The sequence below is a fragment of the Spea bombifrons genome, chromosome 7, assembly GCF_027358695.1.
Source record: "Spea bombifrons isolate aSpeBom1 chromosome 7, aSpeBom1.2.pri, whole genome shotgun sequence".
Classification (NCBI taxonomy): domain Eukaryota; kingdom Metazoa; phylum Chordata; class Amphibia; order Anura; family Pelobatidae; genus Spea; species Spea bombifrons.
In genome coordinates, this window is record NC_071093.1 from 45,228,344 (window position 1) to 45,336,092 (window position 107,749).

General features: G+C 45.4%; 5 protein-coding genes across 6 annotated transcripts; 2 read left to right on the plus strand and 3 right to left on the minus strand.

Annotated features, from left to right (window-relative positions):
- Positions 1-2,849: 2,849 nt before the first annotated feature.
- Positions 2,850-10,813, plus strand: ROGDI (rogdi atypical leucine zipper). The gene is made up of 11 exons (XM_053470999.1): positions 2,850-2,951; positions 5,615-5,686; positions 5,972-6,054; positions 6,131-6,185; positions 6,363-6,443; positions 6,737-6,832; positions 7,137-7,235; positions 7,656-7,769; positions 7,956-8,005; positions 9,263-9,389; positions 10,146-10,813. The coding sequence occupies exons 1-11, from the start codon at positions 2,913-2,915 to the stop codon at positions 10,185-10,187; spliced, it is 858 nt and encodes a 285-aa protein (XP_053326974.1). The 5' UTR covers positions 2,850-2,912; the 3' UTR covers positions 10,188-10,813.
- Positions 10,814-12,674: 1,861 nt separating this feature from the next.
- Positions 12,675-16,650, minus strand: SMIM22 (small integral membrane protein 22). Its single transcript, XM_053471000.1, has 4 exons — positions 16,467-16,650; positions 14,689-14,850; positions 14,231-14,313; positions 12,675-13,631 (listed from the first exon to the last, which is right to left on the minus strand). The coding sequence occupies exons 2-4, from the start codon at positions 14,816-14,818 to the stop codon at positions 13,581-13,583; spliced, it is 264 nt and encodes an 87-aa protein (XP_053326975.1). The 5' UTR covers positions 14,819-14,850; positions 16,467-16,650; the 3' UTR covers positions 12,675-13,580.
- Positions 16,651-38,433: 21,783 nt separating this feature from the next.
- LOC128501869 (myeloid-associated differentiation marker homolog) lies at positions 38,434-39,956 on the minus strand. Of its 2 annotated transcripts, XM_053471513.1 has the most exons (2): positions 39,455-39,956; positions 38,434-39,314 (listed from the first exon to the last, which is right to left on the minus strand). In XM_053471513.1, exon 2 carries the CDS (start codon positions 39,263-39,265, stop codon positions 38,537-38,539), a length of 729 nt encoding a protein of 242 aa, XP_053327488.1. In that variant the 5' UTR covers positions 39,266-39,314; positions 39,455-39,956; the 3' UTR covers positions 38,434-38,536. The 2 variants fall into 2 exon arrangements, with proteins under 2 accessions (XP_053327488.1, XP_053327487.1); XM_053471512.1 differs by having other exon boundaries at positions 38,434-39,956.
- A 14,749-nt stretch (positions 39,957-54,705) lies between these two features.
- Positions 54,706-56,092, minus strand: LOC128502363 (galanin receptor 2b-like). Its single transcript, XM_053472142.1, has 2 exons — positions 55,710-56,092; positions 54,706-55,448 (listed from the first exon to the last, which is right to left on the minus strand). Exons 1-2 carry the CDS (start codon positions 56,081-56,083, stop codon positions 54,713-54,715), a joined length of 1,110 nt encoding a protein of 369 aa, XP_053328117.1. The 5' UTR covers positions 56,084-56,092; the 3' UTR covers positions 54,706-54,712.
- Positions 56,093-65,609: 9,517 nt separating this feature from the next.
- On the plus strand, positions 65,610-106,863 carry SEPTIN12 (septin 12). Its single transcript, XM_053470955.1, has 11 exons — positions 65,610-65,729; positions 80,494-82,110; positions 98,558-98,755; positions 99,778-99,894; positions 100,049-100,130; positions 100,728-100,865; positions 103,774-103,891; positions 104,433-104,528; positions 105,012-105,108; positions 106,245-106,296; positions 106,690-106,863. Exons 1-11 carry the CDS (start codon positions 65,675-65,677, stop codon positions 106,811-106,813), a joined length of 2,694 nt encoding a protein of 897 aa, XP_053326930.1. The 5' UTR covers positions 65,610-65,674; the 3' UTR covers positions 106,814-106,863.
- The last annotated feature ends 886 nt before the right edge of the window (positions 106,864-107,749 follow it).

Below are 107,749 nucleotides of genomic sequence, written 5' to 3' on the forward strand. Positions count from 1 at the left end.
GTCGTAAACACCAGCATCCTGGTTTTCAGAAAGAACGCGCGTCCCGCAGGTGACTTTGGTCAGACCGTTGCTTAGCTGTACAGCCCCCCCCCCCACGCCGCCGTCTCCCCGCGTTTCACTCGCTCCGTATTCCCGTGTGACCATGAACGTCGGGCTGCTTTTACCGATCACCTTGGTAACGCTTCTTTCCGGACCCCCCTAGTTTGTTACAATCGCTTGAGGTTCCATCTTCGAATTCCAGCAGAAAAGGGTGGCTTTGGGGGTTTAACCGCGCTGCCGGCTGCTTCGGATTGTAATCTTGCGCCGATCATGCGCCGATTGGCTCCCCTTTAACCAGAGAGCGAATTCAGGGGCCCTTCCCAAATCTGCGATCGGTTCCACCTCGACACATCGTGGGTCTTCTCCCCCCCTTGGCCACCCCACCATCCTTCTGTTCCGATACCCGGACCCCGAGATAGAAGCGTGCGTCGTCGTATGCTCTTGGGGGGGTTTCTGCCGCCGCTGCTGACCTCGTTGTCCCCGTCCCACCGCCGGGCGCCGTCGCCGTTTCAGTATTTGAAGGCAGCTAAAGAAAGGAAAAGAAAAAAAAAAATTCCCTATCTTTTTAATTCTCCCGCGGAAGCCGTTCGCTTCATATAATGGTCTTTTATTTTCTTATTTATTTAATTTTTTTAGTAGCTTTTATTGTGCATTTTAAATTTTTGGGTTATTTTTAATGAAAAAGATGCTTTTCTTTTTTTCTTTCTTTCCCCCCCCATTTTGTGCCCTTGTTTTCCGATAAGCTAGGGAACGGCGCTGGCGAGACAGCGGTCACCCGCTCTCTGCGGCTGTCTAAGTTGGGTGGTCTCGGCTTAGTGGTCTGGTTTCATAGAAGGTTCCTAGGAATGTGGCGTCCCAGTAACGCGTCCTGTGATTGGCTATCAGCGCTCAGACGGCTGAATGTCTGAAAGAATATCCCGATCGCCGAGCTGATTTCGATCAATCGTATCGATCGGCGGTTCTTAAACCTGCTCTTATAACCCACGCTGTTGAAGGGGCCCTCCCACCATACTATATCACTTGGTTATTGCCCTGCAGTTATAAGGAATAAATATATGTAATATTTTCTGCAAAAGTCTCATAAATAGCCGTTTTATCTTTTATATCTGTTGTCAGCCGAAACCCCTGCCCCCCCCCCGCAAATGATGTAGCCGGCCAGCCACAAAAAAAAGCCCCTATGTAAATCGGCGCCAGTCCTCTGGCTATTCGGACTGACGCCTGCTCAGGCTGGTAGCGGCCCTTAGGGGCCGAGGTCTGGCAGGGAAACTGGATTTTTCATGTCCTGGTACCCCACGGACAAGATCATAAAAAATGGTGGGAGTTCCCCTTTAAATGTAGGTTGGTGATCGCGCCGTAAAGATTAGGTGGCCCTAAAAAAAATAAATTAGCTTCTACGCTCTTCACCTCAGAGGGAACGCCGGCCGAGGATTATGTGGGGGTCTTCCGGTAATCCTGTCTGCCGAGTACCGGTTTGAGGACCTTTAAATACCCTGCGTTTGCCCCGCGACAAAAAAAAAAAAAAAAAAGCCCCCTTGAACTTCTTAAAGGGCCCTGCTGGCGCCATTGGGTGGGCTTCTTGGTCGGATACAGTCTTACGTTTTTTTGGTACACGATCCTACCGATTGGTTGTAAATATTTCATTTTCTGCCATGGGATTGGAGGAAGCAGCAGAGATCCGGGAGGGTACCGGCGAATGAGAGAGAGCGCGATTTGCTGTTGGATATTTTATTTGGTCGTTGGGGGGCTTTTATTTTGATGATTTGATGTTATTCCGGAGATTTCCAATCACACGTCGTCCCTTCCCCCGACGCCTTCCTGCTGATCCCGATCACCCGATGATATTATTATAAGGCTTGGAATTATTTTTGTTGTTGTTTATTTCTGTTGGGGGCGGGGAGCATTGTGAAAAGGGGGGGTTGAGCGCGGCTTTTATGTTTTATAATTAAAGTTTTTGTCATTCAAAATAGTGTGGTATATGGGGCGGGAGGGTGTGGGTAATAAGTGAGTTTTGTGCAATTAGCGATGCTACTGGCAAAAAAAATAAAGCCTTACTCAGTAATCCTGCGCGTCTTTTATTTATTTCGTTTTTGTCAAAGATCGGTGAATTTTACCAAAAACACAAACTAAAAATACATATAAATAGAAACGAACCCCCCCATCGGATCGGCCCCCATCTAACTGCCCGTTTGTCCTGCTGTAAAGACTCAAACCTTAATCAGTCGTTGGTCTCGTCTTAGATTCAGGAGCCGTATGCCTATCCCATGCATGTTTAATCCCCTCACTGTATTACCCTCTACCACCTCTGCTGGGAGGCTGCTGTATTTATCTACAACCCTTTGGGTAGCATAGAATTCACTTTTATTCCATCTATTTTATAATGCGTATCGAGACCCCGGTGGTTCAGTCAGATTGTGGTTCCCCTGAAGGGTTGGTGGCGCTGCGGTATATGTTGGCGCTACAATACAGGGGAGTGTAGTGAGATGTATGCTGCGTGTTTTTGTTTTGATCCACAAATACTAAAAAGATCCTCCGCCAGCCCTTGCCAGGTCAGCTGTCTCCGTACCGTGGCTGTCTCTCTGTTACCCCCTCGGCTGTCTCCGTGATGTGCCTGTCTCCCTCTATCACAGCCCAGCGCATCCATGCCAATGACCTCAGCTGTCTGTCTGTCATGGGGCGGGACTAGAGCGCTTCATCCTATCAATGCTGAGAAAGTTCGAGGTTGCTAGGTAGTGAGAGGCGGTGCTAGTTAAAGAGCAAGGCACAGATCCAATCACACTGCTGGGCAGGAGTCTCCGGTCCAATCAGAGTGTGGGCGGGTCAGCAGGGCCCCCCTGCTGTTTGTGTGTCGGCTCGCGGTGCTCATTACGGTCAGGATGGCGACAGCGGCGAACAGCGCGGAGAGGGGGGTGCTGGTGAGTGCCTGCCCCGTAGTGGGGGTGTTATACAGAGATCTGCCCCGGCAGCTGGGGAGGGGCGGTTTGCACAGAGATCTGCCAGTAGCAGCTGTGGCGTTTAAGTCGAACCCTAACAGGTCGGGTGATACAGAATTGGGCCCCGGATCAGCTGCGGAGGGTGTAGAGAGATCTGTTCCTGGCAGCTGTGGTGGGGGTATATAGAGAGCTATCTGCCCCTGGCAGCTGTGATGGGGATATATATATAGAGAGAGATCTGCCCCTTTAGCTGTCGTGGGGGTATATAGAGAGATCTGCCCCCTGGCAGCTGTGCTGGGGGTTTCTAAAGAGAGGTTTGCCCCATTAGCTGTGGTGGGGGTGTATATATATATATATATATAGAGAGAGAGAGAGAGAGATCTGCCCATGGAATAACCCAGAAGACCCCAGGCCCTGTGTTTAGGGGGTCCCTTTGTGGGGGCAGAGAGCGGCGCCCCCCAACGTCACCCACATGTGGCAGTATAAACACACAGTCTGCGCACAACACAAAACTATAGGGTCATAGGCTGAGATGGAATGAAGGTGCGCTTTGTGCTACCCAGAAGGTTGTAGATAAGTGCAACAGCCTCCCAGCAGAAGTGGTAGAGGGTAATACGGTGAGGGTATTAAACATGCGCGGGAGAGACATACGGCTCCTGAATCTAAGACGAGACCAACGACTGATTAAGGTTCGAGTCGTTACAGCGGGAGAAACGAGCGACTAGACGGGGGCCGGATGGGGCCGATCAGCTGGCGGGTTCAGGGCTTCAGTCTGTGCCCCTATTTCTGACCCCGTTCAGAGGTGGGGTACTTGCTGTCTGAGGGGGCAGAATGAGCCCCCCGTGGTGTCAGTGGAGACCTAATGACCTCCAGCTCATGGACGATGCAGGAAAAGGAAGCGGAGGAAAGGCTTTATCTGCTAAACTATGATTTTAAGGAGCTGTCGCTGCCTGGAAGGGGGTTTTATGGTGGAGTGATTGGAGTAACGGTGGGGGAGGGGCAGGATGGGGTATCAGGGTTAACCATTAAACCAGCAGCGGGAGGCCAATGCCTTCCACAGCCCTCCGGCACTCAAACTGTTAAAAGCGTCGGGGCGAGTGGCCGGATGGGCAACTCGCGGCTCAGGAGGAGACCGGCTGCCGGGGACTACGTTTCCCACAATCCCTTGGAGTTGGTTTTTGGGAAAGATATCTGTCTGTGGGTCGACGCTTGGGGGGATCCTGGCTCTTGGGGAGCGACCTGCCCCACTGAATGGGTTAATGCCCTGCGGGATGGGTTAATGCCCTGCGGGATGGGTTAATGCCCCACTGAATGGGTTAATGCCTTGCAGGATGGGTTAACGCCCCACTGAATGGGTTAATGCCCTGCGGGATGGGTTAATGCCCCACTGAATGGGTTAATGCCCTGCGGGATGGGTTAACGCCCCATCTGGAAGCCATTGAGTCTTGGAGATCGGATTGTTTATAATGGCGGCTTCTTTGTTGTATAACTCACAGGTTCCGGGCGTCTGTTTAGTTTGTATAGCCCCCCTGATGCCCCCTCTCTCTCCCCCCCTGATGCCCCCTCTCTCTCCCCCCCTGATGCCCCTCTCTCCCCCCTGATGCCCCTCTCTCCCCCCCTGATGCCCCTCTTTTCTAGGAGGTCAGAATGTTTGCTGGGTATGAGGGGATCGCAAGCTTTATAAATTTAGGTTTAGTCGTTTTTTGCGCTCGGAGCCGCGACCCCTTGTACCTTTAGAAATGTTTACATTTTTGACTGGAGGCGGAACCCCCCGGGCCATATACAGTAATAACCCCGCCCCTCAGGGTAGGCTTTCATCTCATTTTGCCCCAATAAACTCCCTTTATCTGCAGATCTGGAGCCGCCGTTGCTGTCAGTCATGTGATATTTTGGGTGACTTTCCCGGCTCTGTCACTGCTGATGCTTTACGGCGATGCTAATGAAGTCCGTTCCTCCATAGACTTTCATTAGTCAGAGTGTCCAGCTGGGTGATTAAGACCGAGCCATTCTATTGTTCCCCACAGGCAGTATGATAAGGAGTCGGGGAGTTAGTAGATCGGGGGTCAGATAACAGAGCGAGAATCATACAAACGGCTGATATGCAGCTGCCTGAAAACTTTATATTATGGGGCGAAAACTACAAACTGGGGTAAAAAAAGACTCAAACCTTAATCAGTCGTTGGTCTCGTCTTAGATTCAGGAGCCGTATGTCTATCCCATGCATGTTTAATACCCTCGCTGTATTACCCTCTACCACTTCTGCTGGGAGACTGTTCCACCTATCTACCACCCTCTCAGTGAAGTGAAGTTTCCTTCCATTGGGTCTAGGCCTGTGACCCTCTAGGTGCAGTAAAGTCTATAAGGTGGCAGGAGCAGAGGGGTAAGTGTAAGCAGGTCTCGTTAGTCCACTTCTCGCATGAAGTTTGTTATGGCAGCAAATCCGCTGTTGATGTTGGCGGATCTTCCCTGCAGCGTCTCAGGTGATACTTGTTCTTTGTCTGTGCGGCTGCTGTCCACAAACAGAGAGAGAGGGCGCGGTGTGTGTATAGAGTAAATTTACCCCCCGCCGGGGCAGAAATCAACCCCGATAATCCTCAGCGGTCTCCTCTTGGAACGGCTCCTCTATCTTCTGCTTCCGTCCCCAGGAAGAAGAGTTCAGATGGCTGCTGAAGGAAGAGGTGCACTCGGTGCTGCGCCAGCTGCGGGACGTCCTCAAGGTCGGTTACTCCCCCCCCCCGGGTCTAGTCCCCAGATCAGGAACCGAGCCGGGGCATCTAGAACCGGCGGAGAGCCGGGGCGGAAAAACCAAGCAAACAAAAGCCCCCTTTATGAAACATTAATACGTTTAACCTATTAGATGTGTCTTGGTTGAATGGAGTGAAATAGATTGTAAGCTCTGGTGGCGAGCATCCCTTTGCTGGCGGGACTTCCCCCCCAACAAGCCCCCCCCATGACACTCACACAGATCTCACGCTTGATGTTTAACCCCTTGTCACCCGCAGGACGCCTCCCGCAGATTCACTCTGCCCACCGGGGGGGCCGAGGGGCCCGTCAGGCAGGAGAACTTCATACTGGGGACCTCCAGGTGCGTGGCGGGGTATCTGCTCGGGGGGGGGGCAGATTTGTATTGCCCGGGCTTTTAACCCTTTGTTCTCTCGCAGCTCGGACCAAGTGAAGGGCATCCTGACGCTCCAAGGGGACGCCCTGTGCCAAGCTGTGAGTACCTCCACTGCCCGGCGGAGGATCCCTTTACTGTTTGAGTGATGAGTGTAACTCGCCCCGGGTTCCTGTGCATGCGCTGCCGCCTGGTTCCACGTTTGCCCCCAGGGCACTTTTTAGCAGCCCCCTGGACTTTCACCCCCCCCATTTGTAATACTTTCCATTTTATTCCAGGAGGTGAACCTGAAAATCCTGCGAACCAATCAGATCCTGCACTTCGCCTTCCGTGAGGACAAGCAGTGGAAGATGCAGCAGGTAAAGCCGGGGGGCCTCGGGTGCCCCCGCTGCCCGCTTCTGGGGGAGGTCCTCGGGTGCCCCCGCTGCCCGCTTCTGGGGGGGGTCCTCGGGTGCCCTCGCTGCCCGCTTCTGGGGGGGTCCTCGGGTGCCCTCGCTGCCCGCTTCTGGGGGGGTCCTCGGGTGCCCTCGCTGCCCGCTTCTGGGGGGCCTTGGGTGCCCTCGCTGCCTGCTTCTGGGGCCAGTTTAACCCCTTATATTTACCCCGCTATATTCTTGCCCTTTAAGAGGTCACATTAGTCTGTTCTGAACAGATCCAGGACGCCAGGAATCACGTGAATCAGGCGATCTACCTCCTGACCAACCGCGGAGAGAACTACACCTTCCAGACCGGGGCGGAGGTGCTCAAGGTGAGCGATCAGAAGTCTTATTCCTCCTCGCTGGCGCTCTAAAGAGGGAGCCTGTGACCCGGCCCCTGAGCTCTCCATCGCTGGAGGTCATGTGTCATCTGGGCACGCCCCCGCTTGGCACGCCTCCCTCAGCTGCTTGCTTTATGGCAGGCTTTCTTCAAATGGTCTTTCTGGGTGTTAAGACCCAGGCTTTCTTTCTTTTTCCTGTAACCGGCCTCAAATGGTCTTAATGGGTGTTAAGACCCAGGCTTTCTTTTTTTAACCCCTGGTATAATGGATTTATGTTTGTGTTTTGTGTTTTTAGCTCATGGACTCCGTGATGCTCCAATTAACTCGAGCGCGGAACCGGCTCACCACCCCGGCTACCATGACGCTGCCAGAGGTCGCCACCAGCGGACTCACGGTAATGAGTGATATTATGGGATGTTCAGAGCGCTAATCACACGAGCGACCGGAAACGCGCAGAATAATTTGACATATGACAATATTAGAGAACTTTTTTTTGTTTTTTGTTTAATGGTAAAAAAATTTGTCCTCGGTCCCATCTTAGAGCCTTAGATTGTATCAGCCTCTACCACTACTGCTGGGCGGCTGTTCCACTTATCTACCACCCTCTCAGTAAAGTAACACTTCCTTCCATTCTGTCTCACCCTCTGGTGTTAGAGTCCGGCCTCTTTTTCCACCGTTTGTTTTTAAAACCCGCTCGCGTTTCAGAACAGAAATAACTTAAAAAAAAAAAAAAAAAAATCCAATTTTATATTCTCTGAAATTTCTAAAATTTTATAACATTTTGTCATTTTCTGTTTTTTTTATTGTTTTATAGAAAATGTTCGCCCCTCCTCTCCCAGCCGACATGATCCTGAACTTCTACGTTAACGTCAATAAACTCTGCTTACTGGTCTATCAGCTTCACGCTCTGCAACCAAACTCCACCAAGGTAACGTGCAGGGGAGGAAAAACCCAAACTGGAGAAATGCCCCCGGAATGTACGAGAGTCCTGGTCTTATTTATTGGCTTCCCTTTATATTCCAATATTTATGGCCCCCGTAACCCAAACTGCTCGTTACATCGCCGTAGGCCCCCCGTGGTAGTTGATACTAACCCCTGCTTCTTCTGTATCTAGAACTTCCGCCCGGCCGGCAGCTCCGTCCTGCACAACCCCGGGGCCATGTTGTAAGTAAACGCCGATCTCCGTTCTTTATCTGAAATCCTGAAAATTAACGGACGAGCTTCCTTTCTAAGAACTTTGTTTTAAAATATTTATTTCAGAGTATTTTGCTGAAATTAGCAGAGATTATTATTATTATTATTATTATTATTAGAGGTTATATTACATAATGATTAGAGGTAATTATATTATTACAGGTTATTATATTAGAGATTATTACTATTAGATGATTTATTAGTAATAGGAGTATTTATCATTATTATTGATTTATTAGAGGTGATATATGAGAGATTATATTAAAGATAATTTTAATAAATATATTATCTAATAATAAGAGGGTATTATTATTTGAGGTTATTATATTATATAAGTATTCGATTATATATTTATTATTAGAGGTAGTATATTAGAGGCTATATTATTAGGAATATTATTTTCGGTATTATATTAGTTATTAGATTATATATTATTATTATTAGACGTTATTTTATTATTATTATTAGAGGTTGATATTATTATTATTAGAGCGTATTATATTAGTATTAGATTATATATTATTATTATTATTACAAGTTATTTTATTATTATTAGAGGTTGACATTTTATTATTATTATTAGAGGTTATATTATTATTATTAGAGGGTATATTATATTAGAGGTTATATTATTATTAGAGGTTATTATGTTAGTTATTATATTAGTATTAGATTATATATTATTATTATTATTAGAAGTTATTTTATTATTATTAGAGGTTGATATTTTATTATTATTATTATTATTAGAGGGTATATTATATTAGAGGTTATATTATTATTATTAGAGTGTATTATATTAGTATTAGATTATATATTATTATTATAAGGTTGATATTTTATTATTATTAGAGGTTGATATTTTATTATTATTATTATTATTAGAGGGTATATTATATTAGAGGTTATATTATTATTATTATTAGGGGGTATTTTATTAGTATTAGAAGTTATTTTATTATTATGAGAGGTTGATATTTTATTATTATTAGAGGGTATATTATATTAGAGGTTATTATCATAGCGGTTGAGTTAGGGGTTAGGTGTCCATTTTTTGCAATGAACCCCCCAGCGGTTTGAAATCCATTATTAAAGATATTGTAGTTGATCAATTTCAGATAAATATTTATATTCAGTAATAAATATTCTGTGCTTTAATGATTTATTTTCTCGTGTGACATCATAGAGCGGCTTTGCGTCTGTAAAATTCCTCTTATTACATTACAGCGAGCTTAACGGCCAGAGGTTTGAGGTCAGCCACGTGCATAAGGTGGAGTGCGTGGTTCCGTGGCTCAACGATGCCCTCGTCTTCTTCACCGTGTCTCTCCAGCTCTGCCAGCAACTGAAGGACAAGGTAGAGTTTACACAACGCCGGTGTTTATGGAAACGCCGCAAAGCATGAACCCTGCCAGACCCCGACGCCGTATACATAGAAACACAGCACCTGCCGGAGGATCGGCCCCATCCGGCCCCCGTCTAGTTTCCTGTTTCTCCTGCTGTAAAGACTCAGGAGCCGTATGTCTATCCCATGCATGTTTAATACCCGCACTGTATTACCCTCTACCACCTCTGCTGGGAGGCTGTTCCATTGATCTACCACCCTCTAGGTAAAGTAAAACTTCCTTCCATTCCATCTCATTCTCTGATCCTCTAGTGTTAAATTCTGGTCTCTTGTTGTAATTTTTCTCCTCCTTTAGAATAAATTCCCTCCCTTTGTGAAATCAGCCGTATATATTGAGATCCTTCAGTCTTTCCTGATAAACATTTATCCTGCAGACCGTTCCCCATTTCAGTCGCCCCCCCCCCCTCTTTATCGTTCTGGAGATGGGGGGTCCCCAATGTCTGGCCAGAGATCTATAAAGTGACAGAACCCAAAGTATTTTGCGTGAGACGCCCCTGACGGACCGGTCAGTGCCCCCGAAGGATAGGCTGTTAAGGTCCCTTCGTGTAATGTGATGATGACCTTGGTCTTGGGGGTCCGTCAGGCTTTGGGGCTGATGTTTGTTGTGATGTCCTTGAAGAACAAGCTGAAGCCGTTTGTGAGATGAAGGAACGTCCTGCACCCTCATGTCTTTGGCCGGTAACACGTTTCCCGCTTTTGTCTTCATAGATCTCCATATTTTCGAGCTACTGGAACTTCAGATCCTACTAAGAATGATCGGCGTTCCCAAACCCGTCCTCTTCCAGCTCTCCCCGCTGCCTGCTCCGCTCCTCACCCGGAAGTCACGATGGGATTATCGGGATCATCGTCCACCCATGGGACTCATCTTACCACGGACCACTTCTCAGAGGGACGTTGCGGACCCCCCCCCTTCATTATGCATGAACATTGTCACTTTTCGTTGTATGTATAGTATTTATTTACTTTGCGTTGTACAGGACGTTTTTACCGCTGTTTAAAAAAAAAAAAAGGGAAGACGGCGATGATGTCATCGGGGCGTCTTCACGCTCGATCTTTATTCGCAGGACGCTCTTTGCTCCTCAAGGTTGTCCGTTGATGAACAAAACCAAGGAACCAAATTCCATTTCACTTTTCTAGGAAAAAAATAAAGTTTAAAAAAAAATTCAGTTTTTTATTTTATTTTGGAAAATGAGAAAAATTAACCCTTAAAAGCCGACGGGTGGAGTTGGCGACCCCAGGACCGTCCACGTTTTTGGACTCGAAGACCTGAGATGGAACGCTGCTTGTAAACGTTACTCCGTAATTCGTTTTTAACGCTAGTTTCACTTAAAAATTGATTAAAAATGTGTTAATGGAAAAAAAATCTAATGTTGTTACTGCTGGCCTAATCTAATGAACACACTAAGTCCAAAAATAGAATGCCTCAGGCCTAATCACCCACAGGGACTATCTGACTCATTAAGCTAACACCTAATTTCATGTTTAGTTGTCAAGGTTTTTTTTTTTTTTAAATAAATTAATTATAAATCGTTTTGGGTTTTCCTCTTTCTTCTGAATGACATAAAATTTATTGGAAACACCGAATTTACCAATTAAATCCTCCTACGAGTATTTTTTTTTTTGGAATTTTCTTTTTTATTCTGTCCCCAATTAATTCGAAGTTCAAGTATTTGTGATGTTTAACAAAAAAAAATCCTTGGGGGGGGTCTTCTTTAGTTATTATGGAAAGAGTTTTCCGCGGCCTTCACCAAAACCTCCTATTCCTAGGTTAAAATAACCAAAAATAACCGCTGTTACTCAGTCCGCCAGCCTCAGGAACCGCATGTTCAGCCTGGAGATAAAGGCCCCCCTTGTGCACCGGCCGTTGGTGGAAGCCCTATGGAGATGACCGGTGACCGGCTGCTGCCGGTCCTTATGGACGTTACGGTAGTCGAAGCCCAACTCTTGGAATGAAGTCTGGAGCTCGATGCCGGCTTCACGAGATGGACTTGGCCAGCTCTGCGGCCCTTGTGAGCGAGTGATCCTCATTGAGCGCTCTCTCATGGGTCTCTCTGAGGATGTGAGTCAGATGTCTGAGGTCAGCCGTGACATTTAATTCCACGTCTATCGACTTCTCTAATTACGATGAGACCGTCATTGATTACACGCAATAACCCGTGTCTGAAATATCTGGCTCCATGGCGGCTGGACCTCCAGTGAGTGGATACTCGATGCCCTGACTCATCTCTGATGGATTCTAGAAATAGAGAATCATCTCCTCAATAAATTGTTTTTTGGAGGGGGGATTAAATCGTTGTCGGATTCAGGGGCCTTCACAACGTTTAGAGTTGATCAAACACTGGGCCTGACCCAGGGCAGTGACCTCATCTTCCAGCTCCGTGTTCTCCATCCTCCAATGGAGCGGCGGTTTATGACATCATATCCCGGCGCTCCGTGTCTTAAAGGCACATAATGCTTTTGAGTGGAGTCTATAGAGGCCTTCATAATGTAAATGAGCCCCGTTGGGGAGATCGGTAACCAGGCAGGGGCTCACCAGGATGGCTATCTGCCCCCGGCTTTGCGGCAGAGGACTACTGCCCTAGGCCCAGGCCTGGTTGACCTAGGCCAAAATACATCACTGGGTACAGGGATTTGTGGCCCAAAGAGGGACTGGCCAGGCTGAACAGGGACACCTGGTGGCTATGCTTTCAGGGTTTGTTTTTTTCCGTCCACTAAAAGGTTAAATCAGAGACGCGATGAGTTTGTATGGATTTTTGGCAGCAAAGCATTCTGGGAGTAAGCGTTCCTGATGAGTTCCTCATGACGCCTAATAAAGTTATTGAATTATGGATTCATACAAATTGGGTTTCCGCTCCTCTTGGTTTATCGCGCTCGCCTCGGGCGTTAACCCTCCGTTAACCCAACTCCTGCCTCTCCTGTAAATTTTGACTTTATTTACGGAGATTTTAGTCACAGTTGATATCTTTTATTGACCAACATAGAAAAGTTGGAAAGGTCTATACATTTTCAGAACCACAGAGGTCTCTTCTTCAGATGGAATGAATTTCACTTCCAAGTGCTTAGAGACCATTGGAAAAAAAGTAATTATTTATTATACAAGAAAACCCCAAAAAACTATATTTATATTGTTTTTGGAGCAGTAAAACCCAGTAGTTCAGGAATAAAATACCAGAAAATATATAATTTATAATTTTTTTTTGTAAAAAAATTTACAAAATCTTCAAATTGTGATTTAAGAAATTTTATTTAAAAAATACTAAACACAAGAGCAAAAAACAAACATATCGCAACACGCCGCCAGAATTAATATTTGGACTTTAATTGGGCAAAATTATATGAAAAAGAACGAATCAAATTTGAGGCTCAAATTTACAAAAATATCTTCTAAAAAAATAAAAATATTACTCGTCACCGTGTTCATGTATTTAGGATTAAAATAAGTTAACGGCAGTCAAATATTTTTGTGCAAATAGGTGGGAAAAGGTGAATTTTTTAGAGGCTAAAATGTATGGGTAGTTTTTCTATAAAAATATTTTTTTTTTTAAATTTTATCCGTACAAAATACATTTTATGTCTGTTTGCAATTACTGTCATTATGTCTTTTTAATATCTTTATATAGATACCTGCTGTTACCATGACAACGTCTTACCCTCAAGATTCATAATGGCTTTTCTTAGAAATATATATTATTAGTATAAAGTTTTTTTTTCGTTTTTTTTTTTTAACAGCAGCGGAATGTGGACGTTGCTGACGCTCTACTTTTTTGGGTTTGGATTCACCGCGTTCTGTTGCCTGATTAGGATGAACGGTGGGTCGCGGCAACATTATTTCCTTCCTATTATTTGCAGGCAGTTGTACTTTACTGAGAGGGTGGTGGATAAGGGGAACAGCCTCCCAGCAGAGGTGGTAGAGGGTAATACAGTGAGGGGATTTAACATGCATGGGATAGACATACGGCTCCTGAATCTAAGACGAGACCAACGACTGATTAACGACTGAACTTTAAGAATTTGTATTTAAGCGATATTTTCAATTTTAATTAAAATGATTAATTGATAAAATGATATTTTTTGCCTGCACGGATCCGGTCTGATTTCAGCAGGGTAGGTAAAAAAAAGTCCTCGTTCCATTGGCTTCGTGAATTATGGTTCCATCCCCAAATTGTCGACGCCGACCTTCTGCTTGTAATGCTTCTGAAAAGGGAAGAAATAAAGTTAGTGAAAACTGGGAAATATTTCACAAAATTTGCAACTAAATTTATCGGTTAACCCCGATAGTTTGCAGGGCAGCCCCCAAATGGTTAAAGTAAATTTCAGACCCCAATCTCTGGGGCTGCCCGCTATTTTCTCCTTCAGCCCCCGTCCAGGCAGCTCCAGAGACAGGAGCCTCAGAAGTCCCCTTTACGAACATTAACAGGGGCAGCTCCTCGCGAGGAAAGGGGGAGAGAAGGAGGCGAGTTTGAGTATGATAGTATGTGTGAGTGTATTGTGTAAGAGTGAGTGTGAGTTGTGGTTTATGAGTATGTGTTTTAGTGTATGCCATTGGAGTGTGCGTTACTGTATGGTGTAAGTGTGAGTGTATGTGTATTGTGTAAGAGTGAGTGTGAGTTGTGGTTTATGAGTATGTGTTTTGGAGTGTGCGTTACTGTATGGTGTAAGTGTGAGTGAGGGAGAGGAGGAGTTTTTTGTATTTATTAAATAACACGAATAACAGATAAAAGACCCCTAATAGGGTTTAGCCCCCCGACTCTTAGCCTAATTTAACAAAGTGCCGCGGGGGCCGACATCATTACCTTGTGCCCAGACGATTCGCAATCGCAGCAGCAGCAGCAGAAACATCTGATGAGAACCAAGACGATAAGAAGCAGAACGAGTCCTGGGGGGAGACGAGAAGACGAGCCGTGAGGACAGCGCGATAAGACCCCATAGAGCGCCCCCCAGAGACCCTTTCACCGCCCGTTACTAGTCACTAGAAATCAGGATTTTTGGGTGGGATGGTTGATTATGTTGACCGTTGAGTTCGGCTACCTTGGCCGACAGCAAAATTAATTTCTGGACAGTAGTAGTAGTATCTGAGCTGGGATTCCCAGCAGAGGTTCTTCGTGTTCAGATGCAGATAGGGTGCAGATAGCTGCCGTTGGGTGTAGGCATTCGATGCCCCCGGGCGGTAGGGCTCACAGGTTAAAAGGTTAAAATAGGTTCATGATAAAGCAAGAGATTTTGGTTAAAAAGGGGCTCTGACGCTTCTTACCGATAAAGGCAAAAAATATGACAAACGCTGCGATATCCCAGCTGGACTGAAACATCTGTTTGCTGGCGATTCTCCCCAGAACGTCGTTCCACTCCGCCTGGAGCTGATCCTTAATATTCCCGGAAGACATCTTGGAGGAGGAGGTCGCCTCTGTTCTACTTCCTGTAACACAGGAAGTCACAGAGTAACCCACGGCGACACCAAATGCGGTGTCACCGATGACATTCCCAACATTTATTATTCCTAAAATCACATTAAAAATACATTTTCTTGTTTATTGATGTTATTTATTATATTTTTGTGCTCGGTTTGGGGGTCTTTGCCCCGTTCGAGGGGTCGGGCCTAAGGCTGCGTGGCAACGACTTGGTTATTAAATAAAATTGGCTGCGGCCTTTTTAACCCAAGTTTCCGGCGTCTGCCGTTATTGGGTTAAAGTAAATTGGGTGGGGGGTCCGGCCCGGAGATCGAGGGGGGCTTCAGTCTCGTGCAGAGCATTGCAGACCCACTAGGAGGAATATAAAGAGACCGGCGATATCCACGGCATCCTAATCCGCACGCCGGCCAAGTACCCCCCGTTTAGTGTAAAAAAATATATGTTTTATGGAAAAGACTACAAATTCTTTGCGATTTAATGTTTAATGTCCTCGTTTCTTATTACGGGATCCGTTAATCATTAAACAAACTCTCTGCGGCCCGGAAATGATCTCCTGAACGATCGTAACTCTCGGCTTCTCCTCCCCGGCCGCAAAGACCCCCCCATTCACAGAACGATCCGTCACTACGGGGCCAACCATCTTAATTACTCTGCATTCAGGACCCGTTGGCCAAGTTCTCTGACTCCTTACGTTGGGGTCCTTGGGGGCCCTCGTTGGATCTCCTTTCCAGGTGGGAGACATTTAAATGCTCCTGAGGGTCCTCTACCGATAGATCTCACCCAACATGTAGGCACCTATTTTTTTTTGGGGGGGGGTTGTGTTGGCTTTCTGCTGTTTTGGGAAGTCTGAGTTAATTTTTTTTCACATGGGCCTCCAGCCCTCCAAAGTCTAAACCCACCTGTATTTAAGCAAAAATAATAAAAAAAACCCCAGAAATGATATATATCTACGTAATGACCCCAAAATGTTTTATGGTTCCTGGGTCTAGCACATCATAGGCAGTGCCCGGAGTGCCCGCTGTATTTCGTGGCCCCGGACAAACTTGGTATCAGAATATCTATGAAGAATATAAGAATTCTCACCTCCTTCCTCAACCTTCCACCCCTTTTTTCTCCCCCCCCCGCCATACTGTCTCCGAAATGTCTTAACCAATACCCTCCCTCCCGGAATTCTTACCCCCATACCCCAGTGGTGGATCCAGAGCCGGATCTCAGACGGGCACTCGAACTCACGAATGCACACAGACACTCACACGAACACACACTAACACTTACATATCCCGTAACACAGACGCACATACTACATACTCTCTAACACGCACACACCGACACTCACGCTAACATACCCAGACACGCACACACCGACACACTAACATACCCAGACACGTACACACCGACACTCACACTAACAGACACGCACACACAGACACTCACACTAACATACCCAGACACGCACACGCAGGCAAGTCTCGTACCCTCTCTCTCAGAACTCCAGCCCCCACGCTCTCGCTCTTTACATTCTAACCCCTGCGCCCTCTCGCATTTTATTTTATCTCTCTCACGCTCTCCATCGATATTCCGCCTCCCTTTTCCCGGAAGGATATTTCCGGTTTATATTCATTACCGGTGATCCCGGCGGTCTCTACGTTCTCGTTATGTTTTCTGTTGCTCTCCCTGTTTCCGATCACTCCCCGCACCGTCTCTTCCTGGTTCCTTGTCCGGCAGGCGCGCTCTCGGCTGTTTGTCCAGATTTGGGTGCAGCCCTGACAACCGGCGGAACAAGGAGCTATACGATGCAAATAGGAGGAGGGGAGCGTGTCCAGGTGACACCAGGGGGGGCGTGTCCAGGTGACACCAGGGGGGGCGTGTCCAGGTGACACCAGGGAGGAGTGGGACCCAGGGGATTTCTGGAGCTAATTTCCTTACCGTCAGAGCAGGCTGTCGGCCGCACACCCCACCTGCTGCACTGTCTGAAAATCATTAATTTTAGGAGATCCTGGTAGGGCGGGTGATGGGTGGACTCCGGCACCGTTGTATTGTTTTATTGGCCCATAGGGCTTACATTCCTGTATAAAGCTCCATTTACATGTAACAATACACAGCGTGCATGCGCCGTGTGCCAGCTCAGCGTGTGCCAGGCCGGCAGACATGAACACCTCGAAACACCCAACTTGGGCCATTTATAATTCTGGTTACTGGAGTTCTTCTCTCCCTGGATCATACCATCCTACACAGATGGGGGGGGCAAGACCGAGCTTTATGGAAGACGAGTATGAAGAATGGAGACTATGGTATTAAAATCGATACCCCCGTGGAGTATGTAAGAAGCTATGCAGGAAGTGTAGGTGCTATATAAACAAAATAATAATAATAATAATAATAATAAATAATAATAATAATAATAAATGTTACATTATAGTCACAGAAACTGCTCTAATGTAAAAGAATTAAGGAAAGCTGCTATTACACAGAATGTACAGCAGGTGGCGCTGGTTCATAATGCAAGTTGGCTTTACTCTTACTCTCATGCGCTGGGGGTTATATTACTGTATACAGCGCTGGGGGGTTATATTACTGTATACATCGCTGGGGGTTATTACTGTATACAGCGCTGGGGGTTATATTACTGTATACAGCGCTGGGGGGTTATATTACTGTATACAGTGCTGGGGGTTATATTACTGTATACAGCGCTGGGGGTTATATTACTGTATACAGCGCTGGGGGGGTTATATTACTGTATACAGCGCTGGGGGGGTATATTATTGTACACAGCGCTGGGGGTTATATTACTGTATACAGTGCTGGGGGGTTATATTACTGTATACAGTGCTGGGGGTTATATTACTGTATACAGCGCTGGGGGTTATATTACTGTATACAGCACGGGGGGTTATATTACTGTATACAGCGCTGGGGGTTCTATTACTGTATACAGCGCTGGGGGTTATATTACTGTATACAGCGCTGGGGGTTATATTACTGTATAGAGCGCTGGGGGTTATATTACTGTATACAGCGCTGGGGGGTATATTACTGTATACAGCGCTGGGGGTTATATTACTGTATACAGTGCCGGGGGGTTATATTACTGTATACAGCGCTGGGGGTTATATTAGTGTATACAGCGCTGGGGGTTATATTACTGTATGCAGCGCTGGGGGTTATATTACTGTATACAGCGCTGGGGAGGTTATATTACTGTATACAGCGCTGGGGTTATATTACTGTATACAGTGCTGGGGGTTATATTACTGTATACAGCGCTGGGGGTTATATTACTGTATACAGCGCTGGGGGTTATATTACTGTATACAGCGCTGGGGGGTTATATTACTGTATCCAGCGCTGGGGGTTATATTACTGTATACAGCGCTGGGGGTTATATTACTATATACAGCGCTGGGGGTTATATTACTGTATACAGCGCTGGGGGTTATATTACTGTATAGAGCGCTGGGGGTTATATTACTGTATACAGCGCTGGGGGGTATTACTGTATACAGCGCTGGGGGGTTATATTACTGTATACAGCGCTGGGGGTTATATTACTGTATACAGCGCTGGGGGTTATATTACTGTATACAGCGCTGGTGGGTTATATTACTGTATACAGCGCTGGGGGTTATATTACTGTATACAGCGCTGGGGTTATATTACTGTATACAGCGTGGGGGTTATATTACTGTATACAGCGCTGGGGGTTATATTACTGTATACAGCGCTGGGGGTATATTACTGTATACAGCGCTGGGGGGTTATATTACTGTATACAGCGCTGGGGGTTATATTACTGTACACAGCGCTGGGGGGGGTATATTATTGTACACAGCGCTGGGGGTTATATTACTGTATACAGTGCTGGGGGTTATTACTGTATACAGCGCTGGGGGGTTATATTACAGTATACAGCGCTGGGGGGTTATATTACTGTATACAGCGCTGGGGGTTATATTACTGTATACAGCGCTGGGGGTTATATTACTGTATACAGCGCTGGGGGGGTATATTATTGTACACAGCGCTGGGGGTTATATTACTGTATACAGCGCTGGGGGGTTATATTACTGTATACAGCGCTGGGGGTTATATTACTGTATACAGCGCTGGGGGGGTATATTATTGTACACAGCGCTGGGGGTTATATTACTGTATACAGTGCTGGGGGGTTATATTACTGTATACAGTGCTGGGGGTTATATTACTGTATACAGTGCTGGGGGTATATTACTGTATACAGCGCTGGGGGTTATATTACTGTATACAGCGCTGGGGGTTATATTATTGTACACAGCGCTGGGGGTTATATTACTGTATACAGTGCTGGGGGTTATTACTGTATACAGCGCTGGGGGGTTATATTACTGTATACAGCGCTGGGGGTTATATTACTGTATACAGCGCTGGGGGTTATATTACTGTATACAGCGCTGGGGGGTTATATTACTGTATACAGCGCTGGGGGTTATATTACTGTATACAGTGCTGGGGGTTATATAGCTGTATACAGCGCTGGGGGTTATATTACTGTATACAGTGCTGGGGGTTATATTACTGTATACAGCGCTGGGGGGTTATATTACTGTATACAGCGCTGGGGGTTATATTACTGTATACAGCGCTCGGGGTTATATTACTGTATACAGCGCTGGGGGTTATATTACTGTATACAGCGCTGGGGGGTTATATTACTGTATGCAGCGCTGGGGGGTTATATTACTGTATACAGCGCTGGGGGTTATATTACTGTATACAGTGCTGGGGGTTATATTACTGTATACAGCGCTGGGGGTTATATTACTGTATACAGCGCTGGGGGTTATATTACTGTATACAGCGCTGGGGGTTATATTACTGTATACAGCGCTGGGGGTTATATTACTGTATACAGCGCTGGGGGTATTACTGGGTGAGGATTAATCAGCCCGTCGGTGTCTTTCACGATTTAACCCCCTCTAGGCAGAAAGCTGTTTTTTCCCCGTTGTTTTTTGTTGCTGACGATCATTTCCGGCTGTAATTAAAGGAAATAATTGCCGTCCCTCTGAGTCTCGATTCATAGATCCTGAGAACAGATGCAGCCCCGGCACAGAGACTCCGCCGCCGCGCTCTGACAGAACCCGGGCCGTACCCCACAGCGCTCCCGACTTACGGCTTCCGTACCCCAGACCGTTTAATGCTGGGTCTTCCAGGAACATATTTTTTTCTTTCGCATTTCTTGTGTTTTTTGCCATTCATTTACCCCGAGTTAAAATACCGAAAAATTACAAATCACCACAAATCGGGGTCGCACGACCTTGAATATAAATAGAAATTACGTAATCCCCGAAGTGGACGGATTTTATTAGATGTCAAAGGTCAAACGAGCCTGACCCCATTTTTTAAAGAAATGTATTTTATTTCCCGTATTACAGGCGAGTCCTCTCTCTCTCATCATTAAATTCCACTTCCCTTTTTTCCCTTTTTTCTCCTTATTTTAATGAGCGACCTCGTACTTCTCTCGGAATTTTCCTTTTTCTCGTACAAGTTATTCAGAATAAAGAGTTATTTTTTTTATTATTAAATGGCCTTCTCTCTCCTCTCTTTCAATGGATTTCTAAAGAGGAGTCCTTTGAGCTCCCGAAGTAATAGTCAGATTATTATTATTATTATTATTCCTTAACGAATGTTCCCAATAGATTGTAAGCTCCAAGGAGCCAAGTAAATTTTCAATTCTCATTAAATATTCATCTATATGGTAACATCGCTGCGGGATCTGCTGGCGCTATGGAATTAAACGTAACAAAATCTAATGGTTTCAGAAATTTTCGTGGGAAAGGGAAACAATAATATACATTTTTTTATCACATCGTTGCTATGGTTTCAGAATTACATTATTTATCGATACGTTGTTTGTCCGATTGGTTTTGTTTTCTCCGCAGCGTTTATTTATGACAGATGCCGCGTTATCCGGCTGGGCCGCGATCCGGTGACACCGGCTGGGGGTCAGCGAGACGCGGTGCCGGTGCCGGAGTCCGTACCTGCCCGCAGTGAACACGCTGAAGCGTCCGTCACTGTATCACTGATCGCCGGTGACAGGCGCCCGCTTCGGGAAGTATCGGGAGGTAACCTGAAAGGTCAGGGCCGCCGCCAGCCGACAGATCGCACGGGAAGAGCGGCGGAAAATATCCTGATCTTATCAAAGCTGACACGGCGTGCGTCACGGACAACACGGGGACTAAGAGGAGGCTGGCGAGGGTCAACGAAGTAACAACTTTCCGACAAATCTAGAAGTAATTGCGATGGCTCCGGGCCCATCTCCTCGCTGACTAACTCTAGATGTAAGGCTTTGGATGCTCGCCAGGGTCCTTAAAATCAAACTGGGTCTATTCACTAAGAAGTCGAGTGCTCATTCGAGTTAAGAGTTAACTTGACTGACCAGACTCGGACTTGACTTCGATACGAACACTCGCCCAGATTCACTTATCAGCGAGTTGCTTGCGGGTGCCTGCAGCTTTAGATTATGCGAGTTACAGGCGAGGGAATGAGAGTTCAGTGAAAGTGAATGCACATGTCCTTGCCTGAAACTCACAATAATAAAACAATAACAATAAAAATAACCCCCTATTAACATGCATGGTAAAGAGGGTCAGAGGCTGAGATGGAATGGAAGGAAGTTTTACTTTACTGAGAGGGTGGTAGATAAATGGAACAGCCTCCCAGCAGAAGTGGTAGAGGGTATTAAACATGCATGGGATAGACATACGGCTCCTGAATCTAAGACGAGACCAACGACTGATTAAGGTTTAAGTCGTTACAGCAGGAGAAACGGGCGACTAGACGGGGGCCGGATGGGGCCGATCTGCCATCAGGTATTAGGGTTTCTCTCCCTCCCTATTATTATTTATCTCAATCTCAATAAATCATAGGTGCCAACTGTCCAATATCAGCTGTCTTTGTTTCCCTGTAACTGGGGACTGATGAGAAGGATGCGATAAGGAAACCTCTCCATCGCTTCGCTTGCCGCGTGGATCTTCAAATTGTGGTCTCCATGACAGAGGAAGCTGTTTGCCCGGAACAATCAACGCTGGTTAATGACTGGAACTGACAAACCGACGCGTGACCCGGTATATGAGGTGCGCGGCGCGCGGAGGAGAAGACGAGGCTTTCGCTGGCTTCATTTATTCCGAGGCCACCGGGAAAAGCGAGGGAAAGGATCTCTAATAACCCTTTGAATGACAGAGACATCTGTAACACTTCAAGTCTAAGTTCATCAGATCCCCCAAATCTTTGCGGTCGGCCCAAGCTGTGTCTTCCAAGAGGGGCCGTTATAAAGTGACATCAGCCCTGGCAGCAAGGAATCGGAAAAAAAAAGAAAAAAAATAGAAAACAAATGAAAAATCTGAATTTTGCTGAGATTCGTTCATTCATTTGCTGCAGCTGAGTCACCCCCCCTCATTCCTTCTCCTACATATTGGTTGCCATTTAAGTAGAAGATGTTACTTTTGTTGGAGTCTCACCTTGGCAATGTGCCCAGAAAACGTGTTAACCATTGCAATGCCAGACATATCTATACTGAACACAGGTGATGATAATGTCTTTAAAAATCTCAACCCAAACTCCAGTTTATAACAGAGAGGGGGAAGAAAAATGCAAATCTCAGGTCAGGGGGTTTTGTGGACCTCAAACTACCTCTGCTGGGAGGCTGTTCCATATATCCACCACCCTCTCAGTAAAGCAAATCTTCCTTACATTGAGTAAAACTTTCTGACATTAAATAAAAATCATTCCCTGCCCATTCGTTTTGGCCGAAAACTTCGGGGCATTTTTGATTCGGGAATGAAACTCGGTGCCCGGTACCCACATTCACTCTCTCTCACACTCACACTCACTCTCCCACATTGGATTGGAGGATCGGGGAGAGGACGTCGCGGCAAGTGGCCCCATTTTGCCGGCAGTTGCCGCTGGGTTATGTCCGCGGAGATGCGGAACGAAGAAAGAAAATATCTCCGAAACATTTGCATGGACATTTGAATGGGGGATGGGATTACTTTGTATCGCAGACTTCCTCACCGGAGTCAATACATTTCCGTAGACTTAACCCTTTGCGCTGTCAAATAATTCACAGTGTGATCCAGGCGCGTCCCTGGACCTTTTCAGTCTAAGAGATACGAGAGACGGAGGCATCATAGCGCTGCATTATGACATCATAGCGCAGTCTAGTGGTGGGGGTCAAAAGTTCAGAGCTCCTAACTACTAGAAAGGGAATATTTTCATGTTTATAGTTACCCCCCCCAAGATCTAAATGTAAATCTAAATGCTTATTCCATGTGACGGTCACTCGGCATTTACCATGGCGACGGTCCTAATACATAACCAAAAAAATACGTTTCTAAAATGTATTTCATAAGACTAAGATTTGTCTGTTTCCACGGAAAATTAATGAAATATAAACTTTTGGTACATTTTGGCAGAGCGAGCAGCTATGTACTCTATGTGTATGGTGTTAAAGTGAGTGTGCGTGTATGTACTCTATGTGTATGGTGTTAAAGTGAGTGTGCGTGTATGTACTCTATGTGTATGGTGTTAAAGTGAGTGTGCGTGTATGTACTGTATGTGTAAGTGTATGGTGTTAAAGTGAGTGTGTGGTGCTGAATAGTGTGAGTGTGTATTCATGGATGGTGTTAGCGTGAGTGTGTGTTACTGTATGGAACTCTGCTTAATAGATATACACTCAGGCGTAAGTTATGAAACAATATCTGTTCTTATATCTCTCTGTATATTATACGTAAAACCCCTTTATTTAGTAAACAGCGTTTTTTTCCCGATTTCTAGTCTCAGAAAGGTGACACTGAATGTAAGCGACGTGTAGCGATGTCACGCTAATCGCGTGTCGGCACCTGCAGGGTTTTATCTGATATTAAACAGCCGAATCCTCTCACCTGTCCGAGACTCGCACTCCGCGCCCCCCCCCCGGGTCTCGGGGAACACGGAAGGTACTAGAACCCTCGCGTCCGTTATGTTCCAGCGCACTTCGGTATCCTGGAGGCCGTTGACCTTTCGCGTCTCCTGCTGTCTCTTACTTGCGCTCCGACGTCCATCACGTCCTTCGCTTCTGATTCCATAAACGTTCTCGTTTCTCCTCGTTTTTCGTGCTTCGATGTAAACGCCGCTCAGAGAATAAACGCCTCAAAATACAACGATTCGGTTACAATAACCGGAACACAATGTTTTTTAACAAAAGCCGGAGAGTTCTTTTTTTTTTTTGGGGGGGGGTATTGATTTACATTGGTTTATCGTAAAAAAAGGGGCTCCGACGCAAAAAATCTATGTTTTAAAGTTTCCTGAAAGGGATTTCCTGGGTGATTTGTTTCTTATTTTTATTCAAGCTGTATCTGCAGAGCTGCAGCTCCCCGCCGGAGGTTCCCTTCACCCGAATAACTGCCGATCGCTAAATGACTGAGCTGAGACCTTCCTTGGCCACGTAATCTGCCCCGATCCTCACATTATTCACCCCGGGGCAGGGTGAGAAGGACCTGCTTGAAACGGAAGCTCAGACTTCAGTCCTCCAACCAAAACCTATCGGTTAATTGGCAGAGAATTCGCCGGTGGAAAGTGAACACCAATGAAGTCCGTTACTCCATAGACTTCCATTAGTCAGAGAGTCCTGATGGGTGATTAAGACTGAGTCATTCTATTGTTCCCCACAGGCAGTATGATAAGGAGTCGGGGTGTTTAGTAGATCGGGGGTCAGATGGCAGAGCGAGAATCATACAAACGGCTGATATGCAGCTGCCTGAAAACATTTATATTATGGGGCAAAAACTACAACTGGGGCAAAAAAGAAAATGTGTAAAAAATGTATTTTTTTAAATATTTTCTGATACTAGGAATAAAAAGTGGTGGGAGGCGGCTATCACGCAGATATTTCTTGCATTTACCAGGAAATTCATTGCACTCATAAACGGGATCCACGCATTTCGCGCTCACACAGGAAGACAGTGTTTGTTTCACGCTGAAAACGCGTCGGTTAGATTACATTTCCTTCTAATCCGCTTCTCAAAATAAAGAATCAGCACTTATAATATATTCTTTCCTTATCCCCCAGTGGATTTGATATAAGTAGGTAAATTTGATCAGTCGATACGTTGCTGGTGTTTCGGGGGATTGTATCCCAACATGCTTTGCTGCATAAACCAATTTACATGTCTCTAGAATGCGCGTGTGGACGCCGGCTCATTGATGTAAATTACCCCGGCATGAATATGTATGAATTACACTTATATTATGTCAAGAACCATTGTGTGAAATCAATCAGGAGGGGATTTAACCCCGCGTACGACACACAATCCCCAAAATAGAAATCATTTCCAGGAAATAATAATACAGTTGAGTTCAGAATGATTCAGTTTAGCAATCTTTTTTTTTTTTCTAGTACATTCTAGTGCAAAATTATTTTACGGATCGCTCTCCAGGTCCTTCCCTTAAACCATTTTTGTTTAAATTTATTCCCCAATAATTACTTTAGAAAAAATCCATTAATTAGACTTTTTATTTTTCTTTTTATATTTTTTTATATTTAGTATAAAGAGCTGTACATATTAAATAATATTTCTTCATTTTTAAGGAAAAACCCCTTGATTCTAATTTTTTGCTTTGGGTCTTAGAAAACCCATAATTAATTCTGAATTTAAAATTTATTATTAAAAAAAAAGTTTAAATATAGCTACAGATGCCGTTGAAAATTTTATTAAAGACATTCTTTTGTCCCCTAAATTTGGCTCTTAATTTTTATATTGGGTCTGATAAAATATAATAATAATAATAATTATTATTATTATTATTTTATTATTATTATTATTATTTTTATTATTATTATTATTATTTTTATTATTATTATTATTATTATTATTTTTATTATTATTTTTATTATTATTATTAGTATTATTATTATTATGTTACTATTATTTATTTAATTTAAAAAAATAAAAACAAATTAAAAAAAACAGATAAAAAATATATAAATATATATTTGGGATTTGGTAAATGCAATCATTTTGATGATTTTTTATGATTTTATAGCAGCTTAAATAAGAATTAATGCCCGCGTCTCAGAGACCCCCCAGGCACGTTCGATGATTAGCAAATCAAACATCAAACCATGCGGTTAAGGCAAAACGTAATTAGCGCATCTTCATCCAGAGGGAAATTAGTATCATTTGTATTTTCCCGATCAATTTGACTTTTCCGTCAATGCAGATTCAGAACGAACATTTTCATTATTTGAAAGTGCGAGGGAATCGATCTTTTACTCTGAATCCTGGAAACAAAGAGGTAAACGGGTTACGTCTCACTCAATGATCATTAGCGCTAATACTCCAGACTCCGCTTAAAATGTAACGTCACGTCTTGTCTGCTTTAATCAATTACGTAAATCGATAAAAATTAACGACAGGGGGTATTTTTTATTTTATCGAAGTGTCTAAAATAATCTGTGTGTTTATTTAACATTAGTTTGGTAAAAGCCCACCTTTTGGTTATTAGTCTTAGAATGTCCGTGTATATATTATCTTATATTATATATTATATATTTTCTATTGGCAGATAGAATATGGTGCATTCAGTCTGTGAATGCTCAGTAACTTTGAGACACAGATTCTTCCCAAAAGAGTTGAATAAGCAGATTTTATTGCTCGTGCACACGAGGGAGTGTCATCAGCCAGACTACTCTCTCTCCATGAAAACAACACATGTCTTATATACCTTTACAAACAAGACCGCTACGTGCTAAGATCTGTCTACGTAGCAAGTGTCCTGAAATATACATACAGAAAGATACAGAAAACCATTCATCCTATTATGGTCAGTTTATGGCAAAGACCATGTTTGCAGCTGAGATGATCAATCACTTCTGACCCCCCTCATTGTGGTCCTTGAATAGATTTGGTCAGTTTCTTTTAACTTACTTGGAGCAAGAAATAGCCAACCACCTGTCCACTCTTAACCTTTCATTGCACATAGAGTCACACAGAAAAGGACACTCAGGGTTAACATAAAAATATCTGCTGAGAAGCTGAAGGCACAAATTCAATATTCACAGTCCTCCCTTTTTATTCTTAACAGATCCTGTTAAGTAATCAATAATTTGTTTTTGGACGAGATGGAGCTTGTTGCATAGCGAACCATGCGTCCATTAATTCCTTTTCATGTGGATCATCATACAATGTGTCATCCAGAGTTTCCAGGTCTTTAAAATCGGGGGAATTCTTCACCTTCCAACAAAGGCATTACGTGGCTAGTGCCAGTACACTTTACACTCAGCGACTTAATTAGTAGAAAGAAAACATACACACACATACAATAACAAACAAAGCCACAATCATACCAGTCACCAGCTTTGCTCCAAGTGAACCGAACCATCTTTCAAGGCCAAATGGATCCCATTCCTCATCACTTTATAAAACTAAACCCATTACCTAGTTCCCGTGAAACCCACGACCCGGCACAAGGACACCCAACACAGGGAGCGTCCGCAGCATGTGGAACAAACCCACACACCCAACATGACTGATCACACCCGAAGCTCCACAAAACATTCTGCCTATGTCAAAATACAAACCATCCCTCTCCCATGGTACTCTAACATCCTCCCTTTTGTATCTGACAATAGAGTTGACCACTTCTTATTAGACTGATAAAAGGAATTCTACCAACATGCACAATCCCATAAACAATCTAACAAGACATGCAAAAAAAACATTTAGATCTTTCTTTCAGCTTTTCCAATATTTTGCTGCATGGTTTCACGAGTGGCCTCTTGGCCTTTCTCGGCTTTCCCACGTAGGTTAGTCAGCTAGGATTATTGTGCCTGTTGGAGGACTAACTTGTTGATTTCCTTGGAACTGGGAAAAGCTTTATATGGCTGCAATGAATACAAGAAGCAGCTCTGTTAGTTACAAGCAGACATGATATGGGCATTTCCAGCAAAGTTGAAGAACTTTCTTTCTTTTAAAAACTCTTGACCAATACGTATTCTCCTGGTTGGATTTGGTGAATTGGTTTGTCGTCCTGTGTCCGTGCACACTGCTTGCACCTGTGATTTGAGAGACTTAAAGGACTTCATTAGAGTCTTACAATACACGCTAATTGTGTCATCTATCAGCATGATCATGCACCAATACTTCTAGAGAATTAGCAGCTAGCATAGGACGTCCCATTATGAGCTCGTGAGGTGTAACCTTTATGGCTGCATGAACTGAGTTTCACATCGACATTAATGCTAAGGGTAAAGCTTCTGGCCAGAGCATATGGGTTTCTGCGCATATTTTGTTAATCTTATTTTTTAAGACTCCATTAGCTCTTTCTACTTTTAAGTTGGCATGGGTAGGCTTCTATCCAGCGGGAATATGTACACACTATAACAAGGGCATATTTGTAATGCAAAGATCTTGGCATTTCAATAAAGTCAATTTGCAAACTTCTAAAGGGTCCCATAGGACACGGAGTCTTTCCATGCCCTTATATTTGTACTCATTTACCCAAATAACTTGTTGACAAATAACACATTGTTCACAATATTCTTTAACAAGAGGCCGTATACCTGGGGCCCACCAATCAGCTTGTATAGCTTTAATCATTGCTTCACTAGACACATGACTCAGGCCATGCGCTAGTCTGATAATATAGGGAGCCAAATCAGGAGGTAAAACTGGTAAAAGTTAAAAAAATTTGAAGGCCATGCCAAAAACCAAAAAAAACATTTTCTTCCACTCCTCCCTTTTGTTCCCAATATTGCTGAGTTTTCTCATCAATTTGGGAATAAAATTTAATTTTATTTTAACCGGGGGTTCTTCCCAAATCAACCCTGCCGAATCACCTGGGACTGCCCATACCCATTCAGGTAGCCCTTTCCACATATCATTTGTAACCTGCTCTGTCAATGGATATGCAATATAAAAATCAATCGTAGACATCGATTTTCTATCTTTGATCACTTCTTCTAACCTACCCAAATACAATTCCTCATACTCAGGAAGTTCTAAAACAATATGGCCATTAGGAGTGCAAGAAATGGTACAACCCATATCACACAGCAAGTCCTTTCCCAGCAAATGTATGGGACAAGTGGGGCTTACGAGAAATTTTACTTGTAAATTTATTCCTGCCAATTGAAAGTTTAGAGGCTGAGAAACAGGGTGAGGAATTGCTTTGTCACCAACACCTTTTACAAGAACTGGCAGATCTAAGCTTAAGGGACATTTTCCTATCCAGTCTTTGGACAGACAGGAGCGGTGAGCTCCGGTGTCTACCAAAAATTTCAGTATTTTACCTTGTACCTTTGCTTTAATAAATGGGCCTTCATCTTCAGCCGTTATAGTGGGGAATGAGTCAGAAACAGCATGGGTGTCAGTGTTAACTAGTCAATCTCGTACATTACTGTCCTGTCTGTATAGTGGGGGTACCCACTTTGCTTTCTGTTGACCGGTTGCACTAGAGAACTGCCGTCTGTCAAAGCTATAACCTTCACCATTATTCACATTCTTTTTTGGGAATTTGCAATTCCTAGCCATATGACCAAGTTTGCCACAATTGTAACATGTCACGTTTCCTCCAGGTTGCTGCACCAACTGATCAGTACTTCCCCCTCCAGCCACAGGCTGTGAAGCAGAGACCACTGCTCTCATTGCAGCTCTATACTCCTTAACTTCAGCAACTCTCTGCCTTTCTCTAGAATCCTCTTTATATTTCTCAAAATGCTTTGCAGCAGAGACCACATCTTTTAAACTCTTCTCTTCCCAACCAATCACCACTCTTTTTACTCCCTTCTTTACCTCTGGTAACAATCCTTTCACAAATGCAGCAACTATCATAGGTTCTGCGTTTCTCTCTGGGTCATTCACACCACTATATGCTTTCACCAACTTTTTAATTCTATCCGCAAACTCTTCAACACTTTCATTTTTACCCTGTAAAGCAGTGTTAATCTTAGTCCAGTCAGTGTTCTGAGGAAATCCTTCAACAAAAGCTTTAATAATATTATCATTCAATGTCTTGCGTGCGGCAGCATTGCGCTCCACCAATTCAACATCTGTATCCCAATTCAAGACATGTACTACTTTAGGAAACGCTGCTTTAAAACTAGTAAACTCTGCACTGGTTAAAATAATCTGCCACAATTGATCATAATCTCGTTTAACAGGGTCATAAGCAGTCATCAGTCCTTTCAAAACATCACAAAATTTAGTAATATCATCTCCAGGATGGGGAAATTGTTGTTTTAGAACTAACAGTTCTCCCGGTGCCAAAGGGTGATGCATGGTAAAGGGAACAACAGCATTATCCCTTTGTCCTATTTCTCTCATAGGATACATGCTTTCTGTGCTCGAAGCAATCTGTTTTACTTTAACAGTTTTATCTGTATTTCTTAAATCATATGGGTGTTTAACATCAATAGAAGGAGGAGGGGAAATTGGGTGCAGAGGAGGAGGGGAAGCAGTAGATTGGGATAAGGGTGATAGAGATGAAAAGGGTGTTGAGACAGAATGGGGAGGGGTGAGAACAGGTTCAGGAATGAGAACAGGAGCATCAGCTCCAGGGGCAACATGATTATAAGGGGGAGGATTAAATATCAAATCATCAATAGTCATATCATTGTTAGTAAGCAATGGAGGATATAACTTATCAACAAATACAACATTCTGAGATTCTTTCTGCAGTTTTTTTATCAGTTTCCTCCTTCCTAACTGGATAAAGGGAACTGGCGGCCGCCTGAGGGTGTTGGGAGTTTTCAAGTGGAGCAGACTCATTATGCTTTCTCCAGATTTTGAAACCTTCCCTAAACCACATACAAAACTCTCCATTCATTTTTGGAGACATGTGACATGTCTTTCTTTAAAGTTATACGGAGTCCTTTTAAGGATTCCATATTTAAAGATCCCTGTGAGGGTCAACAATAAAAATTATCCTCATCTGATTCTGAGGCTAATTTCCATTTATACATATATTTTCCCATCTCTTTGCCATGCTTCTTAATCATGGTTTCTAGAGGGGACCCCGGGGTAACTCTGGAGAAAAGATTTCCCATCTTATTCTCCTCTACACAAAACACAAATCTACAATAGCGGGTTAGGCTATGTACTTCTACAATAGCGGGTTAGGCTATGTACTCTACAACAGCGGGTTAGGCTATGTACTCTACAACAGCGGGTTAGGCTATGCACTTCTACAATAGCGGGTTAGGCTATGTTCTCTACAATAGCGGGTTAGGCTATGTACTTCTACAATAGCGGGTTAGGCTATGTACTCTACAATAGCGGGTTAGGCTATGTACTTCTACAATAGCGGGTTAGGCTATGTACTCTACTTAGTTGCAACTTCTGACAATACCATACAATACAATAACTTACTTCTTATAAACATACAAAATAGAATAACATGCATGCATCTTACTTACTCAACTCTTATGGATCCCGTCATTCAGATAGGTACCCAGTGGGCGACCCCCGTATCCTCTACCCAATACTTTACACTAAAGGCTTTCTTTTAAAAGAGGTGCCTCTTACCTTTTTTCAGATGAGCTCAATGTTGGGTAAAGGATCGTGAGTCTGCACCATCTGGATCCTGAGTCCGAAATGTGGGATCCCGGACGAGCCCCCAACTGTGAATGCTCAGTAACTTTGAGACACAGATTCTTCCCAAAAGAGTTGAATAAGCAGATTTTATTGCTCGTGCACACGAGGGAGTGTCATCAGCCAGACTACTCTCTCTCCATGAAAACAACACATGTCTTATATACCTTTACAAACAAGACCGCTACGTGCTAAGATCTGTCTACGTAGCAAGTGTCCTGAAATATACATACAGAAAGATACAGAAAACCATTCATCCTATTATGGTCAGTTTATGGCAAAGACCATGTTTGCAGCTGAGATGATCAATCACTTCTGACCCCCCTCATTGTGGTCCTTGAATAGATTTGGTCAGTTTCTTTTAACTTACTTGGAGCAAGAAATAGCCAACCACCTGTCCACTCTTAACCTTTCATTGCACATAGAGTCACACAGAAAAGGACACTCAGGGTTAACATAAAAATATCTGCTGAGAAGCTGAAGGCACAAATTCAATATTCACAAGTCTGTGAAAGGTTTTTTTAATATTTAATCTCTGGCCGTTCTTTCACGACAAACTCTTCACACCCCCTTCTGAAGCTTCCATCTTCCACTTATGTCTTGGGCCAATTTTATGCTACAGGGGGAGCCGCATGGAAAAATATCTACATTTTTAGCTCTTTTATCTTAGCCTAATCTACTAGCCAACCACCCTGACTTCCTGTGTCAAACGTAGAATGGCTCAGTCTTAATCACCCAGTTGGACTCTCTAACTAATGAAAGTCTATGGAGGAACGGACTTCATTAGCATCGCCATAAAGCATCAGGTTAGTGTGGTGATTGAGCAGGAAAAGTCAGCGATGGGTTTATTATATATAACGCTGGGGTTATATTACTGTATACAGCGCTGGGGGTTATATTACTGTATACAGCGCTAGGGGTTATATTACTGTATACAGCACTGGGGGGTTATATTACTGTATACAGCGCTGGGGGTTATATTACTGTATACAGCGCTGGGGGTTATATTACTGTATACAGCGCTGGGGGTTATATTACTGTATACAGCGCTGGGGGGTATTACTGTATACAGCGCTGGGGGGTTATATTACTGTATACAGCGCTGGGGGTTATATTACTGTATACAGCGCTGGGGGGTTATATTACTGTATACAGTGCTGGGGGTTATATTACTGTATACAGCGCTGGGGGTTATATTACTGTATACAGCGCTGGGGGTTATATTACTGTATACAGCGCTGGGGGTTATATTACTGTATACAGCGCTGGGGGTTATATTACTGTATACAGCGCTGGGGGGTTATATTACTGTATACAGCATAGGGTTTCCCGTATAAGGACCCCCTCTCTCCTTGCATTAGAAGGAGGTCTGCGGGTCACTGATACGGAGGTTGTGAATTTGTGTCGTGTTTCTCTGCCGCGTTGAATCACACGTTGGCTTCACACTTAATTGTTACTTGGGATGTCGCTCTGTCACCGGCAGCATTTCTCCCTCCTACACGTTGTCTTCCGTCACCCATTTAGCTCGATGTATATTTTAGTTACAGAGCTCGGCCCTCGGGTGCCGTCTGAGGAAAATTTCGAGGTCTTGAAAGGTTTTGGGAGATCTTCCTCTATGAATGTCGGTCACTAGAAGGTAATAATCCATATCTTCCCGTAATATATATTCTGAATAATGTAGCCGCTTCATTCTTTAACCCCCAGAGGACATTCTATGCCTCCCCCCTCTTTAGCCACAATGTGGGGCAATTGGGTCGAATTAGTAAGAAGTCTTGTGGTCACAAAGTTAAGGGTTAATGGAATCAGACCAGACTCGCTTACTAGAGTGCCTGCAACTTAATGTTTTGCACATTTCAGGCGAGGGAATGTAAATCGAATGAAAAAAATCACATCCTCACCTTAATTAAAAAAAACTGCAATATATATAGTTTAAAAATGCCTTTAAATATATAATAAAGACAGAATGATAATAATCAGAATGGCGCCAGACAACTGCCCCCATCCTCTGCCCTACCCTAAAGAGGGTAATAAATAAAGCCCACCTATAAAACCCCTTCACCTCATCTTTAGAGGGATTCGGATGGGTTTTTTAATGATCTTTCTGGTTTGAGTCCTGAATTCCCCTTTGGACTTTTGGCCACTAATCTCTGAGACGCACCCTTTGTAAATCCTTTTAGGATATGAAGATTAGATTGTCGGAGTACGCGGGATAAGATGGCAAATAATGATAAGAGTTCCAATGATCCAATGGCTGAAATATGTGGAGTGCGATGTGCTGCGGCCAATGCTCTGCGTGTTTCTATGTGCAGGACATGGCGGTTAGAATGTGCAGGACATGGCAGTTAGAATGTGCAGGACATGGCAGTTAGAATGCGCAGGACATGGCGGTTAGAATGTGCAGGACATGGCGGTTAGAATGAGCAGGACATGGCGATTAGAATGCGCAGGACATGGCGATTAGAATGCACAGGACATGGCGGTTAGAATGCGCAGGACATGGCGGTTAGAATGCGCAGGACATGGCGGTTAGAATGTGCAGGACATGGCGATTAGAATGAGCAGGACATGGCGATTAGAATGAGCAGGACATGGCGGTTAGAATGCGCAGGACATGGCGGTTAGAATGTGCAGGACATGGCGGTTAGAATGCGCAGGACATGGCGGTTAGAATGTGCAGGACATGGCGGTTAGAATGTGCAGGACATGGCGGTTAGAATGTGCAGGACATGGCGGTTAGAATGTGCAGGACATGGCGGTTAGAATGTGCAGTGCAGAACCATCGGAATGTGCGGGACAGAACAGAAATAATAAAATTGTTAGAATGTGCAGGAGATATTGTTTGGAATAAATGGGATAGGATGTGTAGAAGATGGTATTTTTAGAATGCATGTGCAATGTTTGCTTAGAATGTGCAGGAGAGGTTAGTTAGAAAGGGGCCCCCTGGACCAGTAAGGAAGGGGGACATGACTGCTGGCCTAGGCCTAATGGCTTGTCAGTGTCCCCTGTCCTTATTGGCTGTTCCTTGCAACTTTGTTGCAGGACCTAGGGGTTATAGGAAGGTGAAGGGGGATCATCTCCCTCTTTGCCTTCCTGGAGCTGCCACAGCGCCTGTGATTGTCCCACCGCCCACCCATTGGTTCATCTGTCAGGTCAGGTTGTTTTTTTCTTGTTTTCTGTCTCTCTGTTTTTATTGTCACAGCGGCGGTGTTGTTCCCCCCCTGGCCAGCGCTTATGAGTTCGTTATCTGGAATTTGCCCTACGGGCTTGGGGAGGCGTGTCCTGAAGACGGCTGATGGCATCGGATGGACTAGGACTCTTGGTGCACGTGGTACAATAACCGCCTATCGGGCCCAAAAGGTCCGGTAGCTGGCAGGTCGTTTAAGTATATAATTATGTCATTTATTGGTTTATGTTCTGCTGGTCAATAAAGGGGGGGGATGTAATAAAGCTGTGGCCTACGCCCTGCCCACTACAATTGTGTCTTGTTTCTTATTTCGGGTATTGGGTGGGTATTTGCTTTGGGCTATAGGCCTAAGCAGTCATGTACAGGATAGAATGTATGTTTAGAATGTGTGAGTGAGTATGTTTTGAATGTGTGAGTGAGGATGTTTAGAATGTGTGAGTGCGGATGTTTAGAATGTGTGAGTGCGGATGTTTAGAATGGGCAGGAGGGGTTACTTAGAATGTGCAGAACAGAATGTGTGTTTAGAATGTGTGAGTGAGGATGCTAAGAATGGGCGGGATAGAATGTGTGTTTAGAATGTGCGAGTGAGGATGCTAAGAATGGATATGAATGGAAATGTCATGACGTCTGTGTTACGAAACGTGCAAAGTTTGGCAAAGCTGCGTCCCTGCGGTTCAAAGGTTTGTTGGCACAAAGAATTCATTGCAGAGAGCCTCCACGTGACACTCACTTCTCTGTCTCTCAGAGGTTGAAGAAGAGACCTCTGAGGTTCTCAAATTTCTGCCTCTTTTTAACGCTGACCCAATGAATTGTACTAATTGTAGTAAATTGTACATTCTCTTAAAGGAATGTATGTTCTGTATTAGAGACAAGCTCACTGCTCGTCCCTGTAGATTGCGTTAGAACAATCAGCCGGCGCACGAAGATCAAATAACTTGACCCTGGCTTTTCGTGTGACTTTCAGACTTATTACTGACTATTTGTGTATCTGAGTGAGACGTTTAGAAGAAGGAGAATTGATTTTATTTACACCGTTTAATTTATAAACCCATATTCTGCCAGAGGTTAAAACAAAAGTGAGTTTTGGAGCCTAAAGAGGGACTGACCAGACTCAAGAAGGACACTTGGAGGGTATGGATTCAGATATAAGGGTAATTCTGGTGTAATTGCCCCTTAGACTTCGCCGAGTTTATTATTCACAAATAGCGGTTTCATTCGTCGGACGCGTTGAGAATAATAAGTGAGATTTGCCGGTTATCTGCGAGACAGAAGATATTTTGTGATTATTAATACATCCCGATAATAATCACCGCCGATCACAGACAGACGTCAAGGTCCTTCATTAAAAAAGGTGATAAAATACCAGGCGCTCTGCATGCGCGGCTGCATCGTTACAGCAGCCCAGGCGAGGATGCGGATCACGCCGTAGGCCGTCACATGACCATGGCTTTTGGTGCCTTGGCGCTGGGTGTTAGTGTGAGTGTGTGCCGGCGTGAGTGTAAGGGCTGAGCTTAGGGCTAGTGGCAACTGGGAGAGGGGAAGAGTGAGTGAGTGTGAGTGTTAGGACGAGAGGGTGTTAGAGTGAGTGTTAGGGCGAGAGGGTGTTAGAGTGAGTGTGAGTGTTAGGGCGAGAGGGTGTTAGAGTGAGCGTGTGTGTTATTACATGCATGTGTTTTAGTTATATGGGGGTGTAGAAATACCGCACACAGATGCCCCTAACCCTAGGCTTACTTCTGACCACTGAAATCTATCAGTCCATGCGCAATAAATGACAAAGACGCTTTATCCTGAGTAATTCTGCTTTATCTGTGATAATTGCTGCTGGGGGTTTCTTTGTAAGTGTTTGGGAGGCTACGCGTCCCCCGCTGTCCCCCGCTGTCCCCCGAAAGCCTTTGTTTCTGATAATGACGCGCGTTACTTCAGTGGAATTCATGAATTTCTCAGAAAAGGAATGTTATTTACCGCGGATTCCGTTTCGCTTCTTTTTAAAGGGGTTAAATGCATATAGAGGGATTCTGGGGGACACCATAACAAGTTAAAGGGATCTCTCAGCTATCATATGCATCAGCGAGTGTGTGTGTGGTGTTAGAGTGAGTGTGTGTACATGTCTGTGTGGTGTTAGAGCGAGTGTGTGTACATGTCTGTGTGGTGTTAGAGTGAGTGAGTGTACATATGTGTGGTGTTAGAGTGAGTGTGTGTAAGTGTGTGTGTGGTGTTAGAGTGAGTGTGTGTAAGTGTGTGTGGTATTAGAGTGAGTGTGTGTGTGTTAGTGAACATTGTTAGAGTATGTGTACATGTATAGTGTCAGCATGAATGTACATCCGTTAAAGTTAAAGGGACACGCGTGTACGGGTTAACTCTTCATCATTATATGGTGTCTTTGCGGCTGGGACTCAAACGGTTAAACTGATGTGCCTGGAAAACCAATTAGTGGCTAAAAAAAGAAACCGCGACCTTTTCGTTTTAATTATAACCATTATTTATCCCGTTCGACGTGAACATGCGGCCGTAGAACGAAAATGGTAATAAAGCAACTCATATGAACGCTACAAATCTACAATAACAGCTGTCATGGCCAAAGAGGGGCACTTTTTGCTTAGGGGGTGTGGTTGTGGGTGTGGCTATCTGTGTAACTGGGCGGGGCATTTAGAAGAAGAAGCTGGAGGCCAAAGGAGAACATGTCACCCAGCTGAGAATTCTACCGTCAGAAAGCCGATACATTGAAGCAAAAACAACAACTTTGAAACTATGGAAGAAAATTCTCCCTGGGGCTGAAATGTTTTTATCACAGAGGACGATTCCGGATAACGTTGGGGCTTCTAACCTTTCCCACCACTATTTCCAGCCCTGATTTGGTTGGTGGTCCGTCCGCAAACCTGGGGTTTGACCCCGAGTCTCTTGCCCCAGTCTCAGGGTCTCCGGGGCAGATTCTCAGGGGTCACACAGTCTGGAGCCCACTCCTTCCTATTCCCCCCGCTGGGATCATTTATATAAGACTCCAAACTGTATGTTATAGTTGAAAATGATAAATTCTAGGTTTTCCATAAATCTTAGGAGCTCCTATTTAAATGGAAAGGGCCGCCTGGCGGAGTGATTATCGCGTAAACTTGCATATTTTATTCGTTTTAAGTGAGTTTCTGAAGAATTTAATCTCGACGCTGTTCACTAAACACTCCATTGATACTTAACTCTTTGGAGAGCAGTATTTAAGGTATTTAACTCCTCATCCCCTGTAATCTAATCAGCAAGACCCAAGTACCCCAAAGAATTACCAAAATTACCATTAATGTTGACCTGGGTCTAACTCGGGTTAAGTAGCCAGAAGTTAAACCAAGGATTTCTCCAAGTGAAGGGCTCTTTCAATTTAACCCCCCCCTTGTAAAAGCTTTGGGGGGGGATTCTGCAAATATCTGTATTTAGCGATAAATAAGTTTGTAATAAGCATAAAAAGAAAAAAAAAAAGTTACTTTAATTGATAAAACATTTGGACATCTAAGTAGATTTGTTACTTTTTCCCAAATCCTATATTTTTCAGCTCTACACACTTAATAAAGCCACTGATCGCCGTGGACGACAACTCCCACGATGCATTGCATGCCGGGTACCTGGAGCTCACCTGTTCCGGCGTATGCCTCGCAAGCAGCAGGGCAATGGGTGGGGGGAGGGGGAATCTCTCTATTTTACGATCTCTTCCGATACATACAGAGGTCAAATCTGTACTTTTAAGAGACGCAGCAGCAATTGCTAAAAACAAAAAAAATGATTTTAAAAATAAATTTTAGATACAGCAGACGTTCGGGGGGGGGGGTTACGCATAAAAAAGGGGTCCTGGTGCTGAACGGGGTCCGTTACAAAAACAAAAATGTCCAATATGGTTTCAGTTTTTGGGAGTCGGTTATTCCAAGGTTACGAAGAGGTCACGAAGAAGACCATTTTTGCAGAATATACCAAGTCCACGACATAGGCGATGAGGTTAATGTACGTCAGGAAGGTGATGCCGAGCACGTTATCCCAAAAGCACACTGCTTCACAGACGGAGGGTCTGCTTGGGTAATCCTTAAACCAATAGTACGGCCAGATAACCGCCACCGTGATGTACATCGCCACGGAGAGGATATTATAGCCAATCAGTACCTTCTCAAAGCTGAGGGGTAAACGTGGCAAGAGGCGTCCGATGGTAAGGATGATGATGAGCGTGGTGATGATGAAGCAGATGGAGTAAACAGCTACGCACCACTGGAGCCCAGGGTATCGGTAGACCCCAGGCAGAAGGGAGAAGATGATACAGGCCACGTAGGCTTGGAAAACCTTAAGTAAGCCAGGTATGGTGGAGAGGAAACCACTGATCTCCCCGGGTTTGGCTCGAGTGAGACCCACCTCTACAGCGTAAGCAAAGAAACATAAGATCGACGTTGTGGTTGCTCCACCAAGGTTGCCACAGTGGAATCCAGAGCAACCTTCATGCAAATAGACAGCGGGATACATGATGGAGGTGGTGAAGAGCATCAAGGTGGCCAACATGGCGAATGCCGACGTAAAGTCTTCCCATGAGATAGGGATACGGTTGTAAAACTCGGTCAACTCCAAAACGATGATTAAGATGGTTATGGCAAAGCAGAAGCACCAAGTAAACATGCTCCAGGCACCATAGGAGTTGCCATAGGCATGGACGCTGGCTACCAAGCTGAAGGAAATACAGGAGAAGACAACTTGAAGGATGCGCACGATCCCCAGTGGGGAAGCCAAGGACTTGAGATTCATATCTAAGCTTGGAACGGTATTATTGGTCTAAATGCACGTCCAGAAGGTACTCACTCGCGATACCAGTGATGGTCGAGTTGGATAAAGCGGTTGCCTTTGCTTTGTGGACAGGTTTGACCGGTTGGAACTCAATTACAAAGCAGGTTCAACTCAATAATGGACGCTAAGTTGTTGGCGGTTCCTTCTTAGCTACCAGGACCATGGAAGCCCGGCGTGTCCTATGTCCCGGGGGCCGAGCCCAGCCCTGGTTGATACACTTCTACCTCTATCGGTTCCCTCTGCCTTTCTCACCTGCAGAAGGTTCAGCTTGTGAAGGTTTTGTAGGAACTGGACCTTCTGAACCGAGATCTGAGATATATCACCGACGCTGACAGTAGCTGCAACGACTCGAGGCTCGAAGTTAATTCCTGTCTCCCCGTCTCCGTGCAGGCGATGGGTGTGTTGTAGTTTGGGATTTAGGCGTGCTTGGTTTGGCCGTGTTTAATGTTCGCTCGAGCTGCACACACCCCTGCTGACACCCTCCTCGCTTCCAACAGCAGTCCAAGGACTTTACTTCCTGATCATGATAAGATACGTCAACATTCTAAACAGAATCTACAACGCACTGAACTTATTTAATAGAAATGTATATATCTGATAACTGGAGAGGAGACTCAAACCTTCATCAGTCATTGGTCTCGTCTTAGATTCAGGAGCCGTATGCTGATCCCGCGCATGTTTAGATTACTTTACTGCGTTGTTATTATAGGATTGTATCTATCGGCGCCTCGTCCGCAACGCGCTCAGCGGATCGGGGGAGGCGGAAGGAGTCGGGCAGCTCAAACACTGAAAGAGGGGGGGATACGAGCAGAAATTCCTTAAAAGTCCTGCGACGTAGGAAATGCATTGTTGTACTTGCTGGCACTCAAAGGGTTAAGGCCGTAGTATCCTGTTTGCTGTTAGTTTGCGTATTATACAGCGCCGGCGCAGGTACGGTATATAAAAGCATTCGCCGCATGGATGTTGGCAGGGAAATCAGGTTTTCTGGTTAATCATTGCAGAGGCCGCGGTGGGAACTTTTCCTGCCAAGGTGTGTCCTGTCTGCGCGGCTTCACAACCAAGTCTGCGCACAACGGGCCTGGATTTATTTTTTGGCGGTGTTAAAAAATCTTTAACTGCTTAAAGACCTCCAGGAAACAGGGAATCGTTTTGTTCCACTGCGACAGGATATCTGTGTCAACCGCTTCATATCGCTTCATATCACTCGTGTTCTGTTAATCACTTTGTATTTAGTGGCAACCTGCAAACAAATAAAATACTTTATCTGAACCAGGGGAGAGCCTGGGGTTACTCGCTGTAATACCATCCTAACACCATATGCTATGTTATATTACTGTATACAGCGCTGGGGGTTATATTACTGTACACAGCGCGGGGGGTTATATTACTGTATACAGCGCTGGGGGTTATATTACTGTATACAGCACCGGGGGTTATATTACTGTATACAGCGCTGGGGGGTTATATTACTGTATACAGCGCTGGGGGTTATATTACTGTATACAGCGCTGGGGGTTATATTACTGTATACAGCGCTGGGGGTTATATTACTGTATGCAGCGCTGGGGGTTATATTACTGTATACAGTGCTGGGGGTTATATTACTGTATACAGCGCTGGGGGTTATATTACTGTATACAGCGCTGGGGGGTTATATTACTGTATACAGCGCTGGGGGTTATATTACTGTATACAGCGCTGGGGGTTATATTACTGTATACAGCGCTGGGGGTTATATTACTGTATGCAGCGCTGGGGGTTATATTACTGTATACAGTGCTGGGGGTTATATTACTGTATACAGCGCTGGGGGGTTTATTACTGTATACAGTGCTGGGGGTTATATTACTGTATACAGCGCTGGGGGGTTATATTACTGTATTCAGCGCTGGGGGTTATATTACTGTATTCAGCGCTGGGGGTTATATTACTGTATACAGTGCTGGGGGGTTATATTACTGTATACAGTGCTGGAGGGTTATATTACTGTATACAGCACTGGGGGTTATATTACTGTATACAGCGCTGGGGGTTATATTACTGTATACAGTGCTGGGGGCGTTATATTACTGTATACAGCGCTGGGGGTTATATTACTGTATGCAGCGCTGGGGGTTATATTACTGTATACAGTGCTGGGGGTTATATTACTGTATACAGCGCTGGGGGTTATATTACTGTATACAGCGCTGAGGGGTTATATTACTGTATACAGCGCTGGGGGGTTATATTACTGTATACAGTGCTGGGGGGTTATATTACTGTATACAGCGCTGGGGGTTATATTACTGTATACAGCGCTGGGGGGGGTTATATTACTGTATACAGCGCTGGGGGGTTATATTACTGTATACAGCGCTGGGGGTTATATTACTGTATACAGCGCTGGGGGTTATATCGCTGTATCCAGCGCTGGGGGGTTATATTACTGTATACAGCGCTGGGGGTTATATTACTGTATACAGTGCTGGGGGTTATATTACTGTATACAGCGCTGGGGGGGTTATATTACTGTATACAGCGCTGGGGGTTATATTACTGTATACGGTGCTGGGGGGTTATATTACTGTATACAGCGCTGGGGGTTATATTACTCTATACAGCGCTGGGGGGGTTATATTACTGTATACAGCGCTGGGGGTTATATTACTGTATACAGCGCTGGGGGGTTATATTACTGTATACAGCGCTGGGGGGTTATATTACTGTATACAGCGCTGGGGGGTTATATTACTGTATACAGCGCTGGGGGGTTATATTACTGTATACAGCGCTGGGGGGGTATTACTGTATACTATTTGTTTCTATGGGATTGACAAGCTCTCAGCTCCTGCTTTTCTCTCTAATTTTACCCCCCCCCGCCCTGCCGTCTGTATGATTTTCCTCCGTCGCTCCCCGGCAGCCGCTGTTCCTTTATTGCGTCTCTCTCTGTATCTAAGCAGATTTTTTTTGACCCGAACACAATCAGCGCGTCAGTCGGCTGTTATAATAAATATAAAATATAATAAAATATCCATTCAGCCGGAAAACTAATTGAATTTTCATAATTCTCTGAATGATAAACTGCTCCGCAGGTTGGAGGCTCTCGGCCCCAGATACTCAAACACTTGACTGCTTAGGCCTATAGCCCAAAGCAAATACCCACCCAATACCCGAAATAAGAAACAAGACACAATTGTAGTGGGTAGGGCATAGGCCACAGCTTTATTACATTCCCCCCTTTATTGACCAGCAGAACATAAACCAATAAATGACATAATTATATACTTAAACGACCCGCCAGCTACCGAACCTTTTGGGCCCGATAGGCGGTTATTGTACCACGTGCACCAAGAGTCCTAGTCCATCCGATGCCATCAGCCGTCTTCCGGACACGCCTCCCCAAGCCCGTAGGGCAAATTCCAGATAACGAACTCATAAGCGCTGGCCAGGGGGGGAACAACATCGCCGCTGTGACAATAAAAAACAGAGAGACAGAAAACAAGAAAAACAACCTGACCTGACAGATGAACCAATGGGTGGGCGGCGGGACAATCACAGGTGCTGTGGCAGCTCCAGGAAGGCAAAGAGGGAGATGATCCCCCTTCACCTTCCTATAACCCCTAGGTCCTGCAACAAAGTTGCAAGGAACAGCCAATAAGGACAGGGGACGCTGACAAGCCATTAGGCCTAGGCCAGCAGTCATGTCCCCCTTCCTTACTGGTCCAGGGGGCCCCTTTATTACTCCATCGCCCGTTCTAATATCGGAGGATTATACGTCTCACTCTTCCATATGATCCCCAGCATAGGGGTGATCGTTTTTTAGGAGATACCCCCAACACTGGGATGATGGGGTGGGCATGGAGGCCCAGACTTGGAAAACATAATGAATTATTTACTAAAAAAAAACAAAAAAGTAGCCCATTATGGTGAGGTTGTTTCCTTTTGGTTAGTTTTCTCCCCGTTCTGTCACGGCGGGGCGAGGTTGGGAAAGCCGCTGGGTAGAGTAGGTTTTGGTCATTAATAACTAATTTAACTTGGTTTAAGTTGGCGTGGTAGGCCTGGGGGGTGTTGGGGTGTCTTGGGGTTGCCCCTACAATGGATCTTCGGATAAGCTGGTGGCACTCTGTAATTGGGGGGGTGCCAATGTTTATAATATTGGTCATTGTTTTATTTTTGGGGGTAATGTTATTGTATTTGTGTCTTTATTGGGGACCTGGGGGGATTTTGGGCTCTGGTAATCCTGGGTACGTTGGACGATGAGCCTGTCACGTCCTCCATTCCCGCTCGTCTTATTCCGACGTCCTGCGCACAACGGAGCCCCCTGGAGATTTATCCGCTCGGGATCTTCATTCTCCTCTAAATGACAAATTCTCTGCCTTTTCTCCGCTTTTGATTTCCATAAACGTTTTTCTTTAACGTTTCAGAGGGAATTTAACGCCGGTTAGTGACGTGTTTTCGTGTGTCAAAGATGCCTTTTTGATTACCCGAGCGAATATCGTGGGTTTTCACACAGAAATTGATACGTTTTTCCAGCCCTCTTCACCTCAAAGACAATTTGCAGCTAATTTGGTTTAGAAAAAGCACAATTTTCACAATCCAAGACCGCATTTAAAATCATAATGCTCAAGGGTTGCAAGGTTCTAGAGCCTCCAATACTGTAGCCTAGAACCGACCATTTTGGTGGTAGATAAGTGGAACAGCCTCCCAGCAGAGGTGGTAGAGGGTAATACAGTGAGGGGATTTAAACATGCATGGGATAGACATACGGCTCCTGAATCTAAGACGAGACCAACGACTGATTAAGGTTTGAGTCTTTACAGCAGGAGAAACGGGCGACTAGACGGGGGCCGAATGGGGCCGATCTGCCGGCAGATGCTATGTTCCAGACAGACCACGCAGCGGGCAGCTCCCATTCTAGGACATCCCATATGGGTAAACTAAGCAGTATTGGCAAGACTCCCAAATGTGATGCAGTCGCCATGGAAACCAATGCTTTTGCACCAGAATTCCTCTATATAAAAATGTTTTGTGCTCTTAAAGAAACTCAGAAACAGGATCTTGCCGACGGAAACCTTCGCATTGCCGATGCGTCCATTAATGACGGCTTAATAGGATTAATCGGGGGAAGCGCGCGTTGCAGCGGGGGCCGGCCGGACCCTCTAGCGATAGATAAATGTTATTTTTATGCTAAAGAGTCCCGACGCTCCTCGAATGTAAATCCAATCAATGCAAGATGCGGCAGACTAATCTAATACCATATTACAAACATTTATCTAAAGAACCCAAAAACGCATTTAATTCACTCACAAATAGGGCTGGATGTTCTTGGAAGGAAAATACAACTCACAGATTTATTTTATTCATGAAAATAATTCAGCTAAATTCCAAAAATGTGTAAAATGAAATGAAAATGTTTTGAATATTCTCAAGCGGTATTTATTTAGTTTTTTTCTTTTTCTCCCCAGATATTTCTTTTTTTTTTATTTTTTTTCCCCCTTGGAAAAGTTTTTTTTAACTCTGAAAAGTCTAAAAATTTCCACTGCTTTTATTTTTCAAAATAATTAAACAAAATTCAAAAATTTAATTTAAATATTTTGAATATTCTTAAGCAGTATTTATATTTTTTTTCTTTTTTCAAATTTTTTATTTTATTATTTCCCCCCCCTCTGGCCAAACATAAACCAGTTTTTCTTGAGCTAGACCACAATATCAGAGTCAGTAAAAAATAGAGTTAAATTCACCCGTAGGGGGTTTTCATATCATAAGAATGCAGCGAAATCTCCCGTTTTAAGTAAATTACATTTTGCAATATTTGATGTTTGATGCTTTGAAATAATATCTCTCCGTGCCTCCAGAAGACTTTGCCCCAATAATTGCCTTTTTTCAACTACCCTTTATAACATAATTACAAGCGATAACGTCCAGCCGTGAGTTTTATTTTAGATTTTTTTATGGAATTCTCATAAAGTTCCCAACAAGACTAAATTCTGTTAAATTATTTTTTTGTGAATTTATAGCTTTTAAAAATAAAAAAAAATCTGTAAAAAAATATATAGATGGTAGGCACAAACACAGATCAGGACAGGTGTTATATCTTCTGATTTGTTGCTTCCGAGCTCCGCGGGGGTGGGATCAGCTTCCTATTGGTCCCGTGTTAAATTAAATTTACCCTACTGCTAGCAAGAAAGCTTCCTTTACAGAAACGACCACTAGAGGGAGACAAAATACTTGATTTTTTTATGGGGGAAAATGCATATTTTGAACCAAAAAAACCCCAATATAAAATATGTTTTTGGTTTAAACATTTATATTGCTTTAAGAAAAAAAGTCACTGATTTCTTTAATGAGTTGGATTTAGGCACTTAGTGTGTTGAGGAATGAGCCGGAATGAGCGCCGCTGAGTAATCAGATTTATCGCTCCCTTCCCTGGCATCGGCTTTCTGCTTTATTAACGTAATTTCTTCCGCTTCATCACAATTACCGCGAAGTTAATTAATTCCCGAGCTAAGCCTCTTATGTAAAAAAAACTGAACCTGGGCGATCCGGAAGGCTCGCATCCACATCAATCAGCCATGATTTCCTCGAAGGAAAGCATCCGCCGCTGGGGAGAGGGGGGATTTCAGGATCTCCTGACGCGTGGGTCATGCTTGGTCCACCTGTGATCATAGAAACCAAGACTGTGATGGCAAATACCCCTGGGTATCCACAAGAGGGGGGCTGACCTCCTCTAACCTTACTCTGCCTATGCGCCCTCAGTTGGGCAGAGCTAATATATAGCCCCCTCAATAAATATGTGGATGCCCAGAAGACCCCCTAGTTTGCCCAACTTATATCCAATATATTGTCTTTTTTGTGTGCAGAACGTTTGTCTTTAGTTCCTCGCAAATCAGTTGACCGGATGAATCGGATCTGATGGGAAAACCAATATCTTCCAAATGTAGGCACTTTAATGCATACGGTAGCCGTGGCGTCCCTTTACATTTCCATGTGGTCTCTGTTGCTAATGCCCAATTCCGCCATAAGCATTCGCCTCGTTCCCAAGCAGGCAATATATCCGGGGGGAACAAATTTCGGGACGTGTGGTAGACTTCCCGCCAGTCAGCTCCAGCTCCTGCTAAGCCAAAGCATGCCGTGAAAGCGCTCCCATTGACCTTAATAGGAGCATTTTCCTGCAACTGCTTCAATCAGCCAATCAGTGTTGAGAATCGTCACACCGCGGAGGAGGGGCAGAGCTCCAGCCCACCGTAAGTGCTTTATTATTTTGAACCTTTCGATGAACGTGTATTAAGGTACTCATTCTTCTCTGGGGAGGCTGCCGGGGGCATTTAACTGCCCCTTTAAACAGGAGGTAAGGGCGTTCGAGGCAGACGCGTCCTCGCCTGGCGGCAGCAGCGGCATCTTCTCCTAAAACATAGTGAATCGTCTTTGTATCTCTTTGCCGATTGGAACATCTGTGGCAGCCATTGTTTCTTTGTCCTCATTCAATGACACTCAGCCTGGGATTGGCCTAATTTGCAGCCATTAAGGACTCTTCACCCCGTCCTCATCCATTCAGGCGCTTTCACTCGTAGCCGCCGATTACCCCATTTCTTTAATGCCCCAAAGAGCCCTCGGCCGCTCGCTACAATAGAAATGTAAAAGAAAGCAGAGTAGATTATCGTTCTACTTAAGGGTTAACGCATCCTCCACGCCATGTGTTTAATAGGCTGCGTCTGGCGCATGAAGAGCCTCTCGCCCCAAAAAATGTCCGATGTTGAAATGAAGCATTTTAAGGATTCATGAACGGGAATAATGGGGTTTATTTACCCCGTTTAATGTATAAAGCCGTTCCCTGCTGTTTCTATACACATTATCGGGGCTTTTAGGGCAGTAGAACCCTGCGATCCCCTCCTTCTGTTATTGTATTGTGGAAAACGCAGCGATTACCTGGAAGATGAGGTTCCCGGTAATCGGAATCTTCGGTATAAATTGCTGCATCAAATAAGACGTGAAAGCATTAGCCTTCAACGATCGTGACACCTCGCCCTCCTAATGATGTCATCGTGTCATCAAACCATCACAGCGTACGACACCCGTGACAGAACTTTCCAGAAATTATCTGCTGAATCTGAATTTCAGGCACAGGCCGAGCTTTTCCTCAAATCCGCCGTCTTATTCACGCTTACCGGTGGAAGAAAAATCAGAATGCGCCGACGCGTTTCTCTTAAGCGGGCGAAATACCCCATTTACAGGTGGCTTTTGGGGCTGTGAAGGCACATAATAAGGCAATTTCATTAAATACGGGTATTATGCAACGGTGATAGAAAAAACCCCAAAAACATTTTTAGACGAAGGGTCAAGAATTTATTTACCCCTTTACCCCCAAACCCATTTGTCCCAAAATCGATAGACTTTTTGTGTTACCACCTACAGGGATCGTGGCTCCGGCTCAATCGACGGCGCCTTCCATGGTTGGCCGGTCCTCCTCCGCTATTGGCGTACTTAGGCGGCTCCTCCGTCGCGCATGCGGGTTATTTAGACATGTATTTCTTGGTTCCTGGCCCAGCTGTCACATTATTGGGAGGAAGTGGAAAGCATTGACTTCCTGAACCCCAATAAAGCTAGAGCTAAAAAGAGAACAAAAAAAACGCCTGAAAAAAAAATCCAAATATTAAATGTGAATCGTGCGCCATTAATAAAAATTGATAAAAATGAACATGATTTTGGAAATACACATTTATTTAAAAATATAATGCGGAACCGACATTTCTCGATGAATAATTGATATCATGTCAATTTGGGATACTCCAAATCCGAGGACCTTACCGACGGGTACCAGGTATCCCAAGGGCCCTGTCAAGGGCCGGATCTGCTCAGAAGGGGGTATATTTTACGGTTACGCTGATACTTCCTGCGGAATCGTTCAATAGTGGAATGTTCAGAGGATGATCGGTGTAACCGGAAATTAGTTCCCCCTTATGAAACTTCAAGTGTTTGGGCGCAGAGTCTGTAACATTCGGAAGGCCATGGTAGCTTTTGAACATTTAGAAACATTCCCGGGGCAATTGTTTCTCTAGAGCTGGCTGCCCCATTGGAGTAAAAAGTTCTGGGTTTGTTTTGATGTCCCGTCGCATTTCCCATCCTTATAGACTCCAGTATGTGGGGATTAGAGTCACGACCTCTTCTAGAAAGAAAATACGCATAAAAATGCAGCTATGGGGTTATTTCCCCCCAAAGTTAAAACCTATGGGGAAATCGTGTCAGCCCTGCAGGGCTCAGCACCAGGCGTGATCCACGCCTTCCAACCTCTCAGACTCGTGGAGTGAAAATAACCCGGCTGCCCCGAAATAACCTCGGGCCGCGCTTGTCTTTGTGTTGTGTTTGTGTCGCGGCTTCTTATTTTTCTTTAAGAGATGTGAAATCTAGAAGCGTGAAGAGTTTAGCGAGCCTCACGCGGATCTGACCCGCCGGTGATGGACACGGCCTGCTGTTCCGGAGTCATCACCAACACGGATAAGCCGAGTGATTTATTTTGGCCGAAAATTCAATTTCCTGCCATAGGAGGGTTCCCCAAAAAATAAATCCAGCTCAGTGATACCACAGAGTGACGCAGATCCCGAGCACCAAACATCTTCCCTAATCCCAACACGGCAAAATATCCTCGCGTGACCTTCCGAAAACACCAGGAAACACGATATATATATACAGCGCTGGGGGGTTATATTACTGTATACAGCGCTGGGGGGTTATATTACTGTATACAGCGCTGGGGGGGTTATATTACTGTATACAGCGCTGGGGGGTTATATTACTGTATACAGCGCTGGGGGGGTTATATTACTGTATACAGCGCTGGGGGGTTATATTACTGTATACAGCGCTGGGGGGTTATATTACTGTATACAGCGCTGGGGTTATATTACTGTATACAGCGCTGGGGTTATATTACTGTATACAGCGCTGGGGGTTATATTACTGTATGCAGCACTGGGGGTTATATTACTGTATACAGCGCTGGGGGTTATATTACTGTATACAGCACTGGGGGTTATATTACTGTATACAGCACTGGGGGTTATATTACTGTATACAGCGCTGGGGGGTTATATTACTGTATACAGTGCTGGGGGTTATATTACTGTATACAGCGCTGGGGGGTATATTACTGTATACAGCGCTGGGGGGTATATTACTGTATACAGCGCTGGGGGGTTATATTACTGTATACAGCGCTGGGGGGTTATATTACTGTATACAGCGCTGGGGGGTTATATTACTGTATACAGCGCTGGGGTTATATTACTGTATACAGCGCTGGGGTTATATTACTGTATACAGCGCTGGGGGTTATATTACTGTATGCAGCACTGGGGGTTATATTACTGTATACAGCGCTGGGGGTTATATTACTGTATACAGCACTGGGGGTTATATTACTGTATACAGCACTGGGGGTTATATTACTGTATACAGCGCTGGGGGGTTATATTACTGTATACAGTGCTGGGGGTTATATTACTGTATACAGCGCTGGGGGGTATATTACTGTATACAGCGCTGGGGGGTATATTACTGTATACAGCGCTGGGGGGTTATATTACTGTATACAGCGCTGGGGGGTTATATTACTGTATACAGCGCTGGGGGTTATATTACTGTATACAGCGCTGGGGGGTTATATTACTGTATACAGCGCTGGGGTTATATTACTGTATACAGCGCTGGGGTTATATTACTGTATACAGCGCTGGGGGTTATATTACTGTATGCAGCACTGGGGGTTATATTACTGTATACAGCGCTGGGGGTTATATTACTGTATACAGCACTGGGGGTTATATTACTGTATACAGCACTGGGGGTTATATTACTGTATACAGCGCTGGGGGGTTATATTACTGTATACAGTGCTGGGGGTTATATTACTGTATACAGCGCTGGGGGTTATATTACTGTATACAGTGCTGGGGGGGTTATATTACTGTATACAGCGCTGGGGGTTATATTACTGTATACAGCGCTGGGGGGTTATATTACTGTATACAGCGCTGGGGGGTTATATTACTGTATACAGCGCTGGGGGTTATATTACTGTATACAGCGCTGGGGGTTATATTACTGTATACAGCGCTGGGGGTTATATTACTGTATACAGCACTGGGGGTTATATTACTGTATACAGCGCTGGGGTTATATTACTGTATACAGTGCTGGGGGGTTATATTACTGTATACAGCGCTGGGGGGATATATTACTGTATACAGCGCTGGGGGTTATATTACTGTATACAGCGCTGGGGGGTTATATTACTGTATACAGCGCTGGGGGGTTATATTACTGTATACAGTGCTGGGGGTTATATTACTGTATACAGCGCTGGGGGGTTATATTACTGTATACAGCGCTGGGGGATTATATTACTGTATACAGCGCTGGGGGTTATATTACTGTGTATAGCGCTGGGGGTTATATTACTGTATACAGTGCTGGGGGTTATATTACTGTATACAGCGCTGGGGGTTATATTACTGTATACAGCGCTGGGGGGTTATATTACTGTATACAGCGCTGGGGGTTATATTACTGTATACAGCGCTGGGGGGTTATATTACTGTATACAGCGCTGGGGGATTATATTACTGTATACAGCGCTGGGGGTTATATTACTGTGTATAGCGCTGGGGGTTATATTACTGTATACAGTGCTGGGGGTTATATTACTGTATACAGCGCTGGGGGTTATATTACTGTATACAGTGCTGGGGGGGTTATATTACTGTATACAGCGCTGGGGGTTATATTACTGTATACAGCGCTGGGGGGTTATATTACTGTATACAGCGCTGGGGGGTTATATTACTGTATACAGCGCTGGGGGTTATATTACTGTATACAGCGCTGGGGGTTATATTACTGTATACAGCGCTGGGGGTTATATTACTGTATACAGCACTGGGGGTTATATTACTGTATACAGCGCTGGGGTTATATTACTGTATACAGTGCTGGGGGGTTATATTACTGTATACAGCGCTGGGGGGATATATTACTGTATACAGCGCTGGGGGTTATATTACTGTATACAGCGCTGGGGGGTTATATTACTGTATACAGCGCTGGGGGGTTATATTACTGTATACAGTGCTGGGGGTTATATTACTGTATACAGCGCTGGGGGGTTATATTACTGTATACAGCGCTGGGGGATTATATTACTGTATACAGCGCTGGGGGTTATATTACTGTGTATAGCGCTGGGGGTTATATTACTGTATACAGTGCTGGGGGTTATATTACTGTATACAGCGCTGGGGGTTATATTACTGTATACAGCGCTGGGGGGTTATATTACTGTATACAGCGCTGGGGGTTATATTACTGTATACAGCGCTGGGGGGTTATATTACTGTATACAGCGCTGGGGGATTATATTACTGTATACAGCGCTGGGGGTTATATTACTGTGTATAGCGCTGGGGGTTATATTACTGTATACAGTGCTGGGGGTTATATTACTGTATACAGCGCTGGGGGTTATATTACTGTATACTATATTTAGGTTGTGAAAAGGCCTTCAAAGTCACTTGCTGTCTTTTCTTTTTTATTACATTTATTTTTTGTTATTTTTTATTATATTTATAATCTTCCTCAGTCCTTTCTGTAGGGAAATGCCATAAAAAGAAAAAAAAAATGAAATTCATTTTCTTTCCTGTATCCCGCCTGCAGCAAGCGTTAATTAATCTCAAGTACCCGAGCATCCGGCATTTCTTAGTTAAACGAGACTATTAATTGGTTAATTAAGTGGTTGCCAGGTTACATAATTGTGTTAAGTAGTATACATTTTGTAACAACATTAACCAAATCAATTTTTCTAAACTGGAGAGGTACGGGTGTCAAAAAGAGGCAACGGGCATCGTGTTATACCACAAATCAATTTCTTTTTTTTAAAAAATGCTGCATTAAATAGCGTTTTGCGTGAATTTAAAAAAAAAAAATACAAATTATTTGTATTTTTTGTTAAATAATATTATTCTATTTCTTGGGTTTTCTTTTTAAAGTTATTTTCTTACCATTAGTTAGCAGATTGATTGCAAGACGTCTGCGCAGAAATGTTTTTGGTTTTTTTTAAAGTTATTTATTTATTAGATTTTTTTTTAGTCGAATACAATTCCCGGAACACTCCATAAGTCGAGCATTTCCATAAATTTGCCGGTGCACAAACCCCTCATGTTTCTTACATGTTGTTATTACATGTTGTTATCAGCACGGGGCACTTGCCGGTGATACTAACGGGAAATGTGCGTGCGCGAGATACTTTCCGGGGGATTTACTGGGCATCTATGCAAATGAAGAAAAAAAATCTACAATATTTAAAAAACTTATTTGATTTTTTTTTTTACGTACATTTTCATAACTTTGCTACCATCAATAGAAAAAATATATATAAAAATAAAAAAATACATTAAAAAATGAAAACTTTTCCATAAATTTAAATAAAATACAAATAAAACCAGATATAAAACCGAGCCTCGCAGAAGAGGCCAAATTATTCATTGTTTCTTGTTTTGGCTCTAAAAGAAGGAATTAAAATTATTTACTTCGGCTTTCCGGCTTTCCAGTTCATGAGCTGATGCTTCGGGTCGTTCCGTAAGCACCAGTGATGATGTCAACGGAGGGCATTGATGTCATCATTTTTTATAAATAAATTACAGCAAGAGACCGGAATCTTAGACTAGAGGGCCAGAGACTGAGATGGGATGGAAGGAAGTTTTACTTTACTGAGAGGGTGGTAGATACTTGGAACAGCCTCCCAGCAGAAATGGTAGAGGCCAATACAGTGGGGCCGACCTGCTGGCAGATCCAAGGTTTCTATCGTTCCAAGAGTTGTATTACATCAGAGTTTCCCCGCTGATGACATATCTTTAATTATTATTTTTTTTTCTTTGGTGCATAATTAACGTCTTAAAATCATCAGCTGTTTACAGAGCCGTGGGCATGTCGGCCGCGCATGAATCCCCCCGTCGGGGACCAAGTCGGATATTTTCCAATATTCTTATTTTTTTTTTAAACGTGTTCATTCCCCTGAGCTCCGCGGAGTGAAGGAACTTCTGATGGGAATCTTCATCATTTAACATAGCGGAAAAAAAATCCATAAGGAACCCCGAGGACCAGCTGGAAAAGAAATATACTCCGTATCTGCCAGGAAACACTCAAGACATCGAAATTCATATAAAAAAATCCCTATTCATATAAAAAAATTCCCTTATGGAAAAACACACATTTCTGGGATTTGCAATAAAACACACAAAAAAAAACTTTCTGAGTGGTGTCAATTGGTGGCCGGCAGTGATCGGTAGTGAATATTACGAGATGGAGATGTTGAAGCCCAAGACCCGAGAGGAAATATATCATTTTAACCCTTTAATATATATCTATATAGAGACGCATTTCATTGGTCCATTGATCAACGCGAATCTCCTTTAGTTTGTTGATTAGACGCAATGCCCTCAGCATAGAACGTCGATAAAATTCTATATAAAACACGTAAGGGGGAAAAACTCATAAACCTTCACTGTTGAGTATACAAAAAAAGAAAAAAAACTGATTTAATGTGGTCTCAGTGTTTCAATTTTCAAATATATATATTTTTTTATTTTTGATTATGTTAAAACAACAACTGTTATCCTCTCTGGAACTGAAGTCATCAGCAGTCGAGATAAACCTCAATTCACTGATGAAAATGTTCAAATGCACTTTAATAATAAATATAAATAAATAAAGTTCCGGATGATAAAAGTTATGGGTCTGACCAGGAACGGGCGGTGTGCGGAATCGGGTTATATGTCTCATTTAGGGAATAAAGGACGAATACAAGACCCTAAAGTGTCCGTGCGAGACAGATGTGGCTCGCCGCAGTTCCCTTTCTACTGTCCTTTTTGATTTGAGAACATCTCGGGTTCTTCATTTAACGCGCGTGGACCATACATTAATGGCCCGTCCGACGGGGGGGTTGGACAGCGATGCTCTGCGTCTGAGGCTCTGCAGGATTGTACGGACCTCCTCGTCTAACCCCAAGAAGGTCATCAAGGAACTTAGACTGACCGACCTTCTTGTGCTGTGTTGAGACGTCTGATAAAGTATCCTCTGCCGTGTAGACGAGGGCTTCCACCACTGTTGTGAGAAACGTTGACCGCTGTCATCAATGTCTCACGGCACCAGTGTCACGGTGTCAGGGGTGCCGGTAAGTTTGTTTATTCCTCCCGGGGTTCCTTTTTCCCAGTAAGGAGTATAATACACAATATATTTATACTCGACGAGTACTCAAGGAGTACCCAACGGTCTGGGGCAATCAGAGAGGTTACGGCGGGGTTGGTGTCCATTTCTCTTTCCGCGTTCTCCATTGACATGTGACACTTCGGTGGAGGCAGCGTCAAACCCCGGCTCCACCTGGGCTGCCTGCACCACGTGAACCTTGTTCCGGCCTTTCTTCCTCAACAGACAGCTGAAAACCTTCTGGAACCCTTTACGGAAATGCTTCGACACCAAAGCGTAGACGATGGGGTTGAGGCAGGAATTGGCGTAGGCCATGCAGTGAGAGAGCAAGCGAAACGCGTAGGTAGCCTGATTGAAGGGAAAGTGGCCGTAAAGATAACACATCACGACCACGTGGTGGGGAAGCCAGCAAAGACAGAAGAGCACTGTCACGATTATAATCATCTTGGTCACTTTTCTCTTAGCCTTTTTGGACTCTGACATGTCCTCTAGTGGATCTACAGCCGTCCAGAGGTACTTTATGGTCCTGGTGTAAGAGAGACTTACAATAAGCACCGGAATCACATAACCCACGATGAACGTCCCCGTATCCATAATCTTGCGGGTCCTTTGCTTCCACCCTGGCACGCAGATGTGGCTGGACTCGTACTCCATCAGGTCATAGTAGCTCAGGTACGGTCCGGCTAAGACCACGGAGAGGCCCCAAATAATGGCCATTGTGGCTACCGCATTACATGGGGTCCGGAGCTCGCGAGAGCGCAGGGGATAGCGAATCGCCAGATACCTGGGAAGGACACGAAAAACATGGTAAAAAAAATTACACCGGTTCCCAGCACATGCTACTCTTTGCCCCAGGCATCCTTATCTATTTGCCCCCTTTGGTTCAGGCCCATCACACAAGGACCATATCATCAACATGTAACTCAGAGATAATGTCCTTATCTGCCTCGTCCAACCCAAGGCTCGCATCTTGACCACGAATCACGTCATTGAATCATTATTGGCAGTGATAATAAATACAGTGACATCAGAGAGAAAGCCCTACCGGTCCACGGAGACGGCTGCCAGGGTGAAGCTGCTGGCGTACATGGTGAGGTAGATAAAAAAGTGGACAGCTTTGCACATGAAGGCCCCAAAGACCCAGTCCTCCAAGGAATAGATGGTGGCCTGGAAGGGCACGCAGAAGACGATGAAGGAGACGTCGGCCACGCTCAGGTTGAGGATGAAGAGGTTGGTGGTGTTGTGCGTCCGTTGTCCGCTTCTCAGGAGGACGGCCAGTACCAGGCTGTTACCCACCGTGCCCAGTAAGAAAATCAGCGAGAAGATGACGGGGACCACCACGCTAGCCGGGTTGAAGAGGCTGAAGTCCGACGAGTTCCAGGGGCCAACCAGGCCAGCGAAGTCCTCGTGATCCGACATCGACCCGGCTGGTGGACCTGCAGGGTAAGAAACATCTGAAGTAAACCCATAAACACTAGGAGATACTCCGTAGTCCGTTGCCTGGTCTGGGACAAACTTCCCTCTTGCTCGCTTTATCTGAAACGCTTGGAATCCGGCCCAAATTACTTTCTGGGAACTCTGCCAGCAGCTGATTACCGCCTGTTATATTTTATTGGAATCGTAACGTCTAACGGGGGTCGCCACTGAGAACCTCACCGGGATTTTCTAAGAACTTCTTCAAAAGTAACGTAATTAACCGCTGGCAGAGTTCCCAGAAAATCTGGGAGGGGGGAGGAATTTATCCAAAACGACACAAAAAACAATTTAAATAATAAAAAAACAGGATATTCAGGGGTTTCTCATTAGATTTGGTTTCTCTGGATATCTAATTGTGACATAACTTAAGATGACATCACAGCTTCTCCATACAGCGCTATTTGATGACAGATTTTAGTAACAAAAGATGGGATTTGGGCTCTGTTGTGCGTTTTTAAATATCAGGGTGACGTTTTTATCACATATGAGAAATATTTGAATATTCCTATGACTGTTGGGCCATTCATGTAGCATACTATCTTTCCATAACATACCCCCTTACAGGGGTCACGTGATCAGAACCGCGTGACCCTATGGGCTCGACGTGAACACATGTATAGGGAACATACATGGAGATCCAGCATTGTCTAGAGGAAGGGGCTATTCTTACAGTGAGAGCAGTAAAGATACTGAATCCACAACCAAATGCCATTGTTTTTGCAGATGAATTTAATACTTTCAGAGAAGTTTGGCCTGAAGTAGGTACGAGACGTCTGCAAAAGGGCCGAGAAAGGATTCGGATGATTTCCCAGCCAAAAATTCGGGGGGGGCATATTTGATTCGGGAATGAACTTAGTTGCCTGGTGCCCACATTCACTCACTCACACTCATTCTCTCACACTCTCATTCAAGGGGTCAGCAGATAAGGTAGAGAAACAGGTATGTGAGAGTGAGCGAGAATGAGAGTGAGTGAGAGAGTGAGCGTGGGTGAAAGGATCCACGAATTTGAGCTTTTTGCCTCTTTTTCATTTGCTTTGTGGGGGGGTCTGGCCTCGTTTTTGTGTCGTCGTACAAATCGCCAAATTTCTGGTGCCTCCGGCAGGAGCGATGATAAAACATTTCTTAGAACACACGTCTCGTAAAATCCGCAGACGGGAGTTAAAAGTTGAGCGTTTTCAATAAATTACCACCTCCTCCTGTCGGCGGATTTTTTTCCCCCTTCCGTAAAAATCTATGTGTAAAGCTACCGGGGTATCTGCCGCTTTGGGGTACCTAGAAGGCTGGAAATGGTTAAATGTAAAGGCCCTTTTGTGATGTTTCACGCGCGATGACACGGGTGTTATAAGTAGCGTGTTCGCCCCCCGCCGCGCCGCGTGTGCTCAGAATGCAGAAAGCGGAATTTTCAATAAACTCTAATAATGAAGCTTTTGTGCCGTTCGTCACCCGGCGGTATTTTTCACCACTTTGGGGAGACAAAATGTCATTAAAACGCGGGTTCAGAATATAAAGGCGCTGATTACCAATACAGCAAAGAAACAGAAAAACCGAACGGGGGGGAAAAAGGCAGTTTGAGTAAAATTGGGAAATTTTAAATGATTTGAGTTTTCTGGATGACTACAAGTCCTACTATCCTCGGGGTGATACGCGTTGGATCGGTCAATTCACTAAGAGTAATCAAGTCGAGTGAAATGTCCAACATCCTCTAGATTGTAAGCGGTGCGCAGGTGGGGAGAGACTTGCTAAGCGAACCGATCCGACCAATCACAGAATAATGTAACAATAATTAGCAATAATACAATGGGGGCAAAGCCAGCCCCTCCATCACCGTGCGTTCCCCTGTGAGAGCAGCCCCCACACCGGCACCCGCCTGGCAATCTCATTAACCTTTTACATGCCGGTCGGTATCAGAATCCCCTGTGTCATTAGCAGCGGCGCACAATGCCAGTCAGCAGTATAAGGGGGCATCGCGGGGCATCAGCAGTGAGACGCCCCCTCAATAAGCGATTCTGGGCACCGGTCCTTAAAAAGCATATTTTGGAAAAAGGTGCAAAGGGGGGGCCACAAAATGAATTAGGGGATCGGAAGATCTTATAGAGTGAAAAAGCTGCATCTAAATACTCCGGAGAATCGGCATCTGACGGGATATCATAACGCCGTATAAATTATTATTTTATATAGCGCCATCGTATTCCGCAGCGCTGTACAATGGGTGTATAAATATGTGCGGGGCCGATATAAATACCTCCCCGGCGACCCGTTTATTAACAGAAACGTACAAAGAACGAGAGGCGAGAACAGTGAGGGCAGTAAAGGTGCGGAATCCACCGCCCAGAGAGGGGGGTCTATCAGATCTATCAGATAAAATGTCAGGTCTCAAAGGAAACTTCAAAACTAACTTAGATGATTGCTTTAAGAGACATTAAAGGGATCCCCACCGTCTATCCATCTACCGTCTAAATCCACTGTATTACCCTCTACCACTTCTGTCGGGAGGCTGTTCCACTTATCTACCACCCTCTTCCATTCCATCTCAGTCTCTGATCCTCTAGTGTTAGATTCCAGTCTCTTGTTGTAATTTTTCTCCTCCTTTAAATAAATTCCTTCCTGTACTTTATAAAACCCCTTTGTGTATTTAAACGTCTCTCCCGTCCCCCTCTCTCTTCTCTCCTCGCACACCGAGCGCTCTACATTCCATTAATTACATTGTATCTTTCTTCTCTCTCTCTCTCTCTCTCTCTCTTGTAGGAATTATGGAAATAAAGTGATGTGACTGTCGGCGGATTTCATGTTAAATACCTTCTCTCCGGGGTGTCGGGTCCGGGCGTCCTGGTGCCCCCTTACGCGGGTGACGATGAGCAGGTAGATGTTGAAGGCTTCTAAGGACACGGAAGTCTCCAGGATCTGTATCCCAGAACTTGTGATAACCTTAAAGCATCTTCTCCTTGTCTCCAATAGAGAGAGGTTGAGGTCTCGGTGGTCTCTCGTTAGGATGCGGAGAGAGAGCTCCCTCCAGATGTCTGCTTCTGGCCACCAAACCGGCTCTGAATGCCTCTGAATCCAACCCGTCTTACCTCGTACTCTGTACATCCGCTCCTCCTCTCCCTGCCAAGCAGCGGAGAGACCCCCCCTCCACCCCCAATACAACATCACAGACACTGGATGGGGGGGAGAGCAAAACCGGAGAGACTCAGGAAGGACGGGGAGAGGACAGGGATTGGGAGAAAGGAGGGCTGAGGATCACTGATGGGGAGAGTTAGGAGTCAGGAGGTGGAGAAGGGGAAAGACAGAGGACGGGGTCTCCGGCACGGAGCTCGGCTCCTGCGGGGTAAGAGGCGTACTCAGTATCACTGTACAGCGCCGAACCTGTCATTATCATCCCTTACAAACAGGCGCTATAGAAACGGCGAGGTGGCTTCAGCAGGGAGGCTGCTCCACTTATCTACCACCTTCTCAGTAAAGTAAAACTTCACTCATTACATCTAAACCTCTTACCTTCTAGTTTTAGAGGCTGATGATTATTTCGGGACGGTACAAAATCCCGTAGAAAATACATCCCGAAGGGTTAATCGCATCTTTACGGAAGTCAAAGACGAATAGCCGGGGAAACTGAGATCATTACTGAAATTGTTAACGGGTGTAAACTCCAAATGAAGGAGCGTCATTGGCTCCCGGATATCACGGAAAAAAAATGGATGAAATAATCTTAACTAAAAAGCTCCAAGTCCTCTTTTTGTTGGATTCTAACCAAAGAGACGCATCGCTTCCTCCCTGTCGCTATTTGTGATTCATTAATTCGGTCGTTCGTGTGTTTTACATACGGTATTTCTGACTATAATCCTGATTTCCCCCCAGATTTACCGACGATAAAACGTAACGGAAATAAATGTTACTTGGTAACCAAGACAAGCGATCAATTACATGTCTTCTGAGGATGTCTTCTAGATGTGTCCACTAGAGGGCAGTATCACCACAGGCTGAATACAAGAGTCCACCATGGGGCATCCCGCCTGGTCTGGACTGCAACTCCCATCAATGCAGGTAGACAGGCAGACAGACGGACAGACAGGCAGACGGAACAGGCAGACAGACAGACAGACAGACAGACAGGCAGACAGGCAGACAGGCAGACAGGCAGACAGACAGGCAGACAGGTCATTTTAATAAACATGATGTCATTTTTCACATGATGTTGTTACATTGTGTCTAAACGTCCAAGACATTTTCAAACCTTCTGATTTGGGGCGTGAAAATTACTCTTTTTATTATTATTATTATTATTTGTATTATTATTATTTGGATTATTATTATTATTATTATTTGGATTATTATTTATTATTATTATTTATTATTATTATCTTTTATTTATATAGCGCCAGCAAGTTGCGCAGCTCTTAAAAAGCTAATCCAGAAAAAATGATCTTTTCAATCTGTGTTTTTGAATTCCCGTTATCAGGCTGTGAAACGGTTACCAAAAGATGCTGATTTTTATTTCTTTCATATTTTTTTCCGTTTATTTGCGTGGTTTTAGTGCCTGCGTCTCTGTAGTTTTCTAAATTTACCTGAAATTACAGCCGATTATTTGCTGAAATGGAAGCTGTTACGCGAGGAACGGATCGCCGGAAACCTTGACGAGGTCGCTACGGAGATGCCTTTTATTTCGTGGAAATGACGTTTTCTTTTGTTTGCGTTGGTTTCCTTTTTGACGTATTTCAGTAGATTTCAAGGTTTTTTTAGTTTTTATTTAAAGAGCGGAGCTCCCGGGTTACTCCAGCAGGGAACTCCAGATTTAAGATAATGAATTATCGCGCCAGCAGATACCATAGCGTTGTAACGATACAGTAACCATAACAACATTAAAATAAACAAAAACACAGACACCAATAGAATCATAGCATCTTCCGGCAGATCGGCCCCATCCGGCCCCCGTCTAGTCGCCCGTTTCTCCTGCTGTAAAGACTCAAACCTTAATCAGTCGTTGGTCTCATCTTAGATTCAGGAGCCGTATGTCTATCCCATGCATGTTTAATACCATCACTGTATTACCCTCTACCACCTCTGCTGGTAGGCTGTTCCACTTATCTACCACCTCTTCCATTCCATCTCAACCTCTGACCCTCTGGTCTTTTGTTCTAAGGTTTATTCCCACCTGTATTTTAATGTCTCTCTCCAACCATATCTCTCAGCCTCCCAGCAGAGGTGGTAGAGGGTAACACAGTGAGGGTATTAAACATGCATGGGATAGACATACGGCTCCTGAATCTAAGACGAGACCAACGACTGATTAAGGTTTGAGTCGTTACAGCGGGAGAAATGTTCTCCGACCTCCATTTTTTGCCCGAGAAGCTGTGAATCCTGCGGTCACCGTAGAGCTTAACGGACAGAAAATGATGCTTTTAAAATGTCTCCTGGGTTATGGCGTCTTAAAGGGTAGAGGGAGATTTTCCTGCCGCGATCCCCTGGGCTGCTTCTTCCGGGTGTCACGGCTTTAAAATCTACGCTGCGCTACGGAATCTGCTGGTGCTATATAAATATAATGTAACGCAGGGCCGGCCCTATAATGGGGCAGACTGGGGCAATTGCCCCAGGCGGCACTTTAGAAGGGGCGGCACTTTGCCGCCCCAAGCACTTTTTTTTTTTTTTTTTTTTGAAGCGGAGGAGAGAGAGGGGCACCGAGTGGTTTTCGCTTACCCGCTCGGCGCCCCTCTCTCTCTCTCCTCTGCGGCGAGTCTCCCTGTTCAGTCTCGGTGCCGGCTTGTAATGCAGAGCGCCGGAAGTGACGTCAATTTCCGGCGCTCAGCATTACAAGCCGGCACCGTGGCAGAGCAGGGAGACTCGCCGCAGAACTGTTTAAAGGTAAGTACCGGGGGGGTTTATGGCGTCGGCGAAGTTTAAAATGCCCCCCCCGGGGGGGACGGCGTTTTAAACTTCGCCCCAGGCGGCGTTAAGTCTTCGGCCGGCCCTGATGTAACGTCGAATGCAACAGTAGCCATGAGAAACATTTAGGAAAGTTTTGTGCCGCTGCATGTAATACTCAATCCCACCAGCAGGGGGTAGTGCAGCACATTACATTTACTGATATTTTGTTAATATTTTGTGTCTTATTATATTTTGGGTTTTAATTCTGTTCCGCTCTCCACTATCTATGATTTGTAATAGTTTTGTGCTCACAGGCGCCATAATAAATCTGACCAGCAGATGGCGCCGCTGTAGCTCTTTTGGATCGCAGACATTCCGACAACTCGTTCCGCGCCGACGCGTTTTATTGATCCGCTCTGTGATATTTAAAATGGCTCAAAATTCATAAGTTTCCTGTCCCCAAAAACCCCTAATTCCCCTAAATAATTTCAATTATAATAAACCGTAAAGGTGTTGGGAATCTTGTGGGCCGGACCCTCGGCTCGTCGGGTCGTCGTAGTCAGTGGGTTCTGGTTCTGTCGGACTCTTTGAATGTACGGACTCTAAGAACTGCCGCGGGAATTGTTTTATCTTATATATATAAAAATAATAATATTAATAATAATAATAATAATAATAATAATATTAATAATAATAGTAATTAAAGGGGCAGCGCATCTTATATCGCCGTACAACAAGGAGGCAGAAGAAGGACCCTAATCTAGAATTGGGGAGGGGGTCTCTGCCCATGACGTCTCAAAAGAGTTAACATCCCAATACGTTCCTAATACACAATTATTATTATTATTATCATTATTATTATTATTATTATTACTTTTTATTTATTAGCACAATCCCCGTTTCTGATGTTTTCTTCAGTTCGCGGCGTCCCGTCACTTTAAAAGGGGGTCTCTGCCCATTATTTTGATTTACGCTTAGTTGATGGCTTTCAGGATATTATGAGTTTTTTTTGGTGGTAATTTCCTTAAAATCGGGTTAAAAATAAACTCAATAAACTGTGAGCTGTTATCGTCGGCCGTAATGTTGCCATGTCCTGTTTGCACTTTGTACAGCGCTGCGGAATGTGTTGGCGCTATAGAAATCCATACATAATAATAATAATAATAATAATAATAATATCGATGTAAAAACTATTTTACTAAAATGTAAGATTTTAAGGGTTACTGTCCCTTTAAATACGGCAGAATTGTTGTTTTTTTAGCTGCCCCGTTGTTCGTAATTCTGAGCAGGAAACAGTTGGAAAAACAAGGAGACGACGCGACAACGGAAGCGGGAGATTCTAAAAGAGAATGGAAGGAAGATTTACTTTACTGAGAGGGTGGTAGGTAAGTGGAACAGCCTCCCAGTAGAGGTGGTAGAGGGTAATACAGTGAGGGTATTAAACATGCATGGGATAGACATACGGCTTCTGAATCTAAGACGAGACCAACGACTGATTAAGGTTTGAGTCTTTAAGGCCGGAGAATTTTTTCCCCCAAAAGATCTCTGATCAGCCGTTGTTGCCCCGGTAAGGGGCAGCGAGCCGGCCGGTGACCGCGAGGCCGGCCAGATATTACACACCGCGTTATTTCACTGCCCCCCCCCTTCTGTAATTATATCCGGAGCCGATTCAGACAAAGCTCAGATTGTCCTGCGCAGCACCTGCCTCCGACATCAACGGCAGCTACGGCCAAAAGACCAGTGAAAGCGATGATATCAGGTCACAGGGTAACATAACCGTGTACAGATTTTACATCGCCAAGAGGGTGGTAGATAAGTGGAACAGCCTCCCAGCAGAGGTGGTAGAGGGTAATACAGTGAGAGGATTAAACATGCGCGGGATAGACATACGGCTCCTGAATCTAAGACAAGACCAACGACTGATTAAGGTTTGAGTCTTTACAGCAGGAGAAACGGGCGAGTAGACGGGGGCCGGATGGGGCCGATCTGCCGGCGGGTTCTGTTGTCTTTGTGAGCGTTTGCCATTGAATGTGAATTCTGTCCAAGGAGACCTCAATAAACCTGCATGGTGTGAAGATTATGGCCCCCGGAGTAACACCCCGGTGCTAACAGACGCCGAGACAGATGCTGCCTCCCAGGGGCCATTGACACCTCTGTGCTAGAGACTAATGAGGCCTCGCCTGGCCCCGCCGGACACATTGGGGAGATATATTTGGCCTTTTACTAGTGGAGACCATTCTACCATCCCATCATGAGTGATAAAATATCTCCTGTCTAATTGCCCCCACCCCCACCAGGGGGCTAATACAGATCCAGCGCGGGGGGGGGGGTATCAGATCGTACAGACTCCGGGGCAAACAGCAAATGGGGACAAAACCTTCATCCCCCAGCTGGGCTATCAGATCACAAATGGCTCTTATCTCTCTGATTGATAGGAGCCCACCGGCCGGGAGACCCTCGGAGAGTCACAATCACTCTCTGGGTCCGGGAATTCCTTATTTACCTGGCCCTGGAACATGGATGTGTGATAAGTGGAACTTTAAAAACTGTAAGGAAGTTTTACTTTCACTGGTAGGGCAGTTGATAAGTGGAACAGCCTCCCAGCAGAGGTGGTAGAGGGTAATACAGTGAGGGATTAAACATGCATGGGATAGACATACGGCTCCTGAATCCACTCGGTGTGAGCGTAACACTAAGTTACATCGCAGCCGCTCGGGACAGAAGCCGGCGTTGTTCTTCCGCGTGACGCGGGGCAACTTTCTGCGTCAAAATAACACAAAAGAATAACTGTTCATACGGGGGGGGGGGGCGAGGGGCACGGGGGGGGCGAGGGGCGCGAGGGGCACGAGTCACACAACTAGTTAATCACAAGTGACACAATGTAGCAGAGAGGCCACGATGACATCATGTAACGTTCCATCGATACAAAGTAACAGCTCAGGGATCCGCCTCCTGTCCGCGTTACAATCAATGAAACAAATCCACGGACTCTGTGATTGGCCGGAAATATTTCCCATTTTATTTATGGGATGATCCAACCCCCCCCCCGGCAGGGAATGTGTTAACGGCGTGCTGGATGGGGAGTAGTGCATCGCTCTGGCGGTCAAAGGGTTAAGTTGTACAGCCCCAGAATCTGGGTAATATAACCCCCTCCTCATCCCCTCCCTACTTCCAGATGTGCAGATCAAATAAGTGAGAGAAGGGGGGAGAGAGAAGGGGGGAGAGAGAAGGGGGGAGAGAGAAGGGGGGAGAGAGAAGGGGGGAGAGAGAAGGGGGGAGAGAGAAAGAGAGAAAGAGAGAGAGAGGGAGAGAGGGGGAGAGGGAGAGTGGGGATTCCTGAGAGGTATTTGGCGGGGAGGGGAGGTAGTTTCTGAAAGTGATCCGTGTCCCGGGGTAGGAGGGATCTCATCTCATCCCCACCGCTGCCTCCCTCTGCTTCTCATTCCGAGTTGGAGCTTTAAGCACCGAGGTCTCTCTCCCTCCTCTCGCCGCTCGCCGCATTAAGAGACTTTTTAGCTTTTTTGTATTTTTTTTGTAGTTGTTTTTCCTGGGGGGAGCGACTTCATTTATTCAGAGACCCCCTTCCCCCGTTACCCCTCACCAAAGCCTGTGGAAGTGGAGGGACCCCCGCGAGTTCCCTGGGTCGGCCGTGGAAGCGAGCGGAGCGAGGCGGCCAGGATGTCCGGACTGTCGGTCAACGACCACCTGGAGGGGATCCTCTCCGACTTCGAAGGTAAGCGGGGGGGGCGTCCATACCTTGTGTTCTACCCCCTCCACTCATTATAAGTCACCCCTTAGACCGAGACGGTCATACCCCTCCATCAAACTTTCCATTCACCATTCACCCCCCATTAACCCTTCACGCGCTGGGGCCCCCAGACTTGATAAATACCCCTTAGATCCGATAGCTTTCGGAAGGCGAAGCTCTGAGTCATCTTACCCCTCTCTCTCTCTCTCTCTCTCTCTCTCCCTCCTTTCCTCTCTCTGTCTCCTTTCTTCGCTCTTTACCTCTTTCCTCTATCATATCCCCATCACCCCCTATCGCTATCCCACGGCAGATTTAACTCTTTGCACGTCACACGACATATCGCAGCTTAATCTAGGCTAAGTGCTGTGGTCCTCCGTCCGTTGGCTCTCGTAGGGTTAAAGTTGCCCCCCCCAATATTCTTTTATAGCTCTGAACCACTCTTTACTGCAACAAAGCAGAGCCTGCGCCGGGTACCGTGTATAAGTACGTTTCTGCTTTGGGCAGCGAAGGGTTAATATGGAGGCGCATGGTTTTCCTTAAGTGTCGGCTGGATCTCGGGCCGGACTCCTGGGATTCTGACCCCCCAAGCGATGCGTCGTTTATTCCTCCCCATATCTTCACGTGAAAGCGTCAGTTACTTTGTACAGCGCTGCGGAATATGAAGGCGCTATACGAATCGATCGATAATAATTGACTGGTGAAGGGAGACGCATTTCCCGGACCCCCCGATCTTCCCAAATACGTCTTTTTATGCCCCCTGGATCGAAATATCAGTGGGATGGGGGGTATCATACCGCCCCCCCCGCCCCGACTGAGACCGACTAACAGCCCTCCCTGTGTGGCTCACAGCATCCACTACCTGAATATGAAAGGGCTTGGTGGTCCTGCGGCTGCAGTGTGGGGAGGGCAGCGACCTGCGGAGGGGTCGGCCCCTGTAAAGACCACCAAAAGTGCCCTAATGACATTAATGAAGCCCTCCTGGGGGCAAAGCGTGCCGGTGACAGAGCTTACAATCTAATAATGGCCGTGACGTATCCTAAGGCTCAGCGCCTGCTGAGGGGAGAGTGGTAGATACGTGGAACGGCAGCTCAGCAGAAGAGGCAATTGGACAGACAGAGTGTCCACTCGGTTAATCTTTACCTGTCGCGAGTGGGGCCCTCAGAAGCCGGAGCTGCGTATGAACGCACAGTAAGGTTAGATTGTCAGCTCACGGGCCGGGTCCTCAGCTCCCGGTATCTGTCGGGGTAAACGTATCTCTGGCATGTTTTGTACATCACCGCGGAATATGTTGGCGCTTAATAAATAAAGAATGTTAATGATGATGACCTCGGCCGCGAGGTGGGGGGCCGGTGGGCCCTGAAAATGCGTAACGCGGGGTCCATTCACTTTTATTCAGGGGCCACTTACAAGATAACGGGGTATCTGTGCTGGGGGGCACTGAACCTGTGAGCGGCCCCTGAATAAAACAAATGGACCCCGCGTTACCCCTTTATAACACCCCCTCTATTCGGATCTGTGCCGCCGCCCGGCGCTGGTGGTAATGCAGTGATTGGAGTCGGAGATGTTTGCCGTGGGAGCGCCTATGGGCTGAGCGCCGGAGCCTTTGTTGCTTTCATCTTAGCCGGTCAATAAGGGGCCCCTGCCTATGCATACATCAAAACCCCGTCCCCATCCCCCTGCCCTCAGCACCCGGCCAGAGGCTGCGCAGGAATTATGGGTAAAAGCGCATTTATGGGTTTCTTCTGCTGCTTTCCACTCCCATCACTCTGAGCCAGCAGTCCGGTGATGCATGAGATCCGCCGGGCAGCCACGAATCTACTCGTTACCGGCTCAGTGATGGGAGTTATGATTCCTCAGCCAGAGAGCCGACAGGATTTGGGGGCTTCGTAAACTTTTTGATGTTTGCCCACAATTCTTTTTTGGGGCGCAGGGACTGGGAGGACTAAACAGGGACACTTTGGAGGTATCTTGACCCAAGTATTAACCCTTAATATTCTTTGCATATCGTGTATGAAGATATAGATTATATTTATAGATAAATCGTTCCTTCAGTTCTAGGAAAATTCTCAATAAATGGTAAAAAAAAAGACAAATTGCCCCATTTTTAATCAAAGTGGAGCAGTTGCCTTGGAAACCATTACAACATTCCTGCTTATTGCACCACGGGGGGGGCTCTTGAGAAATGAATCCCCTTGTCTCCCCTCGTTGGGACGGACCCCCCCCAGAAAGCGTGCATGCGCCCCGTCGGGGGATCAGACGATTTACCCCTGTGAAGGAGCCGCCGCGTTTCGGTAAAGCGGGGGGGGGGGTGTTGTTTGCGTTTCCCGCCCTCCTGTCAATCACAGGGCGGGGGCGTAATAGGTGAGGTTTGTAAAGTGGTGCTAAATGCAGCCATCAAACGGTTAATTCCCCGCACCGCGCGGCCAACGCTTTCCACGCAGCGGAGACCCGAAAAAAATAACAATTCCATTAACTTCATTATTTACATTTTGCCCCAAATTATCCTTATAAACAAACTAAAAAAAAGGAAATACTTTAACATTTAATCATTTTGCTCAGTTTTTGCTTAAATTATTACAATTTCTAAAGCTCTGACATTATTTTTTTTGCTGTATTTTTCTTTTTTTGGCTGAAATTCAGAGATTTTGTTATTATGAAGGAATCCCCCCCCGTTTTCCAATCTACCCCCCCCCGCTCATATTATCTCTACACGTTTAACCATCTCATTTCTGGGTGTTGCCCCCGGCGACGCGTTTCGCTCGGGACTCGGTTACAGATTTTCCTTTGACCCAAATTATCTCTAAAAATGTATTTTTCTATAAAAAATAAACCGGCAGCCCCCCCCCTCCTGCAGGGATCTCATCTCTGGGTTTTCCGCACGCAGCGACCCGACGCGTTTCGCTGACGGTCCGTAGGCGAGAGCGGGAGAGCCCCGGCGGTGACCATGCGCGATCGCCCACAGGGAGGCTGAGTGACAGCCCCGGACATGCGCTTCCTCCAGCGCAAGATCCCACTTGTCCCGTCGCTAAGGCAGCCCGTTTCCGGCGGCGACCGCTCTGCATTGATTTGGGTGGAGAAAGGGACTTTTTCCCCCCCGTGGCTTTCGCATTTTCCACGCTCGCTTCTTACCTGGAATGTTGGCGGAAAACAAGCAGTTTTAACAATTTCCTCCCCGTTTCCGTAGCCAGCGGTGAAAAATCCCTCAAAACCCCCTCGTCTCGCCCACCTGTTCTCAAGCAAAGGCGGGAGTTAGGCATTCAATGCAGTAGACGTTCACTCACCTGTTCTCAAGTAACCTTTAATATATACATATCCTTAGCCCCATCCAGCCCCCTTCTAGTCGCCTATCCCATGCGTGTTTAAATTCCCTCACTGTATGATCCGCTACCACTTCTGCTGGGAGGCTGCTCCACTTATCTACCACCCTCTCAGTAAAGTAAAACTTCCTTTCATTACATCTCCCTGATCTGAGAAGGAGACATTGGCAGCCCGCAATGTTTTTTCCTCCCCATAATGCGGGGCGCGTTCTGCGCAGGGGCCGGGTAAGCGGGGGCCGGACCTCCTCGGACACGGACTTAATTCCCACGTTAAGACGCTCCTAATCCTTTATCCAGCGACATTTCCCGACTTTACACAAAACTTATCCGAGATTAAAGAGGATTTACGGAAAACAGAGAATCCGACGCGGCGGCCGATAGAAGAATAACGGGTTTATTTACCCCGTTTCCATTATTAACCCCTTCCCTGCTGTCTCTATACACATTATCGGGGCTTCTAGGGCAGTAGAACCCTGCGATCCCCTCATACCCAGCAAACATTCTCACCTCCTAGAAAAGAGGGGGCATCAGGGGGGGAGAGAGGGGCATCAGGGGAGGAGAGAGGGGCATCGGGGCGTCATGGGGAGGGAAAAGAGAGGAGAAAGGGGCTTCAGGGGATAAGAGAGGGGCATCAGGGATTTGGGGACCAAAGAGGGACTGGCCAAGCTGAGTAGAGACACTAGGCATTTCTGAATCCGAGGTGTCCGCGGCTCTGCGGAGGGGGAGGGGAGGGCAGGTAAATCCGCAGGTGTAACCTGATGCTGGACACGGAAAGAATGCTTTCCTGCCCTAGTAATTACTGCCAGTAACCCCTTCCCTGCCGGGCTCAGTGAGCGCGCCTTTACGGGGTCCCGGAATAACTAATTTATGGTTTTTTTCACTATTTTACCATCATTTCCGGTCCACCGGTAGCCAATGGGCAGCTCGCCAGCTACTGTAAACTCCTACTCCCATCATGCTCAGCTTGTCCACGGCTGGCTGATTGCCATGAGAGGGGGGGTATGACTTCTATACCCCAATATACGGCATAAACGGTGAAGTTAGGGTTAACGGGGCCCTATATTCCTGCGAATGCCGGGTTTCCCGGGGTTAATGTTGTTAACTCTTTAGAAGAGGCTTCTTTTAGAGCGGAAATGCGCTAACAGCAGGTTGGTGATACCGGCCCTTTAATTAAGGGCACTAAAGGGCATTAATAAATGCCTCCTGCAGGGCCGTGGGGAGCAGAACGCCTCCCGAGGGGTACATCACCTATGGGTGAGACCTAAAGCCCGTCTGTCTGGTTAACCTGCCAGGCTTGCTTTTAAGAATCTGTCTGCTTGAGCACAGGTGAGCCTCTGAAAAGCCATTGGTCTGAATCCAGAGGCCTGGTCTGCCTGATGGGAGTTGTAGTTTGCTGGATAGTGGATATTAACTCATTCCGTTTCACACAAGGAAGAGAGGGTGGTACTAGATACGTGGAACAGCCTCCCAGCAGAGGTGGTAGAGGCTAATACAATTTATAATGATGTGTCCATAGGCCTAAGTCATTAATGCGATGTGACCCCCTCCCCCGTCCCGTGCGGCCCCTTCATCCTCTGGGCTCTTCTTTCACATTTAGCTCCAGGATTCTAAACAATTATCCCCAGATAGGCATGCAGGGGCAATTATCTAAGTAATGCCCCACTGGATACTCGGAGGAGGGGGATCTGCCCCCTAAATATGGATGCTTGGCATACTTGAATAGGTGTCATCAGCTGAGGCTTCTGGGAGCTCAGGGCAGGACTGGACTCTACCCCCCTGGGGGGCGGCGGGGGGGGGCAGGGGCATGTGAAAGTCTGTGCTCAGGGGCAGGATTAGACAGGATTCCGCTTGGTGCCCCGGACTCGACCTGTTGACACCCACCAGGCATCAGACATGGGGGGGATGTGTGAGTGACAGCCGAGGGGGTTAACATTTAATCTGGACCTCTCTATCCGCGTTTAACCCCTTCCATGCCCCGAGGTTATAGATTTTGCGAACATTTTCCCTCTTAGGAAGGGGGTAGAAGGTCGGCGACTGCCTTCGTCTCACACGGCGGGGTCTGAAACTATAAAATATTTCAGTCGTTTTACAGAAAAGAGGGATTTTGGCGGAAAAAGATGTCAGATTTTCCTCCTATTGTCTTCACGTGGAGGGCGAATCCTCCCGGACTCTGTCTGAGTTTCCTTCCCCTCCTCGGCCGTCTTCGTTTTCTATCCTCCTGGAATCTTCAGATCTCCTCGCTCTCCCCTCTTGTTTCTTCCCCGCTCGTCATTCTCCCCAACGTTCTCTCTGTCTCCTTTTTTTTCTCCTTAACTTTTTCTTCTCTATATCTCTCCCCCGAAGTTTCTTCTCTCTGCCTCGCTGTCCCCTTCTGTCCCCGAGCTCTGGTTTTTCTCCTTTCTTACAATCACTTTCCTCTTCTCCCAATTCCAACGATTTGAATAATAATTACTAGAAATCTGATTCTCTTCGGATTTTTATTTCATGGCGCCTGATTCAGACGTTGCCTTGGTGCCTGGATATACTGTATATATATATATAATGAGTATACTGTATCTATATAATGGATATACTGTATCTATATAATATAATGGATATAATGTATATATATAATGGATATACTGTATATATATATAATGGATATAATGTATATATATATAATGGATATAATGTATATATATAATGGATATACTGTATCTATATAATGGATATAATGTATATATATAATGGATATACTGTATCTATATAATGGATATACTGTATATATATATAATGGATATACTGTATCTATATAATGGATATAATGTATATATATAATGGATATACTGTATCTATATAATGGATATACTGTATATATATATAATGGATATACTGTATCTATATAATGGATATAATGTATATATATAATGGATATACTGTATATATATAATGGATATACTGTATCTATATAATGGGTATACTGTATATATATATATATAATGGATATACTGTATATATAATGGATATAATGTATATATATAAGTGATGGGGATCTCCCCCCGGAATGTTCGCGTTGGTGGGATACAGGGCACTAAGGAGATACGATCAGGGTTCCTCTGGTTTGGAGGTGGCCCCCCCATTGCAGACAGCGAGCGGGGGGGTCTCTTCTGGTTGTGTTCTCTGCCCCGCTGCCAAACCGGAATGGGATTTAGATACGGTCTCCCCTGGGTCTCTCGGTCTCCCCTGGGTCTCTCGGTCTCTGAGGGGTCTCTTTCCTGATTCGTGTCGGTATGGAAGGATTATAATTGTTCTGTGGATTTCTTTTCCTCGATGTCCCTGACAGCTGTCTGTTCTCCGATCTGCTTCCCGTACTCTCTCTCTCTCTGACTCGGTCGTCTCCCAGGATTCCGCGTGGAATCGGCGACGCTCTAATCTCCTGTCTGCGATCTCTCTTTCCGTTTCATGCGAGGGATCCCAGCGCGTTTGTCTTCTGTCACCGCGCTTCCGCTCTGTTTTTGGAGATAATTCTGTTTCGCAGGAGTGTTTGGGGGGGGGAGCCCGGGGGGGCCCAGGGGGGGGGCCCGAGAGGCGCTGCGGATTTTTTGGGCTTTAATATTTCCAGCCGCTTGCCCTGAAATACCCGAGAGTGCTGAATGTGTCAGAGTTCCGCTGGGCAGCTGCTGTCTATCGGACGATATTTCCCCCTCTTCTTACCCCTTTTATAACTTTTTTCTGGGCTCCTCTTAATCCCCCCCCGTGCGTTTCACGCTTTTTTCCTCCCCATACGTTTGACTTCCGCCGTTGTTTTTGTTCCGTCTCATTGCGTTCGATTTCCGCCGTCATTAAACGTTTCTTTTGACCCACAGAAGAGAATATTTAAATCAATAAACAGATGGTTTCCTCATACTCGCCTGCGACACGGTAGTCTCCGGCTGGATACTATTTGTAGACAATACACCCACGTCGGTGAGCACTTGTAGCCCCCTGAGCCACTTCTGCCGGGAGGCTGTTCCACTTACCCACCGCCCTCTCAGTAAAGTAAAACTTTCTTAAAGTAACCTTAAAGTAAAACCCTCAAGGGTTCCTAACTTAGGACCCAATAATTTGACGGCGGGGCCCGGACAGCGGCTCTTGCCATTGGATAAAGCAGCTCTACCTGTCTTTATTAACCCCGTGCTGCCATTACATTACCTTCATTCACAGTACTGGCATTGATCTGGCTGGCTGAGGGTTATGGGAGTTGTACGGGGGGGGTATTCGTCTCCCAGCTGTACCGTCTGACTCCTGCCTTTATCTCTCCCCCTCCAGCCTCTCCTCCCTTCCCCCGCTTATCTAATCTGCCTCCCTTTCTTATCATTAATTGCCCATCTCATCAGAGGAGACGCTGTTGTGAGAACGCTTCGCATGATTCCCTTTAAAGGGTTAACATACGATCCTGTCTGCCCATGAGGGCCGCGCTCATCCGTGTTCCCATCGCAAGCCGTTTGATGTTACATCCAGGTTAAGTTATGCTAAAGAGCCGCGCATGTTTAGGCAGAGGTGTGCGCACATACCTGTGGAAGTTAACTGCTTGAGTGCCGGGGGAATGGTATGTGAAAGTGTTAAAGCCGATTCGATTTCTGCTTCTCAATAGGCCTGGCGGGGAAGAGAAAGAAGGGCAGGCGGTGGGGAAGAGAAAGAAGGGCAGGCGGTGGGGAAGAGAAAGAAGGGCAGGCGGTGGGGAAGAGAAGGAAGGGCAGGCGGTGGGGAAGAGAAAGGATAGAGAAGGGTAGATGGTGGGATTGAGAGAAGAGGGCAGGTGATGGGTTGGAGTGAGAAGGGCAGGAGTTGGGATAAAGAGAGAAGGGCAGGCGGTGAGATAGAGAGAGGAGGGAAGGTTGTGGGTTGGAGTGAGAAGGGCAGGCAGGAGAGGAGAGGAGGAGAGTAAGATGATAAAATCATTATTATGTTGATTATTTCTCATTTTGAACACCGAGCTCCGCACCGAAGTCTCCTAAACGTCCAGTCCTGCCGTGGTCCTCGTTGTGAGTTATGGCTCCCCGCGGAGCGGCGCGGGGTCACCGTGGTCACCGTGGTCACCGCTCATCCGCAATTAGCCAAGAGGCGTAATTAGGAGCCATAACTCATGCGCTGTGTTTTCCATCAGTAATTATTTCATTCGTGCGCTGCGTCCGTCGCTGGTTATTTATGAAGCGCTTAAAGCTCCTGAGGCTGACGTGGATCCTAAATACCCCAAATACCCCCCCACCCCACCCCCACCCCCACCCCATTAACTTACCTGCAAAATCCCACCGTGCCAAACGTATGAATTTATTTCAGGAGACGTTCAGTTAGGTCTGTAACTCTGACAGCCGTGAAGTTGACTTGTCCCCAGACAAAGGGCAAATCACAGCAGTTCCCGATGCCGTAGGGGCAAAAGTAATGATTAACGTACAATGTCCCCCGGTCTCTGCATCGTGGGTTAATCTGATCACATGACGCGCCGTCCCTTTAAATCGGTCATTTAACCCATCAGCTGTCTCCTATCCCAGCTCCCTCCTCTCTAACAGCACCTTAACTCTCATCCGAGGTCAGGTGACCTTTGACTCCTTCTGCCCCCCCCATCCTTTCCGAGGTGACAGGCAGAGGTGGTCTGTGGAATTCCAGGTAATCACGGAATCTTCACAGCTCTAGTACCGAGGCTTGTAGGAACGCCGAGGCTTGTAGGAACACGTCGAAATGCGTTGACATGCCTGCCTTCCGAGCCCGACCCGACACGGCTGCGGCGTGCGGAAAATACCTGTTTCCTATCCTTCCTAAATAATTACACCGTAAAAGGGAGCTAGAATCGTCAATTAATGCGGTTCTAGGTAACGTGGTTCTGGATTAAAGAGGCCATTTTTTGTTGTACCAGATGTGGCTACCATGGGAGGCGTTATAAATTAAAATTCGGCATTTCTCCTGGCATTTTTTTGGGGGGCTTTAATGAAAACCCAGGTTTGTCATCAGTGGAGCTCTCGGAGGTCTCACCTAAGTAGGCATCTAGATGTCCACAAAGAAATCAGGGTACCGGACAATACCGGGTTCCACCTTGCCGAGCTGCGCACGTTCCAGACCCAGCTCAATAAAGGTTGGAATTCGTCGGGCTGTTATGAGGTTGGCGGAGGCTCGGAGACCGGGGTCAGCTCGGCAGCATCTGGCACCGGATGAATGAACCCCTTCACAAGCGTTATTATCTCCCTGGAGCCTCCTGAGACGCCGTTTGGCAAGTGATCCAGAAATCGCTCCGCAGGACCTACAGCCCCTCGAAAGGACCTTTTGGGGGCACAGTTGGTCACAGAGTAACTTTAATAACCTCTTGCCCCACGGCTGAAAGATTAAAATACAGAGGGTCGAAGTACCCCGCTCTGATGAGATGCCTCCTATCTTCTGGTGGAACCTGACGGGGGTTCTAAGATCTGAGAATCTGGAACCAGGCTGGCTTTGCTGAACCTCTCAGTGTCTCCGAACGCTCTCCTTGGGAACGACCCCTCGTTTTCTTGGCTTTGGCAGGTTTTATTCCGGCCTTTTATCGTCCACCGAGGTTGACGAGACGTCTAAGGAGCTGGCGTTGGGTTAGAACGTTCTTGGTAATTCATTCGCCCCCCCCCCGTCTGCCGTGAGATATTATCATTCACGCTTTATAATTCCATCACTTTGATTCATCAACGCGATGAGCGCTCCCCGGAGGATCACACGGTGTGAAGCGATATCATCTCATGCCGGATAAAATCATCTGTTTGACGGGCGTCCTCTCGATTCGCTCTCCGACTGTCTCGAGACCGTCTCACCCAGTCACCTGCGGTCTCGTCGGAATCCCTCGCTCTCCCCATCGCCAGCTTCTTTGGTTTTTCTGATCTCCGGCCAACTCCGGAATTTTCGGGACATTCCTTCACATCCCAGAACAAAAGCTCCGCGTACCTCGAATTCTTCAGACTTTTTTTTTTTTTTTGGGGTCCAGAACCTAAAATTCCAAAATAAATTAAAAAATCTCCTTTATTTGCCCATAATGAGCCTATAACACACGTATCATACGAAATTAACCCCCGAATGGTTCCAGAGTCCCGGGTGGACAACCTCTAGCACCGCCACCCATTAACCATATATTATCCATTGAATTAACTCCTTACTGTCCTTGTTGAATTGTAACAGACAGATCTCGATCGAATAATAGCCAGGTTTGCAGGTCCTTATTAATTAAAGGTTCTGTTCCAATGAGACAAAGCTTTGGAAGCAATCTGTATGCAATCTGTAAATGGGAAGTTTATTTTATGGTTTGATCAGTAAATTGATTTGTAACCAGAAAAAAAAAGGATTCTCACTGCTTTACCAAAGGTAGACCCGGCGTTGATTGATTGCATAATGGGGATCGTTTTCTTTTGCACTTTACTTGTCCCTAGAGGGGAACGTTTCACCGTCTGTCTCCAAATCTCTTCTTCGCTGTCAGGTAACTGTTTTTGCCCCCCAGTGTATCATTTAACGGCCCTGCCAGGGTCCGCACGTTTCAACAGCTAAACAATGGGAACTCATCTTCCTTAACGGGGGGCACTAAATAGCTATAGGGGTACTGAACATTAAATATACACCGCTGTATACAGTAATATAACCCCCCCACGCTGTATACAGTAATATAACCCCCCCAGCGCTGTATACAGTAATATAACCCCCAGCGCTGTATACAGTAATATAACCCCCAGCGCTGTATACAGTAATATAACCCCCAGCGCTGTATACAGTAATATAACCCCCCAGCGCTGTATACAGTAATAACCCCCAGCGCTGTATACAGTAATATAACCCCCAGCGCTGTATACAGTAATATAACCCCCCAGCGCTGTATACTGTAATATAACCCCCCCACACACTGTATACAATAATGTCCGGTTTTATCTCATTTTGTCCCAATAAACTGCAGACCTGGAGCCGCCGGTGCTGTCAGTCATGTGATATGTTGGGTTATTTTCCCGGCTCAAACACCGCACTGAGCTGATGCTTTATGGCGATGCTAATGAAGTCAGTTCCTCCATAGACTTCCATTAGTCAGAGAGTCCGATTGGGTGATTAAGACCGAGCCATTCTATTGTTCCCCACAGGCAGTATTATAAGGAGTCGGGGTGTTTAGTAGATCGGGGATCAGATAACATTGCGAGAATCATACAAATGGCTGATATGCAGCAAAAACTACAACTGGGGTAAATAAAAAGAAAACAGAGCGAGGTTTTACTAACTTTAATCTGATACTTGATGCTTTTCACACTTCTCGTGGTCGGAGTCAGAAATGATTTATTGCTTATCGATTTATATAGCACCGTCATATTCCGCAGCGCTGTACAATGGGGATGTAATAAGCATCGCATAACAATTTGGACTCCAAGGAACAAAAGGGTGAGGAGGTCTCTGTCCAAACAAATCTTATCTGAAGCTCAGTTTATCTGGAGTCGCTGTCACTTGGGACGAGCTCCACTCCACCAAACTCTCTGATTTTTATTGCATTATTCTGGTAAAACCTCGGAAACACTAAATAAGTGCATTTATGGATGTTTAGTGAATAACTTTGTCACGAAGATAAAGTCCGGTACAAACGACAGCTGGCGGGCAATCGAGGAGGCTTTCTTTACTTGGTCAATGGAAGGATCTGAACTTTTCAGATAAACAATTAACGGGGCTTCAGAGGAACAAACTGATGATATCAGGAGACCAAAGGGAACAGATGGGAAGAGAGAGCGCAACGAGCTGGAGAGGGGGGAGAGGTCACTCGTGGCCACGCAAATGGAGAGCCTCGCTCTGTTTTATTTCATGTCAACAAACTTTTCAGCCAAAAAACCCTTCCCAGCGAGACACCCACTCCTTCCTATGAGATCAGTGCATTGGTGTCAGCGGTGGGATCCGTCGGAACTTTTAAGTTCAATCCAGCATTATTCAGGCAAATCTAGATCGGTTCTTCGCTAGATATCGTCAGCCGTCCCACCGGCTATATATTTTTTTCAGTTTATGGCCATCATCGTCCTCAAAGAGTAAACGGTAGTCTGACACCGATCCAGGGAACCACCAAGCTTTCCGCATACTTCAATTATTCCTTTTATTCTATTTTTCCTTTCATTTTTTTTAACCGTAATTATTGTCATTACAGGGTAACTGAAGTGTAGAAACGATGTAGCGTAGGATCCTTCTGAAGTCTGTGGGGGGGGGGTGATTGACTTTAAAGGGTAATTCATTTGGATTGATCTCACTGACGTGTATCTCATGATGAGCTAAGAGCGTTCTTATTATTATTATTTGTGCGTAAAGACTCTCCGATCTTTCTGGTTTTGGTTTAAAAAAAAACAAAACCAACTTTATAAACCTCGAACAAGTTTCCATTCTTGACGTACCGATACTATGACGCGAAACGCGTCGGGACTTTCCAACTAATGCCTTTTGCTCATGATACGTAACAGAACCGCGGGGTTTGACTTCAGAAACAAAGTAGCAATCTTCTGGAAGAAGGAAGAGGCTTGTTGACTAAATGGCGCTCTGATTCCTACTTGGTATCCTTCATACCGTGCGTTGGACGACTGTCCTCTGCTTCCTATGCTGGGACCTCCGGCCACGGCTGTTATAATTAGATCTGTCCGTCCGCTGGCGATAAGCGGCCCTTCCTGAGCGGCTTGACGTTCCCTACCCTTTTTTTCGAGGGCCGTCGAGGCTCACCTTCCCGTCCCGTGGTTCTCGGGGGTGATACGCGGGGTGATTGCACTTCAGGCTTATAATTAAATGGATACATTTCCTTCTTCAAATGACATAATAGGGGCTAAAAGGGTCACCGCTAACGCGACGCTTCCTTTTGGTCTGCGATCATTCCACATATGGAAGCGGGGGGGGTAAGCGGGGGGGGGTGACCATATGTCCCACATCCTGGAGGCATTGCATTATGGGATCAATGTAAAGTTTTTAAAGGGACCGTATAATTATGTGAAGGGGTTAAACCAAGACGTGTTTATTCAACAACAGCTGGACAGCCCATATTTCCTCCCCGGTTCTAAAACGTACGTTTATAAAATATTGACTTTTTTTTTTTACCATTTCCATGCGCGAAATGACGTGGAGTGTTCTGAGCGGCCGGACGGATTCCACGGACGTCATCTCTTTGTATATTGATACACAAGGGGTTTTTCTGTTGTCTCGGGCAGATATAGGCAGGTATGGGGTTAATTCCGCTCCAGCTGTCTGAGCTGCCTACACATGGGGGTGGGGGATGACCTGGCAGCCATATGTCCCGGTGCCCCCGGGGCAGGCATACTTGGGCACGATTGTTCAAATGCCTCTTGTCTTTTTCTAATCCTTTTGAGTCCGGAGGGGTCTGGAAGACTTTGCGGGGTAATTTCTCTCGGTTTGGCCCCTTCTGGCACACAATAGGATATGGGATATACTGCACCATCCTTTTTAACCTCTTCATTGCCGGGACACAGGGACGTCACAGCCAACCCACCAGATCTGGGCAAAAACTTTTTCAAAGTTTTTGCTGATTTTGGTGTTTTTTTATAATTATTTTTTTTTTTACTTTTTTATATGGTTTATATGTTAAAATAATAAATCAATGAAATTCTAATACATTGTGATCAGCTTGCAGGGAGGCTTCTAAAATAAGAATGGCGGACCTTGGTCTGACCAGCCCACCTATGCAGAAGTAAGCCTGGTGGTCTGCGCAGTGACCTGTGGTTAAGGGATAATGTTGAGGCCGCCTGCCGCATTCCCTAACCATTTTTAGACAGAGAGACATCGCGGGTGTCAAAAATGTTTTTATGCAAGATTTTGGCTCGATTTGCTCCTTTATGATTAAACCTTATATGGAGTTATATGGCGGAGAGCACTCGGTGATTTATATTGCGCTAAAAAGAATAGAAGTCACAATTTCCCCCAAAAAACATCAGACAGGGCATGTCTATCCAGAGTATGTGGGTACAAAATGGTCTAGAAGAAGATGTTACGGGGGAACCGGACCACAGTTTGTAGAACTTCTACTCAGAGGGGACATGGTTACTCTTTCACGGTCAGAATCCCTTATATAGTCTTTGTAATGATTCAGAAGGAACAGACCACCGAGGTCTTCAAAGCTGATGTTGATTTAAGTCTTTCTTCCCACGATGACCCACTAAAACCTATTGCCTTCTACTATCGGCTCCATCTTCTCTTCGGCTAACAGGACTAAGTCCATTTTCCTTATTCCCCCCTATGCCTCATCCCTATGAAGCCCCACTGTGATGGACCCTCAAACTCTTTCTCCAACCCATCCTCCCCTTCCGTTGGAAGACACTTGCTTGATAGCCTTTCACCTTCTAATTACCCCTATAAGTGATATCAATGTGTTAATGTTCTACTTATGATATATTTTAATTAATTTTGGAGTCCAGGTTTGAGATATTAATCCGGTTTCTTGTGTGTTTCCTATTCCGCAGCTCTGAAGAGATCTTTTGACATGGAGGACGTCGACGACACTCCTGTGTTTTCTCCGACTTCTCCGCTCAACTCTCCATTTAGCCCTGCTCCGGCCAATGCCATCCGCGCAAGCAATGGAGAGAGACGAGTGTCTGCAGGGTCCCACCAGCCGCTCTACCAGTCCCGTATTAGTATCAGTTCCAGCTGCAGCCCGGCTCAAAGTCCGGTTCTAAAGACCAGAATCACCAGTAGTTTGTCCTTTAACCGTGGGACCATGCAAATGGCCAAAACCAATGGAAATTCCAACCAAGGCCTTACTCGGGTCTCTTCTTTCCAAACACGACTGAACCCCACTGGATTCTCTTCTTCTGCAACTGGAAGCGACAGTGAAAGCCTTCACAGTTCCACCTCCAGCCTAGAGTGCCCACCAGCCACCAAACCATTTCACCAGATACGTCCTACGCAAACGTCAGTAGGCCAACAAGGCTCAAGCATCACCGTTTCCAATATTTCTAGCCCCATCCTGAAGAAGTTCTCTTCTCATGGCAGCGTATTTCACTCTGAGGTCGAACGGCCCGGTGTCCACCTTGTTCCAGTGACTGCCGACAACCACAGTTCTCTGCCATCTCTGGACTTGCATATCGCCGAGGACCATGTTCCGGATCTGGTCCCTTCTCCAGATGCTGGATATCCACCATCAGAGGGTTGGAGTTCCCCAACCGAAGGGTATAAGCAGTCTAGAAGCAGCAAGTCAGTCAGTAGGGAGCCTTCATTCTCCTCCTCTTCATCCTCTTCCTCGCCACCCGCTGATGCTCCCATTAACTGCACTTCTTCACCGCCTCCTCTGTTTGGGCCTTTGCAACAAACCACTCTCCAGAAATTCCCAGTTAGTTTCCAAGGTCCAGTCGTAAAGTCTTCCAATGGTCCTGTCTCAGAACAGATTAACAAACCGCTGCCAAGGACGCAGCTGAGAGTAAACCTGAACGCCATACCTGGCCAAGGTCCTCGAGTAAATAGAGAAAAAAACGAAGTACCGTTCAAGGATCAACTTCAAGGGACATCCCTAAGTAGAACCCCAAGTGGCACAAATTCCAACCCTCATAGGTCCCCATTTATAGGTTCTCGCATGCGCTCACAATCACTCCAACAGGAATCGCTTCCAGACTCCAATCTTGACCAACCAGCCAAGCAAAGAGAGATGTCATCCTCAACTGAGAGACTCCGATCCATGATGCAAAGGGCCAACTCGTTTAATAAGACAGACAGTGCCTCCTTCCAAAGGTCGTGCTTCCAAGAAGCCCCAGCCGGTCCGAAGCCACTCGCTTACACGGGTGTCTCAACGAAAAGTGTCTCAGAAGCAGCATCCCAAGCAAAGTCTTCGGTCTCCTCTAGAATTCAAGGCTACAATACCCCGCCATCTGTACCCTGTACTCAGGACAGCCAGTTTAACAGGAGGGTTAAAGAAGAATCCAGAAACGGTATCCGCTCTCTTAACCAAGGCCTACAGAATGATCGTCGGAGTGAGGTATCTGTCGAAACTCCTGGAGTCCATCCCAGCCAAGATCCTCCAGCGACGTCGAGATGCACAGAAGACGCGGGCCAGGCAAGCACACAAGTTACAGAATCCAGGCTTGAAGGTAAGAGAGGCTCTTATAACGGTCTTTGTCAACGGTGAACGGGTCTAGGGCCGTCTCGGTGGGACATCATTTTGATGGATTCTGTAAATAATGGCAAGAAAGCGATCCAGGGATCTGTCTCTTTTTTATAAATGTGTATTCAAAACTTTAGGTAAAAAAATGTATTTCTTATCTGTGGGAGAGACGCATATTTTGGGGAAATTTCTTTTTAATCCAAGTCCTTGGAATTTAAGATGCTACCTAAAAAGATACCCTGGGGGCCAAGGGGATGTTTGAGTAACTTAAGAAGCCTCACAATCCACAGCGAGGGTCAAGCATGGACTGGCCATCTGGCACAAAGGGCAAATGCCCAGCGGGCTGCTGGCCGACACACACTCGATATGCTGCTCCGGCAGCGTGACGCATAATCCAGCCCCTGGCTAGCGGCCTTAAAGTGCCGGAGACCGCCTTGTCATCTACAGCCTGCCCCTGGTGAGGGCAAATACATTTAATTGGGATGATCTGGATAGTGTTGTACTTGCCAGAAAGGGTAAGGATCTGCCATCTTAGCCGGAAAATCCACCCCATAACCCTGAGACTTTGCCCCCTTCACACCGAGAATCCACCCCTTTACCCTCAGAGAACCTGCCCCATTAATCCGAGAATCTGCCCCATCACCCTGGAAATCTGCCCCTTTTACCCTCAGGATGTGCCCTGTCACTGTGAGATGGCGGTAAATCTTAGGGTCCCCGGTATGATGGGGAATATCTTCAGATCAGTAAAATATGCTCCTGGGAGTTAAATCACCCCTGACTCGCAGCACATTTTACCGCCGCATTTAAAAGCATTTTTGCGATGATTTTTTTCACTTCTTTCGCTGCCGCCTTCACAAAATAAAGATTTTGCTTGTAAAAGGGGATGTTTGCCTGCGGCCGAGATCGCAATCACCCCCCCCCCCCCCCCCCGGGAAAGCAAGACGATGATTAACGCGGTTTGATGTTTTACGAGGCAGAAAAAAATGAGATTTCTTCCTGAAATGTTTTCTAAACTAAATAAATTCAGATCCTTTGGGAAATCGCTCTGATAATTGATAGATAATACATCGCTTGGTGCTGCGCATGGATCAGACTCCACAAACTTTCTATTATTTGACTCTCTGGTGCTATTTGTTGAGCAGACTTCACGTACTTTCTAGTTTGTGACTCCCTGGTGCTGCGCATGAATGAGACTCCCTGTACTTTCTAATTTTTTTTGGCTCTCTGGTGCCTCCTTTTTCCCGGTCCCCCCCGTCCTCCCCATCTTGCTGGTCCGGGTTCCGCTGAGTATTAGTCCATGTCAGTGTCAGGCGGTGAGTCCGCCCGGGGCGAGTTGCGTTCGAATCCCATCGAGTCTTTATGTTTCCTGTGTTTATTATGGCAGGGATTTGGGGCCTGGTTTACTCAGCGCAGGCCCCGCCGCCCCGTGCAGCTGTATAAACAAGCAACGTGCCCATTGTGTGTCACACAGCACACAATCACAGCACCCAGGTATTGTTCTGCCCCGGCACAAGGCATTCTGGGGGAATGCTTAATACCCTTTGAACGTTAAAGCTCTACAAACGCCACCTTTGACCCTTTCATTCTTGTCATTCCAGCTTCCCAAAGTGAATAAATAAAATGCATTTGATTCCGGCAATTAGCGGGTTAAAGGTGGGAGAAGCATTGTGTGCGCCCGGTAAGGGAGGTGAAAGTACCTGAGCAGGTAAAGGGTGCGTACGTGGGCTCCATATGATGCACAAGTCTGACAAGCCCCTTCAGGGGCCCCAAATTCCTGACCCCCTCCCTCCCTTGTTCCCCTTTTTTCTCCCTCCGATTACCCTCTCTCCTCCTCTGATGCCCCTCTCTCCTCCACAAGAGTTCCTGGGTATGATTATAATGAATAATTAGGTCATAAATAACATGAAATTGGGTCATTACGAAAATCTCCATTTTTCGTAGAATTGTATACATTTTGCAGTTTATACATCCGGCCACTTAGTGGATTCAGCAGCTCAGACCCTGAAGCGTCCAATAAACGGATATCTAAACTGCTGAATTCCTATCGGCCCAAATCCATCTGAAGTCAGGCAGAAAACATTGAAAAAAAGTTTTAAAAAAAAGTAAGAATGGCGTCAGGGAGCTCCTCGTCGGCGGGATGATGGATCTGGAGCTGAGAACCTCTGTCAGAGACGAGAAGAGCCGGGAAGCGATGGTTTAAGGAACCGTTTGAGGGCTGACAGGTGAGACAGATGAGAGACAGCTCAGGAAATATATAGACAGGTGAGGAGAGCGCGGCTGGGGGGGGCAGAGAGCGCCAGTCAGTCCTGCCTAATGGCATCGCGCAGGCACGGGGAGGTCAGGCGCAGGTAACATTTTTTCCTTGAACCCAAAGAATTTAATAAATTGGAAGCATGCGATGTACGTCTCACACGAGACAGCGCCGGGGAAGATAAAGCACGCGGCACGAGTCGTATATCTGACAGCGGAGGACGACCCCAAGATAAATGTTTCCACCATCATGGAATGTTTTATGGAAACCCCCCATTGGTCATTTCAACGAAAAAACTCGGGAAGCTTTAACTCGTAGCTGCTAGAAACTGCCTGGAGGTTAAATCGTAATAGTAGAGGAGGTTTTAAAATTACTGAGAGGGTGGAAGGTAAGTAGAAGAGCCTCTCAGCAGAAGTGGTAGAGGGTAATACAGTGAGGGGATTTAAATACCGGTGGAATAGGTATAATTTGTGTCGTTCGTGCTGTAACGACTCAAACCTTAATCAGTCGTTGGTCTCGTCTTAGATTCAGGAGCCATATGTCTATCCCATGCATGTTTAATCCCCTCACTGTATTACCCTCTACCACCTCTGCTGAGAGGCTGTTCCACTTATCCACCACCCCCTCCGGTGACATATTTGAGGAGTCACCTAACTCTAGAGCTGTAGGTTCTTCATGATATTTTCCACGGAGAGTCTCCCGCCTTGTTCTCTATTTGTGTCTCCCATCGGGTGGCCGTTGAACCTACCTGGCGGCCCCCAGACACCCCTGACAAACGGGCCTTTCATTAAATCGTTGCCATTGATCTGTCGTTAGCACGGCCGAGCCCCTTTAAAGGAGGCAATTAGTCCGTCTAATTCCTTAAATGTATTGATTTAGACATCGCCCTCTTATTGACCACAAGGTTCTAAAAGGAGGACAAAGCCTTTAATTTACCCCTCCTGTCATATTCACACCCAGGGTCTAATGCCCCCCCCCCGCAGCTTTAAATTGATTTACTGACCTCTAAAAGGTCAGAGGAAACAACTATTAATTGACTGAGTACATAATCATTAACAGTAAAGACAAAGCCGGTACGGGGCCGGAATCCTCTTCTCCTGACGTCATGGAGAACATGACGTCCATCGTGGGACCAACCATGGATGATGCGGAGAAAGTCCAGTACACAGTGTGGGGGGGGGGGTACATTCTAGAGGAAATCCATAATAACCAGTAGTTTTTATGACAATAAAGGGGTTCTGCGCTGGTTTGCCGCTGGGTTCTAAGAGTCATTGGACTTCTTGTCTTCTGTGATGGATCTCCACGACGTCGCGCTTCACAGTGCAGCTCGTTAGTCGGGACGCCGGCCAAGCCGATGCCCCAAGCCGACCCGATCCACGTCGTTACAAATGTTTACAACCTTAGCTTGGCTGCGGCCCATTCCGAGACCAGGAGAAAGACCTTGGCAAGAGACGCCGCGCTTTGTAGCCGTATAATTAGCCGGTTAGGGTATAATTTCCCTCGGAGGATGTATATAATTACATCGAATTTTAATGACAAGCGTTCCTTTAAGTTATTTAACGTACGGACGGCATAGAATAAGTTCATCTCGGGATACTTTGTCATTTTCTCCAGCGCAAGTCGGATGAAAATCCATAACAATGAAACTACTGCGTGTCAGACGTTTATTAGCAATCGGCAATTTGTGGCGGCGTTGGCGAGCGAGCCAAGGGAGGGTCATGTGTTCGGTTTCCCGTAATCTGGTCATTAGTCTTGTCCAAGATAGTGAAAGGGTTAAGTTTTGTTTGGCAAGTGTGAAGCGCACCGATGATGTCATACTGCCACCTTGTGTCTGGTGGCTGTCCTCCACAGTCATGTTGCTCTGTCCTTGAGTGCCCTTTAAAGGGGCTTTTATTGAGACTTCATCAGAAAGAACCCCCCAGGAGCGCAGCTGATACTTTGTTACTTTACTACTTTTGGGAACAAGGCCAAGCCCGAGTAAGGCGGCTGCGAGAGGAACATCTGGAAGTCAACAAGAAAAGCCATCAGAGATGAGAGATGTCTTATGGAATGTCCTCAACGGTCTCATCTCTCCCCAGACTCAGACACTTCCAGCTCTCTCGCGCATGCACGCGCTCACTCACGACTTATGAGTTTCTGGAAAAAACAATGAAACGCTGGGTAATTATGATTTACGCCGCGCCTCTGTGCTCTCCTAGGATTTTTAATAGATGTAGGTAAAGTGGAACCGCCTCCCAGCAGATGTGGTAGAGGTTAATACAATGAGGGGATTTAATCATGCATGGGATAGGCGTACGGCTCCTGAATCTAAGACATCAGACCCATCCGGCCCCCGTCTAGTCTCCGGTTTCTCCTGCTGTAAAGACTCAAACCTTAATCAGTCGTTGGTCTCGTTTTAGATTCAGGAGCCGTATGTCTATCCCATGCATGTTTAATCCCCTCGCTGTATTACCCTCTACCACCTCTGCTGGGAGGCTGTTCCACTTTTCTACTACCCTCTCAGTAAAGATAGTTACAAAGTTACCATCAGCAAATCTGTGAGTTGGAAGGATGTAGATGAACATCTGGTAGCCTCCTAACCCAATGCTGGCCATTAATCTGTCCGCCTATCACAACGTGTTCCAGGTTAAGGTTTGACTTTGATTTAATTAGAGAAGAGTTTCCAGTGATTTTACCGGATGCACCGATCAGATCCTTTAACCCTAACTGGACTTATAGGCCGTTCCCTGCTGTTTCTATACACAGAACCCTGCGATACCCTCATACCCAGCAAACATTCTGACCTCCTAGAAAAGAGGGGCATCAGGGAAGGAAAGGGGCATCAGGGAAGGAAAGGGGCATCAGGGAAGGAAAGGGGGTACAGGGACTTCGGGTCCATGGAGAGGATTTAGGATGAAAATTAATCTTTACTGATTATTGTGCAAATACCGCTTTATAAGATGAATTTGAGGAAGCCGAGGAGGATTCTCTAGACAAAGGATTCGGCTTGTGAGGTGATTTAATCAAAGCTAATAATCCATTTCCTTCAGCGGGTGCTGTTGGCACCAATCCACCGCCCTAAAGGCTCGGGGACCGGTGCCAAAAGCAATCTGGCAGCTCGTTTACGCGTGGCTTCATGGTGGCTCCAGTCAGTCTCTGCCTCATTACCTGTCAGCAGCGAATACCCCCTAAAGCAGATCTCTCGACTTTGAGGTTACCTGAGACAGCCCCAACGCTTTCAGTGTCTGGAAGGAGTAGAAAGCCCCATGCTACAAGGTTTAACCCTCCCGACGCCTAATTCGCCTGAAACAAGAAGAAGCCACCTTAGATGCAGAGTTCCCACAGCTGCCCCCTCGTTGCTTTGGGTTTTTTTTGGGTCATCACTTTGTTTTTTTTTGTACATTTCACTTTATGAAGCCCCCGGTGGGGTCATAACAAGTTCTTGGTGTCCAAGGTCAAAAGCCCAATGATGTGCTCCAGGAACTAGTTGTCCAGTAGAACGCCCCATTACCCATTCAGACTTGTTTCACTACGGCCATTCTTCTCAAATATTTTTCTACTTGACTTCAAGACTCCATTCCTATCTCTTAAGAGCCAACCATGTCTATAGAAGAAGTCACCGCCATCAAACCTTTACATCTCTAGAAGTTCACAGAAGGTTCCGAGGCAGGCCTGGACTGGCCATCCCGCACAAATGCCAGGTGGGCCAGCGGTCAATATGGCCAATTACTTACCAATAGCGCCGCTCCTGTAGATGGGGTCTTGTATTGCGCGGCCACCAGCTGGAGACTCAAAGCCGCAAATACGTCATGTGGCGGCTGCTGGCCTTAACGATCCAGGTCCAATTAGTCACCCCCCCCTCGGTTCAGCCAGTTCTGAGAGTGAAGACCCTTTGAAAAATATGAAATATACAACATATTGTAATGTTTTTAATTTAAAAACGTAACGATCGCATTGCGGAATGGTGGGCTTAACTTTATCCCGACACCCGAGCGTCTCCGCAGACCCCAAAGGCTGGATCTAGACGTCCGTCGAGCCATTTTTAGTTCTGATAAAGCTCTGCTTAGTGTCGCCTCGTTTGACCCCCCTGCCTGATGATTTAGGATGGGGTGGGAGAGCCGTATATATTTTGTGGAGCTCTGTTCTGCAAACCTTCAAAGGGCGTTCAGTGTTTTTTATGAATGAAGGGATGGGTCGGAGGTCAAGGAGGGTGTGAGGAGCCACTTCCTGGAACAACTGACGGGGTGTGAGGGGGGTAATGAGACAACACGGGGAGAAGTAAACAGACAGATAATGAAGGAGGAGAGAGAGAGGCCAAGGAGAAGGTACTAAAATAGTGCCATTAACTCTTTATCCCCAACCCTTTCAACCCCGGCAGAAAATCCCAGTCATTGTTCTCTACTAGGATCAGAATAATATACATTTTCAAAAATCTTGCTCTTGGTTTTTTTTTTTTTTTTAGTTTTTGCCCCATAATATAAAGTTTTCAGGCAGCTGCATATCAGCCGTTTGTATGATTCTCGCTCTGTTATCTGACCCCCCGATCTACTAAACCCCCCCGACTCCTTATCATACTGCCTGTGGGGAACAATAGAATGACTCGGTCTTAATCACCCAGCCAGACTCTCTGATTAATGGAGGAACGGACTTCATTAGCATCGCCATAAAGCATCAGCTCAGTGCGGTGTTTGAGCCGGGAAAGTCTCCCAAAATATCACATGACTGACAGCGACGGCGGCTCCAGGTCTGCAGATAAAGGGAGTTTATTGGAAGAAAATTAGATAAAACCGTATATTATCAATTCTCACCGACATTACTGAATACAGCGCTGGGGTTTATGCTCAAGGAGAATTTTTTTTCTCCATATTTCAGTAGTTCCATATTTTTATAACATACAGGGAATGTATTCCTTTGTACGTTGTTTTTTCCTACGCATTGGGGGAAAAGATTCTTGGGTGCACCCTTCACTTCCTGTAAAAGATGCTGCTGAACTGAGACAAAGCAGGAAGTAGTTGTGAAGAACATCCATCCCACCTCGCTTTTGGGCTCGGACGTGGTCCCCCCATCTATAGAATATATTTATGCTGTTCTGGTATAAACTGAATAGAATTATTATTTTAAGTAAAATCCAGGGACATTTTTATTGTAAATATAACAGAACGGGGATGCCTGAACGTGTAAATTCCTCTCACGCTATGTCAATATTATTTACCCCAATTACCTAGGCCAAAGTACACATTTTTTATAATTTTTTTATGACAAATATATTACAAAGCTAAATTATTATTTCACTAAAATATTGGAGATATAATTAGCACTTAAAAAAACGTAAAAAATGGAACCAGGGCACCTAAATCGAGATTCCTACATGCATTTTAAATGTAATACTATTAAAATATATCAATATATATATATATTTATCTGTTCCCCAAAAAGAAAAAAAATCCAAATCCAAATTTAAGGCAAATTATTTTTATTACAAAATGTAATTTTGTATCGGAGAAAAATGACCAATAATGCTGTTTTGTTACAAATATTCCAATTTAATATTCTATTCCTTTATTGCGTCTCCTGGACGTAAAACAGATATTTAAAAGTCGGCATCAGACGGAGCGCAGAGAACCCCCCCCCCCCAGAAACCGCCGGCTCTGTCGGTGCATCTGGACTGAATAAATATTAGTGCAGCGTCAGCCAGACGGTACCCGGCTTTTGTTACAAGGAAGCTCTGTTTGCTCGAGCCGGTGGGAAAAGGGTCTTAAAGAAAACGAGCCGAAGATTCTTTCACCCCTCCTACCAAACTACGGCCGAGTGTATATTTTCCTGACAGAGAAGTTTAAACATGGCTGTCATCTGGAGTTTTTAAGGAAAAATGTCTGGCTTTAGAATTCATTTCTATTTTTTTTTTATTTAAATACATTGTTTACGTTGGGTCCGATCTTGTAGACCAGCGGTCCTCAACGTCAGCCCGTATATTTTATCGTTAGGTCATACCTTGGCCACCAACTATTGACATTAATGAGTATCTAAAACGGGAGTTTAGAACCCAAAGATTTAGTGAATTTGGAAATGGGATTTAATTTTTCCCTGGTCTTATCTTATAAACGCTGCCCGTGTTTAAGGCTATCCTGGTGTAGCGTGTTCATGGAGAACAGAGAAGTATCAGGAGATGCCGAATGGGCCGCCTGCTTCACGTCTTCCGCTACTATCTGCCCCTGTAACAAAATAACAAATGTCTCGGTTTAATGGGGACACCCGGAATGTAGAAACATTGTGTCTCCTACACATTCCATGAGCACAATTTAGCTATTATTAGGATTATTATTAGGATTATTATAATTATTATGTTCAGTAGTTGCCTTGGGCTGCATTACCGGAGGGCGCCTGCGGGTGTCACTGCGTCGAACCATCTTCATCATCACGTGAAGGGGAACTTCTATCCACAAGAGGCTCACGCCGACCGCGTTACGAACGTTTATACGTTGTGTTTAAATGCTCTCTGTTTCACTTTTTTAAAAGGTAGTCTGTGCCGTTCAGTGCTGTGCGGGTCACCGTTACTACGTCGCGAGGTAGCAGTTGCACGTGTGATGTCCGTCTACTCGCCCGTTTCTCCGGCCTTAAAGAATCAAACCTTAATCAGTCGTTGGTCTCGTCTTAGATTCAGGAGCCGTATGTCTATCCCATGCATGCTTAAATACCCTCACTGTATTACCACTTCTGCTGGGAGGCTGTTCCACCTATCCACCAGCCTCACAGTTGGCCCTGGACACCCGAAATGCTGGGGGTATGCCGAGGTCCCATGCAGGTTTTGTGCTGTGCTGACAGGGATGTCCTTTCAAACCCGTTTTAAAGAATCATCGCTTTCCATATTCAACTAAAACCCAACAGAAACTCCGCCAGACCCAGATCAGGACCCAGACATCTGCCTTCGGATGACGGATTCCTGTTTAGACTCCTCCAGGCAGCAGAAGAGCCGTTATCTCCCGCCAAGGACGTTATCAGAGAAATATGTTACTCTCCCGTGATAAGGCTCTCTGAAGTCTACAAAGTATCACTAAGTGAGCGCATTATGCTGCCAGTTTTATTTCTTATTATTTGGGGAGGAATTTCACCATCTTAACCCTTTCACTGATCTTCCTAGCCACGTGGCAACAAGGAATTACTCTGCCACAAGCCGTGCCAGGACCATAAAAGAGGAGGCCACCTGATCCTCGGAAATGCCCCCCTGGACGAAAGATTTTTAATAGAATGCTTAAAAAAAGGCAAAGAAATCAGTAAATGGCCCATTCTGCATTCCGTGACATCATCCAGTTCTCGATGACATAAATAAAGCAATGCAGATACATATCTGTCTTTTGTCTAGAATGTGACCCCCTCTTCAAAGTTCCCCATTTTGCCCGCCCCTCCCCCACGCCAGTTATTTATACAGGGATTCTCCTCTCGACTGTCTGAGTGCTTTTTCTCAGTAAAATAGTTTTTGGGCCAAAAATTGACTAAAGTGGGATTTTAAAAAAAAATGGCTGGGTCGCTGCGTTCTGAGCACTCCAGCCAAAAAAAGTCATTTTTATAGAATCCATCGAGTTACGTTCAGCAGATCCGCCATTTCTGCGCTTACAATATCGCTTTTAAAAAAAAAAGTGTCATTTCTACGGAAACTACTCTTTTAAGGGAGAAATGGGTGATTTGGTGAGTAATTTAGATACTGAAAGAGAACGCAAGAATCCGGTTGAGAGCGGCTGATGAATGTGGAGAGGAATGCGTTCCTCGGACGAGGTGGTAATGGACAACTTCTTTTATATCATCTCAGAGAAGAGACGGAACCTTGGAGACGAACGCAGAATAAAGACCCCGAGCTTCATCTTCTCCGTTGCTCCATCATCCGGGGTCAGCACTCGGCGGTGACCTCCAGCCCAAGGAGGACAAATACTTTTTCCCTGGGCATCTACGTTCCCTCTGGGGGGATTTATGTAACCCAACCGCCCCCCCCCCCGTAAATAAATTTCAACCCTTCCCCAAGCTCTACACAACATAACTATGATGGAGAATCTGCAGGAGGGATAGTAGGGGGTGGTAGATAAGGGGAACTGCCTCCCAGCAGAAGTGGTAGAGGGTAATACAGTGAGGGGATTAAACATGCATGGGATAGGCATACGGCTCCTGAATCAAAGACGAGACCAACGACTGATTAAGGTTTGAGTCTTTACAGCGGGAGAAACGGGCGACTAGACGGGGGCCGGATGGGGGCCGAACTGCCAGCAAATGCCTATTCTGTAGCTATAGACCCTGAATCTAGAAGGGGTAATAGCCAGACCCTTGAGCCCTCCAATCAGCACGAAGCATGGAATCGTACGGATTGCGCGCAGTTTATTTATAGGGTTAAAAGATTCGCCCCAGTCTCAGAAATACATTTCCGGAGGAGGAGGGGCTGAATTTTTTTTCTTTTTAAATGCATTTACATTTTTTTTTCTTTTTTAATAATTCTTCCGGGTTGAGATGCTGACTTTTCTATTAATATATTTATAGAAATAATGTATTAAGGGGAAGCGGTGACATCGCGCATGAAAGAGGAAGGCCGCGTGCAGGGACGCCGGGGGGGGGCGACTCGCTCTGTAAAAGGGACACTTATGGGTTTTTTTTTTCTTGAGTTTTCTTGAAATTAGCATCTTTGTGCGAGTTTCCCGTTCTCATCGCCCCGCAGTAATCTGTACGGAATCTTTCTGGAGAATTAAGGCATTTGCGGGTTCTTATAAACCCTAATTGGCTCATTTTGTTTGTTGCGTTGCGCCCTGCTGCTAATGCCCCGGGCTGGTAGCCATTTACCCCGAAAAGAAGCCCACTGCTGCTTTAATAGTAAGGAGGGTATTTTGCCCCGTAAGATTTGGGAATGGTGCATTTTTGAGCACTTGGTATGACCCAGCAACACATTTGATATATACCCCCCTGTTCCGCCCCCTCGTGGTACATTCCCTATTTAAAAAAAAAAGTAGTGTTTGACCAATAGGATCACATCTTAATCCTCTATCTAGCATGCCCTGGTATAGAGCCAGGCCGTAAAAATCCAACCTTCTTTTACAGTTATGATGGTTTGACTCTGGTTTCCCTCCTCCATTGGGAAGAGGTTCCATGCACCAACCCCCTCTGCTGTAAGCCGATACCTTTCCATCCGCCCCGCCGGCCTCTTGTTCTGGGGCTTCTCTCGCTGAATCCACTCCAGTCCTTACGTTTCTCAGCGCGTTTCAAGTCGCTGAATCTCAATGACTTTCCTCAAAAGGACGAAATAGAAAGGAAAGGGGAGAACTTTATGTTAATCAGATAGAAAAGAGCTAAAAAGAGTCTTTAAAGAGAGTTTTTTAACCTTTTTTCTTTAGATATAATTACAACTAACGGGGGGGGCTTTTAATGGTACCCCTGTTTTTAACCCCTCACGGTGAGTCTGTAGACTCCGTCTGGATTATGGACCCGACAGCGAAGCCATTGTGCTGAGAGTTTATACAATGCCTGCCCCCGGACCCCCGAGTCCTTTGTCTGGGCAGAGAACGTCCTTCCCCCCCTTTTCAGTAGCCGCCATTCTCACTCTAAAGGGGGTCGCCGCTTTGGTGTATTTGCCGCCCACCGCAGCTGGGTCACAATCCATGTATACAGGGGATTCCTTTCAAGGGGGCTTTAAAAATCACATTGTGCGGCTGAACGTTTCATCCGGAATGCTGCATTATTATTATTATTATTATTATATATTAATAATAATAAACGTTACATTGTGCAGCTGAACGTTTCATGTTGAATTTGCATTATTATTATTATTAATAAAAGTTACATTGTGTCAAGGGAAAGTTTCATCTTCATGCTGCCGTATTATTATAATGAATAATGATAATAAAATAATAATAATAACACTTTATTATTATTATATACTAGTTATAATAAACATTACATTGTCAAGTTAATGTTTCACCTTTATGCCGTGCTAATATTATTATTATTATTATTATTAATGATAATAATAAAGGTTACATTGTGTCAGGTGACCGTTTCATCTCCATGCTGCTTTAAAATAAATCATTGATTATCTTTCTATAAAGCTTTTCATCGGATTTAAGCGTCAACCACAAAAACTTTAATACCTTTAATTAGGTATAAAAAACAAAAACAGTCATTTTTTTTATTACATTTTTGGGTTTTCAGTCACTGCCTCGTGTGTTTTATATACAGAATGATAGCTCCGCCCACGAGCATCACAGGCGATTGACCAATCAGATTGCGTGAGATTTATGGAGAAATGGCTACGGATGTGGCCTGCGATAAACCTCTCTGCACTCGTACTTATCCATAAAGTCTCCTTTATCTCGGCTTCGTTATACGTAACAATTATCGATACCTAGAAATCACACAATTCCAAAAAAAGACAGCTCAGAAATGCATATATTGGTAAAATCCTACAGATTTCTATAAAATTTCGGAATAAATCCATTTTCTCAAGCGTTTCCCAGGCAAGTACCGTTAACGGCATTTTCCGGCCCAAAATTTCTCGCCCCGTCCTTTTGTACGCCGCGTGTCGCCAACAGCATCCGTTTCCTTCCGGTAGCTTCTGGAACTCGGCGGGTTTTGAGGTCCTCAAGAAGCCGCCTTCAGAGGAACCCTTTTCAAATTCTCACCTTGACGTATTGCGGGTGAATTTTCTCCCCTCCAAAATTTTGTGAATTTAGTTTTTTTTTTAATATAAATTATTCCCGGAGCGGCCGGGGACTTCTGTCTGAGAATCGAATGGACTTTCTAAGGTGAAACTTCAGGTTTTCTTCAAAAAAGTCAAGAATGATCAAAAAGAATCGGAGCCGGTGGAGCGCCCGCCGTCGGAGGTGGAAGCCGACATGGCTGCTGTTGTGACTGCGGATGCTCGTATTATTCACCCGCAAAGCTTTCTTATTCATCTTCAAAGCGGGTCTCTCCTTTTCAGACATCTGCCCGGGGTGGAGGGGTATGAGAGGAGATTGGGGGGGGGTGGATCGGCCGCGGACTCCCTTCGCCCTGAAAGGGTTACGATTTCCAATTCAAGTCACGTGAGCCTATAACGTAGGGTCTTTGTTGTGTCATCTCTGTGGGGAGTCTTCTATAGAGAGCGAGAGCGAGAGGATGAGAGCGAGCGAGAGGATGAGAGAGAGAGCAGCTCGCTCACCATAAGGTCCGGGTGCTTTGTGACTCCATCCGGAGACCGCGGTGACCAGGACGGGGGGCTTCATGTAGAAGACGGGTTCTCCGTTCATCCCCTTACCTCTTAATCCCAAATAGAAGGAAGGTATGTGGAGGGGAGGATGAGAGGTGGTTGGGGGGGGGGTAGGTACCCTCGGAATGAATGAATTCGGAATAAAGATACATTTTAACCGCTTCATTCCAAAATCTGTATCCTCGGACCATCTAACCAGGGCTGCTGCGCGAATCGCTGTCGATTCACCGCCCGTCATGATGATTACGGAACCGAGTGATTGGCAGAGATTTAGACTCACGTTTTCTGGTCGCGCTCCTCACTCAGTGAGTCAGGATGACCAACCGGAAGGATCCGTGATTAGCGGACCCGTAACGATCCTTCTGATCGCGCCAGAATTCGCGTTGGGGGCATCCCGGGGCGATGGCTGCTAACAGTGGGTCAGAGGTTTGGATGGAGTGTAAAGAAGTTTTATGTTACTGAGTGGCTGGTAGATAAATGGAACAGCCTCCCAGCAGAAGTGGTAGAGGGTAATACAGTGAGGGGATTAAACATTCATGGGATAAACATACGGCTCCTGAATCTAAGACGAGGCCAACGACTGATTAAGGTTTGAGACAGATTCTGAAAGGCTTTATTATTATTATTTTGTGTTATTTTATATAGCGCCATCATATTCCGTAGCGCTGTACAATGTGTAGACAGGACATAACAGGTAACATATAACATGATTATTAGACTTACAGAAATAACAGGTACGGTCGGGCCCGGCTCAAAGAGCTTACAATCTAGAGATAATATTTTCTGATTATTCCGATTTTTAGTTTTGCGTTAAATGGTGATTTTTTCTAGAATTGTGTTGCCGCTCTGAGCAGCAGCGGGGAGGGAGGCTCCATCTTCCAGGTTGACCGGCAACCGATACGGAAATCATTTTCTAATAAAAACCATTGTAGCCTCTTCTTTTGGGGCATTTAACACAAAGAAACGGAAGTTTCAGGGCAGACCTTTCACATCAGACATCAACAGATTTAGGGCAAAAGCCGCCGCAATCTTTACAATTTTTAGATTTACAAATTAGAACTTTCCTCATCTTTGGAAAATGAGCAAAAAAAAGGTTTGTCACAAATACAACTTTATATTAATGAAATAGCACCAAAAACACCCAAATTCGATGTTATCTTTTAAAACAGAAGCAGCTATGTTACCAGGCGTGGAGCGTTACCCACTGTGGCCCTCTCGGGTACCCATCCCCCTATATTTTGTGCCGTTGATAGATTCTATATGGTCAATAAAACCTGAAAGCCAGAAAAACATACACCGGCGCGGTCACAATTGGGTTAAATATCTACAAAATCCTCCGAAAAATGAGGGTTGCTTTAAAAGCCAAAAAAAAGGAAGCTTGAAAAGAGATGTTATCGCCATAGCAACCAATGGAATCATCCAATCAGGATATAGACAACACGACGGGTTCCTCGGTATAAAAGTTTCAGACGCGCTATCACCACGGAAAGGAAATTGCGCTGGTTGCCATGGCGATAAGACCGCATTTGGTATTTTAAAGCTTGCATCGCATTTACTTTATAGATAAGAACCAGCGTGTCTCGTGTCAATGGTTTACCGGAAACTTCAGAATGTTTAAAAATCGGGAAATTTGGATTTTTTTTTAGCAAAGTTTGTGATAAATTTTAAGATGGCCAACATTTGCCGAGCAAGGGGACCCAGGAGGTTTCTCGAGATGTCTTGAAAGCTCTTAGGATTCTACATCGTGTTTCAAAAAGTATCCCAGACTCACTTGGACCATTTTCTCTGGACCGACGCGGAAATATCTTTTTTTTTTTCACTAAAAATGCCCTAATAAGCAAATAATGCCTCCAACCACCGACGGCCACCTTGAGGACGCCACGGAGAGCGCTTTGCGTTTGATGGAGATCACTTGGGGCTCCAAGTAAAAAGATTTTTTGTAATATTTTTTTTTGGTTAATATTTTAGTGTTTTTAAAATTTTATTTATGACATCATTTTTTTTCATCTGGTTTCTTTGACAACAAACCCAACGGCTGGAACCAAATCTAACGAGGCCAAAATGGTGACGGATGAATTAATTTCTCGTTGCCGCCCACCACGATCACCCCCGCGTCTCCTCTACTGCAGCTTCTCCGTAAGGCGGCCCCTCTCTGTTCTCACCTCTTGTTATTTTTATCCCTCGATGTGTGTCGGCAGCGCGTGTGTATAACGAGCGTCGCAATCGACACTTTGTCATTTCGAAGCCGTTGGCAACATTCTATCTGCATCTAGTTTTTTTTGTTTTTTAACTCTTTCACCCCCAGCCGGATTTTGATTTGCGGAGAGTTTATGCATTTCTCTGGCTCTCAGTGAGTTAACACATTGAATAGCAATCCAATGGTGTTAACGGGGTTAAAAAAAATCAGCTTTTTTTGTTATTTGGCAGCAAAACTATAATTTTTATTTTCTTATATAAACGCACTTCACAGCGTGGCTGGCGGCCCTCTTGTACAAGTTGATCTGTATATAAGGGACATGGATACACCGGACAGACAGACGACCACCTGCCGCACTACACTGGGCTACAGGAATTAATGAGAATCCGTCCCTGGGTTGGGATATTTAAATGGTTAAATTTCCTCCGGCCATACTTTCCAGGGTCCATAGTCTACCATACGACGATGAGCCGGGGCTGCATGTGCCCACCGGCCATTAAAGGGTTACAAAATACTCCTTTTCATTAAACCGTATGATAATTTAACCCTTGGAATATTCCTGCTGCGCGGAGGAAGAAGAGGAGAGAATTAACCTCTTCATGACTCACTAAAATGATTTATTATTAAAACGAAGAATGACCAGTGTTCCAGGTGGCCCTGTGCGATGGGGGCTCTAAAAAGGGTTACGTCTTAAAATCTTACTGCGCTAAAAGGGTTAAGTCTTCAAAATCATCGCGTTTCTCATTTTTTTACTTTCTCTTCTCATCGTGTCTTCCTCTTTCCATTTTCAGATCGAATCCACAAGGCTCCTGCGGACAGCAGCAAGATGGAGGAGCCGACCCCCGTCCCGCCAGAGGAGGTGATGGACCCCCAGGTGGCCGAAGACCCCGGACGGGAGCCCTTTGGCTACGTCGGCATCGATTCCGTGCTCGACCAAATGAGACGCAAGGCCATGAAAAGCGGCTTTGAGTTTAACATCATGGTGGTAGGTGTGTGTCGCAAAGGAAGTCGGAGATTTTAGGGGGTCTCAGGTGGAGACGTGGCTGGGGGTCTCAGGTGGAGACATGGCTGGGGGTCTCAGGTGGAGACGTGGCTGGGGGTCTCAGGTGGAGACGTGGCTGGGGGTCTCAGGTGGAGACATGGCTGGGGGTCTCAGGTGGAGACATGGCTGGGGGTCTTAGGTGGAGATGTGGCTGGGGGTCTCAGGTAGAGACATGGCTGGGGGTCTCAGGTAGAGACATGGCTGGGGGTCTCAGGTAGAGACATGGCTGGGGGTCTCAGGTGGAGACATGGCTGGGGGTCTCAGGTGGAGACATGGCTGGGGGTCTCAGGTGGAGACATGGTTGGGGGTCTCAGGTAGTCTTATTTAAAACAAGCATTTACCCTCAATAAACAAAACGCCGAGACTCGTAAAACAACATCTCAGGTTGTCCATCCGTTTTGTTTTTTAAATCTTCGTTTTGATTTTTTTGTTTCATTTTGGGTTTTTTCTTGCAATATTCAGAGTTTATTTTTTTATTTCAAATATAAAAATCCCGACCCTCATTTTTTCAAATTTTAAATAGAAAAAAATCAATACATTTAAGGCTATAAAACGGGCAATATTATAATAATATTTGTAATTCTTAAAAATATATAATTGGAGGCTGTGTATTTCTGCAGAAAGGGACAATATTTTAACCCCTTAAGGACAATGGGCGGTCCCTAAACCCACAAAAAAAAATAATGCATTTTGTCATTAAGGGGTTAATTACCCCGCTAGTTTATAAGGCCAACACAGAGAGGGGGGAAGTGATATGTATCAAGTGAGTTTTTCCCTTATTTTATTTATAATTATTTTCAAAATGTTAAAATTAATTTCAAAATAACGAATTCCCGGCACACAAGCCGGTTCCACTTCTGTTTCCCAGTATAGAATCTGCAGAAAGCGTCAGCCTCGTCTCCTCTGACGCACACGGCTTGTGTATTTATATATATTTATGGTTTGTTTTTTCACCGTTACGGTTTACAGGACAAAGCGGTTTGGGGAAATCGACCCTGGTAAACACACTTTTCAAATCAAAAGTTATCCGGAAATCACCCGGATCTGGGATTCCAAAAACGATGGAACTCAAGGAGGTCAGCCAAGGTGAGTTGGCTTCTTCATCCATACCGGTCAGGGCTGGGAATGCCAAGAGCCAAGGATCTCCCAGGACTGCCAATGAGTTGCCCCCAGAGGATGGGGTATGAAGCAGCTGACATGGCGTTTAATGTCACTAATTGAACCTTCCTTCTCGTCGCAGTCATCGAGGAGCGAGGGGTGGAGATGAGACTCACCGTGATCGACACACCGGGATTCGGAGATCAGATCAACAACCAAAACTGGTAAATATAAATAACTGAACGGCAAGATAACAAGATGGCTTCCTTATAGTAACCCGGTGACCATTAATATTTATTCGATATCAGCAAACCCCTGGCTATATTATGTATCGATAATGTTCATCGTTGACTCCTGATGGCCATGGTGGCTCGGGGGATTTGGCTGAGAAGACATGGAGGAAGAGTACCTTCTTCTCAATGTCCTTCTTCTGTCTGTAAATCCCTTGGGTGTTTTGGAAGGTATCGGAGGTATCCGGGCCGCTCGGCTCTCTCCCCGTGTTCTGGTTCATGGTCACCATCAGACATGAAATCCCAACAGTACCTGCCAGCCACCCCAGGCTCAGATTTCAACCCCGCTGGGTTCCATCAGACAATTTGCCAACCGGATATCGAGGTGTATCGCTGGTATCAGAGGCGTTTAGACGCGAAGAAGGACTCTGGGTAGACGAGACGATAATGGAGAGAGCCGGGCGCTGATAGAACAGCCGCGCTATTATGTTCCTGACACATGAGTTATGGGAAGAGGAATCCTCCGGGATCTTCTCGCTGTGTCCTGTGAATAAAGAATTCCGTTTCTTTGTGTGTTTTGCCCTCTCCTAGCTGGGAACCGATCATTAAATACATTCACGAACAGTACGAGAAGTACCTGAGAGAAGAAATCCTGGTCAACCGAAAACGCCGGATCCCGGACTCTCGTATTCACAGCTGCATCTACTTCATCCCCCCTACAGGGCACTGGTAAGAAACGGCTCGGGCGATACGGGAATCGAGGTATTAATACCTTAAAAACAGTAATATAACCCCCCAGCGCTGTATACAGTAATATAACCCCCAGCGCTGTATACAGTAATATAACCCCCTAGCGCTGTATACAGTAATATAACCCCCAGCGCTGTATACAGTAATATAACCCCCAGCGCTGTATACAGTAATATAACGCCCAGCGCTGTATACAGTAATATAACCCCCAGCGCTGTATACAGTAATATAACCCCCCCAGCGCTGTATACAGTAATATAACCCCCAGCGCTGTATACAGTAATATAACCCCCAGCGCTGTATACAGTAATATAACGCCCAGCGCTGTATACAGTAATATAACCCCCTAGCGCTGTATACAGTAATATAACCCCCAGCGCTGTATACAGTAATATAACCCCCAGCGCTGTATACAGTAATATAACGCCCAGCGCTGTATACAGTAATATAACCCCCAGCGCTGTATACAGTAATATAACCCCCCCAGCGCTGTATACAGTAATATAACCCCCAGCGCTGTATACAGTAATATAACCCCCAGCGCTGTATACAGTAATATAACCCCCAGCGCTGTATACAGTAATATAACCCCCTAGCGCTGTATACAGTAATATAACCCCCAGCGCTGTATACAGTAATATAACCCCCAGCGCTGTATACAGTAATATAACGCCCAGCGCTGTATACAGTAATATAACCCCCAGCGCTGTATACAGTAATATAACCCCCCCAGCGCTGTATACAGTAATATAACCCCCAGCGCTGTATACAGTAATATAACCCCCAGCGCTGTATACAGTAATACAACCCCCAGCGCTGTATACAGTAATATAACCCCCAGCGCTGTATACAGTAATATAACCCCCCAGCGCTGTATACAGTAATATAACCCCCAGCGCTGTATACAGTAATATAACCCCCCAGCGCTGTATACAGTAATATAACCCCCAGCGCTGTATACAGTAATATAACCCCCTAGCGCTGTATACAGTAATATAACCCCCAGCGCTGTATACAGTAATATAACCCCCAGCGCTGTATACAGTAATATAACGCCCAGCGCTGTATACAGTAATATAACCCCCAGCGCTGTATACAGTAATATAACCCCCCCAGCGCTGTATACAGTAATATAACCCCCAGCGCTGTATACAGTAATATAACCCCCAGCGCTGTATACAGTAATATAACCCCCAGCACTGTATACAGTAATATAACCCCCCAGCGCTGTATACAGTAATATAACCCCCAGCACTGTATACAGTAATACAACCCCCAGCGCTGTATACAGTAATATAACCCCCAGCGCTGTATACAGTAATATAACCCCCCAGCGCTGTATACAGTAATATAACCCCCAGCGCTGTATACAGTAATATAACCCCCCAGCGCTGTATACAGTAATATAACCCCCAGCGCTGTATACAGTAATATAACCCCCAGCGCTGTATACAGTAATATAACCCCCAGCACTGTATACAGTAATATAACCCCCCAGCGCTGTATACAGTAATATAACCCCCAGCGCTGTATACAGTAATATAACCCCCAGCGCTGTATACAGTAATATAACCCCCAGCGCTGTATACAGTAATATAACCCCCAGCGCTGTATACAGTAATATAACCCCTAGCGCTGTATACAGTAATATAACCCCAGCGCTGTATACAGTAATATCCCCCCAGCGCTGTATACAGTAATATAACCCCCCAGCTCTGTATACAGTAATATAACCCCCAGCGCTGTATACAGTAATATAACCCGCCCAGCGCTGGATACAGTAATATAACCCCCAGCGCTGTATACAGTAATATAACCCACCCAGCGCTGTATACAGTAATATAACCCCCAGCACTGTATACAGTAATAACCCCCCAGCGCTGTATACAGTAATAACCCCCAGCGCTGTATACAGTAATATAACCCCCCTAGCGCTGTATACAGTAATATAACCCGCCCAGCGCTGTATACAGTAATATAACCCGCCCAGCGCTGTATACAGTAATATAACCCCCAGCTCTGTATACAGTAATATAACCCCCAGCGCTGTATACAGTAATATCCTCCCCAGCGCTGTATACAGTAATATAACCCGCCCAGCGCTGTATACAGTAATATAACCCCCAGCGCTATATACAGTAATATAACCCCCCAGCGCTGTATACAGTAATATAACCCCCAGCGCTGTATACAGTAATATAACCCCCCCCCAGCGCTGTATACAGTAATATAACCCCCAGCGCTGTATACAGTAATATAACCCCCCCCAGCGCTGTATACAGTAATATCCCCCCAGCGCTGTATACAGTAATATAACCCGCCCAGCGCTGTATACAGTAATATAACCCCCCAGCTCTGTATACAGTAATATAACCCCCAGCGCTGTATACAGTAATATCCTCCCCAGCGCTGTATACAGTAATATAACCCGCCCAGCGCTGTATACAGTAATATAACCCCCAGCGCTATATACAGTAATATAACCCCCCAGCGCTGTATACAGTAATATAACCCCCAGCGCTGTATACAGTAATATAACCCCCCCCAGCGCTGTATACAGTAATGCCGGTTGGTTTTATCTAATTTTGTCCCAAAACTCCCATTATCTGCAGACCTGGAGCCGCCGGTGCTGTCAGTCATGTGATATTTTGGGTGATTTTCCCGGCTCAAACCCCACACTGAGCTGATGCTTTATGGCGATGCTAATGAAGTCCGTTCCTCCATAGACTTTATATTATGAGGCAAAAACTACAACTAGTTTAAGAAAAGAAAACAGCGAGATTTTTTTGAAAAGTTATTGTTAATCTGGGAATGAAACGTTTGCTGGGAGCTCCTGTTTAGTCGGTTGCTGCTCTCTCAGTCTCCTTCTTCTCTTCTCCCCATCCAGGCTACGACCCCTAGACCTCGAGTTCATGAAGCGTTTGGGCCGCATCGTAAACGTCGTTCCCGTTATTGCAAAGGCTGATACCCTAACCCTGGAGGAGAGGGAAGAATTCAAACAGCGGGTAAGTGCCCTGCGGAGGAAGCGAGGATCGGAGAACCCGGTCGTCCCGACCAAAAAAATCATTAAATATACAAAAATACAGAAAAGCTTCAGAAAAGCTCCATGTTTTGGGGTCATGATCAGAAACCACAGAAACACAAATTAGCTCATAATATACCCAAAATAGCACAAAAATGGCCTTTCTATACGATTTAGGATAGTGACAAACTGTCATGTTTTTCCTTTTCCTAAACCAAATCCCCAGTACTTTCCTTTAATGTCCTTTATGAGCTAACAAATGCTCTGCAAGTGAAACCGCCTCCCAGCAGAGGTGGTAGAGGGTAATACAGTGAGGGTATTAAACATGCATGGGATAGACATACGGCTCCTGAATCTAAGACGAGACCAACGACTGATTTGAGTCTTTAAGGCCGGAGAAACGGACGACTAGAGGGGGGCCGGATGGGGCCGATCTGCTGGCGGTTTCTATGTTTCTATCGAGAACCCACCTAGTTACCCCAAATCTGGCGGTGCGATGGTTAAGACTGTTTTATCCTCCTTAGATACGGAAGGACCTGAAGGCTCACGGGATCAGCGTGTATCCTCAGCCCGAGTTGGATGAAGACCCAGCAGATAAGATGCTTAACGACAAGATCCGGGTGAGCCTGGCGGCCATTTTTTTAAAAAGTTTATTGGTGGGAGGGTGAGACAAGGGGCAGTCGCCATGGATACATATATCCAAGAATCCTTACGTTGTGCGCGTGTTTCCATACGTTTCAATGCACGAGTGTGTATTTTAAGGGTTAATTTTCCATTAATCTTAACCAATCCTTTCTCTTTCGATAGTAAATGAAATGATAGTTACCGCTATTTAAACGCTGTCCGTTCCCCCGAAAAATAAGGATAATTCGGAAAAAGATGCCACGTCCAAGTAAAAAAATTAAATAAAATAGACCTTTTGGGAAAAAAAGTTCTGACTTTTAACACCAATAAAAATCTCCACAAATCTTCTTTTTGTTAAAGTTGTTGGCATTTAGAAATATTTCCGTATTTTGGAGGAAATTCGACCTAAATCGAAGAAATGTTGTTGTTTTTTTTTGTTTTTTTTTATTGTGATTTTTTTTTCCCCTCTTCGGTCTCAGGAGAAGATCCCTTTTGCCGTGGTGGGGACCGACGAGGAGCATCAGGTCAACGGGAAGAAGATCCTCGGCCGGAAAACCAAGTGGGGGATCATAGAAGGTATTTTGCTCCCAGCGGCTCGGGGGAATCCGCGCGTTAGCCGTTATCTAGACCGTCGCAGCGAGGCGGTGGGCAGGAATCCTGATTAATGCCGCGAACGAGCGATTTATCACGCGGGGCGGGTAGCGACGACACGGACGCTTATCCTAACACCTGCCGATACATTTTATGGAGGGCCGGCTGTCATCCTCCCACCGCTTTCCAATCCATTAGCCGCTCTCCTCTCTCACGTTCCTGGATACGTTGAGGAGGAACGAGGAACGCATCTGTTCCTCATCACCGAGATCTCTCAGTGGGCAGTTTAGGGTGAAAACAGGTGATAATGGACAATTTCCAGCTGTCTCCTGACTTTCCAGCCTTTCTGTGCTGCAAAGAGATATCTCCCACTTCCAACTGCCCCGGGGGACGGGGGGGGGTGTTAGTGGACGTGACTCTTACAATACGAGCCATAACATCGAGCTGAAAGAGAAGGAAAAAAGTATATATTTTGATGCATTATTCTTTAAGTACTTTCTTTTCACCTGTTGCCTGCTAATCATGAACCTGCCAAAAGACAAAAAAGCTTACATTTTTTTATTTTTTTATTTTTAAATTGACACATATATATATAGGGGTTTTCTTGCATTAATTTAGACTTAATTTAAATATGTCCTTTACATCCAGAGAGACAGAGCAATAAAAACTAAAAACGTGAACCCCAAATTTTTGGGATTGGGTCTACTTGTTAAAGTTTAAAAAAAAAAAAAAAATTAGCACAGAGAGGTTGATCACATGCACCGGTATGTCTCCATCCATGTCGTAATGCGCCCCTCAACGCCCTGTTTATGGCAATAAACAACTGGCCCGGACGGGGGCCGTTAATTTACGCCCCCCCCATTACACCCTCTCATTAAGGACAGTGGGGAAGAACAACGGAGCCAGGGAAACCTCTGATCAACAAAGTTATAGTAAAGAAAGTAACCACTTTATCATTCACCCTTCTAAAAAAAAGATTGTTACACTTTTCCCTTTTTGTTTATTTTATATTTTTACTGGACTTGTTCCTTTGCCATTTTTTATATTCTCCCCAACTGTAATTTTAACCCCTTAAATACAGACTGCACATTAAATACTTGTGGTTTTTTTTTTCTCCCCAGTGGAAAACACGACGCACTGCGAATTCGCTGACCTGAGAGATCTGCTGATTAGGTGAGATTGCGTTTCAGGTTAATTTAGTATGTGTTATTAGACTGCGCATCGGATACACGTGCACAGGAATCAGACACATCGGAAGCAGCAGGGGTTATTCTAGGGAGGTTTATAAATCTAAAGAGCTGCCTCCATAATAGAAAGAAACTATTTTTCCCCATATACAGGTTTTTTGTTAAATGTATAAATATAGCTATGCTTCTATCGTGCAGTACCAATAATGGCCAGAGGGGGGGGCAGTACAAAATAAAGAGAAAAAAATAGCCTGTGGTGCAGTACCAGTAACGGCCAGAGAGGCAGCGTCGCGCAGCTAAGGGACTCAAGCCATTGATGCAACGCAGACTCGATTCCCACCGCAGTTCCAGTGACCATCTCCCTCTCTTCTCCTTGTAGATCCAATCTTCAAGATCTGAAAGATATAACCCACAATATTCACTACGAGACCTACAGAGTGAGCCGACTGAACGAGAAGATTCAGGGCAGCCCAACGTATGTGAAAGATCCCGCCATCTTGTGAAGCCTCTCCATGACCCTCAAGAATGTTTAACGTGCCTCCTCAATGGACATAAGAGCCAGCGCAATGCAATGGCAGTTGTTTCTGTCTGCCTGATTGTTTAATCCGATATCAGTCAGCTAACTGACTGCCAGCCCATCCTGCCAAAAACCCACCTCCGGGGGGTCCTACCACAGCTCAATAGACTGCCATCTGTCCCACCAGAACCCCAATGCCAATCTGTCGCACCAGTAACACTGGCCAGTAAATTATTGCCCGGATTGCTCCTCAAACCCTTCTAGGACTCCCAGAAACCCCAAATTACTATGGGTCTGCCCAATGTAGTCGACAAAGTATTTACCCCACTGAGATAACATTCCAAAGAGTGTTGCCAATATGGTGCGTGTTACACCTCTACCAAAATGTTTACCTTGGGGCTATTTGAACAACTCTTATAGAAAGCCTTTAACCCATTGGGGGTAATCGTTAGCCATTGTACATCACAGCAGATCGGGATGTCCATGATTAGTCGACAGGTCATCCAACCGCTATCCATCCAAGAACCCAACAAGATCTTGATGCCGTCTACGCAAATAATAACTGAATGTTAACCGCCGCAATAATAACGAAATCTAGGCAACGCAACCTGCCTTAACGTCCATGACCTCCACATGGGTTTTGCCTAAATCCCTCAACCCTGCGCCCTCGGGAGGCGAGAGTCTCGGACTCTCCTGGTTTGATTTAAAGTTGAGGAGGACACCAAGACTGTCAAACATTTATTTACCAAAAGAGGCAACGAGAAGAGGACATCCATTGGGACCGGGAGCCTCCAAAAGGAAATGAGACTAATCAGTGACGGAGGAACAAGAGAGAAAATACATTTATATATAATGTTAAGGCACAGATTTTTTTTCCCAGATATTTTTAACGATGTATTTACGATATGAGACACTTTCACTT

Excerpts from the sequence above, each read along its gene's own strand:
- ROGDI (XM_053470999.1), top strand. The coding sequence starts at position 2,913 with ATGGCGACAGCGGCGAACAGCGCGGAGAGGGGGGTGCTG. Across the intron at positions 6,186-6,362 it reads GGGACGCCCTGTGCCAAGCT|GAGGTGAACCTGAAAATCCT; the intron begins GTGAGTACCTCC and ends ATTTTATTCCAG. Across the intron at positions 8,006-9,262 it reads CACAACCCCGGGGCCATGTT|CGAGCTTAACGGCCAGAGGT; the intron begins GTAAGTAAACGC and ends ATTACATTACAG.
- SMIM22 (XM_053471000.1), bottom strand. The coding sequence starts at position 14,818 with ATGTCTTCCGGGAATATTAAGGATCAGCTCCAGGCGGAGTGGAACGAC. Across the intron at positions 14,314-14,688 it reads CATATTTTTTGCCTTTATCG|GACTCGTTCTGCTTCTTATC; the intron begins GTAAGAAGCGTC and ends GTCTCCCCCCAG. Across the intron at positions 13,632-14,230 it reads GCGAATCGTCTGGGCACAAG|AAGCATTACAAGCAGAAGGT; the intron begins GTAATGATGTCG and ends TTCCCTTTTCAG.
- LOC128501869 (XM_053471512.1), bottom strand. The coding sequence starts at position 39,391 with ATGAATCTCAAGTCCTTGGCTTCCCCACTGGGGATCGTGCGCATCCTT.
- LOC128502363 (XM_053472142.1), bottom strand. The coding sequence starts at position 56,083 with ATGTCGGATCACGAGGACTTCGCTGGCCTGGTTGGCCCCTGGAACTCG. Across the intron at positions 55,449-55,709 it reads GCAGCCGTCTCCGTGGACCG|GTATCTGGCGATTCGCTATC; the intron begins GTAGGGCTTTCT and ends TGTCCTTCCCAG.
- SEPTIN12 (XM_053470955.1), top strand. The coding sequence starts at position 65,675 with ATGTCCGGACTGTCGGTCAACGACCACCTGGAGGGGATCCTCTCCGAC. Across the intron at positions 98,756-99,777 it reads GTTTAACATCATGGTGGTAG|GACAAAGCGGTTTGGGGAAA; the intron begins GTGTGTGTCGCA and ends TACGGTTTACAG. Across the intron at positions 100,866-103,773 it reads ATCCCCCCTACAGGGCACTG|GCTACGACCCCTAGACCTCG; the intron begins GTAAGAAACGGC and ends CTCCCCATCCAG.